This window comes from Trichomycterus rosablanca, chromosome 4 (assembly GCF_030014385.1).
Source record: "Trichomycterus rosablanca isolate fTriRos1 chromosome 4, fTriRos1.hap1, whole genome shotgun sequence".
NCBI classification, from domain to species: domain Eukaryota; kingdom Metazoa; phylum Chordata; class Actinopteri; order Siluriformes; family Trichomycteridae; genus Trichomycterus; species Trichomycterus rosablanca.
The window spans coordinates 20834057-20978235 of NC_085991.1; the positions used below are offsets into that span (position 1 = coordinate 20834057).

Consider the following 144179-nt stretch of genomic DNA (forward strand, 5'->3'; position numbering starts at 1 on the left):
CACCTCACATCATTCCATATTAATACCCCACTGAAAAGAAAAAGTGAATGTTATGTTTGCCCTCATGTTGCCTAGCAACACTGCCTGGGGTCACGGAAGAATGCTTTTTGTAAGTGTTTTTTAAGCAATAGAACACTTGAGGTTGTGTGTTATCGCCAATAACATCACGGTTGTGATTTGGTCGCAGGCACGAGCCGAAGGCGAGTGCCGTAGATCATCACAGCCGTGATGTTATTTGTAATAACACATGACCTCAAGTGTTCTATTGCTTTTATACAACAGTTTTTACAAAATAAAGAAAGAAAATAAATCAAAGAAGCCCTGAATTTCATAATAAATATGCTTTAATATTGACAATACCTTCCGCCAAAAAGTAGTTCCACAACGAATATAAAGTTTAACACTACAAAGCAGACATCCCAAGTTGCAAAAACTCATTTCAGGGAGGTAAGAACAACAAGAAGAAAAAAGGCAAGAACCCCCGAAGGGAAAAAAAAGAAATAAAAAACCTCTCGCACACACCAAAGGATACGGGTGATAACAGAACTTCTAGGAGCTGCTAACTGGGCTATTAAGCTAACTGTTCGCGTTACAAACACATTAATGTTCCCTACATAGTGCACTAGATTGTGTATCAGATCGGCTATATGTTCCCTACATAGTGCACTAGATAGTGAATTAGACAATTGATTTATGTTCCCTACACAGTGCGTCAGTGGAGTAATACAGTTGTGGTGTGAAAAGACCGTGCTGTTATCACGAATATCAGCACGGTTAGAACGCTTCTCAACCAATCAGATTGTAAGGTCGGAACTAACTGTTGTATAATGTAAATTAAAACATTTATAAATTGAACATTGTTGTATTTTATTATATTTTATGTTGACCGCCGTTTTATAAAAGCAATAAGCCACTCGAGACCGTGCGTTACTGCTATGATTTTATCACGCTTCGCGTCGTGCCAAAACAACCTTCCCCGTGATAAAATCGCAGTAACGCACGGTCTCTCGAAGCTTATTGCTTTAATTAGATACGCGCGTGCGTGTCTGTCTGTGAGGAGTTTTTGCCTATTCTCCTTATTGTGCATGTTGGTTTCCTTCAGGTAATTATTTATTTTTCTCACTGCGCTTGTGAGTGTGAGTAAGTAGTGAATAGTAGTGAATGGCTCAATGGAAGTAATTTGTCCAGGGTAAAACTCATGTTTTAATGTAATGCAGGGTCTACAGTGATTCTGACATATAAATAAATGATTATGTCATTATTGTAAAGAATGTTTCTAAAACCCTTTATTTATTAGCACAAACTGTTACTTGAGTAATGTTTTTGCTATGCTGTCTTAACTGATGAACTTTTTGGTAATGTTTGTTCCTGGTAATGGCCTTAAGACCGTTACTTCTATTGCATATTAATGGAATTGAATTGCTTATTAGCAAATGTTGATGTGGTATATAGTGTACTAGAGTGAAGAGACTTAAAAAAAAAGAAGATGAGGACACTGCTGCTTCCTCTGGCTTTACTGGCCTTTCTGAAGCTCATGCATACTGCTCCTGGTCCTGCTATGCCAACTGTATCAACAGAAACTCTCAAACGTAAGTCTGTCATCAGAACTCTGGTTACACAATGCAATAATATTGTATTAATTTATGTAAAGGTAACCCATAACACCTTCACTGATTAGATATTTGTATTCTCAGCATTGCAACAAGGTAATGACATGGTAGTGTGTATAATGAAATTAGTGTATCTGGTGAAGCAAAGTGAATATAACTTCAAGTAAAATATAAAGCCAACAGTGTCTTGTGATCAGAAATTGTCCACTAATAAAAAAACTAAAGAAAAATCAACACCCATTGTGCATAATAAAAGAAAATAACTTTAGTATCTAACTGTATCTAAATTTACATTGAGTGCCAATAAGGTATGTGTTTAGGATAAAGAAGACAGTAAGTGTAATCAATCCTAAAAACACTACTGCACCTGCTACACTCATAACAGTACAACATGCATTACCATCCATTACAGGATAAAGAAGACAGTAAGTGTAATCAATCCTAAAAACACTACTGCACCTGCTACACTCATAACAGTACAACATGCATTACCATCCATTACACGATCCATTACCCTATTATGATCCTAGGGGCAAGCCTTTCAATTAATGGATGGTGTAGAGTGGGTTCACTAGGTGTACATTAATGGTTTACCCATACTGTGCATTAATGTGGTAGGTATAGCCCATAGAATAGCCAGTTATGTTAAATATAGGCATATCTATCTTGTGATCTATCTATCTTTTAATACAAAGCTTGTCATTCCAAATCATATAACCAGCATAACAGTTGTAATAAAGATGTAAAAGCCTTTGTACAAAAAGTCAGTATAATATTCCCACCTGCCATACAATCCTGGGCCAGCAGGGGCATAAAGGCACACATGACTGACAGCAAATTCTTTTAATCTGCACTTCATAATGCATTATTTGCTACAGTCAGTTGAAGTCCTTTGTATTCTGGCCAAGTCTTGTTTTGCATACACTACATCATTGTAGCATTGTAGACCTAGAGTACATGTGCTTGACTGGCCTGCCTGCAGTCCAGATTTGCCTCTTATTGAGAATGTACTGTTTATCACTAAGACGAGTAAGAGATAGTGAACTGAAGTGCATCTAAAGTCTGATATGAAGCAAAAATGGGATATAATTCAACTTGCAAAATTAAATTTGTATTCTCATTTCCCAAATGATTAAACAGTGTAATTGATTGGAAAGGTAAACATACCTCTGTCCAATCTTTTTTTTGAGTGCATTGTAGATATCAAATTCTAAATCTGTTTATATGTACGAAATACAATTGATTTGATCAGTGAAAACACTGGAAATCTTTTCTTTGTTCTTTTCTTAGTTAAACAAACAAATTACAAATTCTTGTTTTACTGCATGTCCAAACATTCCTGTAAATGGGTTTTATATAAGCAATTAGTTTAATTTAAGTTATTAGGTCAAACAGAATGGATGTACATTTGTAGTGAATATGTGCACTGGAAGTAATTAGCATTAAATTAGTATGAAATTAGTATTAAAGTATTAAATAACAAAAATGTGTAGCTAAAGAAAATAATCTTTAAAAAACCTTAAAAACAAATTGGAATTCTTTTATAAGTTCTTTCTGTCAGAAAATATACATACAGCAATTTAAATCATCAACAGATTTTTAAATATACCCTCAATGAACTCACATTTATTTATTTATTTATTTGTATTAACTAGTGGTGGCTCAGGGTAGCACTGTCGCCTCACAGCAAGAAGGTCCTGGGTTCGATCCCCAGGCGGGGCGGTCCGGGTCCTTTTTGTGTCTCCCCGTGTCTGCGTGAGTTTTCTCCAGTAGCTCCGGTTTCTTCCCACAGTCCAAAAACGTGACCCTAATTGGATGAGCAGTTAAGACAGTGAGTAAGTGAGTGAGTGAGTGTACTAATTAGGGAGTATATTTTCTGATAACTGAAATCCTAAGACTGCTATGGCATGCATACATTTTATAATTGTTTGTAAACTTCTGACTATACTTGTTTGTTGTTTTGCCAGGACTTTCTTTAGAAGGGGAGAAGATGGTGGATAAGGAGTTGCGAAGAACCCTCTACGGTGTTAAGCAGATAAAGGCTGTGATGGCCAAGAATGAAGTGAAACACGAACAACTAATGAAGTCCCTTCAAAACAGTAGAGAGAAAAAGAAGGTCAGACGATTAATTGGTAGAAAGAGTAAAGCACAATCAGTGGTGTAAATGATACTGATGTTGGGCTTTGGAGCATTGACAACACAGTGTTAAATCATGCTTCATCCTGATGGAATGAGCTAGGAACCTTAGCTCCAAAAAAAGGAAAATTTAAATGCTGCAAAACACAGGGACATTGTAGTGAAGTGTATGCTTCTAACTTTCTCGTCTTGTCCTGTCTTAGTATGACAATACTTTTTTGCAACTGCAAAAAAGGTTTGAAAAGTTTGGTATGCATAAATGACACTGGGGCTGACCTCATCCCATTCCACTCCTTAAAAATTAACCCAAATGTTGATTGTGAGCAGGCCTGTTTAACATCATTACTGCTTGACACAAATGCTCTTGTCTTCCAAGATTTAGCAGAAAGCATCAGATGAATTAATGCTTTTCTAGGAGCAATTGCATAATATCAGTGATATGCGACAGGATTGACATAAGCCATTACAGCATTTCTAAAAATCTATCCACAAACTTAAATATAATATATACCGTATATATATACTGTATATATACTGTATATATATATACTGTATATCCCCGTATATATACTGTATATATATATATATATATATACATATACTGTATATATACAGTGTATCACAAAAGTGAGTACACCCCTCACATTTCTGCAAATATTTCATTATATCTTTTCATGGGACAACACTATAGACATGAAACTTGGATATAACTTAGAGTAGTCAGTGTACAGCTTGTATAGCAGTGTAGATTTACTGTCTTCTGAAAATAACTCAACACACAGCCATTAATGTCTAAATAGCTGGCAACATAAGTGAGTACACCCCACAGTGAACATGTCCAAATTGTGCCCAAATGTGTCGTTGTCCCTCCCTGGTGTCATGTGTCAAGGTCCCAGGTGTAAATGGGGAGCAGGGCTGTTAAATTTGGTGTTTTGGGTACAATTCTCTCATACTGGCCACTGGATATTCAACATGGCACCTCATGGCAAAGAACTCTCTGAGGATGTGAGAAATAGAATTGTTGCTCTCCACAAAGATGGCCTGGGCTATAAGAAGATTGCTAACACCCTGAAACTGAGCTACAGCATGGTGGCCAAGGTCATACAGCGGTTTTCCAGGACAGGTTCCACTCGGAACAGGCTTTCGCCAGGGTCGACCAAAGAAGTTGAGTCCACGTGTTCGGCGTCATATCCAGAGGTTGGCTTTAAAAAATAGACACATGAGTGCTGCCAGCATTGCTGCAGAGGTTGAAGACGTGGGAGGTCAGCCTGTCAGTGCTCAGACCATACGCCGCACACTGCATCAACTCGGTCTGCATGGTTGTCATCCCAGAAGGAAGCTGACGCACAAGAAAGGCAGCAAACAGTTTGCTGAAAACAAGCAGTTCAAGAACATGGATTACTGGAATGCCCTGTGGTCTGACAAGACCAAGATAAACTTGTTTGGCTCAGATGGTGTCCAGCATGTGTGGCGGCGCCCTGGTGAGAAGTACCAAGACAACTGTATCTTGCCTACAGTCAAGCATGGTGGTGGTAGCATCATGGTCTTGGGCTGCATGAGTGTTGCTAGCACTGGGGAGCTGCAGTTCATTGAGGGAAACATGAATTCCAACATGTACTGTGACATTCTGAAACAGAGCATGATCCCCTCCCTTCGAAAACTGGGCCTCATGGCAGTTTTCAAACAGGATAACGACCCCAAACACAACCTCCAAGATGACAACTGCCTTGCTGAGGAAGCTGAAGGTAAAGGTGATGGACTAAACCCAATTGAGCACCTGTGGCGCATCCTCAAGTGGAAGGTGGAGGAGTTCAAGGTGTCTAACATCCACCAGCTCTGTGATGTCATCATGGAGGAGTGGAAGAGGATTCCAGTAGCAACCTGTGCAGCTCTGGTGAATTCCATGCCCAGGAGGGTTAAGGCAGTGCTGGATAATAATGGTGGTCACACAAAATATTGACACTTTGGGCACAATTTGGACATGTTCACTGTGAGGTGTACTCACTTATGTTGCCAGCTATTTAGACATTAATGGCTGTGTGTTGAGTTCTTTTCAGAAGACAGTAAATCTACACTGCTATACAAGTTGTACACTGACTACTCTAAGTTATATCCAAGTTTTATTTCTATAGTGTTGTCCCATGAAAAGATATAATAAAATATTTGCAGAAATGTGAGGGGTGTACTCACTTTTGTGATACACTGTACATATATACAGTATATATCAATCTAAATAAATTTAGATGAATAAAATAATAAATAAATAATAAAGTTACCTTAAAACAACAAACAATTTTTATATTAAACAAACAAGCCTAATCTCAAAAGCACATTTATACTGGCCATTTCGTTTCAAATAAATGAGCATTAAGCATCCCAAAGTTCAGTGTTTGATAACGATTTGTTGTCAGTGCAAAACAAAAATGTGAAAAATAGTCTTACTGTGACCTAGACCAACTACACAGCAGCATAAAATTTAAATAACTGCTTATCTTAGCTTCTGTTCTTTAAAATGACACCAAATTTATATCCATATATGTGTGATTCAGGCTAATAAAATGCAATAAATATCAGTATTTCTGCCTTTTGATTTGGTAAACAAAATCAAGTTACACAAAAACTGAATTTGGAAGCTCTGATTAGTTTATCATTCTCCCTGGTTTACCATTAGTTGTCCTTTAACCCTTAGCGCCAACTGATCTTTTTATTGTTGAACCTGTAAATAAATTAGTCTTTGTCAGGCAAATAATACAGCTTTGTGATTCAAATCCAAAGAATACTTCGTTTAAACATAGTCATTTTGTTACTTGTTTGAGCTGTTATTCACTCTGACACTTTCATGCCAGGTTGTGAAAAGATGGGGGAGGGATGGATTTGACGTGTATTGATTGCACTGTCTGGGAGACTTTTAGAGTCAGAAAGGCACAAATGTATAATAATGCTATAAAAATTAACTTTAGCATGTGTAGAGTATAACTCCAATATAACATGTGTAGAGTATAACTCCAATATAACATGTGTAGAAGCTAAAAAAGTATAAACAACCTTTGCCACTGGAATGAAATGTTGATAATGGCATTCCAGACCCACTGAAATTATAAAAAATCCACATCATTTAAAATATTTTTTTAAATCATCACTTGAGCATGGTTAATATTATCATGGCCTTAAGCTGTTTTTTTCTGATACTTTAAGGGGTTTCCTGTAACATTATTAATTCCTTTTTTAAATTTTTGAATAAAAAGCCTTAAAATAGGCTACAAAATAGATTCAAAAATAGACCTGAAAGTTTTTTCGGTGTGTATAGTTAATTCATGAAATTAATTAATTATTAATTATTAATGAAAACCATTTTACCTATAAATCCTAAGCAATCTACACATGTTTATGAAATTTTGCTCCTAAAGCATAATAACTGAAGATGTTCTGATGCTTAATGCCAACAGGAAGTGGTAGAGATTGCTCAGAATGTGGAAGAAAAGTTGAATGAGGCTGAGCAGCAGTGCAAGGAGACTCTGAAGTCCTCGTGGGATGAATGTCGGCCCTGCCTGGAGAACACCTGCAAAAACTTCTACACCAAAAACTGCCGGCGTGGCTTTGCTACTTTTTCCACTAAGGTAGGATACAGGGAAATCAAAGCCACATCATTTGATAATGCTCTCAGATGGTATTTTTGTTTACTAAACTCTTCCATCCCACACCAGCAACAGTGCAGTGAAAAAGTACTTGCCTCATCTGATTTCATAAATTTTTGCTCATTTCTCACATTCAGATGTTTCAGATCTTCCAGCTAATTGTAATATATGACAAAGACAACACAAAATGATTTTGATTTGAATGATTCCATTTATTACGGATAAAGATATATTCAGAATTCTGCAATTGCCTAACTGCCCCCTTAAACCTAATAACTGGTTTCGCCACCCCTGGCTGTAACAACTACAATCAAGCATTTGTAATAAGTTGTGATGAGTCTTAAAATTGCAGTGGAGGAATATTGCCATAAATGCTGTTTTGCACAGTGTTTTTCTTATTGTGGAATCGTGTACAGTGGCAGGTTAGGCCTGTAGCTCTTTAATGTTCATTTGAGAGTTTTTTGTGACTTCATTAATAAATCATAAATGCTTGGGGAAATTTTGGTTGGCTGACCTATTCCTGGGAGGGTTCACTTCTATTCCAAATTTTCTCCATTAGTTCACTGTGGTTTGCTGGAGCCTTGCTCAGACACTTAGCAATGCGCTTGTTACATTTTCCAAGCTGGTAGACTTTTTCACATCTGTACTTCCATCTCTTTAGAGTTCTTTGTAGTTCACTGTTTACTTGAGTTACATCTGTCTAATTTTAAAACTAGTTTGATGATTGGAAAGGGGAGAAAAGCACTGTATAAGGGCTTCCAAACTTAAGGTAAAGGACAAACCTGCATTAAGTAACCCACCAAAAGCCATTACAACGGCTTTAAAGTGCTTTTACACACTCGTTTATACTCGTTTAAAATGCTAGTGAGGCAAAGAAACACTATTATTTCACAATATTATTATTTGAAAACTGAATTTATAGAACATACAAGATAAATATACACCGATCAACCATAACATTAAAACCACCTCGTTTCTACACTCACTGTCCATTTTATCAGCTCCATTTACCATGTAGAAGCTCTTTGTAGTTCTACAATTACTGACTGTAGTCCATCTGTTTCTCTACATGCTTTGTTAGCTCCTTTCATGCTGTTCTTCAATGGTCAGGATCCCCCACAGGACCACCACAGAGCAGGTATTATTCAGCTGGTGGATCATTCTCAGCACTGCAGTGACACTGACATGGTGGTTAGTGTGTGTTGTGCTGGTATGAGTGGATCAGACACAGCAGCGCTGCTGGAGTTTTTAAACACCTCACTGTCACTGCTGGACTGATAATCATCTATCAACCAAAAATATCCAGCCAGCAGCGCCCCATGGGCAGCGTCCTGTGACCACTGATGAAGGTCTAGAAGATGACCAACTCAAACAGCAGCAATAGATGAGCGATCGTCTTTGACTTTACATCTACAAGGTGGACCAACTAGGTAGGAGTGTCTAATAGAGTGGACAGTAAGTGGACACGGTATTTAAAAACTCCAGCAGTGCTGCTGTGTCTGATCCACTCAATCACCCTGTAGAAACAAGAAGGTGGTTTTAATGTTATGGTTGATCGGTGTACGTTGTTGAAGGCCATGCAGATGCAGCATGTTACCAGCATTTTGGTTTGTTTTTCTTTTTTTAAACCAGACAAATAAAATAATATCCAAACCTCTGATGTTATCATGAGGTAAATATGTAGAATAACATGTACAACTGTTCATACTGTTTTATCTGTGCTGTGTATATTCTATTGTTTGCACTTGTGTTCTGTGTTGAATCATCATCCTGAAAGAATGTTGTTTTGATATGTACTTGTTTAAAGCTGAAATAAAAATAAAGCCTCTATATTGAACTTTTCTATATTGAACATATAAATCTAACAAATTCTGTTGCTAAAAGTCGTTTCTATAGTGGAGGTCTGAAAAAAACCTTTTTAAAAAAAACCATTTGTAAAATCATGAAAAGCCACATTCTATGTTAGTTAATCTGAATGAATGCACCCAACTTTTCCATTATTTAAATCTCAGTTTTACTGTAGTTAATTGCCTTAAAACAAGCAACTGGGCTAACACATGACAGCCTACTCAATCCAAGTGTTGTCATTTTCTTCTTTGTAAAAAGACAAAAGCAATACTAGTGCATCTGATATTAATGTTGATTGTTACCTTCCAGCTGGAGAGTTTCTTCCAAAAGATGAGTGCCCACTTTGGCACTCATGAAGAGCTTGCTGCAAATGAGAGTACAGAGATGTCTGAAATTAGAGTTGTTGAGGATTGAGGACTCTTTTAGCAATCTGGTCTCTAAAGTCAGCATCCTGGTGAACCACAGCACGGCATTGGTGTCAAGATTCCACAGCGAGCTGGATGATACACTGCGTCAGGCCTTCGCTCCCACACCACAGGAGGATAAGGAAAGCAAGGCCCTGAATTCAGCCTTTTTGCAGGAAGTAGGGCTTGAAGAGGTGCTTGATTCTTTTATTGACTTTACAAAGAGTGTGGTCCAGGAGTTTGGTGCTGTGATCATGCAGGTGTTTGATGATTTGCATGGGGTTACTGAGAAAGCTGAACAAAAACAAGGTAGTTTCATACAGACCACAGACTTTCTGTCAAAATCCCATCCATAGTTTCTATTACTTTTTTAACATCTGAAGGAGTATAATCCAACACACAGGCAAAACTACTGTATGTTTTAAACTTTAAAGTTTTTGGTTCAGGAATAGACATTTTCTTTAACACTGTTAAGATGTGTGTTTAATGCACAAAATTATTGTTAACTTGTTAGTTTTACCACCCGTTTAGAGATTTTATGCAGTGCTTAAAATAATCCAGTTTAGTTAAATGCAATTAAAATTAGAAATATTCAACTCACCAAAGAAAATAAGGATTTACAGTTGCCATCAACATTATTCAACCCCTGTTGGAAATTAGGTTTATTAGCATTTTAGAAACATTCAGCTGTTAGCTTTACACCAGTCAAACAAAAACAATTAAAAGAATATAACAAGTGTTTCTCCAAATTCAATACAAAATGGCACTTTAAATGTCTGCAGTCTCAGAATTATTCAACCCCTTGATGACAAGTGTCTTTAGTAATTAGTAAAGCACCCTTTTGTTGTTATGATCTGCTGCAAATGTGATGCATAGCCAGACACCATCTTCTGGCAGTGTTCCTGAGGAATCTTGGCCCATTCCTTATTAGCAATGGCTTCAAGTTTACTAATATTCTTGGGCTTGCATGCTGCAACCTCTTTCTTTAAATGGTTTTAAGCCTATTGGAGAAAATTTTTCTTGTTCCTTTGGGTCAGTAGAGGTGTATGTGTTGGAGTTGGGGTATGGAGACCTTCAGCATTAGTATGTGCCTTATTGTGCTAACATGCAACAGTCAACAAACCCTTAGCCACTCCTGGTATTTCAATGTGTTTTATCTCAAGCAGGCCTTGATTAGTACCATCAGCTTGAGACAACACCTGATTTACAAATGTGTGCTCTTATGAGGACTTCTATCCTGGAAGATAAATAAATCTGTGATAATAAAATTCCTTACACCCATAAATGGGCTAATCAGCCTACAGGTCTCACCCCGGTCCCCTGTGGTTTATGACATTGTTGGGATTTAAACTTGCATCTGGCTCCAAAAGACTGTCCAAAAAGTCTCAAGTCAAGACATTTAGCATTTTATTCCCCCTCAAGTCCATTTCCACCTGAGGCTATCATATCACATTGGAGCTTCCAGATAGGGAGGGTGAAAGCGAATACATACACAATACACCACCTGCTCTTTTTAACCCACAGCCCATTATATTATTTCTATAATTCTATATTTTCTGTACATGCTTAAAGATGAATGTTAACATTTTAGCATATAAACAAATGCCTCATTCACCTCTTACTCAAAATTCTAACCTGTAATCATACAGTATTGTTATCAAATCTTTGAGATGTTTTATTACTTGTCGGGGGTTTGTTTGAAACAACTGAACAATATCAAAAGCTTAAGATACAAGTCAAGTCACCTTGGCATGTAAGAATGCACATACAGTAGCAGCTTGTGCAATTATCTAGGCAAAATTAAAATCCTGTATTACTCCATGTTTCAGAGAAGCAGCTTTTCCTTGGACACCTTCAAAGCGGAAAGCTGTGCAGGGATCTGCGCAGACAGTCAGTAGAGTGCTGGCAGCTCCAGAACAAATGCCAAGCCTGCCAGGGGTCTGTTTTCTCTGGTAATTTACAACAACATACACAACCATATATTGAAGCAATTATTTTGCTTATGAACTAGTGTGGTAACGTGGTCGGGAGTGGTCGATGTTGTGAGGCCACCGTAAGAACTTGCCAGAGACGCATCGTCAGGTCATAGCAAAAAGTCGATATTTTATTGAAGTACCCAGCGATAATTTACAAAAGAATTATTGTCAACACTATTAGCATATGCATATTTTTAATGAGCTCATCTGTATAATCAACGTGTGCACACATGTCTAAGGTAACTTGGTATTCTAACAGACTGATGTTTCCCTAGTGAGTAAAGGTGTGCTGTTCTTTGTGATGTGTCTGGCGCCTTGACATCATCACAACTAGGCATAACTAAAGCCATTGTTAAATTCATTGCTAAAATGTACATAAATTAAGATAACTGGTCATTTTAAAATGGGAACATCCTTTGACAACAACAGCTCGCCATCGAGTTCGTCAGCCACCGACAACCTCACAGAACAACATAGTGGGTTAAATGAAAATCTCTGATCTGTTCAACATTCACTGACAGGTTTTAAACTGTTTCTGAAAGCAATATCAGTTGGTTCTGTGTCAGTAATCACTTCAAAAGCTTCACGAACTGGGTTTACAAAATTTAGCAGTCAATTAGTAAAATGAATAAAACATTACTATCAGCTGCCGTACTAAAACATCAGCTGCTAACTGTACTGTATCTAAGACTCTCATGGTTTAATTGGATCCTCTTAATTTTAGTGATGGTAAATCCATTCATTCATTCATTGTCTGTTTTAATACTGCTGGGTTACCAGGGATGGGTTGCCAGTCCATCCAAGAGTAAATCTTAATAAAAAAATTCTGAAAAAAATGTATGCTTCCAGAATTGTGGTGAGTCTATCTAATACCACTTGTGGCTTAATTTAAAGTGACTTTAAACAGTTGTGTTCCAAAATCTAAAACAAATACCCTCCCAAAAAAGTCAGGGTTGCTAAAGCAGAATAACAAAATATGTACAGTTGTGGTCAACATTATAGGCACCCTTGATTGTTTAGTATAAAAATCCAGTATCTTCAGAAATAAGTGGATATGTACCAACTTTGTATTTTTAGAATATTTTATTAGCATATATTATGCAAATACTGTACATTGAGCAAAAAAGTTGACCTGTCAACATTTATTCAGTCATTGGGTCATTATCCTGCTGTATGACCCACTTCGTTCGACTTTGTTCTCTTACACTTGGGAGCACATTTAAAGGATTTCATTGTTCCAGTAACACATTTAACGCCTCCAGTCCCAGAGACAGCAAAGCAGCCCCACAACAGTATGGATCCTCATCATGTTTCACTGCAGGTTGAGTGCACTTTTCTTTACACAGATTACACTAACTAAAGTTGTTGAACTATCAATCTGTGTATGTCAGAGTGTCTGAGTATGCAGGAGTTGCATATCGAGCTGGATCAAGTGTCCGAGTTGCTGGAGGTTGCCAAGGAGCAGTACGAAGAGGTGCTGGGCATTGTTGAGCGTCACACTGAAGACACCATCAGCTGGATCGGCAACATGGTCAATGAGTTTGGCTGGGTGGTTGAACTTGCTGATGACAAGTCAATTTCTGAGAATGTCTTCAATATTACTACAGTGAGAGACAATGGATGCTGAAAATAACAAATAATATAACTTAAGCTCTTGAGCTAGCTGTACTGTGTGTACCATTTCAGATCATGACAGAAGAAAAAGACACTACTTTAGAGGAGGAAATAAACAGTCAAGCAGCAGACACTAAGGTAGAGGTGAACATCCTTAACGCTCCAACTCTTAAACTGACTGTGCCAGGCAGCCTGCAGCCACTGGATCCTGCCTTCATTCAGTATGTGGCCACTGAAGCACTGGACTTCTACAAACATAGAAATAGGTAAGGCTGAGGCTGCACAGCTTAACAAAGCATAAACTGCATTGTGGGTAGACAGTAGTCACATACTTTAGAGTATTTATTCTTTTAAGGTATTTTTGAGGAGGCCTTCTGAGCATTTTCTGATTCTGACAAACATACTAGTCTTCCATATATTTACAGACACTATAGTCTGTATGAATCATTTTGCAACTCAAAGTTTTATGAACAAAGAAATGTGTTCCAATCATTGACAGTAAAAAACAGTTAAATTTTTTTTAAATCCCAAGATATACTGTAGTAACAAACACTGTATGGCCTTACAGTATGTATGTAGAGACAAGACATGACCATACACATCCCATTCTAAAAACACTGGGAACCAATATGAAGTTGCCCCTCATTTTTCAGCTGTAGCAGTCTCCACTCTTCTGCAAAGGCTTTCCACAAAATATTGTTGTGTTCTGTTGAAATTTATGTCATTTTACTTAACACTAAGCTAAATTTGTGAGATTTGAACTGGTGTTCCATTTTATTGAATACCATTGTGGCTCTGTATAGACCATTAATGTTCCTCCACACCAAGTGTCAATGGACCTCGCTTTGTACAGAGTGGCACAGTCATGTTGAAACTTTTCAAATGTTGTCACAAAGTTAGAGGCACGCGATTTATTTTACAGAATTGTTTTTGCACACTTGTTAGAAGGAGAAAGACCTAAATACAAGGGTTCTTCAAAAAGTTAAACTCTATTTATTAAGAATTTACAACACTTTTCTACAGTCACCTTCCGATGCATTTTTCCAGCATTGTACCAACTTTTGAATGCCTTCAGCAAAAAAATATTTTTGGTTGAGCGCGTAGCCACTGATGCACCGCTGCTTTCACATCATCATCACATGAAAATCTTCTTCCCCTTAAAGCTTCTTTATGGGGAACAAAAATGTGGAAATCAGCTAAATCTGGACTATAAGCTCTCTCACTCTCAGAACAATTACTACTCCTCCCGCTCTCACTGCTTCCAATGAAAATATAAAAGATACCTTGTATAATAATTAGAAGGGCTGTGCACATATTATATCTTTGTCCATATTGTGTAAAATATTTCAGAAACTATGTTTTTTTTAATTCTGGGACAGACAAATCAATGACAAATCCTGGAATGTAAAAACTGATCTCAAATAGGCTTCACAAAATGACCTTCCGAACTGACCACTTGCAAAGACCTGTTTATAGCCACTAAAATACAATTTTATTATCCAAAGAAAATAACTAAGTGTCTAGATATTTTTATTTAGTCCAACACTATTACTTCTAAGTAAATGTAAATATTTTTTTTTTTCTGGTAAATTGTATGTTTTTGTTGCACTTATGAAATAGTTTCTACTTTATTTTCTGTCTTTTATAGTGATTCATAAATATATATTTTCATAATTTAGTAGATTGGTAGATTGATGCTAATTTTGACTGTTTTAATGGAACATTTTAAATTAATGATTTTTTTATTTATTTCAGGCTGGAAGATGCTTGAGACCGCTCTAAAGACAGCTGTTGTTTTCACTGATAGACTTTGTTGATGTGTATTTACCCATATTTGTACAATATACATAAAAATATTGTCTTTAGGAAAAAATACACATTATAGAATTTCTTATGTGTTAATTATCAGTAAATAGAGTAAGTCACTTTTCTTGACATACAGTGTATCACAAAAGTGAGTACACCCCTCACATTTCTGCAAATATTTAATTATATCTTTTCATGGGACAACATTATAGACATGAAACTTGGATATAACTTAGAGTAGTCAGTGTACAGCTTGTATAGCAGTGTAGATTTACTGTCTTCTGAAAATAACTCAACACACAGCCATTAATGTCTAAATAGCTGGCAACATAAGTGAGTACACCCCACAGTGAACATGTCCAAATTGTGCCCAAATGTGTCGTTGTCCCTCCCTGGTGTCATGTGTCAAGGTCCCAGGTGTAAATGGGGAGCAGGGCTGTTAAATTTGGTGTTTTGGGTACAATTCTCTCATACTGGCCACTGGATATTCAACATGGCACCTCATGGCAAAGAACTCTCTGAGGATGTGAGAAATAGAATTGTTGCTCTCCACAAAGATGGCCTGGGCTATAAGAGGATTGCTAACACCCTGAAACTGAGCTACAGCATGGTGGCCAAGGTCATACAGCGGTTTTCCAGGACAGGTTCCACTCGGAACAGGCTTCGCCAGGGTCGACCAAAGAAGTTGAGTCCACGTGTTCGGCGTCATATCCAGAGGTTGGCTTTAAAAAATAGACACATGAGTGCTGCCAGCATTGCTGCAGAGGTTGAAGACGTGGGAGGTCAGCCTGTCAGTGCTCAGACCATACGCCGCACACTGCATCAACTCGGTCTGCATGGTCGTCATCCCAGAAGGAAGCTGACGCACAAGAAAGCCCGCAAACAGTTTGCTGAAGACAAGCAGTCCAAGAACATGGATTACTGGAATGCCCTGTGGTCTGACGAGACCAAGATAAACTTGTTTGGCTCAGATGGTGTCCAGCATGTGTGGCGGCGCCCTGGTGAGAAGTACCAAGACAACTGTATCTTGCCTACAGTCAAGCATGGTGGTGGTAGCATCATGGTCTTGGGCTGCATGAGTGTTGCTGGCACTGGGGAGCTGCAGTTCATTGAGGGAAACATGAATTCCAACATGTACTGTGACATTCTGAAACAGAGCATGATCCCCTCCCTTCGAAAACTGGGCCTCATGGCAGTTTTCCAACAGGATAACGACCCCAAACACAACCTCCAAGATGACAACTGCCTTTCTGAGGAAGCTGAAGGTAAAGGTGATGGACTAAACCCAATTGAGCACCTGTGGCGCATCCTCAAGTGGAAGGTGGAGGAGTTCAAGGTGTCTAACATCCACCAGCTCCGTGATGTCATCATGGAGGAGTGGAAGAGGATTCCAGTAGCAACCTGTGCAGCTCTGGTGAATTCCATGCCCAGGAGGGTTAAGGCAGTGCTGGATAATAATGGTGGTCACACAAAATATTGACACTTTGGGCACAATTTGGACATGTTCACTGTGGGGTGTACTCACTTATGTTGCCAGCCATTTAGACATTAATGGCTGTGTGTTGAGTTATTTTCAGAAGACAGTAAATCTACACTGCTATACAAGTTGTACACTGACTACTCTAAGTTATATCCAAGTTTTATTTCTATAGTGTTGTCCCATGAAAAGATATAATAAAATATTTGCAGAAATGTGAGGGGTGTACTCACTTTTGTGATACACTGTAGATTTGTCATAGTCCAGGTTTAATAAAATTAGCAACTGTGATTCACGATTGTAAGACTGCTAACACTAATTAAAGTATATGATGTAGTAAAAAAGGTTCAGGTAAAAATATATATTTTTGAAGCATTGTGGTTCAGTTTTAACCCCCAAACCCTCACATTTTTGTTTATCATATAGTGGTTTGGGTTATCAAGGTTTTTTAAAAACCAGTCAAAATCTTATTTACAGAAAAGTAGCCCTATAATATGACACTCCCTCCTTAATACTGTCATCATATAAGCAACCTTGTCCCCCCCAAAACACATGCTGAAATATAAAAAGGAATTCTATATTTTTATTTTTATTAGTCTTTATTGTTGTGCAAGCATGTGCATCACACTTGTCCAGGGACAATTTGTGGTTACATAAACTTTGCAGTTGTGGTGATAGGGATGTTTGAAGTGTTTGCTATAGCTTTGAAGCCTTAAATGCCTTTTTAAACCCCTCAGTCTGCCATTTTTTTTTGTATCCAGCCACTTCTTAAAACATTCACAGTTGTAAGGACCAAAACTGTCAAGATAAATCTAGGTTAATATACAGACTGAAGCAAGGACATGCCAGACATATTTGTGAATTTATTGCTATTATACACATATATTTCATCAGTCATCGCGAAGAAATGATTTCATACATAGATCTGGTTTATGCCTGGACTAGGGTTTTTCAACTTCAGTCCCAGAGGGCAACTGGACATCGAAACAATGAAAGAAAGTTGAATGGTCTGACGAATTATCAAGTGATCGACCAGGCAAGTGTGCATCATTTACACATGGAAGAGAGGACACCAGGATGCTCTGTAGCTTAAAACACTTTGCAATGTGAATAAGTTAGGGTACCTACTGGTAATGTCCTGGTACCACATACCACAGGACTCTTTAAGATGAATTGTGGAGGGAGCCCATGTTTTGGCGGGTTAGAACTGTTTTGACAGGATGGGTGAGACTACAATATTGGCTCATTGGTGTACATTTTTGTTAAAAATTTGTCTGTCATGTTATGTTTAACATGGTAATAATGCATTATAAATCAAACAATTCTAATTGGATTGTCTCATTTATATGTCATCATGTCCAGGTAATTCGTGTTGAATAAAGTTTTTCTGTGACGTGTGTAATGTATTTATTTCAGAGATGCTACTGCAGCTTTAAACAAATTGTGACAGATGAAGTGTTGCTCATGGTAGAAATTACTTAAGTGTTGCTTCATAGATTATTTTTAATAATCAGACATTCACAAGTTCATAGCTTGCCACAGACAAAGTCATCAAATGCAGAATGCAGAATTTAAACACAAAATAAAGTGACGTTTAGGTGTCCACATAATTTAAAAAATGTATAAAATGTTTGGTTAATGCATACTGCAAACAAATGTACAGAGAATTTAAAATCATTAGGTACAACTTTATTTTTGACTGTACAATTTCTCAGGTTAGTAATTAGTTGCCAACTTGACAGTACTCACATACTCCACACTCAGCTTACACCCTTGCAGCCAAAAATCTCTGCCCTGTTTTCTTCTTCCCATTAAAACAATATAGATTCAGCAAACATGTCCATAGCCCTTTGAAACCCACACAAGCTCTGGGAAAAGGGGGGAGGGTAGTGGTGCTTGTTCTTATAAAGAAAGTACACCCCTGACCTCAGGACAAAGGCATGACAGCACATAAGGACATTGGAGAGACCTTGCCACATTAGATGTAAAATGTAAACAAAATGTAAATTTTTTACATTTACACAAAGCTAGCATTTCACTTTCATCAGGTGCATTCAAACTTATGTCAAGAACCTGCTGGTATAAAGAAAAACAAACACCACCTGCATTGCTCTGTAAAACACTTATTGAGGTAAGAAATGTTAACTGTAATTAAAGTTAAAAATTAAAGTTTAATTTCTGTTTTATGTCCATTCTTTTTAAAACAATTTTTTAATTTTTTTTTACAGTATTAAAAGGAAATCAAACAAAGTACCAGAAAGTTTATATAACCATTATAATGTATTTGAAAACTTTGCTTTCAGGATAGAGGCAATTTATTTTATTTGTCAGTGTTTCACAGTGCTTATGCCACTAGTATAAATGTAACAATGCTCAAATAATGCCACAGCAACTCTGGGTACCAGAAATTATGACAAGGAGACAGTAGATGGATAATTATAAAGCAGGCAGAATAATACTGAATTTTGGTCTATTCCATTCACTCTATTGTCTACCATACATGTGTATCAATTTAATACCTGTGTTAAGTCAAAGACTGAAGACTTCAAACCAATAATTATCAACCTACAGCACCTCAAGACCTTCATTATTTCATTATCAAATGGGCTTCTATTTAATGTGAGAAAAATCATTAGAGATTTATTTAACATTTAAAACAGTTCTGCCTCATGTAATAAAACGGCTGATTAATTGCTGTAAACTATAAGCATTTTAATTTAAATGCCACCAACACTAAAAATCCTATTTCACAAGTTATGTTGTTAAAAATCTCACAGCATTGTCTGAAATATCAGGATAAACTTTGTCTTAGATTATGTAGAATAAGTGTGCAGATCTATTTTTGTGACTTTCTAGCCACAAGTGAACTGTCACACACATATTAAAGTAACAGATAAGAAAAAAACCAATACATTAAGGAGTTGCTGCAATTAACGTTTTAGCTGCCCTGCACTACCTATAAAGACCACTGGGGGCGCTCCCAGTGATCTTCTAATGTTTTCATGAGTTAAAACATTAGAACCACCGCCAAAACGTGCATGGCAATGTCTAATTGTGATAACTACATGTGTTAAATGCAGCAGACATGGGCAGCTTGACTTGAGACGTTCATAATCGTCATGTCCAGATTTGTGGGTTGAAGGACCCCAGAAACAGCAATGGATGCTCAAAGCCAGTCGTAGTGAACACTCACTGACAGTAGTCTGAGGCCGGTCAAGAACTACTTAGAAAGCTGAGATGTATAAACCAACAGAAAGGCTAGTGTGGCTCAAACTGCAGATAACTTTAATATTGATGTGTGAATGTCACAACACAGAATCTAACCTTTCTGTGTATGTACCTGTGAATCCTGATTCCTGCAAGATCATGTAGATGGCCACACCCATGAAATAGATGGCACCAGTGTGCACTCATAATGTACAGAAGCTATTAATGTCCTAGTACCCAATATCACAGGATACTACTGATGTCTTGTGTAACCCATGACTCAGTGAGCAGTTTTTGACAGCGTATGAGGCAGATGTTCCTAGTGTTTTGGCTCAGCAACATATATTACCTGTTCTTGTAATTTTATTTAAATATTCAAAAAGCCTGAACAGAAAAGCCAACATTTTAAATAAACAAATATGACAAGTTCTTTACACTTGATGTGGCAAAGGTTTACTAAAACTAACTTTTTTTCATAAATGTTTACAAATAGGTAGCACATGTACCATAGTAGCAATCTAATCCCAATTCCATGTTGCTACTGGAAGATTGATTTTCAAGTTCATTATACTATTATATTTTATGCTATTATAGTGTGCTGCAAGTGTAACAGGGCTTACAGAAAACCATTAATTAGGCTATAAACCATTTGAACAAATTGAGAGAAAAAATATTTTACAAATTGTATTACTGAAAACTATTTTACTAAACTTAATTACTAAAATTATTTTACTTTAGGGTGTAGGGTTTATTCCACTTTCATCTCTACAAGCTACTGTGGTAATATCAGCATTTGAGGTGTATCATCACATATCATGTATACTTTGCATTTCACACATTTACATTTGGTACTTTTAACAGGCCACCAGCTCAGCGTGTTGATTCAGCTTATGTACCGCAATGGTGTGCAGTGGACTTTAAGCATTGTCTTTTTTCCTTAATGTTACATTTTAAGGATCTGCACAAAACAGTAGCTTCATTTACATTTTCCAGTATTGACAAATGTTTACAAATTTGAAGGGTTTGGATAAATACCAAGCTAATGACCGTACATATGAATAAAAATTGTATTATTTACATTGTACTGTAACAAAAACACAAATAAATCAGGTTTAAATGAGACTGGATTGTACACTACACTACACATGCCTTTCTCCTGATAACATTTTCGAGTTTATGCAGCAACATTTGTTCTTGAAAGCAGAGTCCTCATTCTTCTTGGTAAATACACATCAAAGTGATTAGATTTTGTATGTTTTTTTTTAAAGACATGATTTGTTATTTCTAGGGGGCTGGGCGGGATCTCCGCAATGGATTGGCGTCCTGCCCGGGGTGTGTTACTGCTCTGTTAAAAACAGTTTACCTTCATAAAAATACAAATAACTATAAATTCATCCAACTGCAGGGAACACCAACATTGACACAAATTTAAGCCAAACCTATTTTAGATGAATAGACAGTGGACATTTGGTTAGGAATTTTTAAATCTGTTATTCTTGCAGTGGATGCTGGTCTTCAGAGAAATCTGTGTTTTTGTCTTTTTTGGGCCCTTAATAATACCGCACTTCTACTGTTAGCAAAGTGACCTCAATTCAGACAGGGTTTCTGTTTAAGCATTTAAATTGCAAAAAACTGCATGTTATAGAATACATATACACACCTGATAAGAATTAACACCAGCTAATCTCAGTGGCTCAGTTTGTGCAGGACTTAAAACTGTTTATTACAAAAAAGTTAGTTTTAAACTTACCTGTGGCAATGTCTAAATCTAACAGTTGGCTAAACTTATTTGTTTTAAAATATTTTTGATAGGTTAAAATAGTTTGATTCATGGAATGTCCATTAAACACTTAGACAAGTATAAATTACTTCTGCAGAACAGCAAGTTGGCTTTGTGGAATCTTAGTCCCTGTTTACACTTGTTTCATGCATCTAAAGTGGCAGGATGATATCTGGAAATGCACCCAGCTTTAAATCAGATCTATTATACCATTTGGGATGGTGGCTTGAGACCCATTTTAGCCAAGTGTGAATTCTGTGTATTTTCTTTAGATGCATTAAAAAGAGAATTATTAAAAATACATCTGACTATTTAAATAACCTCAAAAACAGATTTAAGATGTGTTAAAACCATATGTAAATAACATGTTTAAATGCATCCAGTTCTCCATGGCACATCTGCCTTACCAAACGCTTACCAAAACACTACAGTATAACCATTTGCTGATTTGTGAGAGAGCATATATCTTGCAAAACCACAGAAAATAACAATGCAGAACGAATGTGAAATAGTTGATTTGCAGATTATTTCATTTCATCGAATTTCAATCTGACTGACCAGAGACTGAATTGACTGATTCAATAAAAATGCAAGTGATTCAAATTTCATTAAAATACAATATAAAGTCAATTACCAGGTGTAAACAGAGTCTTAGAGCAATATTAATACATTTTCGCTGGCATTAAAAAAAGATCACGAATATGAATCACCTTCCATAACAAATCAAGTCATTATTTAAAAAAAAATCAGTAAGTACATTAATATTCTCAATTACTGACAAGCCACATCCACTCATCTTTTCCCACCATTTTAACTTACATAATCAAACTTTTTCCCCCAACACAGACTCTCATGGCTCACATTCAACATTTACAACAACAAATACCTCTTTCTTTCATTCGCTCAGTGACAGCACTGCTGACAGTCTCTAGCAATATTGTCTTTTCAACCACAGTTATTGGTCACTTTTTAAAAGAAAAATTACTTAAACTACAGAAAAATAATTGACTTGTATAATAAAATCAATGACAAGAGGAACTCACATGTGAAATAAAATTAATCACAACATCAAAACAAAGAAATCAATTGTTTCTTTTAAAACAGTCAAAAATTAGTATTTAGGTTAAAAAGAAACAATGGGGGTGAATAAAAAAAGACATTTGTGCAACTATAAAACAGCTATAAGCTCTTGCTTGCTGCTTTCTTAATGTGTTCACAATGACAATTTTGACATCTGCAAAAACGCACATGCCAATGCATGATGGATACAAATTCTGCCCAATTCTTTGCTAAAATAAGTATAAAAAAAGAAACTTTTAATGCATACCTTGATATGCATAAAACAATGACAGACATGGAGCTACAGTCATTCATGCTAATTGTAAGGAAAATTAGAAAAGACGTCAGTCCTTATACAAAGCAATTCAGGACTAAAAATATGCCCCCGCTCACACAGGAATGTCTAAAACTTATTTGAATTTTAATTATTTAAACAATAATGAAATTTACATAAGTTACACATTTCAACTGTTTGTTTTTCTTTTCCTTTCAGCTGCTCCCATATTTTTAGGGGTCACCACAGTGGATCATTCTGGTCCACGTCCCTGACACAACCCTATTTTTCCTGGCTTGGGACAGGCACTAAGCGTGCACTGACAAGTGCACCTGCCATTGTCTAGGCTGATGCCCGATCGGCTGAGCACCCCAATTATCAACTCTGTACTGTTAATTAATTTTAGTCTGCCACATGCGGTATTTCATTAACAGGTCTGCATGTTGTGGCAACAGTTTTACCTTTAACAGGCAGCAAGTTAACCCACATAAATATATAGCATATTCATACACTACCATTAGCATATGTACTATTTTAAATGACTTTAGGTACAAAGTGTATGGTTTAGGATTCGCCCTCTCCCTTCCTCTCCCCAGTCTTGAACTTTAATCTGACAGATGCCAAAAATGTCCTTGTAAACACAGCCTAAGACATATACACCTCCTAACAATGAGAGTCAAAGCAAGCAGGCTTCCTTACCGACTCTTTTCCCACACGTACCCTAAACAGGGTTATTGAAAATGTTACATGGTGCCTTCCTCTGATTACCAGGGCACACATGACACAAAAAAAAAACAAAAAAAAAAAACTATAGAACAACGAAAAACTATAGAAATCCCATGAAGTGAAAGTGTGCAGGGAGGGTGTAGACAGAAACAGCACACTGGTCTGGGACCAGGTTGATGGCTCTACAGGTTGTCTCCAGGCTGGTACTGTGGCTCGGTGGCAGTGAAGTAGTCCTCCAAAAAGGCTTGAATGTACTCAAAGGTGGGTCTCTCGTCAGGGTCTTTTTTCCAGCACAGGTGCATCATCTCATGCAGTGACTCAGGGCAGCCCTGAGGACATGGCATCCTGTAACCTCTTTCCACCTGCTCCAGCACCTCCCTGTTTACCATGCCTGCACAGCATACACACACATCATTAAACATACGGCTGGGGTTGACATGCAGCCAAGTCAATGTATGTCATGCCAGTATAAAGTAAACTACTTCCTATCATATTTACAACACAGTTTGTCTGCTCACAGAAGTAAACTACAAGGTAAAGGTATTTGAAAGCTGTGCAGTTAAGGCACATCTGACAATAACTCTTAATGTTCACTTTTTTAAGCATGAAACAGTGCTGTGAAAAAGTATTTACCTGATTTTGACTATTTTTGTTAATTTGTCACATTTACATGTTTTAGATCTTCTAACTAATATTAATACAAGACAAAGACAACACAAGTAAACACAAAATTCAGCTTTTAAAAGATCAGTCCATTTATGTAAGAACCTATTAAGCTATATGTATAAAAGTAATTGCTCCTCAAACGTAATAACTTTGTGGCATCCAATCAAACATTTGTGACAGTTGAGATGAGTCTTTTACATCACTGGAAAAATTGTGTCTTACTGTGCAGAATTGTTTAAATTTGGTTTGGCCATTTCTAAACTTTATTTTTTGATTCTTCTGAGCAATTTAGAGGTGGACTTGCTTGTGTGCTTTGGATCATTGTCCTGCTACATAACTGTGCTTGAGCTTTACTTCTCAAATTGAACAAGCATTATGCCTGAGGTAACAGGACCCATGTCTTTAAAAAAAATCCACTTTTGACTAATCGGTACACAGAATATTAAACAAAAAGTCTTTGGGTCATCTAGCTGTTTTTACAAATGCCAGATGATGCTTGCTGTTGTTTTTGGTCAGAGGTGGTTTACGTCTTGCAACACTCCCATGGATGGAATTCTTTCTAGGCATCTTCTTATTGTGGAATTGTGTTCATTGACCTTAACTGAGGCAAGTGAGGTCTGCGGTTCTTTAGATGTTTGTGACCTCCTAGACAAAATGTTGCTAGGTCACAGAGCCTTACACTGGCCAACACAGGGAGCACAAATCCAGTGTGTTTGTGTGTGGCCTTAAACTTAACTTGATAAAAGGAGATACAATGGGTAAATCACCATTATATCTCCTAAATGTGTTCATATGTACAAAATATAATAAAGTTTACTATTGTAACTTAACAAATCATAGATTTTTCTTTGTATTGTATTTTACACAGTCTGGCAGGTAGGTGGATTTGTATTAAATGCATTTAGCAGACTTTTCTCCAACAGTTGTGACTGAATACAATGAAGGAATTTAGGTTACAGCCCAACTTGGCAGTGGTGGGGTTTGCACCAGCAACCTTCTTATTACTTTACAAAATTTTCATTATCACAAGAGTGTGTTTTTATATCAACTATAGTGCAAGAGGGTTACTACAATTAATCTAGTGACAAAGAGCAGAGGGCTTCTGGCCTGAACAGCACAGATGTCATCTACTAAAAACTGGTGCCCAGCCTGCATGCCCACTTCAGTCAGCTGGCAACCTCTAATCATCCATCAGACACCCAGCAGTAATGTGTAGTTCCAACAGGTGGCACACAAGTACGGTGGCCGAGAAGTGCAAAACAAATTTACATTTCAGAAAACAAAATTACAAAAAAACTAAAACAAATTTACATTTCAGAAAACAAAATTACAAAAAAACTAAAACAAATTTACAACAAAAGCAAAAACAAATTTACAAGTGCTCGGGTACCCAGTGTTTGTAAATTTGTTTTGGCATATGTAAAAGTGTTTCAGCACTTGTAAATTTATTTTCGGCATATGTAATTTTGTTTTCTAAAATGTATATTTGTTTTGCACTTCCCGGCCGCACATTTCTGACGGAAAAGGCAGGGACAATAAACCGGAAGTGCGTGTTGCTTACCTGCTGTCAATCAAACTGTTTCTCAGCGATAAAGTGAACGGAGTTTGTGATGGTGACGATAAACAAGGTTTTGTCTAGTTTGTGGAAATCATTTTATCCAGTTGACCCGCTATTGTTTTTCTTGTGGAAAGTTTTGTGCAGATGTTTAGACGTGGCGTGTGCATCTCTATTTACCGTCCGCTCTTCTAAACATCTAAGGAATTCCCACAAGAACAACAAAAGCGAAATAATGAAAATAATTAACACAAAATGGACAAAACATTGTTTATTAGGGACGGAACATCTGATACCGAGGCTTTAAAGCTTGTTTCACTTTTGTAACACTGGACTCAGTGTATCGGAGCTTATATTAAAGCAGCAGGAATGTGCAGGACTGATGAAGCTTTGTGCTGAGTTTTATCTCACTCACTATATAAGAGACAATCAAACCAGGGTTACCCACCGTCCTGTAACATACACAATCCTTCTTTATCTGGAGACCAAACACCGCGTTCAGTACTGAACTGATACAGGACGCTTTGTTCCGTATTTTTATCAGTGGGAGACTGAGGGAATTATATTAAGTAGTGTTCACTTTTATTCTTAGTAACGGTGTGTGTGCGCTGGTTATAGCAGCAGGGGGGGACCTTACACAGTCATGAGAACAAAGGTTTTATTTATGGTGTTTAAAATTTATTATTTTCATTCTTTATAATAAGTCAGAACCATATTTTAGGCAAAACAACGCACTCCGCCCACTGTGCTACACATACAGCGGTTTATTAAACAGGTTATGTCACGTTACTAAGAATAAAAGTGAACACTACTTAATATAATGAATTAAGCAGCAGTTTCCTTCTGTTTTATACACCACACCGTCTCCCATTGATAAAAATACGGAACAAAGCGTCCTGTATCAGTTCAATACAGAACGCGGTGTTTGGTCTCCAGATAAAGAAGGATTGTGTATGTTACAGGACGGTGGGTAACCCTGGTTTGATTGTCTCTTATATAGTGAGTGAGATAAAACTCAGCACAAAGCTTCATCAGTCCCGCACATGCTGCTTTAATATAAGCTCCGATACACTGAGTCCAGTGTTACAAAAGTGAAACAAGCTTCAACAAGCCTCGGTATCAGATGTTCCGTCCCTAATAAACAATGTTTTGTCCATTTTGTGTTAATGATTTTCATTATTTCGCTTTTGTTGTTCTTGTGGGAATTCCTTAGATGTTTAGAAGAGCGGACGGTAAATAGAGATGCACACGCCACGTCTAAACATCTGCACAATCTAATAACTTTCCACAAGAAAAACAATAGCGGGTCAACTGGATAAAATGATTTCCACAAACTAGACAAAACCTTGTTTATCGTCACCATCACAAACTCCGTTCACTTTATCGCTGAGAAACAGTTTGATTGACAGCAGGTAAGCAACACGCACTTCCGGTTTATTGTCCCTGCCTTTTCCGTCAGAAATGTGCGGCCGGGAAGTGCAAAACAAATATACATTTTAGAAAACAAAATTACATATGCCGAAAATAAATTTACAAGTGCTGAAACACTTTTACATATGCCAAAACAAATTTACAAACACTGGGTACCCGAGCACTTGTAAATTTGTTTTTGCTTTTGTTGTAAATTTGTTTTAGTTTTTTTGTAATTTTGTTTTCTGAAATGTAAATTTGTTTTGCACTTCTCGGCCACCGTACACAAGAGAGCATATTAAGTGCAGAATACCAAGCTACAAATGTATAACGCCCTTGAATGAGGCAGCATTTGTTAAAAACGGGTGTCAGTAAAGGTGTTACTTAAAGCCGAGTCGTGTTACAGCAGCAGCTGCACTGTATGTCTGGGTGGAAAAGTTCATTGCTAACCAGTCAGCATGAGGTATAATGATCAAAATAAGAGTGTGAACATAAGAGGCTTACCTGGATACGGTACTCTGCCTTTAGTGACAAGCTCGGTCAGCAGAATGCCAAAGGACCAGACATCAGATTTAATGGTAAAGCGTCCATAGAGCGCTGCCTCAGGTGCCGTCCACTTAATAGGGAACTTGGCTCCTGGAAGAAAAAAAGAACTGGCTGTTAGAATTGTGTAATTCTATCTGACAGTATAAAAATGATGACATTTAAACAAATATTAAAGCTTCATTAAACCTAAAAAACTCAGGTGTTTATGTTTTAATATTATTAACAGTAACAACTTTCTGTAAACCATATCACATAAATGAAAAACTTTAACACATTATTTGTTTTTTCGCACAGTTTTTCACCCTTTTATTTCAAGCCATCATTTACCTCACCAAAAGAAACCCCTCAAAAAGAGCTTTTAAACTGTCTGATCACTGGGTGGCACTGTAGATCATGGGATAAATCAGATCCATATATTTTATGTTGTACACAGTTGTGAGGTAGAACATAAATGCATAAAAAGGAGGTGGGCTTTTATTTATTATAAGATATTTTTACGTAGAACATAACTGCATAAAAGGGAGATGGGCTTTAATTCTTAGATATTTGTACGTAGAACATAACTGCATAAAAAGGAGATGGGCTTTTATTTATTAGATATTTTTACGTAGAACATAACTGCATAAAAGGGAGGTGGGCTTTTATTTATTATAAGATATTTTTACATAGAACATAACTGCATAAAAAGGAGGTGGGCTTTTATTTATTATTAGATATTTTTACAGTGCTTGTCAATTTATTATATTGGGGCTAAACACAAACTAGACTTAATCAACAACAAAACAGGTAAAGCAAGCAGCTTCATACTATTTCAGAAATTTTGACAAAAAAACCCAAAACATGTATTTACTAACAGCTGAGCTTTCTGGGTGCTTTGAGCACAAAACATTTTACAGGGGTTCTCTGATCATTAAAAGTTTGGAATCCACTGAAGTAATGAGAACTAAAAACGTAAGATCTACAACACCTCTTTTTAGGAAGTCTGTCTGCTTGACCTCCTCGGAGGGAACCAACATCATAATGACTGTTTACAGTAAGCTACACTGTAATCAGACAGCACAGCTGATCCTGTCTGCTCAGGTATTGTAGAACAGGTGGATCAAAAGTCTTAGGTCCATGTGGCTTCATTCCCCAGTTCATACTGTATGATTATTAAAATATGAAGGTGTAAAAAGCTGCCCAGAGGACAGTACTTACTGTAATGTCTGGTACATGAGATAAAGACCGTTTAAAACAGCAGTGACTGAATGAACCTTATTCAGGGTTGGGATAGCAGGAGAGCCAAATAACCACACAGCAAACAAATATTAGAGTCGAACATCTAATCAGCCCACCAGTTTTTCCAGCAGGTGACGTTTGAAGATGTAGTAACACAAGGGGTCCTAAACGTTTCCCCGAACCAGTATCAGTCAATTGCTAGAATCCAGACTTTCTTCTTTTATAACATTTAGACAGCCTAGGCCAATTGACGCTAATCTGTTCTTTAAATACATTATAAGAAACTTCGATTTATATAAAGTTTAGCTTTGTTTTCTAGGATGCACAAAGCAACACTTCAAAAGATACAGGGAACATTATGAGCACTGACAGAAATTTGACAAAGACGAAAACTTAATTATATAAATAATTAGTTGGTGCATTGATTGCAAGCCAGGCCTTCTCAGCCAACATCAGTGCTTGACCTCTTATATGCTCCTTTGACTGAATGGACACAAATTCCCACAGAATCTCCAAGAAGAGTGAAGACTGTTGGAGGTGTAAAGAGAGGGCCTACTCCATAAATTACGAATTGGATGTCCAACACACTTGTAGTCAGTATGTACTAATGAAAACCCAAAGTATGGTATAGCTATGTCACAAGCCTTTTTTGGGGGGGGGGGGGGGGGGGGGGGGGGGGGGGAGACAGCAAGCTAAAGAAATTAGTATTGTCACCGTTAATATAACAAAAAAGAAAAATCAATTACAATAATAAAAATAAATTAAAAATCAGAAAAATAAGATCAGGACATCATAAAAATAAATGTCATGAATGCATATACTCGACTAATTATCTAAGAGATAAAGTTCATTAACATGTTTAAAATGGTAGCAAAATAGAAACTATACAGTGTCTACACAATGCAACACAACTTGGATTTTTCTTTGCAGGTTAATACTGGTTTGATCCATATAACACTTCTTCCTAGTTTTATGTGAAACCTATATAAACAGGGACAGAGGTTGGCCAACAACCTAGCCATTGGGAGGTACACTTGTCAGTGTGCTCTCTGTGCAGGTCCAAAGCACGAAACAACAACAACAAAATAGACAGCGTAAAAACTAAACTAAATTAGGTATGCAAACCAGAATGACCCGCTGTGGCAACCCCTAAATAAAGCAGCCACAAAAATACAAAAATAAATAAACTAACACAGCTAAATATAAAACTGCTGTGTAAAATAGTCGTCAAAGCTATCTCCAAATCCAAAATTCGTACAGTCATTAATTCTCCACGCTATGTAGTGTACCAAGTATCCAATTGACCATGTTAACCATTTTAGTGAAAGCGAGTCATTCACAAAAAAATTAATAATAATAATAACAATAATAGCATTATCCCGAGTTTAGAACTCTGCAGTTATTGAGTCAGAAGAGTGTTGGTGACTTTTACACCCTGTGCACCTCTGTGTACTCTGTAACCCCACTCTGTAACTTTAAGATCTGACGCTTCGTGGCTGAGGTGCTGTAGTTCCTAAATGCTTCCACTTTTTAATAAAACCATTCACATTTTATTGTAAAATATCCAGTAGGAAAGAAAATCCAGTCAGACTTTTTGCAATGATGGCAACCTATTACAGTACCACATTCTAATTCAATAAGCTCTTTAGAATGACAACTGAACTGTTAGTAAATGCAGACTGAATTAAAAGATGTGCCTAAATACTTTTGTCTATATAGTGCATTCAAAACACCAAAACTTTATTTACAGTGAGGAAAATAAGTATTTGATCCATGCAAGATCTCACCTCGTGGGGTAAGAATGATTCTGAGAAAGGTGAGGTCAGCCCAGAATTACACGGGAGGAGCTTGTCAATGATCTCAAGGGAGCTGGGAGCAGAGAAATGCTGGATATGACCCCAAGAACACCATCCCCACTGGGCATTTCTCTGCCTCCAAACACGGCGAGTGGAGTTGATGCCAAAGAGCTCAATTTTGGTCTCATCTGACCATATCACATTCTCCCAAGCTTTCTCTGAATCATTCAGGTGTTCATTGGCAAACTTCAGACGGGTCTGTACATGAGCCTTCTTGAGCAAAGGGACTTTGCGGGCACTGCAGGATCTCAATCCATTACGGCGAAGTGTGTCTTTGGCTCTTTGGTCTTGCCCATGGTGGTCGAGAGATTTGAACGGAAGAAACTGATTCTGTGACAGGTGTCTTTTATACAGGGACAGGACTAATTTGTGTGCCTTTTGTGCACATAACCGGTCTGTGAGGGTCAGAATTCTTGCTGGTTGGTAGGGGATCAAATACTTATTTCCCTTAATTAAATACAAATTAATTTATAACTTTTATTTAATGTTTTTTTTTCTGGATTTTTTGTTGATAATCTGTCTCTCTCTGTTAAAATAAACCTTCCACAAAAATTAGACTGTTCAAGTCTTTGTAAGGGGGTAAACTTACAAAATCAGCAGGGGATCAAATACTTATTTTTCCCACTGTACTTAATTTGGTTGAAAATTTCAAGTAAAAAAAAAAACACCTTTAGTTCTCTTGGCAAATGCCCATGTGACACCTCTCCTGTGGAATCCAAAAGCTTCTAGGTCATTAAGGTTTGATGGCTTTTGTGCTGCACCTACTTATTAATTGGAGACTGAGGATATTCCATTATACTCTAGGATATTCCAGGACTGATTCCTTAACCAGTGTGCTAAGGATCATTGTTTTGCTGGTAAGTCACCAAGGTTCCATTTCATCACAGAAAGCAGAACATTTCTCCTCAACATTTCTTGTACTTCTGTGAATCCATGATGCCAGTCACATGGTCAAGACTGCCAGGAAAGCATCCCAACATGATCCCTCACCCACCTTTATGTAGGTTTAATTTGACTTGATTTGATTTGAGACTCCATTGAACTGTGTTTCAAAACTCTGCAGGCCTATCCAAATTTCGTCTTGTTTATTCCAGTCGACTTGTCCTGAGCTTCTGGATTAAAAGTGATGTGTGTAATGGAGCATTTTCAGGTGTTTATTAGTTATTCAGCATAAACAACATTCACTATTGTGTTTATAACTGCACTAAAACATTCAAATTGGTAATCTTTTGGAGGGCTGTGTAGGTCTCTGTAGCTGGTTTGACAAGCTACAAAGTTAAACAAATATTTTTAGAATTTTTTTTTTATATAACAAAAAGACCTGCTTGTAAGTGGTACAACAAAATGGCATTCACTCTATCAATAAAGGATCAACAACCTGAGCCCCAATGGTGCCACAGGCATTAATAGCCAGGAGTCTAGAAAAGCATAGTTGCCCCAGCATTCATGTGTTCAATAACAATTACAAGTGACACTAGCTTATCTCTGGTGTTCATGTATATAGAACAGAGTAGTTAGTAGCCACTCCCAAGTACAGCTGACCTGTGTACAAGTGTTAGCCCTTAGACTAAGCTAGCAGGAGGGAACCAGTATGTTCCAAAATAAAGACAATGAGCCAAAAGCACATTTATTTGACAGCAACAACAAAAGAAATAATAAACAGATACGTATTTTACATGGTCACACAAACATATATAAATACTCACCCTGTCTTGCTGTATATTCGTTGTCTTCAATCAGCCTTGCCAGGCCAAAGTCGGCAATTTTGCAAACCAGATTCTCCCCCACCAGGATGTTGGCTGCACGCAGGTCTCTGTGGATGTAGTTCATTCTTTCAATGAAGGCCATGCCATCGGCAATCTGCAAAACAAAGAGAATCCAGATTACATCAATGGAAACTTGCTGGCATCAGGAAAACACATTAGCAGTTCAATTAGGCACACAAGCGGCCTTGATCAAGACAATTATCAGATCTAAAGCAATAAAATCGATTAGTAAAGCACCTCTTACTGTTGTGCTACAGGCTATATTAAAATAAGCAAGTAAAACCAGAGACGAAATTTGCTAGTGAGTCAGATTCACAGTGCATTAAGGGCTGTTGATGTACAGCACTTTTGAAAAGATTTACGTTTATCTGACATCATCCTGTCTGAGCAGTTCAGCTCTCTCTGTTCTTTGCTGTAGTCAAGATAGTGTGGTAGAGACAGGCCTAAAGAGAGTGAATTTGTGAAAGCGTTTGAGAGAAAGCATACAAGAAAGAGCACTGAAGGGAAGAAGCTGGTTCAAGTGAAGTGAAGTGGTCTCTGAGGAGTGCTGGATAAGTGCTCCAGGCGTTAAGGGCAAAATAAGCACGAGAACACCTGGGAGGGACCTGGGAATGTCACAGCAGATTAAATAGTTATGACAGCCTGACAGGGATAAAAATCGAGAACCAGGCGCTCTACCAACTTCTGTCTGACATGTTCAGCTGACAGGTATGGCAGAAAACCGCTGGTTCCCTACATAACATGAAAGGCTGGTACAATTAAAAAGGAAGAGAAAAAATGAACTAAAGCCCTGATTTACTAAGGAGTTTGCATGTGTTTAAAAAACACGTTTAACCACAATATTGTGAAAACAGGTTTATAAACAGGGTCTTTCAAAACAAAATATCTGTTTTGTATGTTTGACTAAATAAACGATTTTTAAGATTAAACATTAGTCAGTGGTCTACAAGGTTGTGGCAATATTTGCATACCCTTCTGGAGACAGTGAAAATGATGTTTTCTTACCTGTGCTGCCATGTCAACCAGCTGAGGAAGCTTCAGATATTTGCCTTCGCCCTCTTTCAGAAAGTCCAACAAACTCCCTGACACAGACAGCCACAAATGAGAAATACCCTGATATCAAATTAGGTTTTGTAATAAAAAGATAATATTAACAGGAACTACATTATTAGGTACACCACACCACATCTGGTATGTACATTCATTAATTTTTTATTCGCTACAACTGCCATACAAATGAATATTGTGAGTATACAATTAATGGCTAAAGCCCATCCAATGATCTGTCTTTACACTTACACCCTCCCTGTACCAAATTTAGTAATCAAAATGAACTCCCATTTGCCTCGCACTGACCAGATAATGTTTGGGTGGTGGACCTTTTTCAGCACTGCAATGACACTAAAATGGTATGTGTTGGTCTGGTATGAGTGCAGCAGGTGTAGCAGTGCTGTTAGGATTTTTAAATACTGCTCATAGTTTACAGTATTTTTATTAGAAACACATAACCTGTTCTATCTTCTCCTCCACTAGTCTTTTATCATTGGCCTTTTTTGGTCACAATACATTGAAAGGGGTTAACCTGATACACATATACAGGTACAACACATTTCCATGTTAGTGCCATTGCAGTGCTGAGAATGGTCCACCACTCTAATATCTAATCAGTAGGGGCTCCTTTCTATAGGTTTGTTTGTTCGATTCTTAGTGTTAGCTGCTATGCCTATTATCATGGCTGAATAAAAAGGTCCTTTCTATATGTAAAATAGGGGGGGGGGGCATTGTACACAGCAAAAGGTGGGCTACAGCTAAGAACTGTAAATGTACAAGTTCATCTGTATGAATGGTGTAGCTTATACAAGAACGTACAATTAATGTACATATCAAATAAATGCACAGTAAGTGCATATGCCTCGAGTGTGTTGCTGGCTTCAAATTTAAAATGTGTATATTTTCGTATAGAAATTATTTTCTACATTTTTGTACAGTCTTTTGTCAGTTAAATAAAAATTCTACAGAATTAATGAAAACTTAAAGACTAGTTTTAATAGCATTTTGCAAACATTTAACTTCAACTAATCCCTTCAAAATCACATCCACATATTTGAAGGCCAAAAATTGTTCACTGTTTAAAAATCGTTACTTACTAAATCACTGACAAAAACTAGACAGCTACACAGACATTCTGGTCCATTAGAAACAAATCTTTTACTGTGTTCTAAACCTATCACATGGAATATCCTGTAAGTTTTACCTTTGCCCATGTACTCAGTGACAATGTAAATGGGTTCCTCAGACACAACAGCGTACAGAGGCACCAGCTTGTCGTGCCGGAGCTTCTTCATGATCTGAGCTTCCTGAAGGAAAGCCTCTGGAGACATAGTACCAGGCTTCAGTGTCTTTATCGCCACTTTCGTAGTACCATTCCAAGTGCCTAAGCCCAGGAACATAGCACAAAAAATAATAAAAATTAAGGGGAAAAAAATTTGTCAATGGATGCACAAGAAAAGCCATGCAAACAAGTTTCTTTTTGGTTATCACTATTTAATCCTGCAATTTCAAACTCACTAAATCAACTGCAAATACAAATGCACAGCTGATGTTACGCTGATGACCTGCCTGTGACAACAAATAAAAGGTCAGACATTACCAGTCACATATCACATTTCTAAATTTCTATTGGCATAAAAAAAATAATTGTTGTAAAACTCACAATGACAACACTCACAATAGTGTAGATGCACTACATGGCCAAACGTATGTGAAGACTTCACCCTGAGCTAGCTGGACATCTTATTTCTAAACCTTGGTCAAGTGTCAATCCACACAAATGAGGTTTTAATTCATTCTAAAAGTGCTCAGAACAGTTGAGGTACAGGCTCTGTTTAGGCCAATAGAGATTCTTAACAGTAAGGTAAGGTTATTTCATAGAACTCACTTTGTGGCAGCTATTTGAGAAAGTTGGACTGTGCCCCTGTGGTAAAAGTTAGAAGCTTAAACATCTATATTATTACTTGCATAAATGTGGCTTAAAGACAAAGAGGGGTGTCCTCATAATTTTTGCAACAGATTTTTGTGACATTTAAATCCAAATCAAAGCTTTCAGTATTTAACTCTCACTTTTCCAACTAAATCTGGACATTCATCTTAATTTATTAACATTACGTCTCACGTTTCTTATCTAGCTTAAAAATACTATTGTAGTTACTTGGATGCAGCAGTAAAACACTAGCCCACCAGAGTTAACATCTTGAACTCACGATGTAGGGGGGCTAATTGATACTGCCTACAAAATGAGAAGAGGAATGCTGGAGATCAGTGTGTGACTCTTGATACATATCTTTAAATGAACCTGCCTTGTGCAGGTGATGATAAGCGGTTGACTCATGCACAGGTGTTGTGTTGGAGGTAGCATGTGCTAGTCACGGCCTTCCTCTGTCAGGAGCGGAGGTCAGCAGCAGTATAGACCTACTGTAGATTTACACTGCTGTGAAGTTTTAGTATTTTTTACAAACAGGTTTGTACCTGACAGTGAGAAAAAGGAATTCCTGGGATTGCATAATGTTTACACCATGCTGGGACTAGCTGCAGGCCAGATCTCTAGAGATGATGAAAAAAGTACAAAGCATTTACTGAATCCCATTTCTCTCCAGCCAGCTGCACCGAGCCAAACTGCTCTGAGCTCAGGATGTGGAGGGCAAATTCAGAATGTGCAGAGCTGTTTAAATGAATTAATTACACTGGGAGGTCAGACTTTCTGCAAGTTGATTTAACAAATTTTAAATAAACAGCAAACACCACTGATGGAGTTCTGCCTTGTTGTAGCGGTCATGCTGCAACTTCCTTTTCTGGGAATGTTATCGTTCATACTGTTTGAACAAGAGAATCCTGCCAGAAGTGCCAGATCCTGCATTATTCTTAATGCAACAATCATTTTCAAACAAAACTGCTTTTTTAGACTTTTAGACCAGCCTTCCACAATGGATGAAAACACACTGGATTAAAACAAGCTGAGCCGTGGACTAATCTGAACACAGCAAACATTTTTCTTTCAGACCATCTGAGATGAGCTCAGGCCCAGAGAACTTGGAAGCTTTTCTGCACAGAACTGATGTACAGCTTTCTCTTTCTGTAATTGAGTTTCAGGTTGATGCTGCAGCAGACTGTGTTAAGTGACAATGGTTTTCTGAAGTACTCCTGAGCTCATGTGGCTAAATTTATCATAGTAGCATTAAGGTTTCTAATGCAAAGCCGTCTAAAAGCTCAAAGGTAACACACAGTTATCAGTGTTTTTTGGCTTTGCCCTATTTACACAATATTATAAAAAGATGGTGAAAGACTAAATTGTTTGCAATCCTCCACTGAGAAATGCTCTTTTTGAACCAGCTGACAATTCTCTTACAAAGACTGAACGGATTCTTTGTCAGGTCCTACTATTGTGGAACTCTGTTCCAATTTTTCTTTCCACTTCTATTTTTACAATAACTATCACAATGACAGGCAGCAAGCTCAAAATTGTTAACAAGTGTTAATTTTTGTATTTTTCGTTGTATCGTTGTATCCAATTACCCAATTACATTTCACCTTCTATACTGCTGCTGACCTCCGCTCCTGACAGAGGAAGGCCGTGACTAACACATGCTACCTCCAACACAACACCTGTGCATGAGTCAACCGCTTATCATCACCTGCACAAGGCAGGTTCATTTAAAGATATGTATCAAGAGTCACACACTGATCTCCAGCATTCCTCTTCTCATTTTGTAGGCAGTATCAATTAGCCCCCCTACATCGTGAGTTCAAGATGTTAACTCTGGTGGGCTAGTGTTTTACTGCTGCATCCCAAGTAACTACAATAGTATTTTTAAGCTAGATAAGAAATAACAATGTTAGTCTCTCACATGAGCTCAGTCCCCACAGCTCCTCCCTGAAGTTTTTAAAATCATGAGAAATTCAAAGAAAAACCATTTTGTCCTCAAACAGGTATAGGAGTGGAATTGAACAATGATTGCACCAATAATAGTGTGTGTGTGTGTGTGTGTGTGTGTGTGTGTGTGTGTGTGTGTGTGTGTGTGTGTGTGTTTAACACTTACCCATCCAGACCTCTCCAAAGCAGCCCTGGCCCAGTTTAACCTCCAGCCTCAGTGATTCACGTGGGATCTCCCAGGCGTCTTTAGCCAGGCCCTGTGTCTGGGGCTTCACAGTCGGACACACTGTGGTAAGCCTGTAACACAGCCCGTCTGCATGCTCTACAAATATGCACACACGCACACAGACAGCAACAGAGAGGTATCCCAGTCAGCATTCTGATAGCTAAATAAACAGCAGTGTCTGGTTTATACTGTGTTTGTATTATCGCACTTTTGTAAATGCTCATTAAGTGAAAGTGTTACACATTAAGACAGTAGTTGTTAGAAAATTATGTAATTATGTAAGGCAAACCAACTACAATTCCACTTTTTACCCTGTGTTTTCAGTGCAATACTGTAAACTGTCTTAATTAAAAGGTGATCTGTTTGATTCTCAGTAACCACTGCATTCTAAACATAGTTGTGCTGGGTCTGAAGCTTAACAGATTACACTTGGTTCAAAGCAGGAATAAACCAAAGACAGGACATTTATTCACTGCAGGACACCATGCACCCAGTCATCCACACCTTGTGGCAATTTGGATCACCCAATCAGCCTCCTCCAAAAAAAAAAAAGAAAAGAAAAAAAGTAGCAAAACTATATCAATTTTATTACCTTTTCTGGAAAAAAAAAAACAGCTCTATTTTGTCTTACTACCTTTAATGCTGCATGATGATCTTGGATGTATTTCATGTCATGAATTACATGCCCTATCAAGACTGAGAAAAAGCTGTATTGCATGTATGAAATGCTGATAATTCCAACCAGGATAAATTATGCCAAATCTAATGCCGAAGGTATGCTTAATGCTGCTCAAAGGCCTTTTCAAAAGAACTTTCTTTTAGCAGACATGAAAAACTTCAGCCTTGGGCTGTTACAAGAACCCATTTTAATGCATATTTAAACTATTTCTGAATAGGGCCACATTCATTCATTCCTTTTCAAGATTTATTTTTTTCTCTTTAATGTGATTTGCAATTTTATACGTTAATCTATTGCAACATTAGAACTGGCATTCTGTCCAGTGTGTATTCCTGCCTTGTTCATTTCTCAGCAGTTTCTTTGACATATCTTAGGCTTTTTATTATACCAAAAAAGGAGAAAGCACTACATGTGTGTCTGAAACAAAACAAACTAGGACTATATGAAGGTCTGACATTAATATTTAATCAATGTAAAATGTATTGATGCAAATTGTTTTTTTTTTGTTTTTTTTTTTTTGTGACAGGCCTACAAATTTTAAATTAATCAGCTAACCAAATAAACGCAGCTTAAACTCAGAACCTGGTCCTGTCCAAGATCTATACAGTATCACAGAAGCACTGCAGGAGTAAACTGCAGCACAGTAAGGAAAAAAATGTACTCCCAAATTTTGTCTGCATATTTAATATGTAAAATTCACAAATTTAGTAACACCTATCTCTAATTATTTTGCATGTCCATATAAAGAGGAAAGGGGGTTATGTCTAAACCACATCAGACATCAAACCACAATAGAGCTTTACATGAAATGTTCTGCGTTGATGGCTTACCTGTGTAGTGTTTGACAAGTTTCTGTAGCGTCTCAAACTGAGCTCTTGTGGTGATGTAGTAACCACCGTTATCAAGCTTGCGGATTTTGTAGTGCTTCACATTATCTCCCTTCATATCATCCCAATCCCGTATGGAGAGAGAGTAAGCTCCTGTCAAAGAAAAGCAAATTATTTTCTTACAAAACCTACAAACCATGCAAATAACAGTCCTTAAGATTCAGCTAGAAGACCTTATTTTTTCTGTCTGAAAATGGCTGGTTGCCATGACAATTTAGATGAGTCAGGATAAAGTTTAAGCTTTTAAAATTGTATACAGCGACTGTAACCTTTTGTCGTTTCACTCTCTCTGACCAAGAACGTTCCTCGCTGGTTTCCGGGAACAAGTAGCAGTCGCTCAGCATCTTTGCGTCCCATTTTCCCAAAGTACCACCTGTAAAAAAAGTATACAGAAATATCAAACCCCTCTCTGACTAACTCCCTTATGTGAAAGATACTTTTAAAAATACATGGAATAAAAGCATCACTTGTGTATATATATATACAGTGTGTCACAAAAGTGAGTACACCCCACACATTACTGCAAATATTTCATTATATCTTTTCATGGGACAACACTATAGACATGAAACTTGGATATAACTTAGAGTAGTCAGTGTACAGCTTGTATAGCAGTGTAGATTTACTGTCTTCTGAAAATAACTCAACACACAGCCATTAATGTCTAAATGGCTGGCAACATAAGTGAGTACACCCCACAGTGAACATGTCCAAATTGTGCCCAAAGTGTCAATATTTTGTGTGACCACCATTATTATCCAGCACTGCCTTAACCCTCCTGGGCATGGAATTCACCAGAGCTGCACAGGTTGCTACTGGAATCCTCTTCCACTCTTCCATGATGACATCACGGAGCTGGTGGATGTTAGACACCTTGAACTCCTCCACCTTCCACTTGAGGATGCGCCACAGGTGCTCAATTGGGTTTAGTCCATCACCTTTACCTTCAGCTTCCTCAGCAAGGCAGTTGTCATCTTGGAGGTTGTGCGGACCCGGTGGTACGCACGCTGAGACGCTAGCCTAGTTGTTTGTTTGTAGCCTTTAGCTAAATAACTTTTTATATACGTATGTTTTAAACATATAATTTATACGTTAATCTTCCGTGTGTTGTTGATTTAGTTTTATTTTGTCTATCGTAAAAAAGCGCTTGTGTTTACTAACGTAAATTCGTGCTGTGTTGGAAACTAGGAAACTTCTGCTACCGGCATTTGTTTGTACGCTAGCCTAGTTGTTTGTTTGTAGCCTTTAGCTAAATAACTTTTTATATACGTATGTTTTAAACATATAATTTATACGTTAATCTTCCGTGTGTTGTTGATTTAGTTTTATTTTGTCTATCGTAAAAAAAGCGCTTGTGTTTACTAACGTAAATTCGTGCTGTGTTGGAAACTAGGAAACTTCTGCTACCGGCATTTGTTTGTACGCTAGCCTAGTTGTTTGTTTGTAGCCTTTAGCTAAATAACTTTTTATATACGTATGTTTTAAACATATAATTTATACGTTAATCTTCCGTGTGTTGTTGATTTAGTTTTATTTTGTTTATCGTAAAAAAAGCGCTTGTGTTTACTAACGTAAATTCGTGCTGTGTTGGAAACTAGGAAACTTCTGCTACCGGCATCCGAACGAAGCCGGTTTTGTTTGTTTTTGTACTTCAGCGCATAAACATCATAATTATCCAGAATTAAAACCGTTTTCGGTCCGCACGAAGCGCGTTTGTGTTTGGTTGTGTTCTGTATTTCAGCTCTTAAAACACCTCTGTTTTGTGGGGAGTTATAACCGTTTCTGTTCGTAGGAAGCGCGTTTATTTGTTTTGTACACCAGCGCATAACACCGTTTTCCTTTAGAATTACAGCCGCTTTTGTCCGAACGAAGCGCGTTTGTGTTGTTTGGTTGGTGGTTTTTGTATTCCAGCTTATCATCGCCTGTTTCATCCGGAATTAAAGCCGTTCTTCTGTGACTACCAGCAGAAGCGCCGGTGAATCCAACATAAACATCATCTCCAACTCATCTTGTAAAGCTAAGTACATTTCTTTGTTACTATGGCCCCAGCAGGAGCTTTGTATCCATGTTCCGAATGTAATATGTTCAGTTATTCCTTCTCCGTGTTTAGTGATAACTTTACATGTGATAAGTGTAGATTAGTGGTTAGTCTAACGGAGAAGATCTCAGTGTTAGAAGGGCGCATTCGGGCTTTAGAACAGACTACTACTAGTGAGGGCTTAGATTCAGCTGTAGCAGTCCCGAATGCCAGCAGTTCAGGTACAGAACCCCAGACTCCGGCATTAGAGCCCTCACAGCGGGGCGACTGGGTGACGTCTCGGCGACATAGTCGTAGGGAAAAGCACCGACCATCTCAGTTGCACGTGTCCAACAGGTTTTCCCCACTCAGTGAGCCACCCGCTGAGAAGCCTGTTAATGTAAGTGCTCTGGTTATAGGAGATTCTCAGCTCCGACACGTGCGTATTGCAACCCCCATAGAGACACCAGCAACCATAGTCACTTGTATTCCGGGGGCCAGGGCGCCTGACATCAGAGCAAATCTAAAAGTGCTGGCTAATGCTAATCGTAGATTTTCGAAGATTGTTATCCACGTCGGCACTAATGATGTTCGTTTACGGCAGTCTGAGGTTACTAAGAGTAATGTTAAAGAGGTGTGTGAGTTAGCTAGGTCGATGTCCGAGGCAGTAGTGTGCTCTGGCCCCTTACCGATTCGACCCAGTGGCGAAACCTACAGCAGGTTATTGTCGCTGAACCGCTGGATGTCTAAATGGTGCTTAGAAAACTGCATTGATTTTGTAGATAACTGGTCCACCTTTGAGGGAAGGCCTGGTCTTTTGAAGCGGGATGGTGTCCACCCCACGTGGGAGGGTGCTGCTCGCATTTCTTGCAGCATAGGTGACAGGCTTTACCACCGCGTTAGTGTAGCGGCAGATAGTGTTAAATGACTATCCAGAGCCAAGACCAGGCAGCAGACTAACAGGCCTAACCGACTGTCTGCGAGTCGCCATCGGACGTCACCTGGAATCCTTAGGTCACAAACCATTGAGACTGTGTCTGTTTACCGTGGCAGGTGTAAGCCAAAACAAAATCAAAAAGTATGTCATAATAACTTAATTAAAATTAATCTAAATGAGCATCATGAAAACCCTAGTAAAGTTAAACTAAAGTTAGGACTTCTAAACATCAGGTCACTTGCATGCAAAACAGTAATTGTAAATGAAATAATTACAGATAATTGTCTTAGTGCCCTGTGTTTAACCGAGACCTGGGCTAGACCTGATGAGTATCTAGGTTTAAATGAAGCATCTCCTCCGGGTTACAGTTATGAACATAAGCCACGTCTTAGCGGTCGTGGTGGAGGAATAGCCGCAATTTATGATAAAGACATAGGTCTTACTGTAAAATCATCTCCCATAACAAACTCGTTTGAAGTTCTTATCTCTGACATAACCAATAAATGTTCATCTGATAAAAATAGTATGTTTAAACTGGTTACTGTTTATCGACCCCCTGGTCCTTACTCAGAATTTCTTAACGAATTTGCCGATTTTCTTTCTAAATTAGTCTTATCAACTAAGAAAGCTTTAATTGTTGGTGACTTTAATATTCATTATGAGGATAAATGTAATCCACTCAAAATTGCGTTTGACTCTATTTTAGAATCCTTAGGCATCACCCAAAATGTAACAGGACCCACTCACCGCTGTAAACATACCTTAGATTTAATACTTACTTATGGTATAAACATAGACAACCTGGAAATTATACCACAGAATGACTTAATCTCTGATCACTTTCTACTAATTTATGAAGTGTCCCTGTCCAATAATATACAGCAACCAAATCGTTTTAAATATAAGCGCACTATTACATCTGCAACTGCAGCAGCGTTCATAAACTGCCTACCAGAATTACCAAATATATCAGCATCAGAACCTAAAGAACTAGATCAGGCAACTCAAAACCTAGAGACCGTACTGCGCACAACCTTAGATAACGTAGCCCCACTCAAAACTAAACTGATTAGGGAGAAAAAACTTGCTCCTTGGTACAATGACCACACATGCGCACTTAAACAAGCAGCACGGAAATTAGAACGCAAGTGGCGTCACACTACACTAGAAGTGTATAAGATTGCTTGGAAAGATGCTCTAACTGAGTATAAAAATGCACTTATAAAAGCTAAATCTTTATATTATTCATCCCTAATAGAGAAAAGTAAAAACAATCCCAGATTCCTTTTTGAGACAGTGTCCAAATTAACTAAAAACGTTAATGAAACTGAATCTAATATACCGCCTGACTGTACCAGCGATGATTTTTTAAAATTCTTTAATGACAAGATAGAAAAAATACGACTTCAGAGTCAGAGTGTGTCACTTGCCAATGTTAAGTATGGACTCACTCCGAGCAGCATTGGTGATAACAGTGGTGATAATAGTAACGAGTTAATCCAACTAAATTCCTTTAATCCAATCTCCCAAAATGAACTAACTGTGTTGATTAAATCATCGAAGTCATCATCGTGTATACTCGATCCTGTTCCAACTCGTTTACTTAAAGATTTACTCCCAGCTATTGTAGAGCCCCTGCTTACATTAATCAATGCATCCCTTAGCCTTGGATATGTACCTAAATTGTTTAAAAGTGCTGTTATTAAACCCCTGATTAAAAAACCTAATCTTGATCCACATGTACTAGCTAATTATAGGCCAATTTCAAACCTTCCTTTTGTCTCAAAGATATTAGAAAAAGTCGTTTCCAAACAGTTATGTTCTTATTTGAATGAAAATTGTATTCATGAAAAATTTCAATCAGGATTTAGACCCAATCATAGTACCGAAACCGCATTAATTAGAGTAGTTAACGAGTTGTTAATGTCTTCTGATAATGGATGTGTCTCTTTTCTTGTTCTATTAGATCTTAGTGCAGCGTTTGATACGGTCGATCATAACATTTTACTGGAGAGGCTAGAAAATACAGTAGGTGTTAAAGGACTCGCACTCTCTTGGTTTAAATCATATCTGACTGACCGCTCTCAATTCGTTTATGTAAATAATAAATGCTCGGAAACTACAAAAGTAAAGTATGGTGTTCCACAGGGGTCGGTACTGGGACCGCTATTATTTACACTCTATATGCTTCCACTAGGTGAAATTATTCATAAACATGGCATAAACTTTCACTGCTATGCAGATGACACACAGCTGTATATATCAGCCAAACCAAATGATACTGACACAATCAGTAAGATAGAAGATTGTGTAAACGACATAAAAAACTGGATGTCGTGTAATTTTCTTTTACTTAATTCAGATAAAACAGAGGTTTTACTTGTTGGCTCTAAAGCTGCAAGAGACAAATTGTCTAACCTGGTGCTAAACTTAAACACGTTCTCTGTTACTCCCAGCCCAGATGTAAAAAACTTAGGTGTCACAATAGATTCAGATCTCTCATTTGATACACACGTTAATAATATTACTAGAGTTGCTTTCTATCATTTGCGTAACATTTCTAAAATAAGAAATATACTATCTGTTAATGACGCCGAAAAACTGATCCATGCGTTTATAACTTCTCGGTTAGATTATTGTAATGCTCTTCTAACTGGATGCTCTGGTAGATCCTTAAACAAACTCCAGTTAGTTCAAAATGCAGCAGCTCGAGTGCTAACTAGAACTAAAAAATTTGACCATATTACTCCTGTTCTATCATCTCTACACTGGCTGCCAGTTAAATTTCGCATTGATTACAAAATACTTTTACTAACTTATAAAGCGCTACATGGTCTGGCTCCTCAGTATCTGAGTGAACTTATTAATCACTACAGCCCAGCGCGTCCACTTCGTTCACAAGATGCAGGGTTACTTATAGTTCCTAAAATTAAAAAGATCACGGCTGGTGGAAGAGCGTTTTCCTACAAAGCTCCACAACTCTGGAATAATCTTCCTGCCTCTATTCGGGATTCGGACACAGTCTCAATGTTTAAGTCTAGACTGAAAACATATTTATTTTCTCAGGCTTTTGATTAGTATAGACAAAGGCGCAGAGCTTGGGGGTTCTTGGTCATAGAAACTTGTGGTGATCAGGGATGTTGGGTTGCTGTCGTTCTGCCTCTCTTGTCCGATCACTCAGGTTTGGTGACGGTGGGGAGATGGGCGCTGATGTCCTGTGAAAGCCTTCATGACCTTGTTACCTGCTCGCTCTCCCTTTTAGTTATGCTGTAATAATTAGGGCTGCCGGAGTCTAAAACTCTCTGTAAAACTGTTTGTCAACTAGCATTGTACATTATTAACTACATTCTCTGTTGTTTTACCCCGACGGCATTCTGATGGAAACCTGTTTACCCGCCGAGGTTAAGGATTGAAGTCGAGACTGCCGGGACAACGATGCTGCTCCTGTCAGATGTGACGGGTCTGGAGTAATTGCAACGACAAGAAATCACTACAGACTTTATTGAAGACTAGAGCGGATAACAACTCTATTATTATTTAATTGTTTATTTATCTATTTATTACCAGTTATGACTTTTAGATCATTTAATTCTGTGTTTGTATGATTTGTGTAAATCGTGTATTTATTTAAAGTATCCTCCAGACCACCCAAGAAGGATGGGCCCTGCTGAGTCTGGTTCCTCTCAAGGTTTCTTCCTGTAATTTTCAGGGAGTTTTTCCTTGCCACAGTCGCCCTCGGCTTGCTCAACAGGGGTTTTTGTATCTGTTGGTCCTGGATTTTGTAAAGTTGCTTTGAGACAATGTCTATTGTAAAAAGCGCTATATAAATAAAGTTGACTTGACTTGACTTGTTTGGGGTCGTTATCGTGTTGGAAAACTGCCATGAGGCCCAGTTTTCGAAGGGAGGGGATCATGCTCTGTTTCAGAATGTCACAGTACATGTTGGAATTCATGTTTCCCTCAATGAACTGCAGCTCCCCAGTGCCAGCAACACTCATGCAGCCCAAGACCATGATGCTACCACCACCATGCTTGACTGTAGGCAAGATACAGTTGTCTTGGTACTTCTCACCAGGGCGCCGCCACACATGCTGGACACCATCTGAGCCAAACAAGTTTATCTTGGTCTCATCAGATAACAGGGCATTCCAGTAATCCATGTTCTTGGACTGCTTGTTTTCAGCAAACTGTTTGCGGGCTTTCTTGTGCGTCAGCTTCCTTCTGGGATGACGACCATGCAGACCGAGTTGATGCAGTGTGCGGTGTATGGTCTGAGCACTGACAGGCTGACCTCCCACGTCTTCAACCTCTGCAGCAATGCTGGCAGCACTCATGTGTCTATTTTTTAAAGCCAACCTCTGGATATGACGCCGAACACGTGGACTCAACTTCTTTGGTCGACCCTGGCGAAGCCTGTTCCGAGTGGAACCTGTCCTGGAAAACCGCTGTATGACCTTGGCCACCATGCTGTAGCTCAGTTTCAGGGTGTTAGCAATCTTCTTATAGCCCAGGCCATCTTTGTGGAGAGCAACAATTCTATTTCTCACATCCTCAGAGAGTTCTTTGCCATGAGGTGCCATGTTGAATATCCAGTGGCCAGTATGAGAGAATTGTACCCAAAACACCAAATTTAACAGCCCTGCTCCCCATTTACACCTGGGACCTTGACACATGACACCAGGGAGGGACAACGACACATTTGGGCACATTTTGGACACAATTTGGACATGTTCACTGTGGGGTGTACTCACTTATGTTGCCAGCTATTTAGACATTAATGGCTGTGTGTTGAGTTATTTTCAGAAAACAGTAAATCTACACTGCTATACAAGCTGTACACTGACTACTCTAAGTTATATCCAAGTTTCATGTCTATAGTGTTGTCCCATGAAAAGATATAATGAAATATTTGCAGAAATGTGAGGGGTGTACTCACTTTTGTGATACACTGTATATATATATGTTTATTTTTTTTTATTTCCTAGTTATAAAACAAAAATTTTAATTGTGAATTGTAAAATGCATGCAGATTAAATAGGCTGGTTTTGTGTTTAGAAAAAATTACAAATTGGAAGGAAAAAAGGGACAATAAGTGCCCAGACTCATCCATATTACAAACTGCTATTTTTAGACTTTGTTACTAAATTTAATCTCTTGGTCTAAACTGAATAAATAGCCAGATATTAGCCAGATAGTCAGATATTTACAAAACCATACAGATTAATCCTAATCCTGATCTTCAAATGACGCATCTGTTTTATTTATTAGGATTTTAACGTTATGTTTTTACACACTTTGGTTACATTCATGACAGGATTGGTAGTTACTGGGGGGGACCAGAGCTCCTGGAGGAAACCCATGCAGACACAGGGAGAACATGCAAACTCCACACAGAAAGGACCCAGGTCGCTCCACCAGGGAATCTAACCCAGGACCTTCTTCCTGTGAGGTGACAGTGCTACCCACTGAGCCACTGTGCTAAAAACATTAACAGAAAGAAATTACAGCTGTCTGCACACTGGTATATTAGCTTCAACCCCCCAGTGTCTACAGACCTTGCATTAAAGCATCTGAAGAACTTAACAAGTGCGAGTTTGTTTTCTCCCCTCCTACTTTCCTCAGAAGTAGAACAACGCAGTGACGGTGTACATTAATGCATTTAATGGAGAAGCCCATTGTGAGAGTAGAGTGGGTGAAAAGTGCATAAACAGGCAAGAGAGAGCATGCAATATGAAAGACAAAGTGAGAAAGGCCTTTTGTTGCGAGGTCATGTGTGATGCAGCGTGATTGAGGACCAGGCCGTTTACGGGCGCGTGCTGGCGATCACACACTGTTAATTACAACGAGGGCAGAAGGAGCAGATCGTGCAAGAGTGTAGCAGACGAGGAGGCTCTTACTCTTCAGCCTGAATGGAGTCTGCAGGGGCCACATAATTGCTGGGAATGTAGCCCTTCTTGCCGGTGTTGATGGAGCGGGCCTCCCACCAGTCTCCCTCACTGTGGAAAAATGCCATTACATAAAAAGCATTAATATAAATACACAAAAAGCCCTGCACACCATAACTCAACATAATTATTATACCCTGATCTGACAAAATATCAGCATTAAGAATGTCATATAGTGAGGTATTCAAGACAAGAAGCTATGATCTGAGGAATGGAATCATCCATCATAATATTAAGAGCCAAACTAGACTGTTGACTGAACAGATGACCCATTATGGAAAAGTATTAACCCAGATTTTCCCCCCTGTACCAACCTTCAATGCAGTGACAGATGAAATATAATCCAAAACCCTGTTAAATTCAACTCAAAGTGCTGAATTATCTCACAGTTCAACACACAAAAGATCTAATCTAGGGTTGAACAATATATTCCATGAGCATAAACACTGCATGTTCTACACTAGGCTAGGCTTTTAGAGGTGATGGTTCACCACATGTATAATGTAACCTCATCGTTGGATTTTTAAAAAAGTAATGACTACAATAAATTTTAGTTTTTGACTATTCATGTATTTGTTTATTAAATAAACCAGCTAACAAATGTCTCTGAATAAACATGATTAAGGTCACTGTATTTTTACCTAACTGAGATAGAAGATGATCTGGAAAAAAAAAAGAAATTTACTTTCATTTTGATTTTAAGATCTATTATTATACTAATAATTACATTTATGTTATTTTTTTTTTTTTTTTTGCCATTTTCCTTTTTCATTACTAATGCATTCTGGATTGCAGAACTGCCATTGCTGGACAATTTTTTTTTCTCCTGCACCATTGTCTGATGCCAACAACACTGCCACAAAGTCCCTCAAATGACTTTTTTCAATTCTTATTGTTGATGGAAACATTGACTGTTAAGTTACTACCCCATGACTGGACAGCTAGATGATCACAGCTGTAGAAGTATTTTAAGTAAAGTGGACAGTGTCAATCCTGCACTGTGATCAATACAGCAGTAAACGGAACAGCACTAGTGCCTGGAAGCATTTCTGAGCACTCACGTGTTATTGATGATCTGAAATCGATCGCCTTTTTTAAATGAGAGGTCGTCTGATGTCCTGGCTTCATAGTCATATAAGGCCACAAAAAACGTCACACCTCCTAACCAAAAATAATAATAATTAAAAATAAACATTTTTCTGAGACAAAGCAAACAACAAAATGTTTTTGTGAGCTGGCAATTACATCAAATCCCATTGTTGTATAAGCTTAAAGCATCAAGTTTCAAAATCTGAGATAATCTAGTTTTGTTTCTGTATTTATAGAAGCCTATAAGGAACACTGATTTGTTGGCATATACTTACTCAGAACAGTCAGTTACTAATACAGTTTCCTAGTCTATAATCAAATCAACAGCTGGCCACCTTGAGAGATCGTGTTCACTTGTGGTGAAAACTGGCCTAGCCTGACAGAAATGAGGATTCATCAGCTGGTAAATCCAAGTGGGTCGGATTAAGTCACAGTAAATAAACCCAGAATAGCAGATTATTCCTCCAGGACAGAGGGCTAAACAATTATTCTCCTTATTTCTAAAGAAAAAAAACCTAACGATGACAAATATTAATGAAACAACTCACTGTGGTTTGTATAGAAAAGACTGAACCTGTAGCAAGTGTAGCATTGTAAAACTGGCTTAAATAAGAGAAATAATTGGCAATAGACAAGTGTCACCAGTTTGATTAGATAGCCAGGATACCTTAGCAGTACCGTTTCTCGAGCCATTTTATAAGGCCCCATCTTATTTTTTTATAATGCCCCAAAAGCTACAAAACCCATTTAGAACTAGCCGAATATGCGGTCTGCTCTTCATTTAAGTCATAATAACAGATGAAACTTATTGTGCATTTGTCTTGTTGACCGTTCAGGTTGGATTAGTATTAGTACATTTGTATTTAATTATGAACTAACCTCCCGGCAGAAGTAACTTCTAAAGCTTCAAGGTGTCTTATTTGCAATAAGAGCCCAACTCAGGTCATTATCATAATCTTAATGTGGTAAAACATTCTACAGTAAAGAAACTCCTACAGTATAATAAAACATAATAATGCACTGTATAAACAGAGATCTTTCATAGGAGTTTGCTTTATTTATAAAATAGCACTAGCATGTCCACACATTCAATCTGATATTATTAGTCTTGACTTGATTTCTGAAGTTTTCACATAATGATTAGTCAGTGTATTCTCATAAAAATCAGGAAGTCTTTGTCTAATATATATATTTTTTTAAGTAATTATTGCCCCCCCCACTCTTTTTTCCACCAATTTAGTCATATCAAATTTTTTCTTGTTTGCAATCTTTCTGACGCTGCTGCAGAGATGACATCACACCCCTGATCACACTGTCACACGCCACCTCCTAACTGTTTTTTATTAGATGCCAGAGTCAAGGTCTCCCTGAGCGCATTATCATGCTCAAAGAGCCACAAACTACCATCCCTAATCAAGATCAAGATACAGGCAATTAGGGCTGGGCGATATGGATCAAAAATAATATCTCGATATTTTTTGCTGAACGGCGATATACGATATACAGGGGTTGGACAATGAAACTGAAACACCTGGTTTTAGACCACAATAATTTATTAGTATGGTGTAGGGCCTCCTTTTGCGGCCAATACAGCGTCAATTCGTCTTGGAAATGACATATACAAGTCCTGCACAGTGGTCAGAGGGATTTTAAGCCATTCTTCTTGCAGGATAGTGGCCAGGTCACTACGTGATGCTGGTGGAGGAAAACGTTTCCTGACTCGCTTCTCCAAAACACCCCAAAGTGGCTCAATAATATTTAGATCTGGTGACTGTGCAGGCCATGGGAGATGTTCAACTTCACTTTCATGTTCATCAAAACAATCTTTCACCAGTCTTGCTGTGGGTATTGGTGCATTGTCATCCTGATACACGGCACCGCTTTCAGGATACAATGTTTGAACCATTGGATGCACATGGTCCTCCAGAATGGTTCGGTAGTCCTTGGCAGTGACGCGCCCATCTAGCACAAGTATTGGGCCAAGGGAATGCCATGATATGGCAGCCCAAACCATCACTGATCCACCCCCATGCTTCACTCTGGGCATGCAACAGTCTGGGTGGTACGCTTCTTTGGGGCTTCTCCACACCGTAACTCTCCCGGATGTGGGGAAAACAGTAAAGGTGGACTCATCAGAGAACAATACATGTTTCACATTGTCCACAGCCCAAGATTTGCGCTCCTTGCACCATTGAAACCGACGTTTGGCATTGGCACGAGTGACCAAAGGTTTGGCTATAGCAGCCCGGCCGTGTATATTGACCCTGTGGAGCTCCCGACGGACAGTTCTGGTGGAAACAGGAGAGTTGAGGTGCACATTTAATTCTGCCGTGATTTGGGCAGCCGTGGTTTTATGTTTTTTGGATACAATCCGGGTTAGCACCCGAACATCCCTTTCAGACAGCTTCCTCTTGCGTCCACAGTTAATCCTGTTGGATGTGGTTTGTCCTTCTTGGTGGTATGCTGACATTACCCTGGATACCGTGGCTCTTGATACATCACAAAGACTTGCTGTCTTGGTCAGCAAGACGTGCACCAACAATTTGTCCTCTTTTGAACTCTGGTATGTCACCCATAATGTTGTGTGCATTGCAATATTTTGAGCAAAACTGTGCTTTTACCCTGCTAATTGAACCTTCACACTCTGCTCTTACTGGTGCAATGTGCAATTAATGAAGATTGGCCACCAGACTGGTCCAATTTAGCCATGAAACCTCCCACACTAAAATGACAGGTGTTTCAGTTTCATTGTCCAACCCCTGTATATCTCGATATTTTTTTATCCCGTAAGGTAATAACAAAAAGACACTTCTGAGACAAAGCTACATGTTACAATTTTTTTACAGGCACTTTTATTAATATTCATGCTGGGGAAGCTTTACACAAGAACTATTTTTCCTTAAAAAAAAAAAATAATAAAAAAAAAAAGAGCTATTCTAAGAAAAAAAAAAGTTGTTTTCTAAGGCATCTCCTGTCGTGTAATGTGAATTACAAATATATTGTCTGGCCCTTTAAGAATGTTAAGTGTACTATAGGGCGCAGGGAGCGAGTGTAGGGAAGATGTCGGAATGACACGGTTTCCGGCTGAGCTTGTGTGACATAAAAAGTAAAACCCCGTTAAAGTAAACCCCTCGTTAACCCCCCCCCATCCCCACGTTTGGACTTTATACATTATTTTATGTATATGTCGCCATAACATTTACATTAAATTTTTTTTTAACGTATAGAACTCAGTTCTGTAATACAGGCAGAACTAATCGTTCATGTTACTGTGTAACTATTACAACATTTAATGCATTTTATTCAGCGTTCTTCTTCATGCACTTTATTATTATTTAACAGCTTTATTTGTTGTTTAATTGCTGCTTGCTCCTTGTTTACTGCAGAGTTAGTTCATGCAATTTAATGTTTGGTTGTTTATTGGCCGACAACAAGAAATACTATAATAGAAGATAAATAAATAAATGACGTGTCGGACGTCGGGCGATCGTCCAGTATAAACTAACACAACCACGTACAACATCCAGTACAGAAATCACTCCCCATAATGTTTGTATTTACAGATAGAGCAAGTATATGCACATCACATATACAAACACAAGAGTCAGAACAACAGGAGACGCACCGTTACGTTATTATTACTTTCTCAACACTTAATGTGAAGTAAATACGTACATGTCAGCGCGTGCATGCCCTTGTATTGGTTTTTGAAACGAATAACGACTCGTTTTCTTGTTTTTTAACTTTGGGATTTGAAGTGAAAACGAATGACCAAAGGTACACGGAGCTGGAACCTTTTGTCTGGACTTGTTTTCGGCATTCTCTACAGAATTCTGGCTGCACTGTGGCAGAGAAGGAGGCGCTGCAGAGAGTGGTTAAGTCTGCACAGAGGACAATCGGATGCAGCCTACCACCCATCAGTGACATTTACACAACCAGATGTAGGGAAAGAGCCACCTGCATCCTCCGTGACCCCACCCACCCTGCACATGGACTTTTCACCCCCCTTCCCTCCGGAAGGAGGCTGCGCTGCATCCAGGTAAAAACATCTAGACTGAAAAACAGCTTCTACCCAGATGCAGTCAGACTGTTGAACTCTTCTACTCCCCATATACTGAACATCTTATCAACACAATCTACCATACTGGACACAACTGGCACACTGTCACTTTGACAATCTCGGGATTGTTGCTGCTAGTTTTTGCTGCTACACCTTTGCAATCATGCACTTTAGTAAACATAAGCTGCTGCAGTTGTTGTGCAATACTTGTAAATACTTTGTACTTGTACTCTTTTTAGTTTCTCAGTTTGTTCTAAATTTTTATTACTTATCATAGTTTATTCTATATTATTCTATATTTTATTCTATTTTATTTCCTTCATGTCACACACACCGAGACCTGGGAAACTGTATTTCGTTCTATCATGTACGTGGTTGAATGACAATAAAGCTGAGTCTGAGAATACATTATTCTGCTGCTCATCTGACACTTTGAATTCGAACCATCTCCAAATAATTCAAAAAAGAGTCATTATTTTTCTTTTTACTAAGCAGCTCCTCCTCGATAGCTTCTGTCATGTCTTTATCCGTCTCCATGCTATCGCTGCCTGCAGGAATTACTGGTGAAGCGGTGGGGAGGGGCGAGTTGTGTTCAGTGAGGGAGAGGGGCGGGGCAGTGAGGGAGAGGGGCGGGGCAGGTGAACATGTGCAGAGACAAACTGGGAGAAGACAAAGACGAACTGTCTGATCTAACTGGAATGCAACATCTATATCGATATAAGCGATATTGTCTTATCTTATATCGCGTATGAAAATATATCAATATTTTATAAAATCTCGATATATCGCCCAGCCCTACAGGCAATCATGTCTCAGATTTAAATAATAAAGATTACTCCAGACAGATATTAGAGCTAATATATAATAAGTTCATGGGGGAATAAAAAAAAAAAAAAAAAACTTCAGTATAAATTTAGTCTTCTTTTTCTTGCAACTGTATGCAGTCCCACCTTTATGCTTAGCAGTTTTATTTAGCTAGGTCTTGAAATAGCGTGAACAGAAAAGTTGATCAACAGCTTCCCAATAACTGACAGCATTTTTAAAACACTGAGGCTTTAGAGCTCTTTCCTGGATTGATTTGCTTTTGATGTCACACTGCGTTATTGTTCATTAGTTAAAAGAGGAATGTAAGTCTCTAAATGCAGTACTGTACAACTGCATCTGATGCAGTCTATGCATTCAGTCATCAGCAGTGTCAGGTGCAGAGGGACATAACATACATTTCTAAAACTGTTACAAAGAGACTAGCAACATCTATAGAGATCAACAGCACCCTGTCTGTGAAAATAGAACATAAACTTATGACAATATGATTCTTTATGCTTCCCAAATAATTTTATATAGAATGGTGCTTATGACATTATGCTTTTCATACAACTCCAAAATCAAAAGAAGTTGGGGCAGTATGGAAAATGCAAATAATAATAATAATAAATATTATTATTATTACAAACCTGCAGTGTTTCTTATATTTACCTTGACTTTTATTTCATTGCAGTCAGTACAAGATATTTTATGTATTGCCTGGTCAATTGCATTTAATTTGTTAATATACATTGTTGTACATTCATTCCTGCATTTCAGGCCATTTCTGACAAAAACACCACTGTGTGGTGGTTCATTCCAGATGCCTCAGAGCCCTTGCGGCCACTTCTGGACATGGTTTCTGGACTTTTTTTTTGCACAATAAAGTTTTAAGTGGCATTGAATGTAACTCAGTTTTGTAGTGTTTGACAAAGTCTAAATGGAAATAATAATTACCTTGAATTGTTTACAGCAAGGTATCAAGCTCTGCTTAACAAATTAGCACCTAAAAGTTAAAGAACTTTTTCACAGCAACACAACTATTTACCTGTGACTCCACCAGGGAAGGCATTGCTCACAGCAACTGTGGAGAATGAAGAAGCAGCGCCACCAAATGGGGTGACTGATGTTGACCCACCGAATGGGGTAATAGTGGAGGCATGGCTGTTGTAGCTATTGTTGGGGCCCTTGAGGGCAGGGGATTGGCCGATCTGAGTGGGGTCAGGCCCATAGTGGCCCATGTGGGAGGAAACAGGGTTGGGGTTAGTGCCCTCCGGTCGGTACTTTTGCGTCGGTCCTTTGTCCTCTTTACTCTTGACGCAGCCCATTGTCAAGCCTGAAGAGAAACAGTAAAACAATTAAGATACTGAATAAATTATGAGTTTCCATTCCATTTACCTTTATACTATTTTATTTTATTTAATATTTATACAAATATAAAAAAACTGCCAGTCAAACACTCGATCCAGAGACTGACCGTCACACCTAAACATAAAACACAATTTAATAATATAATCATTAGAATTGATTAATCAATCAGTTAATTGCTAACTGACAAATAAGCTATTGACTAGTGCTGTAAGTATAAAAAAATAATTGAAAAGCTAACAGTCAACATTTAAACGAACAGCAGAGCTGCAAATCTCACACATGTAGTGAGATTATGGCGTGCTAAAATCTAACTCAGCAGATCAACTCTGCACACATCACACAAGTGCTACGCACAGTATGTGTGTGCGTGTGTGTTTACATACACTATATTGTCAAAAGTATTTACTCACCCATCCAAATCACTGAATTCAGGTGTTCCAATCATTTCCATGGCCACAGGTGTATAAAACCAAGCACCTAGGCATTACAAACATTTGTGAAAGATTGAGTCGCTCTCAGGAGCTCAGTAAATTCCAGCGTGGTACCGTATTAGGATGCCACCTGTGCAACACGGCATCACAAGGCCAGTCGTGAAATTTCCTCGCTACTAAATATTCCACAGTCAACTGTCAGTGGTATTATAACAAAGTGGAAGTGATTGGGAACGACAGCAACTCAGCCACGAAGTGGTAGGCCACGTAAAATGACAGAGCCGGTCAGCGGATGCTGAGGCACATAGTGCGCAGAGGTCGCCAACTTTCTGCAGACTCAGTCGCTACAGACCTCCAAACTTCATGTGGCCTTCAGATTAGCTCAAGAACAGTGTGTAGAGAGCTTCATGGAATGGGTTTCCATGGCTGAGCAGCTGCATCCAAGCCTTACATCACCAAGCCCAATGCAAAGCGTCGGATGCAGTGGTGTAAAGCACGCCACCACTGGACTGTAAAGCAGCGGAGACGTGTTCTCTGGAGTGATGAATCACGCTTCTCTGTTTGGCAATACGATGGACGAGTCTGGGTTTGGCGGTTGCCAGGAGAACGGCACTTGTCTAACTGCAATGTGCCAAGTGTAAAGTTTGGTGGAGGGGGATTATGGTGTGGGGTTGTTTTTCAGGATTTGGCTCGGCCCCTTAGTTCCAGTGAAAGGAATTCTTAATGCCTCAGTATACAAAGAGATTTTGAACAATTTCATGCTCCCAACTTTGTGGGAACAGTTTGGGGATGGCCCCTTCCTGTTCCAACATGACTGCGCACCAGTGCACAATGCAGAGTCTATAAAGACATGGTAGAGCGAGTTTGGTGTGGAAGAACTTGACAGTCCTGACCTCAACCCGATAGAACACCTTTGGGATGAATTAGAGCAGAGACTGCGAGCCAGGCCTTTTCGTCCAAAATCAGCGTCTGACCTCACAAATGCCCTTTTGGAAGAATGGTCAAAAATTCCCATAAACACACTCCTAAACCTTGTGGAAAGCCTTCCAAGAAGAGTAGAAGCTGTAATGGCTGCAAAGGGTGTGCCACATCATATTAAACTCAATGGATTAAGAATGGGATGTCACTCAAATTCATAGGCGTGTAAAGGCAGACGAGCGAATACTTTTGACAATATAGTGTATATACATATTAGGGCTGCACGATATTTCGTTTCAGCATCGACATCGCGATGTGTGCATGCGCGATAGTCACATCGCAGGACGTGCGATGTTACTTAATGCAAATTAAATCAAATACGTCATGCTAAAACTTTTTTGCTGCTTGACACAAAACGAAAATTCAAACCGTTCTCATTTTCCATGACACATCTACCAGTGTGTGTTCAACAACCTAGTGAGCTGCCTTGCTGTACTACCTACATAGGCAGCTGCCACAGTAGAGAGGATCCTAATAAGTCAATGACTTAGAAGGCAGGTTATTGGAACGCGCCCGATTCCATCGGGTTTCGCGTTTAGCATTTAGCATTATTTATTTACGTTTGAGAGAAGAGATGCCGCAGTGTATTCTGGGATTGCCTTCTTCACTAAGGACGCTTTCGAGTCTCACTCGTTCTGCCTCAGCATTTGTGCTTAGTAACTAAGGCATCTAAGTAACTAAGAAATCTCGGATTTGGAACAGGTGTATAGCTGCTCTTTTGTTTGTATAGTTTTTTTTTTTATAATGTTTACTACTTGAAGAGGTTTTGATTGTGAAATAAAATATTAAATGACCAATTTTGTCAATCCTGTTAATTCCCTCATGTGATATTGAAGCTTTCTTAGTTTAATGCTCAGTTTCAACCGAGTACAAAGATGTAGCTTGTCATAATCTTTTGTATCCCTTGTAGGCACCACCCTTTTTCACAGATGAGCCCCTTATTTAGAGTAAGATACATGCATTATTAATATTATTAATAATGTGGTGAAAATTCCTGCATTTTTTTAATATCGCAATACGTATAATCGCAGGAAAAAAAAATATCGCAATGTCAGTTTTTTCCAATATCGTGCAGCCCTAATACATATCAACTAAACTGCTAGCTGCAAGCTATGTAAATGTTAAACCAGATTCAGTCATTCTGTTTGTCTAAGCTAACTGTTTTACTTTATTGCTATGGTAAGTTGCTTTTAAATCAAAACACCTTTTAGTCTTGTTGACATGAAGCATCAAGTGGCCAGTTAGCCCGTCTCTCCCAAAGTGAGTAACAGCATAAATAAATCAGCAGATTACCATAACGTTTAATTACCAAAATCAAGATGTGCAACCACACAGACACAGTTGTAGTTAGTTGTACTGTAGATGAGAGTTTAAGGTACATGACTATTGATCGGAAAGTTATGGTTTAAGACTCATCACCACCAAGTTGCCACGGTTGGGCCCCTAAACAAGGCCCTTAACTCTCAATTGACTTAACTGTATTGTGTCACAATTGTATTTTAGATGACAGAAAAAACAGCTAAAACTAAAGGGATAGGAGTTAACAACTGAGCTTGTAACTGTGTTGCTCTCCGTAGTATCTGAGGTAGTAAGCATTCTGGGTTGAAATCATGTGCACTGCATGTGTAACACAAAAGGAAGCGACTGCACAAACTATCCAAGCTGATGTAGGTCAATGACAAAACCCTACCTTCAGATAGGTAATGTATAAAGAACATGTTCTAGCATGTCTGCTACTCAGATCATACTGAGAAATACTCAGGGTACCTTCAAAATAGGATGTAATAAATTACATCTTGAAGCTTAAACTGGTGGGAAACTTTAAACCATAAAAGAAAGTAAAAGATATGCTACCACAGAACAAACAGTTTAGGGTATTCTTCAAAAGAAAGCAATGTGTTTCTTTCTATGTGACTGCATCCCAGTACAGCTACACAACATGTTTAGAGGAGGTTTATTGGCAAACATATTGATCAAATAGCATCAAATACTGAGAGGTGTTTGTAAAATCAGCCTCAGTATCTGTTGAACATATAGTAAATATTATCATCACCAGGCTTATATTATTAATTTAAATACGTGTAAACAAATGAAACTATTTATTTGTGCCCGGAAAGTATTCAGCTAATAACAAATAGTAATAACTGGAATATATTGAAACAGATTCATAATATGTAAATAGACATTACTGATGACATGACTGTGAATATATACTAATCAGCCATAACATTAAAACCACCTCCTTGTTTCTACACTCACTGTCCATTTTATCAGCTTCACTTACCATATAGGAGCACTTCGTAGTTCTACAATTACTGACTGTAGTCCATCTGTTTCTCTACATGCTTTTTAAACCTGCTTTCACCCTGTTCTTCAATGGTCAGGACCCCCACAGAGCAGGTATTATTTGGGTGGTAGACCATTCTCAGCACTGCAGTGACAATGACATGGTGGTGGTGTGTTAGTGTGTGTTGTGCTGGTACGAGTGGATAAGACACAGCAGCGCTGCTGGAGTGTTTAAATGACCGTGTCCACTCACTGTCCACTCTATTAGACACTCCTATCTAGTTGGTCCACCTTGTAGATGTAAAGTCAGAGATGATCGCTCATCTATTGCTGCTGTTTGAGTTGGTCATCTTCTAGACCTTCATCAGTGGTCATAGGACACTGCCCACGGGGCACTGTTGGCTGGATATATTTTTGGTTGGTGGACTATTCTCAGTCCAGCAGTGACAGTGAGGTGTTTAAAAACTGCAGCAGCGCTGCTGTGTCTTATCCACTCATACCAGCACAACACACACTAACACATAACCACCATGTCAGTGTCACTGCAGTGCTGAGAATAATCCACCACCCAGATAATACCTGCTCTGTGGTGGTCCTGTGGAGGTCCTGACCATTGAAGAACAGCATGAAAGCAGGTTAAACAAGTATGTATGGAAACAGATGGACTACAGTCAGTAATTGTAGAACTACAAAGTGCTCCTATATGGTAAGTGGAGCTGATAAAATGGACAGTGAGGTGGTTTAAATGTTATGCGTGATCGGTGTATATATCAGTTATGACTAGTTACATATTATGAATCTAAATCCTTAGAATTATATTTGATTAGAGGTTATCCACGTTCCATGTGTAACTTTACTGAAGTTACATTTAATGCATATGCACCATGTAATCTAGGAATGCCAGTGAAAGTGCATTCAGTAAAATCTAAAACTATATGTTCACTTATGATTTGTCTTTGTGACAAACCTAAGAAACTAAGCACTATAAAAAAAAGTGTTAGAGTCAGATAATAATGGTTAAAATGTATGAGTTCATGCTGAAATCAGATTTGAATCGGGCAATCATAAATGTATTTCAGCAGAGGTATAATTTAAACAGTACATGCTTAAAATTTAAATTAGGGAACAACGACCGTCGCATCAAAAACAAAAAAACTGGGTCTAGTATTTCCACTGCCCTCACTCACACAATACATCAGCAGTACTGTAGACCAACACAAAACAGATAAAGCCTTTGATACACAGGAAGGGTTTCTGTACATACATGTGCAACACAAAGGGAGGGGGTGTTTAGCTGATGTAGGTCAATGATACGTCCTGCCTTTAGACAGAAAATGTAAGAACATGTTCCACCATGTCTGCCATTCAGATCATGCTGAGAAATGCTCACCCTACAGGAATAAGAAAAGGTTGGTACATTCACAATAGGTTATGCTACATTCCCTCTGGAAGCAAGATATTTAAGCTAGCAGGACATATCAAGCGGCAAAAGAGAGAAGCCGGCAGCACAGAAAAAGACAGTTTGGGATATACTCCAAGATAAAAAAGCATGTCTTTTTTAAGAGACTGCACCAGAGTAATATGTAGAAAATGTGATTTGAGAGGCTGAGAAAGATTTTGCTTTTTACATATATTTATGCATTGCATGTAGTCTTTTCTGGCTTTTTATAAACCACAAGATTTCAGTCATCATAGTAATAATACTTTCTGCCAAACACATACAAAGCACAAAAAAGTACAATCAAGAGCTTAATTTGATTAATACTAAATCAACTGTACTTTAAGCCCAAAATGCAGCTATGAATGTGTGATGTGTGTGAATTATGTGAGAACCAAACTGCTGCTAAAACAAACCATGACATTACTTCAGCAAGGATAAATTAAGAAAACTAACAAATATGGTTAATAATATACTTCTCACAGAATGATGAACTTGTGCTTCATACCACGACAATGTGGAACCATGATATTTTTCACATGTTTAAACTGAATAATCATATTTGGACTGTGGGAAGAAACTGGAGGAAACACACACAAACATGGGAAGACCGTGCAAACACCACAGAAAGAACCTGAACCTCTTCATGTGGGAATCAAACCCAGGACTTTCTTGTTGTTAGGCAACAGTCCCATCCCTCCTTGCCACCATGCTGCTCGCATGATCAGAAGGTTCGAATTTAAAAAATGGAAACTATATGGCCAAAGTATGTAGACAACCCTTTTAAATCCAATTTTGGGTGTTTAAGCTACATACAAGTCTAATGTAAAGGAATGGCATGCACAGGCCCCTGAGCCGGATTGTGAACCAAAACTTATTTGTCCAACATCAAGGATAACTTTACAAATGCTCTTCTTACTTCATTGGGTCACATTCTCCCAGACACATATCACAATATTATGTGCGTGTGTTGTAGGAGTTTAAAAGCCAATAGACAACAATTGCATGCTTAGGTGTTCACATACTTTTGGTCATATAATGTACATACATAAAGAAAACACAATTGTAAGAAATGAAAGCAATGGAAGATGGGAGGATGAGTGTGTGAAACAAAAAGATTGTTAGATTGTTTATGTATTGAGTTGGGTGAATGACCCAGCATCAGCAGATGTGAAGACTACTGGATCACAAAAGCTGCTCTGTCCCTGTTAAGAGAACAGTAACTGTGTATTGACGTTGGCGGCAATAATGGACAGGAACCCTTTTACACTGTTCCAATAAACTCAGAGCTAAATAACCACCCTACAACACAGAGACAGAGAGGAACATGGCCTGTGATTAAAAGATCAAATTCATGAGCTAGCCATTGGAAAAGTGAATCCTCAAGTGTGCTTGATCAGTCAAGTTTTCATTGCCAAGAAAAAAAATCTAAAAAACAAAAACAAACAAAAAAAAAGACCTTAAAAGCAGTTTGCATAATTAAGCAAATCACAATTATGTCTGGCCGGTGAGCGTCACAAAAAGAAGACAGTAAGACGCTTCCCCCCATAGTATGACGCTGCCACCACCAAGTTACATCTTAGGAATTGTATTAGTCATAAGCAGTGGTTGTTTTTCACCAGACAAAGTGTGTGTTGCTCTACCTACAAAGCTCTTCTAAAGGGACCATTTGGTTCTTTCAAGTTCTAGGCCAGGCTCCCAACTTTAGGAAGATGGTGTCAAGCTCTTTCAGTTTAAAATGACTGAGTCCACTGTGGTGCAATACTTTTGCTAATATTTGATTTTGGACATCATCCACAGACAGTTCCTTGACCTTTGTGGTATGGTAAAAACAACAGAATAAGAATACAGAACAAAGAAAAATAACAAACTATTATTCTGATGAGATTGCTAAAGCCTCTTAATGAAACTCTGAGCTTTCTTCTACAGTGAGGCAGGTCTTCTGCTGCACCATACGTTTGAAACTTCAGGACAAAAAACGGTGGCTCAAGGAAATGTTCATGGTCTTATAGCCACTGGTCTTTTGGTGCAATGAAATGTTCTCCTTTCTCGGCTTTTGTGACAGCTCCTTAATTTTCACTGTGGTTGCAACACACATGGGTGGTGTTTATATAACACCTCACAGCTAAAGGATTTCAGGGTTGTTATTGAGTTCCTAATGGTTTAATCATGATGTAACTCTAGGTCATACAGACTGGCCGTAAATTTTAAGATCAGCTATATTATGTAATGGTTGCATAATTGTGACATGGAAGTATTAACAAAACACCCTGCTCGTCAAAAATACTACATACTAGTTTTTTTCATTATTTGCTGTATTATTCAACAGCAAAATCTACCTCTGCATATATGTTTTGATGTGTCTACACTTATTTTTAATAAAAGGTGAATATTTCCAAAGTTTTAGTACAGATAAGAGTAATAAAAACTTGAAATAAAATGCAGGGGTAGAATAGGAACCATGTGGTGCTTTTACACATGGCTCACCATGTGGCTCTAACCAGAATAGCTGGATGCAGGGCCTGCTTATCTGTGTTGGGCTTCTGGCGTCAAAGCTCCTGATCCTGTACTGTTTAGTACACGTGTAATCGTCCTGGCTTGACAGGCTAATCCCAGGCTAGTTCACTGATACCAACAATTATTGTTTCTCTCCTCAACTGACTCACCGCTCAGGCACATCAGAGGTAGACAGGGGTCATCATTATAAATTATCAGTTTAAAGTGCAAGGGTGTAATTGTAAAAAAGCATTATATTTTACAGCATCCATCAGATACATATTCTATGCAACTTACATTTAAGACTGAATATCATGCAAGCAAGCTTTATATATAAGAAATTTCAACACTGAATGGTGAACATGGTATTATCATTTTGATTACATTAACTGTGTCTATTTGCACCATGGTCCTAACGTAATTATTACCATATGAAATAAGTCCATGAGAATAGCTTTTGACCACTTTTGCATTCCAGCTGATAATTAAAGTTTTTTTTTTTGTGTTTTAATTTTGGAGGTGTCACACTTAAAAAAATTGCTGGAATTTACTGTATCAAAAAGCCAGTTCTTTTTAGCAAAAGCACTATTTACTAAAAGCAATAAAGCAGCTTCTTTAAGACAATTTGGCTAAACATACCTTAAAATGTACCATCATCCATAATAGAAAGTATGAACAGTTTTGTCACAGTGTGAAATCCAATACAAACCAATCAATATATCTAGAGATGGACCGATCGGGGTTTTTGGCACCGATTCCGATCTCCGTTCTCTTTTCAGGGACATCGGCCGATAGGCGATTCCGATCGGGGGGGGGGGGGAGATTAGCAGTAAATAAACTTAAAAAGAGCCTCACAGTAAAGATAAACTGGAGCAGCGCGCACGCACGTGTGTGTGTGTGTGTGCCTTTAGAAGAGACGCTTTGTTCACAGTATCGCTATAAGTGATTCATTGATTCATGAGTTGATTCGTTTTTATGTGAAGCGTAAGTTTCTCTTCTCAGTTATCTCTCCGTGTTTACTGTTATTAATTAAATGTCGTGGTTTTAAATAAACACCAGCTACTACAGAACATTTTGTGTGACTCTCTTACATTAAAAAGCTTCATTAAAAAGCTTAATTAAACTGCTATTACCACAGATCAGTAAGAACCGCTTACGATTTACCAAAGTGAACCAGGAGTTTATATAACGTGCTGATAGAATCGACTCAGATGTGATCGGGTTGAATTATCTTTTTAAAGTAAATATTACAATCAGCAAAATTACATTGTATGTATGATGCACAACGTTAATGATGTTATTTTAGGTCATGAAGAGCTTTCACGATGGTTTCTGTACGATTGTTGATGAATGGTGATGTGATGGTTGGTGCTTCGTAGCTCAAAGTCTGGATCAATCCACTGAGCTGTTAACTTAACATGGTCTTTATATATCACACGATCGGATCGGCTACATTTAGGAAATATCGATCGATCGTCCCATCTCTAAATATATCTATAAATGAATCACGACATTTTTGTGATAGCCACATGGAAAACAACAGAAGTATTATGATTTGGTATGATTTAGTATAGTTTAATTTAAAACATTTTAAATAAACATAAATTATGCTGCAACAATGACAATGATATTCATTCTTACTAATGTATGGCCAGAACTGAATATAACTTACAAGTAATGGCTTCAGTAATAGGTCAGTTAGCATTATATTTTTTAATTAACGGTTGATGGTAAAAACCCAACTGCACAAATCAGCACAATTCTAACAATTTAGCATTTTCTTGGTGTGCAACAACCATCATAGAGCAATAAGAGTTCTGATAAAGTCATCAGAGCGCTGCTGCCTTGCACACCAGTAGCGGTGTAGTCTCCATGACAACGCTGTCCACGGAGTGGGATAGGAAACGCGGAGTGGACTTAGCAAATCTCCGTTCTCTTCCTCGTTCCTCACAGCCAACTACACAACAATACCACTTGAAAATGGCATTGCTTAATGTTCGTTCACTCAACACAAAAAGTACTGTACTCAGTGAATTTATATCTGACAGTGAACTAGACTTTTTCTGTCTCACTGAAACTTGGCATAAACCCTTGGATTATTTTACGTTAAATCAGACCACGCCAATGGGATACTCGTATATTGATGAACCTCGTATGGAAGGGCGAGGTGGTGGTGTTGCTGCAGTCTATAGGGATGATATTAAAATAACCACTTTGTCTTTTCCTGCTGCTCTTTCTTTTGAACACCTGGCTTTCAAGTTGTCAGGGCCTACTCCTCTGGTCACTGCTGTAGTTTATCGTCCGCCAAAGCCAAACGCTTCCTTTCTCTCTGATTTTTCAGATTTTTTAACCCAGCTTAGTGCCCTCTCATCCTCTGTACTGCTTATGGGTGATTTTAACATCCATATTGATGACAACAACTGTAAATTTGCCAGGGAATTTTTGGAATTGTTACAGTGTTTTAATTTCACACAACATATACATTTTCCAACTCATAAAAAAGGTCATACTCTTGACCTTGTCTGCTCTACTGGTGTCCTAGTTCATCAGCCGTCCAGCCATGACCTTACTGTCTCTGATCATTTGACAATCATCATGGACATTGAGGTCACTAGGCCCATCACTAGAGCTAAACGTAAAATATCCTTCAGGAATCTTCAATATATCTCTCCCTCTGCTTTCTCAGATTCTCTTGTTAAAAAGATGTCTGTCTGTCCTGTACTGTCTAGTAATTCATCTGACCTTGTCGATTACTATAATGACATACTCGCCTCATGTCTTGATGAGCTGGCTCCTTTGAGAACCAAATTTGTTTCATTTAGTCATTCCGCACCATGGTACACAATTGAGCTTCACCAAATGAAATCCCGTAAACGCCAGCTTGAAAGACTTTATAAGAAAACCGGTCTAACAGTACATTATCAGATTTATTCTGTTTATCTTCAACATTACAAAGACGCTCTTACGGCAGCCCGATCCACTTACTATTCCGAACTCATACATGCTGGATCAACAAATCCTAAGACTCTCTTTTCCACAATAAATAAACTTCTCAAACCAGTTGACAATACTACCAATTCCTTTACAGTTGACAAGTGTAACTCTTACCTCTCATTTTTTCAAACAAAAGTTGAGAATATCCACAATTTTCTGACAGTTTCCCCTGTCATCTCTGTTTCTCCGCCTATCTCATCTCAATTTATTACCCAGCCTCTGTCTCAGTTCTCACCTGTGTCTCTTTTGGACCTATCTGTGATCTTAACAGGGATGCGAAGCTCCACTTGTGTTTTGGATCCTGCTCCATCAAAACTTGTTAAGGGTTGTTTTCCAGTTATCTCATCACTTATCACAGAGATAATCAATTCCTCTCTTAGTTCTGGCTCAGTCCCTCAATCACTCAAATTGGCTGCTGTTACTCCCATACTTAAAAAACCTGGACTTGACTCTAACATTATGAGTAACTTTCGGCCCATTTCCAATCTTCCATTTCTGTCGAAAATACTGGAACGTGTTGTTGCCTCACAGCTCAAAGATCACCTAAATTCCAATAATCTATTTGAATCATTTCAGTCTGGTTTCCGCCCCCAGCACAGCACTGAGTCAGCCCTCCTCAAAGTCACAAATGACCTTCTTCTTTCCTCAGACTCTGGACAAATTAATATTCTCGTCCTCCTTGATCTTACTGCAGCTTTTGACACCATTAATCACTCCATTCTTCTGTCCCGCCTTGAATCCTCTGTCAACATCACTGGTACTGCCCTTTTGTGGTTAAGGTCATATCTCATAAACAGACAACAGTTTGTTAATATCAACAATTGTAGTTCTGCCATTGCTCCACTGTCCCAAGGCGTTCCCCAAGGCTCAGTGTTAGGTCCCCTTTTGTTTATTCTTTATATGCTCCCCCTTGGTGACATCATACGTCGGCATGGTTTACATTTCCACTGCTATGCTGATGATATTCAGCTTTACATCTCCTCCAAATCCATTAATACTGAACTTCACTCCACTCTGACAAATTGCATCACTGAAATGAAATTGTGGATGAAAGCTAATTTCCTCAAATTAAACTGTGAAAAATCAGATATGATCATCGTAGGTCCTACAACCCTGGCAAAAACCACAAAAAATTTTCAAATTACCATTGATAATGACACTTTGTCTCCGTCTTCTAACATCCGAAATCTTGGTGTAATTTTTGATAGCAACCTCTCTTTTGACCGCCATGTAAATCACATCACCAAAACTGCTTTCTTTCATCTAAAAAACATAGCACGTCTACGTCCATCACTCTCCTTTTCTGCCGCCGAAACCTTGATTCATGCTTTTATTACATCCAGAATTGATTATTGCAATAGCATCCTTTATGGTACATCTAACAAAATCCTAAAAAAACTTCAGTATATCCAGAATTCAGCTGCTCGCCTCCTTACTCATACTCGCTCCCGTGATCATATTACACCTGTTCTACAAAAACTTCATTGGCTTCCCGTTGCTCAACGCATTCAATTCAAAATTCTTCTATTCACTCACAAAGCTCTCCATAATCAGGCCCCATCCTACCTCACCGACCTGCTCCATCAGCACATTCCCTCCCGTAGCCTTCGCTCTTCTGAGGCTAACCTACTGTCCATACCCTCTAGGACCAAGCACCGGACCTGGGGTGACAGGGCCTTTTCCATAGCTGCTCCATCTTTATGGAATGCTCTCCCCAAACACCTACGAGATTGTCCTGACCTGTCCAAATTCAAGTCACTTCTCAAAACTCATCTATTCAGAGTGGCATTTAACTTGTAACAACACAAAATAAATGCTTTTATTTTTGCTATTCTTTTTAATAGTTTTTATACTTAGATCACGACAGAAATGTGAAGTCCTAGATCCTAAAACTTGTAAAGTTTTCAGTTTCCTGATTGCATGTAAATCTGTCCTGTTTCTGTCTAATTTTAAGAAATTGTTCTATATTTGTTGTTCTCTCTCATAATTTAGCTAATTTTTAATGAACTGTCTTATGCTGCTCTCTTTGTTTTTATCTTAATTATTCTTGATGTTGATGTACTATTTTGATTTTGTACTATGATTTGTATGGTGTATGTACGTATTTGTTTTGATTATTTGTCTTATGTAAAGCGTCTTTGAGTATCTTGAAAAGCGCTATATAAATAAAATGTATTATTATTATTATTATAAAAGCACATGATTAAGCATGACCTGGTGACCCCACTTGAAATCCAGATTGAAGCCTGAGGCAGCATTGTGTGTAAAATGAGTAAAATACATAAGGTAGTAAACGTAACATGACAATAATGTAGAACAGTAAACTACAATAAATCAAATAATGGAAATGCAGGCTGTATCATGAAGCTTTCACTGACAACATTTTATAGGATAAGCCCAGTTCTGCTTTAATACTGGAGCATGATACAAACCATTTCTGTAAAATAAAAAAAGTTACACATGTGCAAAAAATAACATTAAGACTTCATACTGCCATAAAACAGCTTCTGTTTGTTGTGATTATATTGCCCTCAATCTAATACATATTTGACCTCAATCTAATACAAGTGATAAATGTCTGGAAGGAATTTTAATGAGATTTTTAACGTACCAAACAAATTAATTGTGGCAGGTAACACACACACCCATGCAAATACATAAACACAGTTGACAAAACTTTCTCAAAGATAGATTTGGCTGAAATTAATAAATGAATGATGAAGCATATTAACAAATATTTTCTTAATACTTCCATATCACAATAATTTTTCTACATATCCATACATAATATTGCTCATCTTGAAGCCTACTACTAGCCTGTATGACCAAAACTGGGTAAAAACATGATTAAAATCTTGGAAACTCAATAACCACCATTTACTTGCTTCAGCTGTGATGTGTTATGTAAACACCACCCAGAAATACAAGTGTTCAGTGTGTGTTGCAGCCATGGTGAAAAGCTCTCACAAAAGCTGAGAGAGGAGATCATTTAATTGCACCACAACGCCAATGAGTATAAGAAGATTTCCAAGACACTGAACATTCCTAGAGACTCCAGTGAGAGTGGCAATCAGACAAATGTGTCAGTGTCAACCAGATCACTAATCAACCAAGACTTTATAGCCAGACTCCATGATGCATGCCACTGTTGTCTTTTGTTTTAGAGCCATCTGAATGTGAGGGATGCATTTCTGATTTCTATAAAGTGTTGTTGATATAGTATTTGGTTCATAATTTTTTGGCAAGGTCAAAGATGATATTTATATCTTGAAAGTCCCAAGGGGGCCAACTTTTTTTTTGATTGAGGTGCAGTTTGTATTCCTGTGAGGGCTTTTGGTCAATAGCTATTTGAATAACTGTAGTTTTACCACGTTCTGGATAGGGATGAATGATAGCATCCTTTCGAGTGTTAATTGGTGTTTTAGGGATGCTGTCTTGATGGAGTCGTTCCTTTTACTTCACTACATATGATTTGAAATTGGATGGGTTGGCATACATTCTTTCCCAGTGGTTATTTGTAGAGGAAAGGGGTCATTACCACAGAGGTCATCTAGTCATCTAAGTCCCATGTTCTTGGTGTAAGTATGTATTTGACATCGTGTTTAGATAGAGTTTTTCGTTAATTATCTATTATCTTGCCTCTGGTGTTTGTATTGTTGCTTCCACATATAGGCCATAAGGTGAACTAGGAAAAAGTGCCTAGAAAGTTTTCTGGGCACTATTTTCCAAATGCATATGTGCATAGACCATGCCATTACAGACTTTGTGTTAAAAGTTCTACACAAAATATCCTGCAGTTTTTTTTTGTTTTTTTTTCACAGCCCATAAATGTAAAATTGAAAAAACGAAAATTATATGCTGCTGGTTTTGCTTCTAACTTGATTTATATTTAGTTTAATAACACAAAATATATCCCAAACTGACATTCATACATGTACCTAAACATCAAAGACAAGTATTCATGCATTAGTATGCTCAAGTGTGGACCATACAATATGGCAAATTTGAACAAAATATGGTTGATCTTCAGAAACTGGCGCTAAATAAAAACATACATACACATGCCAAATTTTGCAAAACACTCATGTTTTACACATCAAAATTGTCAGTAATTACTGGGTATTCAGAGGAAGGAAATACAAAAAATACACTTTTGTTCAAGATGGTTGAAATTAGTCAATTCGTTACACAACCCCTTTAGTTTTGAATAATGGCAAAAATTGAGAATTCTGCAATATATGCAATACAACTTAAAATCAGTCCATACATATCATTCAAACGTGGTAATGTCACACCATGACTCATTCTAGCATTCAGTACTGGAATGTAGCTGGAACAACCAGGTGTTCTAACTCTCCAATCCCGTCTTCTTCTAAGTCACCCTCTTAGCCACCCTGTGCCTGACCACATAGATTGTCATGAAGCAGTCCATCTCCTGGGTAACACAGTGCATCTCTTACTCATCACTATAATTCCTCCATGTCACTATCACAGTCATTATCCCATGTAGCTCTTTCTTCCGATTCCATTTTGGCAATTTTGGCATTGACATAAATCGGTACAAACATAGTCTTGCAGACATACAGGAACAGCTTCCTGTCTCACATTTGCCTTGCTTACAACTGCAGTGGACTACCTGCAACACACTTTCAGGGGCAGGATTTTTAGTCATTCAGGGGCAGGATTTTTAGTCATCCAGGTCACTGTTAGCTCTCCATCCTCAAGGTGCCATCCATTGCCGACGGGCGAAGGGGCACACATTTTACTTTTCAGACAGTGTCTCATTAATTCTGCCAGTGCCTCTTTCTTTTTTCCATCTGACAGAAACTTTCTCACAGAAAATCATGTAGCTGGGATCAAAGCTTGGCTCATTTCTGTAAATACACATTAAAATTGGAAAGAATATATCATTTTATGCACCATAACTTTCACAAAGGCTTCTTTTTTAAATATAGTATACTAGCAGTCAATTGAATTAAGAGTTCTTGACAAAGCGATTTTACTGCCTGGCCAAAAAAAAGGTCACACACACTAATATTTCGTTGGAGCGCCTTTAGCTTTGATTACAACACGCATTCACTGTGCCATCGTTTCCACAAGCTTCTGCAATGTCACAACATTTATTTCTGTCCAGAGTTGCATTAATTTTTCCCCAAGATCTTGTATTGATGATGGGAGATTTGGACCACTGCGCAAAGTCTTCTCCAGCACATCCCAAAGATTCTCAATGGGGTTCAGGTCTGAACTCTGTGGTGGCCAATCCATGTGTGAAAATGATGTCTCATGCTCCCTGAACCACTCTTTCACAATTTGAGCCCGATGAATCCTGGCATTGTCATCTTGGAATATGCCCATGCCATCAGGGCAGAAAAAATCCATTGATGGAATAACCTGGTCGTTCAGTATATTCAGGTAGTCAGCTGACCTCATTCTTTGGGCACGAAACGTTGCTGAACCTAGACCTGACCAACTGCAGCAACCCCAGATCATAGCACTGCCCCCACAGGCTTGTACGGTAGGCACTAGGCATTATGGGTGCATCACTTCAGCCACCTCTCCTCTTACCCTGATGCGCCCATCACTCTGGAACACGGTAAATCTGGACTCATCAGATCACATGACCTTCTTCCATTGCTCCAGAGTCCAATCTTTTTGCTCCCTAGCAAATTGAAGCCGTTTTTGCCTGTTAGCCTCACTGACAAGTGGTTTTCTTAAGGCTACACAGCTGTTTAGTTCCTTTCACATTGTGCTTGTGGAAATGCTCTTACTTTCAGTATTAAACATATCCCTGAGTTCTACTGTAGTTTTTCTACCATTTGATTTCACCAAACGTTTAAGTGATCGTCAATAACTATCATTCAAGATTTTTTTATTGACCACATTCCTTCCTCGAAGATGATGTTTCCCCACTGTCCTTCCACTTTTTTAATAATGCGTTGGACAGTTCTTAACCTGATTTTAGTAGTTTCAGCAATCTCCTTAGATGTTTTCTCTGCTTGATGCGTGCCAATAATTTGACCCTTCTGAAACAGATTAACATCTTTTCCATGACCACAGGATGTGTCTTTCCACAGGGTTGTTTAACAAATGAGAAGCTACTCACTGCATCAGTTAGGGTTAAATAACTTGTTGCCAGCTGAAACATAATCACCCATGCAGTAATTATCCAGTTAGAAGGCTCTTACCTATTTGCTTAGTTAAATCCAGGTGGTGAGCTTTTTTTTGGCCAGGCAGTATATATACAGGGGTTGGACAAAATAACTGAAACACCTGTCATTTTAGTGTGGTAGGTTTCATGGCTAAATTGGACCAGTCTGGTGGCCAATCTTCATTAATTGCACATTGCACCAGTAAGAGCAGAGTGTGAAGGTTCAATTAGCAGGGTAAGAGCACAGTTTTGCTCAAAATATTGCAATGCATTCAACATTATGGGTGACATACCAGAGTTCAAAAGAGGACAAATTGTTGGTGCACGTCTTGCTGGCGCATCTGTGACCAAGACAGCAAGTCTTTGTGATGTATCAAGAGCCACGGTATCCAGGGTAATGTCAGCATACCACCAAGAAGGACAAACCACATCCAACAGGATTAACTGTGGACGCAAGAGGAAGCTGTCTGAAAGGGATGTTCGGGTGCTAACCCGGATTGTATCCAAAAAACATAAAACCACGGCTGCCCAAATCACGGCAGAATTAAATGTGCACCTCAACTCTCCTGTTTCCACCAGAACTGTCCGTCGGGAGCTCCACAGGGTCAATATACACGGCCGGGCTGCTATAGCCAAACCTTTGGTCACTCGTGCCAATGCCAAACGTCGGTTTCAATGGTGCAAGGAGCGCAAATCTTGGGCTGTGGACAATGTGAAACATGTATTGTTCTCTGATGAGTCCACCTTTACTGTTTTCCCCACATCCGGGAGAGTTACGGTGTGGAGAAGCCCCAAAGAAGCGTACCACCCAGACTGTTGCATGCCCAGAGTGAAGCATGGGGGTGGATCAGTGATGGTTTGGGCTGCCATATCATGGCATTCCCTTGGCCCAATACTTGTGCTAGATGGGCGCATCACTGCCAAGGACTACCGAACCATTCTGGAGGACCATGTGCATCCAATGGCGGTGCCGTGTATCAGGATGACAATGCACCAATACACACAGCAAGACTGGTGAAAGATTGGTTTGATGAACATGAAAGTGAAGTTGAACATCTCCCATGGCCTGCACAGTCACCAGATCTAAATATTATTGAGCCACTTTGGGGTGTTTTGGAGAAGTGAGTCAGGAAACGTTTTCCTCCACCAGCATCACGTAGTGACCTGGCCACTATGCTGCAAGAAGAATGGCTTAAAATCCCTCTGACCACTGTGCAGGACTTGTATATGTCATTTCCAAGACGAATTGACGCTGTATTGGCCGCAAAAGGAGGCCCTACACCATACTAATAAATTATTGTGGTCTAAAACCAGGTGTTTCAGTTATTTTGTCCAACCCCTGTATATATATATATATATATTTATGGTCCTTCTGTCGTTCGCCTGCAACAGTTATGTACTTCTCCTTGTTCTTCGTTGGGCAATCACTTGTTGAGGTACTACAGGATGGCACAGAGTCGTCTCCCATATTACTATCTCGAGCTTCAGGACACAGTGTGATGCGTTTCTCGGCAGCATTTAAGCACTTTATGTCTATAAAACGCCTGTAGTAAGTGAGGTGAAATCCAGCATCTTCTGGAATATCCTCATATTCGATTTCTATACAATGTTTACATGTTTCTGCTATCCTCTGGCTCTCCCCCTGCAATCCAAGCCAGCGTTTAACGCCGTTTCTGAATGTATCCCACCGCGTGCGAGTAAAATCCTTTGCGTCTTCTTTCTTTATGGACGTGAGATGCATGTAACATTGTTTGTAACCCTGTTTGGGCGATTTGGAAGGTTTTCTGGACCTATAATCCTCGTCTTCACTGCTCGATGTTGACAAAAAGGGCGCAGACATTTTGGATTGCGGTTCCAAAGAGCGGCGACCTGATTGGTCCAGCGAGAAGCAAGTGACGATTACTCCGCAAATCCTTGATCAAAATATGACTACGCGAGGAGGGAACTATTGCCGACTTTAAACACAAATTTTTTTTAAACTGCTGGAAAGAAAATGGAGAACTTTTATTTAATAAAGTAAAAATCATTTAGTGCCCCATATATGGGAACGGGATTAAACGAAAAACGTGTTCACCTTATGGCCTAATAAAGGGTTGTGACTATGAAAATCTCCCATGAGGTTGACCATATAGATACATAGAATATGTATAAATGCTGTAAAATATAACGTTTTTTTACAATTACACCCCTGTGAGCATATAGATATGGGCATATGTACGGTTAGGTGTACTCCACTGGTTTGGAGTTTAGCATTGATTGGAATTGGCTGGTGGGTTATACACTGCCTGGCCAAAAAAAAGCTCACCACCTGGATTTAACTAAGCAAATAGGTAAGAGCCTCCCATTGGATAATTACTGAATGGGTGATCATGTTTCAGCTGGCAACAAGTTATTTAACCCTAACTGATGCAGTGAGTAGCTTCTCATTTGTTAAACAACCCTGTGGAAAGACATCCTGTGGTTGTGGAAAAGATGTTAATCTGTTTCAGAAGGGTCAAATTATTGGCATGCATCAAGCAGAGAAAACATCTAAGGAGATTGCTGAAACTACTAAAATCGGGTTAAGAACTGTCCAACGCATTATTAAAAAGTGGAAGGACAGTGGGGGAACATCATCTTCGAGGAAGGAATGTGGTCTGTAAAAAAAATCTTGAATGATCGTGATTGGCGATCACTTAAACGTTTGGTGAAATCAAATGGTAGAAAAACTACAGTAGAACTCATGGATATGTTTAATAGTGAAAGTAAGAGCATTTCCACACGCACAATGCGAAGGGAACTCAAGGGATTGGGACTAAACAGCTGTGTAGCCTTAAGAATACCAATGAGGCTAACCGGCAAAAACGGTTTCAATTTGCTAGGGAGCATAAAGATTGGACTCTGGAGCAATGGAAGAAGGTCATGTGGTCTGATGAGTCCAGATTTACCCTGTTCCAGAGTGATGAGCGCATCGGGATAAGAGGAGAGGTGGCTGAAGTGATGCACCCATAATGCCTAGTGCCTACCATACAAGCATGTGGGGGCAGTGCTATGATCTGGGGTTGCTGCAGTTGGTCAGGTCTAAGTTCAGCAACGTTATGTGCCCAAAGAATGAGGTCAGCTGACTACCTGAATATACTGAACAACCAGGTTTTTCCATCAATGAATTTTTTCTGCCCTGATGGCACGGGCATATTCCAAGATGACAATGCCACGATTCATCGGGCTCAAATTGTGAAAGAGTGGTTCAGGGAGCATGAGACATCATTTTCACACATGGATTGGTCACCACAGAGTCCAGACCTGAACCCCATTGAGAATCTTTGGGATGTGCTGGAGAAGTCTTTGCGCAGTGGTCCAAATCTCCCATCATCAATACAAGATCTTGGGGAAAAATTAATGCAGCTCTGGACAGAAATAAATGTTGTGACATTGCAGAAGCTTGTGGAAACGATGCCACAGCGAATGCGTGCCGTAATCAAAGCTAAAGGCAGTCCAACGAAATATTAGTGTGTGTGACCTTTTTTTTGGCCAGGCAGTGTATATTTCTTGATTAGGGTGGCTGTGCCTTATCAACTTCTGACTTTGGGTCTGATAGATTACGTTCCCCTTTAGGGAGTAAGGGGAATTTGGGGGTGGTAAGGTTTCCTATGCAGACAGGGCGAGTGAGTTTATGGAGGAGGAGAGACTGATTTCTATATAGTTCTTGGAGGTTTGCCTTAAAACCATCACATGATATGTTTTTTCACTATTATGTCAGTAGAATGTGGACACATGATATTCTTGATATTAATGATATTCTTTCCTTTGAGAGATAAGCTCGGCAAACTGGTGGGGAATCATCCATTTCTTTCATCATTTGGGGAGATTTTTTGAGGGATTGAAGCAGTTTCTTGATTTACTTTCAGTTGTTGGGTGGTAATTTTTTTTCATTATTTTGCCGGAAGAAGGGAATGGTGCTGGGTTTGGGTATTAAGGCTGGCTAATTCATATTTCTTGAGATGCAGTGTCTGTGTTTTATTTTGTTTGAAGAAAGGGGATAGTTTGAAATTTGTTGGGTGTGTCCTTGTGAGGTCAAGTCAGGTCTGTTTTGACTTTCAGTTGATTGGGTGATTAGAATTGCGGCGTAGGATTTGGTTGGAATAATGTGAGAGGGGCCTTCCACTAGTTTCCTGGGAAGCTGATATTTTATGTGTTTTATGCACTGAATTTCTTTTTGGTTATTAGGGGTCTAAATAAAATGTAAAACATCACCGAGTTTGACAAGTCTTTGCTTTATTTAATGAAAGACAGTTTAATGTAGTAAATGTCAATGTGATGTGAAACACCAAGATGAACATAAACACAGTGAGCAAAACCAGTTCAGTTCAGAGTTTAATATGTAGCCTGATTCCATACCGACAAAACAGTCTTTGTTTGTAATTCGTCACTGCATTTGTTTGTGTCATGTCATTGCACAAAAATGTTTGTTAGAACTGATGCACTCTTTCTCTAAATGAGAATGCAAACAATCATCTGGTGCATGTGCACTAAGGTGGGTGAGAGTGAGTTACAAATCAGCAGTCTAAACTCTCGTCCCTGTGTGGAGATCTGTAGCATTGCTCTCAATTTGAATAAAATGTCGACTGTAAAATATAAATTAAAAAAAACTTTTATCCAACACCATTAAGTGGACATTAATTTCTTTGTTGGTTAACTGGTTAATCATTAACATACCTAGTGGTCACCATTATCATTACTGACATGGCATCTTATAGTACTGTTAATACTGCAGTACCATTATGTAGACACTAATCTTATACCTCTCATAAAACTGGCACTTTCAATGACTTTACACTCTGGCTGGCAGCTGCAACACTTCCTGAACTCAGTGTGAGAGGACATTAGTTAATCATTAAAAAGCTCTATACTGACTCACGGAGGGGGTGCACAAACAAAAACTCATATTACACAACATACAGCAGTAATAGATCAGAAATCTGACACCAGCCTAATGACAAGCAACATGTGACATATTACAACCTCTCCAAATGAATTTATGTCTAAATATTGTTTGTTTTGAAATAATGAACTCTTTAGTAAGAGAATATAAACCTACAATCTGGCCAATGGTATCACCGGCAAAAACGTAATGGGTGACCAAGTTCAAATTAGGCAACACTGAGGTATGGCATAAATTAATATACTGGCATATCCATACCTGCTTACATTTATCAGAAAATCATTAGTCATTAAAGAATTCAATCATTACTACAGATGCCAGGTATTTTTAATGTAACCCACAATCATGACTGTATTACCCTCACAATGCCATTCAATCACAAACTTTAAATACACTAGTCATCTCCACAATTAGCACACACAAATAAAAAGAGTTTAAAGGAATGTATCTTTTGGTGAATTAGCTTATTCACACACTTAAAAAAACAACCTTCCGAAGTAAATATCATTTTTTCATTTAAAAAATGATCATTAAAATTTATTTTTAAAAATGTAACCAATAAAACAGCACTAACATTACAAAAGGTTGGAGAATATAGAAATTTTTGATCATTTCTCTTTACAAGAATCTTTTTAGACCATCCATGGCAGTCCTCTTGTGTGACTTTTTCTCTTTACCTAACCACAAATGTTTTCTATGCTGACAATACTCCCAATAGTGAATGTCTTGTTATTCACTGTTCACTATATACCAGTTACCCTGTTGGTGCAATGAAATGCTCTCTCATCTTTTGTGACAGCGCTTGAACACTTTAATCTCTGGTACCTATTTTCCACCAACAAAGTGCTGGTGCCAGTTCCCACAAACTAGCAAACCTTAGAAAAAGACCTGCGTTTAAAAGCCCAACAAATGTGTGTCTGGATGTGGGTGTCCCATTATCTGAAAACAAAAGTTGAAATACACTATAAACTCCTTTTCAAGATTCAAGATTCAAGAGTTTTATTGTCATGTGCACAGAAGAACTAGCAGTTACACTGTACAATGAAATTCTTACTTTGTTCGTCCTCCAAACATCAATAAGTATTAAACATAAAACAAAATTAAACTAACAGAATATTACTAGAAAAAACTTTTTAAAAATATATAATTTAAACTATAAAAAAAAGTTTTATATACAGAGGAAAAAAAAATAGAAATAAAATAAGGCAGTACAAAAGGCACATAGCAGCAGTTACATAAGGTGCAGAAATTATGCAGTGTTATACAGCATAAATACAGAAAAATACAGCAGCAGTTATTTTAAAGTGTAAATTGTGCAACATTATGTGCAAGTAGCAGCAGTCATTTAAATGTGCAATAGTGCATTGTAGAGAATGTACAATGTTCATGAGCTAAGTTGTGTATGTGATAGTCCGTGTTTGTTCACAAGCCTCCCAAAACTGTTTGTCAGTCTTGTTGTTCTGGCCTTTAGGCTTCTGAAACGTTTGCCTGATGGCAGAGGAGTAAAGAGGTAGTTTTGGGGGTGTGTGCTGTCCTTAATTATGTTGTGGGCTCTCCTGACCACCCTGGTCTGATAAATGTCCTGTAGTGCAGGGTAGGACGTTCCAGAAATTCTTTGTGCAGTTTTTATTACACGCTGGAGTTCCTTCCTGTCCTCTGCAGTGCAGTTTCTGTACCAGACTGTGATGGAGCTGGTAAGGATTTTGCAACTATTTGTATGCGCATTTAATGCAGATTGTGTGGTCATGCACATCAATTTATGTGGCTGCACTGTTTCAGTTTATCTTAAAAATGAGTAAACGGTGGAAAGGTGGATAAACAGCATTACAATGGTGACACTAATATCCCCTGTCAATCGGCCGCTTGCGCCAAAAGTTTGCTGGTTCCAGACCAGCAAGACTATGGGGCCAGAACGGCACCAATTTTTTTGGCAAAAAAACCCTGTAATTTTGTGGTGTAAAAGTACCATAATTAGTGTGATTGCCTATGGGCAAGCACACTATTGTTATCCGAAAGTCATATTATTATTATTATTTTTAATTTTATTTTTATTATTATTATTCTGCCCGTTTTTGTCCGTGCTTCTTCGTCCGCAGTTTTCGAGATATCGACCCCGTTCCAACGCCAAATCGTCCGGCCCATACGGGAATGGTGTGCTTGTATACAGCTTTTGGATCGGACCAATCATGTGCCCACAGTGCCAGTTTTTCCGGGCAAATTTTCCCATAGACTTCCATTCATTTAAAAATTTTTTCGAGCTATCAACGCCGTTCCGACTCTCAATGGACCGGGTCATTAATTAGCGCCCAAACCTAAAAAAAATCATTCCGATATGCCCATCCGTGTGCCAGTAATGCCCATTTTAGTCCGAATTTTTTGAGCAAATGTGTGACCCTTTTGGGAGACCATATAACAAACATAGTGATGACGTATGCGGATGAATTCGACCCGTTCAGAAAAATTAAGATGGCCGCCGACCACATTTTGGACTTATTTTGGTCTGTAACTCAAATATTACTGATTTTTAAGGTGAAAACGCTACACAGAATGAAATTATAAGCCACTTAGATTGTTTTCGTTAGCTCCGATGCGAACTAATGCATTGCAATCAATGGCTTTCGGCTAAATGCTAACCGAAGCCTTAACTAATAAATGTGGAAGTGCACCACAGTAAGTGGACTTTGCCTGAAAGTGGTAAATAAGACACAGCCGGGCAGATTTAGCTCAATAACAAGGCCGCATCAGTTATATTCACATGTAAATGAATGAGCAGTTATTTGTAATCAGTAAAAACGTGCACACATGCATTTATTTACAAGTTTAGCTTTTCAAACACACACAGAGTGAACTTGTGCTCACACCACAGCTTGTGCACAGATACAGTGGCCTGTCTGGGAGAAAGTATTCACACCCCACGCACCGCACCACTTCTAAACACATGCACGCCCCCAACCTGCCACGCCCGTCCACCCGCCGCACTGCGATCAACGCCGTTCAGACTCCGAGCCGTCCGGCCCGTCGATGCCGCACCCAATTTAGAAACGGCGTCGGGATACGCGCGCACGCCCGCCCGCCGACCGGCACACGGCAATCACACTCGCATTTTCTCCGGAAATGCACTCTCTAGTTTATGTTTATAACACGTCACAGCTGAAAAAAATCAAAGATGGTTTTATGTTCACAACGATTTAATCATGTTCTAACCAAACTTTAAGTCTTATAGACAAGCAGTAGGTTTAAAGATCAGCAATATTTTGAATATATTATGGGTTGAGTAATTGTGACAAAAAAGCATCATCAAAATATCCTGTATACAATGTCTTATCTATACATAAATATCTACAATGTTAACTCTCCTTTACAAGAAAATTAGAAATTAGAAACATTTGAATTAGAAAAAGTCATATTTTCTTTATTCTGCTTACACAAGCAGTGATTCTTCTGTACTACTGTACATCAATCATGGTAGCTACTTAAACACTGAGCACAAAACAGACCCCATATGTTTATGAGGCAGTGCATGTGGGTTTTAAACCTGGTTCCTCTATTACATTGCAATCTGCCTTTTCTGTGGTGTCTGGCACCATAAATGTTCATTCAGCCTTGTGAGTGTGCAAACCTTGGTGTACCATTTTCCAGTAGTTGTCTAAGCTACATTCTGTAATAGAGATTCCAAACAGACTCTCAAGAAGGATTGACTTTAATCAGTCAGCACTCATTAATGCAGTAGCAGCTCTTGACAGACAATTATGCAAATGACTGACTTTATGATTTGACTCAGATAGCAAGATGCCTTTAAGACCTTGGATTGTGTAATCACTATGTAATGTAATTTAGCCAGGGCGGAATGGGTGTGCCATTGCATGCTGACATTATTGATAAGCCTGGGTTGCCTTTAATGGTTTTAGATGGTTCATATACTAAGCTCACTTTTAAGCTAAGTTTGTTCCAACTACGAGTTATGATAACCGCTAGCCCAACAAACACGAGTCCCATTAAAATAAACAAGAGATCACTAAGCTATCAACAAATCACACATGCCTTATTGATTAACAACAGTGTAACATTGCAAACATGGAAGTGATGTACAACAGCATGACAAACATACACACCTTTAGCAAAACCAGTTCTGCAGTCGGAATGTAAAGTTGGTAGTAGGGCTGTCGCGCTAACCGCAATTTTGAAATATCACGGTATAGACCAGCCAACCGCAGGGCATGCCAAGCAACCGCATCACCGCGATATTCAAGTTTTTTCTTTCTTTCTTAACTTTTTTTTTTTGCAGGGTCCATCTTGTTTTATACGCTTACAATCGGGCGTAATAAGTGTTAAATAAATTCATAATGAAAATGAGCTAGGAGCGACATTTTCCCGCAACCTGTTCGCATGCGTTGCTGCTGAGTGTCAGGCTTTGTGTTTTAAAATGTAAACAATCACAACAGGAATTATAGGCAAGTTTATTAATGATCAAATTGAGTTCACACTCAATAAAATACTTGTAATTTAGACTATATTCAAACAGCCTCGGCATACTAAAACACTTAATGACGGTTAATATGGCATTGCAGCCTGCAAATATTCTCTTGCTGGCTTGCTGGAATGATTTAAATGTATTTTTTCGTTGAATAAAAATGTATTGAAACGAATAATAACTTAAAATGTAGTATATATTGTTATGTTAATTATATCTACTAAATAGATAGTTAATAGTGGCGCAATAACCAGGCTAGATTTGCTTTGATCTGTAAAGTCGCATGCAGGATCAGTACACGTGTGAATTAGTGTAACATCGGTAACGTCGGGAACATCTCTACCCCACTCAGATCCTCTCTAAACCACATCAGATGAACATGTTGGTTCTTCTAGCGCGCATGATAACGCAGGTTTAAACTCTTACAGACTTTATTCTTTATTCTATTTTTTTTTACCATATTTTGATTAGATGTGCGTTTAAAATATTTAGCCTAAACTCTTTTTTTTTTTTGCAAAGTGTAATACGCAGTCAGACTCTATAATGACGCAAACTGGCTTCACCATTAGCAATTTATTTCATTTGGTCACATGGTTCAGTTTTTACATACAATAAATGCATTAAAAGTTTTCCTGTCCAGAATATAATCTCAGAATACAACATGTAAACAGCGCTGGTGCCTATGAACTGAGGATGGGTAAGCATGTGTTTCAAATCAGGGTTATTACTCTGTGCGGACTGTGACTCCACTCTCAATTCAATCAAGCAACAGCTGTTGTAAATGAATTTAAAAGACACTTTTATTAATGTTTATGCTGGGGAAGCTTCACACAATAACTATTTTTCCTAAAAAAAAAAAAAAGAACTATTCTAAGAAAAAGTTTGTTGTTTTCTAACGTCTCACCGGTCATGTAATGTGAATTACAAATATATTGTCTGGCCCTTTAAGAATGTTAAGTGCACTATAGGGCGCAGGGAGCAAGTGTGTAGGGAAGAGATCAGAATGTTCTTCTGTTGTTTTGCACTGAGCTTGTGTGACATTAAAAGTAGCGTTCTCGTTAAAATAAATACTGTACAATAATAGAAGATAAATAAATAAATGACGTGTCGGACATCGGGCGATCATCCAGTATAAACTAACACGACCACGTACAACATCCAGTACAGAAATCACATCCCCATAATGTTTGTTTTTTACAAATAGAGCAAATACATGCACATCACATATACAAACACACAAGTCAGAACAACAGGAGACTAGGGGTGTAACGATACATCGTTTCACGATGCATCGCAATGCAAAAATCTAGCGATGTGCATCGTGGACATCTGCGCGATTGTACGATTGCACGTGCATTCTGTAATTTATTAGTGATGGGTCGGTCGCGAAATGAATGACAGGATCCGGAGCCGATTCCTGTTTTATCCAGGGTTTTTTCCGTTAAAGCGTTTCCGTGGTGGCGTTTGTGTGTTTACACTGAGCAGGAGGGGCGGGGTTACACACACACACACACACACACACACACACACACACTCTCAAACTTAAAAGAAGCTTTATTGGCATGACAAATAAGGACATTCGTATTGCCAAAGCAAGTTACAGGGGAATATAAAAATAAAAATAAGAAAAAACTAAAATATACAGAACAGTTACATGTGCAAAAAATATTATAAAATAGAATAAAATATTAATAAAAACAGCGCAAAAATAATAACAATAAAAATTATAATATTTACATTAATGAGGTAGAAAAACGATCAGTTTGTGTGTGCGTGTGTGTGTATGAGACATGGTCACCCACTGTCCCTCACCTGGTGGCAGGTGTGTGTATAGAGTGCTGCTAGTGTGCAGCTCTCTCTGTGCTCCCCCAGTAGGTGGGGCAGTTTGTCGGGGTCTGGGAGGGAGGTAAAGTTGGGGATGATGTTATTAAATTTAGGGAAGAATTGGGAGCGGACGTGGTGGTACTTGGTACACCGGGTGAGGAAGTGCAGCTCCGTCTCTACTGTACTGAGAGTGCAGTGCTGACACAACCTCTCCTCCCGGGACAGCCAGGACCGGGTGTGTCGCCCCGTCTCCACGGCCAGGTCGTGTGCGCTCAGCTCAGTCTGTACCTCGTCAGGGTGTTTTTTAATTTAGGGTCAGATACTGCGCTCAGATAATCTGCTGCACTGTAGTGTCTGTTTAGGGCCAAATAACACTGCATTTTACTTTGAGTTTTAGTTTCAGTTTCCCAATAATTCAGATATTTAGTTCGGAGTTTTTGTGTAATTTGGTTTACAGATTTCTCCTGTTCCTGAGTCTTTATTGTGTTAGTGTGTGTTAGTGGTGTGTCGGCGTGTGTTATTACAGTGTCTGTGTGTGTTAGTGGTGTATCGGTGTGTGTTAGTGGTGTATCGGTGTGTGTTACTGGTGTATCTGTGTGTGTTAGTGGTGTATGGGTGTAGTGACTCAGGACCAGTTGGATAAGGGGACTGGTATGTTTGCTCAGCTCTTGGTGTTTCAGGGCTTTATAATGATAAGATTGGGGGTCGCTCTCATTTAGATGGTTCCAGAAGTTGATTGCTCTTCTCTGTATGTTGATAATTAGTGGAAATCGGCCTAATTCTGCCCTGCACGCATTGTTCGTGGTGTGTCTATGCACCTTTAGGATGCTTTTACAGAACTCTGTGTGCAGGGTCTCTAATGGATGTTTGTCCCAATTATGGAATTGATGGTGTGTAAGCGAACCCCAAACTTCACTGCCATATAGAGCAATCGGTTCAATTATTGATTCAAACATTTTAAGCCAAATTCCAATCGGAATTTCTACGAATGTTTGATGTTTTATGGCACACACAAACAAACACACACAAACACACACACACACACGGACAGCGTGCACACGAACAGGAGGGAGAGAGAGAGAGAACTCAGCGCTTTACAAGCAGACATTACACGCTGGAAAGATCATAACAGAAAAAAGAAACAGGATCAACCCATCAAAGATGAGCTCCTTGGTTTTTCTGCATGCCAATCTTCACTAAATACTTACAAATACTGTCACCTGGATGCTGCTTTTTCTTTTGCACATTTTCATTTATATTTTGTTGAGTGATGCTTTGTTGATGTTGTGTTGTTCCACTGTAGATGCAAATTTACAAGTAATATACACAATCAGACCTTTTGGTCTAATTAGATGGGTCTTTGTTTTTGTATTTTATAATTTATTGTTGTAGCACTCTGTTCCACGCTGAGTATATAAATAAAGCCATTTAAATAATAAACATTTGATACAATGTTTTTTTTTACATTAGTAATTTATTTTACATGTAATGTGTTAATAAATTAGTTAAAGCTACAAAAAAAATATGTTTAAAGGCTCAGCTCAATGAGCTTGTTTGATTACTTTGATTTTCAATTTAAGATGGCGATAAGTAACTTAAATTTGGTAAACCTCTTAGGTTACAGTAAAGTACTCTGTTCTTGGTAATTACCTTTAATTGCAGAGGACTAAAGGGTTTTTTTTTGTTTAAAAAATGAACAAGAAAATGTGCATTTTTTTGCACTTTTTACACTTCAAAAAAAATCGTGAGAAAATCGAATCGTGAGCTCAGCATCGTGAATCGAATCGAATCGTGAGCAGTGTATCGTTACACCCCTACAGGAGACGCACCATTACGTTATTATTACTGTTTATAACACTTGTGCATTATTTACACTCTCTATATATGAAGTAAATACGTGCATGTCAGCGCGTGAATGCGCTTGTGTTTGTTTATTTCTGTTTTCCAATATTGTTTTTTGAAACGAATAACGACTCGTTTTCTTGTTTTTCAACTTTGGGATTTGACGTGAAAAACGAATGACCAAAGGTACACGGAGCTGGAACCTTTTGTCTGGACTTGTTTTCGCCATTCTCTACAGAATACATTATTCTGTTGCTCATCTGACACTTCACCACCACTGAATCCGAACCATCTCCAAATAACCATTATTATTCTTTTTACTAACCAGCTCCTCAACCGTCTCCATGCTATCATGGGAGTTTTACTTACAGAAATGTGTTCTGAGGGCAGAAAGAATTGGCGGTGGGGAGGGGCGAGTTGTGTTCAGTGAGGGAGAGAGGCGGGGCAAGGTGAACATGTGCAGAGACAAACTGGGAGAAGAGAAAGATGAACTGTCGGATCTAATTGGAACGCAACATCTATATCGATATAAGCGATATTGTCTTATCTTATATCGCGTATGAAAATATATCGATATTTTATAAAATCTCGATATATCGCCCAGCCCTAGTGCAAAGTACTGCTGACTAAAGGCTTGACACACATTTGCCTGTCTACCTGACGACTTTAGGGCTAACATTCTATGAGCTGACGAGTCATAGGCGCAACTTTTTGGAAGACATGGGTCTTGTTACATCTGCCGTAAAGCTAACACCACATTGAACTATAAGAACATCTTACCAACAGTCAAATATGGTGGTGTGATGGTCTGAGACCTGGATGACTTGCCATAATTAAGGGAACCACGAATTCACTGAATTTAGATACTGAATTAGATAGAGACAGTTTTAGATTGTCTGTCTGTCTATCTATCTATCTATCTATCTATCTATCTATCTATCTATCTATCTATCTATCTATCTATCTATCGCTTCACTAAAGGGAATAGTCATTTAAAAGCTGCATTTTGTGTTTACTAATGTTGTCTTTATAGTACATTAAAAATAATTTGGAAAATCTGAAGCTGAAAAAATAAGCAGGAAAAAACACTTTCACAGCACTGTGTGTATACACACAGACAGACAAACACACACACACACTTTCTGATTGACCCCAACAGTTATCAATCAGTTGGTGGGATCTAGCTAAATGGGAGCATTCTAAACCACAGCTTTTGTATACACATGCACATGCAAATAACAGCTCAGCTTCCGTATAAACATGCGCATGACAGCCCAGGCTTTGTATACAAATTAGCATAACAGGGTAGCACCAGAGCTTTAAAAGTCAGCAAATAGCATTTAAATATATTAATAGCAAAATGTCTTTAAAGCAGTTACCATTCATGTGACATCAGCACAATGCATAAAATTATATAGACACAGATCAAGAAGTTCATATCATCATGATAGAAAAAATGTAATTTCGGTGACTGAGACACGGACATGATTGTTGATGTCAGATAGGCAAGTCAGACACTGCCACTGTTTCCACCAGTTTTTGAGAACCAAGCCTGCGTCATCATCGGTGGGCGTTACTTAACGAAAGTTAAGAGCAGTAATATCATGGCGGAGCGTGTAGATTATGTGCGAGCATTTGTGCTGCTGTTACAGATGTTTGTTTTTATGTGAAAAGCATCGATCTAACAATCGGTGATAAGAAGACGTATTTGCCGGGTCACTTTTACCATGTAATATCACACAATTCACCTTTTTAAAGGCGCTTTGAAAATATCAGCAGCAAACTGGCTCAAAATGTAATCAGGTGAACTTTAAAAGATAAAAATGCAGCATTAAGCTCCATATGAGACACCAGCGGACGATGCCATTGTTGCTGTTGCTATGCTGTACAACATGACACGCCCACAGGTGACGTCACGGTTCGGGCTGAAAAACCAAGTATTCTGTGGTGCCAGATTGGCCCGCTAGTTCACTGTCCGGAACCGGTTCAAAGTCAAGTTCGGGAACCGGAACGGGCTCCGTGCCGCGTCGGTGGAAAAGGGGTAAGAGTAGAATCCTACCCAGTATCAGCGTGATATTGCCAATAAACTGGTTTATAACAGTAGTCCACGTAATCCCCAAATAGTGGGTTAAGGTCAGGCCTCTTTCCAGGCCACCAAAAAATCTTGTGGCATGTATGCCCTCAGTGCCTGGTTTAGAATGCCCTCACACCCTCCTACAGCTTTCAAAGCTACCCCTGTGCAATTGGAAACAAGCAATAAATTAGGTACAGCATTGGTGGTTCTGGATTTGGATGCATCAAAAAAACAGTTGCATGTCAGAAATTTGGAAGGCTTTGAATTAGACAAGCAATAGCAATATTAATTAGAGATGGAACGATCGATCGGCTATGAATCGGTATCGGCCGATTTTTAATCAAAATATGCTATCGGCCGATATTTCCTAAATGTAGCCGATCCGATCGTGTGATATATAAAGACCATGTTAAGTTAACAGCTCAGTGGATTGATCCAGACTTTGAGCTACATAGCACCAACCATCACATCAAAATTCGTCAACAATCGTACAGAAACCATCGTGAAAGCTCTTCATGACCTAAAATAACATCATTAACGTTGTGCATCATACATACGATGTAATTTTGCTGATTGTAATATTTACTTTAAAAAGATAATTCAACCCGGTCACATCTGAGTCGATTCTATCAGCACGTTATATAAACTCCTGGTTCACTGGTTCCTGGTAAATCGTAAGTGGTTCTTGCGTGTGATGTAGATGAGAACAGAAAACGTTACAGAGCCAATCGGAGGCAAAAGTTTATTCATTACCAAATTCGTTAGTTCAGGATCATCTGCTGAACTTTTAGGATCATCAGAAAACTTTTAGCTCCTTAGACAGAACGAGTCTGACTCGGTTACAGATCTGTGGTAATAGCAGTTTAATTAAGCTTTTTAATGAAGCTTTTTAATGTAAGAGAGTCACACAAAATGTTCTGTAGTAGTTGGTGTTTATTTAAAACCACGACATTAATTAATAACAGTAAACACGGAGAGATGACTGAGAAGAGAAACTTACGCTTCACGGAAAATGAATCGACTCGTGAATCACTTTAAGCGATACAGTGAACAGATCATTTCTCTTAAAGGCACAAACACACACACACGCACACACACACACGCTGCTCCGGTTTATCTTCACTGTAAGGCTCTTTTTAAGGTTTTTTCAGACTGAACTGGATAACATTAAACCTGCGTGTGTGTGTGTGTGGTCAGTTAGACTAATGAAATATGTCTGATGTTGTTGTTTGATGTACTTTATTTACTGCTAAATTTGCAACTACAAATCCAATTGCAGTGAGACAAACCAAAACTTTAACTTTATAGTGCTCCAGTTCTGTAATTCGAGCCAGTGATAGCTCAGTGGTTAAGGTACTGGACTAGTAAACAGAAGGTTGCCGGTTCAAGCCCCACCACCACCAAGTTGCCACTGTTGGGTCCCTGAGCAAGGCTCTTAACCCTCAATTGCTCATTGTGTAAGTCGCTTTGGATAAAAGCGTCTGCTAAATGCTGAAAATGTAAATGTAGTTCAGATTTGAGTTAAATTAGACTGCAATGCCAATGTTGCTCTGAGAAGACTGTGTTTATAAATAAAGAGTCAGCATGCAAATTTCTCCAGTGCAACCCTGTAAAATGAGCTGGCATGCTCAGAGCACTGCGGAATAGCCTAATCGTCATGGCATCCTGCCGCTGCTGCCAATCAGAGCCAAGTAAAAGAGGGGGACTTCCTTCCGAGTCCATTCATACCACAAAAGCCACCTGCTGTGCCAGTCAAAGACTGTGATGCAGAAGCTACATGGAGGAAAATAGAAAAAGTGAAAACTAAAGAAAAAATGTTGGCTGGGGGGTAGATTTTAATGCCATGCACACAGCAAAACATTTTTTTTTTTTTTACAGTAAATAGGTTTGTAACAGGATTGCAAGAGAAAATCATTTTATGTATTCTTACTAGGGCTGTCGAAGTTAACGCGATAATAACGCATTAACGCAATCTCAATTTAACGCGATTAAAAAAATTAGTGCCATTAACGCAAATTCTAGTTCATGTTGACACTTGACTGGTAGAACAAACGTTTTAATGTCGGACTTGCCACCGTTTTTCATTTGCGGTTTGTTAACATAATGTAACCGATCGTGGTAGTGATGCACTTGCATAATAAAGAAATAAATACACGCTATATTCACAAGTTGTCGGGAGCAGAACACTTTATTACACTTAATTAACTTCTTCTTCTGTACCGAATACCGGAAAGCTGAGTCGAGCACGTTAGTTCATGAACTATGGAAGCCCCAAAGGGTCAAAACACACTCACTTCGTGTAGAAACGTCCATCAAACCATCGTCACGATACAACCACAGACAAGTCTGATACAATAACTACGCCTTATCCCACCTAAAGCACCGCTGATCTACAATGTTTGCTGATGGAGAAATTCTAACCTACAATCTGACATTTACTGCCTAATATGTGAGTGAATAAAACTCCCTTACAGTTTTCTCTTGTCCCAGCAGTTTTTAACATCAGTACATTTAGCATAAAATGTGTTCACCATTTTAATTGTAACATTTCACTTAAAAATCCTTGTTTTCTATAACATTTACACAGATTTTTTTAAATGCGATTAATCGCGATTAACTATATGAAATTCTGAGATTAATCGCGATTAAAAAATTTAATCGTTTGACAGCCCTAATTCTTACAATACAAACCCAGGCATTTGAATGATGAGCCATATGTTTTAAGCTCTAAACTTGTAAAGAGTTTTGAAAAAAGTCATACACTATGTTTGGAGACAATGCTGGCACTGTTGTTCTATGTGGTTGTATAGACTTTGACTCATTGACAAAAAAATTTAAGACACATAGCACTTACAAAGAACTGGTCATCTATGCTCCAATTTGTCAACATGGTATATTACACATTATCCATGTAAACCTAAAACAGTATCAAATAAAAAAAGACCAAAGAAAACCAAACCAGTAATTCCATTCCATCAATGCAGGTTAAGAACTCAACTCTTAAAATCAATGTGTCACCTTAAACTAGGAGGTGGCTAGTTTATTTGTAAAAAAGCATTCAAAAAAAATTTAATATATTCTTCCACTGCACAATACTTACACAATCATTGGAATGGAACAGTTATCTGAGCCTTTTTCTCATGAATGTGGTGTTGCACAATTTAAGAAGGTAATGTTTTCCTTTAAAATACACCACCATGACACTTCAAGATCTGACTCAGTTACTGAAGTGATCATATTGGATAATTATTAGTATCAGCCAATCCTCAAATCTCAAGTCATGGCATTGTATTTGAAAAAAAGGTAAAATAAAATCAGAAAATCAGTAGAAAGTATGCAGTTGTGTCCTTTAGAAAGATAAAGTAAAATAGTTAGTTAAAATAAGCAATAAGCTACTAATCTAAAAATGTGTTCGCAAAGACCCATTAGAAAATTAACCTTTACTTCTACTGCTTCTGAAGAGATACAGCCCACATGTTACAGGCAAGTATTATCATGCCCAGCTTGCAATAAATCACCACAAACTGTTTAGTAACATTACTAAACAAGCATATGCATAAAAAGCTTACCCATTTGAGTAGCATATTGTAATACAATCTCAAATCAAAAAGTTGGGACAGTACTGAAAACTCAAAAAAAGATGCACAAAAAAAAAAATGCAGTGCTTAGCATAAAGAAAATACAGTCGACTTTTATTTTATTGCAGACAGTATGCACCCAAGATATTTCATCTTTTCTTCAGTTAACTTTATTTTATTTGTTAATATAAATCTATTCCTGCAGTTCAGGCCTGCAATACAAAGAAAAAAAGCTGGGACAGTAAAGCATTTACAACTTTCTAATGTCACCATTTCTTCTCAATACTTAAAAGATGTTTTGGCACAGAGGATACCAAGAAATAAAGTGTTTCAGGTGTTATTTTGTCACATTCTTCTTGCAAACTTGTCTTAAATGCGACAACAATAGCATACTGTTAAACACCTTTTTATTTCAAAATTCTCCATAGGCAGGCAGCCCAGTCCAATACTCTTACCATGATTTTCCACGGACATGCCTTTGCAATGTGTGCAGTATGTGGTTTTGCAATATGTTTTCGCCAGCATGTGTCACTATAAAATCTCAATGTACGTTACTGCTTAATGCTGCTACCTTAATGTAAATTACCTTTGCCATGACAGACACTGGCTTTTGGACTTCTTGTGATAACAGTCTGGATGGTCATTTTCATCCTTGGTCCAGAGCACAGTGTTCATTTCTTCCCAAAAAGATCTGAAATACTGATTCATTTCATCACAAAACATGTTTCTACTGGGTAATGGTCCATCCCAGATGCCTTTGAACCCAAAGAACTGATTGTGCTTTTGAACATGGTTAACATAAGGCTTCTTTTTTTGCACAGTAAAGTTTTGAGTGGTATCTGTAAACGTCTTCATAAAATACCGCGGTATACGGTATTGGGGGGGGGGGTGCGCGCGGGGCGCGGACGTTTCTCTGTTAGTAATGGGTCGTTCACGAGCGGTATTCATAAAATACCGCGGTATACGGTATTCCGGGGGGTATTCCCAAACCATCACTGATCCACCCCCATGCTTCACTCTGGGCATGCAACAGTCTGGGTGGTACGCTTCTTTGGGGCTTCTCCACACCGTAACTCTCCCGGATGTGGGGAAAACAGTAAAGGTGGACTCATCAGAGAACAATACATGTTTCACATTGTCCACAGCCCAAGATTTGCGCTCCTTGCACCATTGAAACCGACGTTTGGCATTGGCACGAGTGACCAAATGTTTGGCTATAGCAGCCCGGCCGTGTATATTGACCCTGTGGAGCTCCCAACGGACAGTTCTGGTGGAAACAGGAGAGTTGAGGTGCACATTTAATTCTGCCGTGATTTGGGCAGCCGTGGTTTTATGTTTTTTGGATACAATCCGGGTTAGCACCCGAACATCCCTTTCAGACAGCTTCCTCTTGCGTCCACAGTTAATCCTGTTGGATGTGGTTTGTCCTTCTTGGTGGTATGCTGACATTACCCTGGATACCGTGGCTCTTGATACATCACAAAGACTTGCTGTCTTGGTCACAGAGGCGCCAGCAAGACGTGCACCAACAATTTGTCCTCTTTTGAACTCTGGTATGTCACCCATAATGTTGTGTGCATTGCAATATTTTGAGCAAAACTGTGCTCTTACCCTGCTAATTGAACCTTCACACTCTGCTCTTACTGGTGCAATGTGCAATTAATGAAGATTGGCCACCAGACTGGTCCAATTTAGCCATGAAACCTCCCACACTAAAATGACAGGTGTTTCAGTTTCATTGTCCAACCCCTGTATATGTTTTATATGTTCTTTTCATTTTTGCGCCGTTCTTATTGGCTGTAATGCACCAATTCTGCTTCACATCATTTCGGGGAATTAATCAGTCATAATAAAAGCTGTTTATTGTCGGAATTCAAATCCGAGTATCGCGAAGACGATACACACACACAGAGATAATATAAATTTTATAAACTTGCACAAGTGTGTTTTTTTGCAAGTTCGGGCTTGTCAGTAAATGTAACTGTATTCGGTACAGAGATGTTATAGTGACATGCTAACTGTTAGCTTAGCAAGCAAAACCCGATGGAATCGCTGTCTAAGTAGCGCGTTCCAATAACCTGCCTTATTATAAGTCATTGACTTATTAGAATCCTCTCTACTGAGGCAGCTGCCTATGTAGGCAGTAAGACAGCAAGGCAGCTCACTAGGTGTTTGAACACACCCTATGTAGAGAGCTCCCTAGCTTTTGTGTTATCATCTCAAAAAGTGAGCACCCCCACAACCAATCAGTGAGCTCCAACCACCTACAACTCCTGCCCCTCCCTTATTGTGGATGCGCGCAGATCTTAGTCTCCGTTTTCAAGGTGGCCCTTAAGCAGAAATTTGGCGCTTCACATTTTTAAAATACCGTCACCATTTTTAAATACCGTCAACATTTTTAAATACCACGGTATACCGTAATACCGTCATACCGCCCAACCCTATTTGTAGTGCTTGACAAAGGTTTGCTAAAGTAATCCCTTGTCCATGTGGTTATGTGTGCTATTGATGAATTATGGTTCTTGATGCAGTGCCGTCTGAGGAATCGAAGATCATAGATGTTCAGCTTAGGCTTGCACATTTGCCCGTTACGCACTGATATTCTGCCAGAGGATTTGAATCATTTAATGATATTATGCACTGTAGAGGAAGATGCAAATCTCTTCCAATATTGTTTTTTAAAATTTCAATAATTTTCTCACATATACACTACAGAAGGTGTTTTTTATGTCGGTTTTTCTACACAAATCCAAAAAACATTTTAGAGGTTAAAATGATGAACTAAGAACTAAATGATGATTGTGCTCATCAACCATTTCAATGAAGCATTAGTGCTTAAATTTGTAGTTGTTTTTAAGAGTTTTACTAATACCAACATTAAACAAAGTAAATTAAGCCAGTTAAAGCCCCATGTTTAAATATCATGTAAATATCTTTAAACTTGATATTTATGCTGTATTTGTGAGTTTCACACTGCCGGTTATATTTCTACAAATAAACTACTAAATGAATGAATGAAACTAAAGCAGTAAAAATGCCTAAATGTGGCCACACAGTTCTCACAACAGCATTTTACAAGTACCTGTTAAAAATTCCACCACAATTGAGCCTCATTATTCAGTCTCATCAACCCATTAACACCTTCAGCCAAAGTAAAATTTAGCTTAGCAAAAGAACTACGGGAGACTTCTTTGAACGATTCCAGCACAGAGGGAGAGCTGAGAACAAAATGAAAAGCAAAGCGACTGAAAGCTGAGACTTTGAAAGCTCTTTGTGTTTGTTCATTACCTGCCTTTGTTTGCACTCTTCCAATGCTCATGGCTCATTTAACGTGAAGTTGTACTTACAGATCTGTTTACCAAAGATCTTGCTAAACCAGACCTCTACAAGTCAGTCTTTCTACCCACATTAGTAGCCTAGTTTGTTCTCTCCAGACCATTCAAAGCTTGTCCTCAACTAGATCAATAACAGATTGTAAAGCTTAAATTCTTTTCCACCGAGTGAACTAATTCCAGTCTGACATAAGTGTCCAACGTGTTTTGCATAGAAACTTCAATATATGTTAAAGTATGTTCCCAATGCTGTAGATGTCGCATGATCCTTCATTCCTTTGTATGTGTTTCTTTTTTCAGGTAACAGAACAATTAGTAGTATCTACTAATATTACTAATACCTTTACAGTAAAGCTATTCATTACTCATATGTAACCTACAAATCTGACAAGACATTATAATGGAAAGTCACAGGCTGGCAAGGGTCAAAAAAGCATTTAAATCTGTGAAGAAGTATCAGAAAAAAAGACCAAAAGCTGTGATTTCAACAGATGTTTTGCCCCAGGACAAAAGCACTTCAAATAAGGAACAATGTGACTCTCTAGACAAGTAACAACCAGAAGTCATGTCCACACATCAGCTCACATCAGCACTGATTGTTTAGTAATGATGTGTGAATAGATAAGAGTAAAGATTCAACAAGATCAGTGTGTATTAGTGTGTGGCAGCAGGCACATTGTACCAGACCACTTAATACAGTAGTGAAAGTTAACCTTTTCAAGTGGTCGTATTGATCCTATTTAAATCCACCAACTAATAAGGGATTTAAAAGCATTTATGAAGCAAAAAATCATAATACACAATAACACTGTAGTTATGATTAATCAGGTTAATTTTGACTTCTTTTCACTCCTGACACTATCCAACTCTTTGTTTCATGGGTAAACCTACAACAAATAAACACTCTACAATTAAAAATACATATACTTTATAAATATACATTCTCCTTTAACAGCTTTTTAAATGTTTATATTTTTCTTGCCAATAATAGGTTATGCACACTAGCCAATTTCTAAATGTAAATGTCTGTCTTGCACTGCCAAAGGCAGAACAACAGCTCTACCTCTAGCAAAAGGCAGAGCCGACATGTTAACGTATGAAATGTGACTGGGCGTGTCTATGCCGGTGGAAGCAGCTGAGTACATGAGAGCTGGTGACTGCAGAAAAGCAAGTTATGCCAAAACATCAAAGACATGATTGTGTGTCTTTCCATGTTCAGAGACTTTAGGAATAAAATGTCAGTAATTTAACTAGAATGTCTGATCTGACTTGTATAATATAAATCCAGCAGTTTAGACCATGACTGTCCCAACATGGACACTTGGTATAAATTTCTAATTGGTTTCAGATCCATGTTTACCACAAAACATAACACAGATTTAATACATAATAATACAGTATTTTGTATGGGAAAACAATGCTGTGACATGTATGTAGCTAAGCGTATGCATTACAACAATACAGAGCACTAAAAGTAGAAAATGTAAAAATTAAACAAATTAAATAAAATTAAACGAGAAGATGAATGTAAAGGCAAGGTGCTTTCAGATAGGAGGAAAGCTGTGGCATGTATAAAAATGCTGACCTCACTTTCAAATCAAGATGGCAAAAAGTGTGTTCAGTTGGACTATACTTACGTTAGTCATTAATTTACAAAGATGTGGTGGAATAATAATATGATGAGTTACTCTTAATCATATTGTTGACAAGTGTATGTGTGGCATACTCCACAATCACATACCTAAATGCTTGAACTTTACAATAAAAGGGTCTGGTTGATCAGTTTTGCTGTAGGACACATATAGCTAGAATGGGTTGGTCCACTGTGGATAAAATTGTGAAGGAAGCCTACCTTAAACTCTTACATTTTGAACCAAACTTATCTTAACCTTTTTGAGAATGTGTGGACTGTACTGAAAAGTTTAGTTTGTCTGTGAAAACCAACAGATTTAGTTGAATGTTGCCAATTCTGTCAAGCAAAGCGGTCAAAGATCCAAACAGAGTTGTGCCAACAGCTTGTTGACGGCTTATAAAAGTGGATATTCTATGTAAAAGAGCTATGGGACAAATATAACCGATGTTAGATTTACTGTATGTATAGTTTTGTTCACATATTTGCGACACTCCTTGTTAAATCCCACGTTTTGTTGAACTTAAAATAAGACACCAATAAGGACACCTGCATGTCTGATGCACGATTAACATAATCATACAAAAACATAAAATAAAAAGAACAAATCCACATGAATAGTTCTGTTTATCACTAAGTAAGAGTTTTAGTCAGTCAGAGAACAAAAAACGTTATGGATGATCAAAATTTAAAAACTGCCATGACATGTTAGGATGTTACGTTACGTGTATAAACAATAACTCACAATACAGAGGTAAATGAGTGCGAACTTGTTTGATGGATACAGAAAAAAACGATTATCTGAGTAATCTTTGTTTTTTTCCCATTAACCTGTAAGCTTAAAAATTACATTTGATTTTAAATGCCAACTGTACGAAAAAACGTGAGCGCATGTTAAGGCTAAAGTGAGGTTCTAGGTCTAAATTTACGTTCCATTCATTTACGTTGAAACAGAATAAAGGTGGAGTGTTATCCATTTCAGGCCTGTATGGCTCACTAGGCCCAATGTTTGAAAAACTAAGAAAAAACTTCCAAACAGAGCCACGTTTCATCACACAGACGTGCTACACAGATTTAAAAAATAAACAAACATAAGACACCTAGATACAAAATACCCGAGGTCGCATAAATAAGTTTCCTACTTTTACTACATGACAGAAATGATTCTCATCACAGTAAAACGTGTCAAACGTTGAATAAAGCGATTTCTTTAACCACTCTTGCAGAAAATCAGCCCGACATGACTAGGCCAGTTAGCTCTTCTTTTATCAACGACAAAATGCAGCTCTTACCTTCACACAATCCTGTATTTTCTTTTCTTGAGGTTACATACGGCTTCTGACTTCTCAGGATCAGGGAGACACAAGTGTATACTACACAGTTAAAATCCCAGACTGTCCCGTTGCTTTTTCCATGCTTCCAACAACACCCAGATAACTGATTGGTATTGTTGCCCACTTTGAGAGAAAATCCTTTATACAAAATCGCTTCACCCCAAATTCGTTGCAAACGTTAAAACCAGTGAAGAAAAAAGTAACGGAGACCAAACAAAAACACACGTTAAACCGGAACCGGTAGAGATTGCATGGCTATGCTGGGAATTGTAACGGTGAGAGCTTTCCACACTTCGACGCCTCCTTTCTTTTCCGACTGGATTTGGAGTGGATAGGCTTCAACTTGCAATGACGGCTGTAATCCAAACTGCTCAATGACCTCTACATAAGTGCCCTACGTATGCTATAACAACACTGGCTCGTAGAATCCGTGCAGTGCACTTAAAAGCCAGGAAAGAATCATTTGGGATTCGGCAATCACATCACACAATATGGCCGTCGCAGGGCTTTGGAAAATATTTGACTGAATTGTTGAAGTAAAAAGCGTGATGGGATCATTTGTCGACGATGTGCCGTTACGCAAATAAAGCAGTTAATCTGTGTAATACTAAAAGCGCTAATCTTAGTTAAGTGAAGTCATTTGTAATGATTGTATAAATTCATCTTTTGGCGCCCTCTACCTGTGGCATCCCAAATAGCAAGCAATTAGTACCTTAATAATCTGATTTAGCTCAGGTTCTGGCATTCGAATGTTTGTTTAACCGATTATAATTGACAGCATACTTCGAATATTAGTGTCATTTTATGTTAAGATAGGTTTCAGATAGGCAGTGCCGGATTTTTAAACACTGATTTAGGCTAGGTCCTTTAAATACCACTAATTCTAAACCAGTCATACAGCTAACTGCACCAGATCATGGCTAATTGTTGACTAGCATTTTTGTTCCTTTAACAAAATAAAAATCAGCGATAATCTTATATTTGCCAACAGACCTTTTACTTTAAAGGACCGTCAGTGAATTTAAATTTTAAAAACTCATGGAAACCCATGTACACATGGGAAAACATGCAAAACTCCTCATATGTAGTAACCAGAAGATGACCTATGATCATGTTATTGTGCAGTACCCACTCTTACCAACTTGTACAATGTAATATAGATTATTTTTTAAGGTACATTTGTAATAATTTCTTATAAAGAACTGCTGCGTTCCAATATTCATATCACCCTTGTTGATATGATTATTGTGTCTAACCGGTTGCACCACTATTAACAGTAGTGGCTGCAACCAAACACTTTATCAATATTTCACATCACCGGAGGTATTTTAGTCAATTTTTTACAGAGCTGCTTTAAATCAGACACACTGCCAGTTTTTTTGGGAACAAATTGATAATTTCTAATAATGTTGTCTAGCTTCAACATCTATATTGCCTGGACAATTTGAAGGCCATTTATAACTTTAGTTTGCTTTTTGTCACTAAAATGTTAAATTGCTTTTGTATTTTCAATAACTGTCCTGCAGCATTAGCTCACATAAATCATTTTACATTCTTCTTAGGGGTGGCATGGTGGCTAAGTGGGTAGCACTGTCGCCTCACAGCAAGAAGGTCTTGGGTTCGATCCCCAGGTGGGGTGGTCCGGGTCCTTTCTGTGTGGAGTTTGCATGTTTTCCCCATGTCTGCATGGGTTTCCTCCGGGTGCTCTGGTTTTCTTCCACAGTCCAAAGACATGCAAGTGAGGTGAATTGGAGACACTAAATTGTCCATGACTGTGTTCGATATAACCTTGTGAATTAATGAATCTTGTGTAATGAGTAACTACCATTCCTGTCATGAATGTAACCAAATTGTAAAACATGGTGTTAAAATCCTAATAAACAAACAAACATTCTCCTCAAAAATAGCACTACCACCACCATGTTTAATTAATGGTGTATTGTTGGTGTAATGTGTATTGTTTGAGCATTTGTATTTCACAGGACAGATGTTCATGTTGCTCAAAAACTAAAAATAAATTGATTCATTTAACAAAACAAAATGTAACAATTTTTTTCATGTGACCCAAGGCATGATTCTGTCTTATTATTTTTGTAACTAAAAGTACATGGCAAAAAGCATTTTCACCTTCTAGTAGATATGGCACTTTTAATGGAAAAAAAAAGGAATTTAAATATTTACCTTCACTTCTGTTGTTTATATACTTTATACACATTGGTTTAAATTCTGTCAGTAAAACATTTCATTTTTTAAACAGCTTTATTAAACACTTCTAATGCTTGCTAGACTCTTGCTAGACTTGCTAGACGTAATGACGTAGACACCCGTGAAGAGGGTTTGCACCTACATTGATTGTAAAATGGCTAGTGCTATCTTGCCTTGCTAATGGGAAAAGATCCAAACCTTTTCTCATGTTTATAAATAATCTTGTGTACTCATGCAGTCATCTCTGACAAACTCAGACTTTCAGTGAGCTGGCAAATAGACAGAACAGGCCAGCTGGGACCATTAGAAAATGTGAAGACTGAGCTTGGACGTGAACAAATCTGTGAAATGCATTTTGACACTGATTTTAAGGATTGTGTTCACAAAGTAGATGGGTTGTTCATACTAATCTGTTTGTTTTACTCTTTGTTTTTATCATTCTTATCATAATAAATAATATTTATTTAACTTTCAACTTAGGCGGAATCCAGTTTAAACATGTAAATGAGCAGTTAAGAATTTTTTTCTTTTAATCTATTAATTTTCCAAATCTCAGACTGAAGTTGCTTGCCACATCTTTACACCGGCTAGCAGTGGATTCATACAAAGAGCCCTAGAGCATATGTAAAGTCACACTATGCCCTATGTCTACGTTTATGGACTCAGCAGCAACTCTTTGGTTGGTTTGGAATTTGATCATGCAACCTTCCAGACATCACAGAATTTAGATAAATACTTTATTATTCGATCGTATTCAATGTGTTGTTAATACACTATATGTCCTATGCAATTTACATGACTACATAGCTGGCAACAAAATGAAGATTATTATGTTAAGTAATATTCGTACAGTGGGTGCCACATAGCAACATGAGTGGTAGCAACCTTGGTTTGATCCTTAATGCTGGTCACTGTAAGAAGCCCATTTCTAAATGCCAGCTTTGATCAGCAACCAGCTAATGATGATCTGTGCTTTTTTTCCTAGCAGGGGAGTTTTGTATGTTCCTGCTATATCTGCATAATCAGTATTTCCTCAGAAGGTGAACTTGCTACTCATTTTCTTTTTTATGTTTTACCACTGCTTTATCTTGGTCAGGGTCAATGCATCTTGAAGGCAGCATATGTTGCTCTAAGATCTCAATATACTTTTCTGCATTAATGCTGCCATCACAGAAGTGTAAATAACCTTTGCCAAGGGCACTGACACAGCCCCATACCACAACAGACCCTGGCTTTTGGACTTGTTGCTGATAACAGTCTGGATGGTCCTTTTCGTCTTTGGTCCGGAGCACACTGTGTCTATTTCTTTCCAAAAAAGACCTGGAATGCTGATTTATCTGACCACAATACATGTTTCCACTGTGAAATGGTCCATTCTAGATGCCTCAGAGCCCAGAAAAGTTGACGCAGCTTCTGGACATGGTTAACATAAGGCTTCTTTTTTGCACAGTAAAGTTTTAAGTGGCATTTGTGCATGTAACTCCGTATTGACATTTTCAGCATTTAGCGGACGCTTTTATTCAAAGCGACTTACATTACTGTGACAGTATACAGTCGAAGCAATTGAGGGTTAAGGGCCTTGCTCAAGGGCCCAACAGTGGCAACCTAGCAGTGGTGAGGCTTGAACCGGAAACCTTCTGATTACTAGACCAATACCTTAACCACTAGGCTACAACTGCCTAGGCTACAACTGTGGTTATATCAGCTATTGTTGAGTGATGGTTCTTGATGCAGTGCCGTCTGAGGGATCAAAGATCACGGGCGTCCAGCTTAAGCTTGCGCCCTTGCCCTTTACGCACTGAACTTCCTCCCGATTCCTTGAATCATTTAATGATATTATGCACTGTAGAGGAAGAAATATGCAAATCCCTTCCAATCTTTCTTTGAGGTACATTGTTTTTAACATTTCAATAATTTTCTCACACATTTGTTGACAAACTGGAGATCCTCTGATCATCTTTGCTCATCAATGACTCTTTCCTAGACTCTTTTCCTAGCCTTTCCTAGATACTGCTTTTGTACCAAACCATGATTACAATCACCTGTTGACATCACCTGTTTGGAATCACATCATTATTTAGTTGTTCTTTAACCTCATCACTAGCCCTAAATTGCCCCTGTCCCAACTTTTTTTTGGAATGTGTTGCAAGCCTGAAATGCAGGAATGGAGGTTTATTAATAAATGAAATAAAGTTGATCAGACAGAACATGAAATCTCTTGGGTTCAAACTGTCTGAAATCAAATAAAAGTCAAAGTAACACTGCATTTTTATTTTTTTTGCATTTTCCATATTGACCCAACTTTTTCTGATTTAAGGTTGTAGATACCTGACCAGCCGGTAGCATGGCTGGGAATTCAAACCCTGGATCTCAGCGGTAGGGGGCTAGTGTAATTTACTGCTACACCACACAAGCACCACACAGTGTTCAGTAAAGTTGAGGTTAGTGCCTTGTGCAGGCCACTGAAGTTTCTCTAAATCCAAACTCACCAAACCAAGTCTTTATATACCTTGCTTTTCCCAATCTGTTGCCACAAAGTTGGAAGCACATGTATTTTATATAATACATATTATACACCAGTTAGCAACAGGTGTGGCTAAAACAGTAGGCGTATGCACCTACTTTTGGCCATATACTGTTTCATGCCTTGTTAAACACTCTAAATTTTGTGACAGATGTGTGACAGATGTGTGGCGAAGCGGTAAAACACGCTAGCCTACTACCACTGAGATCCAGGGTTCCTATCCTAATAGTGCTATCAACTGGTCAGACATTCTATGTTTGGGGGTTGGGGGTAGCCAAACAGCCTAGCCTTTGGGAGGTGCACTTGTCAGAGCACTCTCAGTGCTGGTCACAAGCACATATAAAAAAAGAGGGTGGCATCAGAAAGAGGATACGGCGCAAAAACTGTGCCAAAGCAGGTATATGGACCAGAATGATCCCATGTTACTACCTCTTATATGGGAGCAGCTGAAAGAAATATAAAATATTGTCTATTTTCTTAAACTTGTAGGCTCAGAATATGTAGATTACTTAAAGACTTAATTAATATTAATAATGAATGATTTTATCATATGTTCAGACTGATGTTTGTCTGAGCACTTTCGTCAAATTTGCAGCATTTACTTCTTGTCCTAGGCCTGCACTAAGGCTGTAACCATAAATTGTGAGTCATTCTTCCTCATCTCATTTTTCATACCCCTCGCCTCCCTTTTCCCAGATACTACAGGGAAAACTGATCTGATTGCCTAAATAACCACACGAGTAGAAAAATGCATTAACGAAGATGCAGCTGATTTCTCATGCAGGAGCTTCTGGTAACTATAAATCAAAATTTTTGCAAGAAATTATTTATTTATTTATTTTTTACTAACCGCTTTGTTTTGATCAGGGAAAACAGTATCTGAAACAGGGCACCACACTATTGTAGAGTATCACACAATCACTCACTTACTCACTCACCCACACCTACAATCACCTTAATTCACCTTTTTGTGTCAAGGAACCTGTTTTAGACAAAAAAGAACCTGCAAAACTTCCAGCAACTAGTGGCACGATACAGAGATCAAATCTAGGATCCATATTTATTGCAAAATTTTACATTGATGAAGAATGTAACCCTTTCATAAGCATTCCAATTTGCAATATTTACCCTGAGGGCCTGGGTTGAACCTTGGCATGTTCTTGTCGTGTTTGTGTGGGTTTCCTCTGGATACAGGGCTATCCTCCAATTGCACTGGGTACTTTATTGCACCTAGGTAAGAGTGAGAGGATGAATATGGTAACGCCTGACCTCATAAATGCTGTTTTTTTAAAAGATTACACGTTTCACAATGTTGTGGAAAGACTTCCAAGAAGACTCTGTAATTACAGTTTTGCTTACAATTTTGTAATGGAATGTCCAACTAAGCTCAAATTCAGTTACCACACACTTTTGGTTATACAGTGTATAATGTTCTGTAATGTATTGGCACACTGTCTGAAGTGTCTTTCTGCTTTGCGCCAGAACTACTAAGACGCTGACTAGGATGTGCGGCCAGACTGTGTGCAGGACAGAATAGGTAATTTCTCAGGAATCCAGAGCACTAGAGCACCTATGCCAGTTTAAAAAAGAGAGTACAACAATGTACTCTACCTTACTTACTTTACTGACTGGACAATGTTATGATAATATTAATAATTATGATAATTATAATAGATAATGTTATAATAAATGTTATGATATGACAAGAAAAGCATAATGGTTCTATATCTACACTGATCAGCCATAACATTAAAACCACCTCCTTGTTTCTACACTCACTGTCCATTTTATCAGCTCCACTTACCTTATAGAAACACTTTGTAGTTCTACAATTACTGACTGTAGTCCATCTGTTCCTCTGCATGCTTTGTTAGCTCCCTTTTATGCTGTTCTTCAATGGTCAGGACCCCCACAGGACCACTACAGAGTAGGTATTATTTGGGTGGTGGATCATTATCAGCACTGCAGTGACACTGACATGGTGGTGGTGTGTTAGTGTGTGTTGTGCTGGTATGAGTGGATAAGACACAGCAATGCTGACAGAGTTTTTAAACACCTCCATGTCACTGCTGGACTGAGAATAGTCCACCAACCAAAAATATATCCAGCCAACAGTGCTTCGTGGGCAGTGTCATGTGACCCCTGATAAAGGTCTTGAAGATGACCAACTCAAACAGCAGCAATAGATGAGCGATCGTCTCTGACTTTACATCTACAAGGTGGACCAACTAGGTAGGAGTGTCTAATAGAGTGAACAGTGAGTGGACACGGTATTTAAAAACTCCAGCAGCGCTGCTGTGCCTGATCCACTCATACCAGCACAACACACACTAACACACCACCACCATGTCATTGTCACTGCAGAGCTGAGAATAATCCACCACCTAAATAATACCTGCTCTGTGGGGGTCCTGACCATTGCAGAACAGGGTGAAAGCAGGTTAAAAAAGTATGTAGAGAAATAAATGGACTACAGTCAGTAATTGTAAAACTACAAAGTGCTTCTATGTGGTAAGTGGAGCTGATAAAATGCACAGTGAGTGCAGAAACAAGGAGGTGATTGTAATGGTATGGCTGATCAGTGTATATTTCGGCTTTGCTCTGTGGTTGTTGACCAGTGGCGGCTGCTGGTCTTTCAAAGAGGGGAAGCTCATTGTCGGCTTACGTCATAAAATGTGTCAATTTATTTATACATAAATTCTGCCCTCCGTTCTTTTTCAAGAAAATGGCCTGAAATGGGTGGCAGTTTGTCTTTCGACTTCACTCGCAAAATCGGCGATGGGACTGAAGCTCCCAGTGATTAACTGACGGGTGCAGATCTCAAAATAGCTGTCAATCAAAACGGGATTCAGACTTTCGACTGATCCTCCAATCATCTTGCAGAAGCTCCACGTCCAGACCCGCCCACAGCTCCATTCACTCCCAGAGATGCTCAGCGTCCGGGGGCGGGACAAAATCGTGGCATTTGTCCAATGACCTGCGAGTTTCAAAGCAATGAAAAAATCTTTTCCATGCACTCCCGTTGAAGTGAATAGACGCTCAGCTTCTACGGGCAAATGCATTGACGCTCCGGGAATGTATGAGAAGTTAACAAAATCGAGTCAGTTGATTTGTGATAAGTAGCTGATTCTGAACGAACTCGTATTCGAGATGAACGTGTTCTAACACATTTGTGGTCAATGAAATGTTAACACAACTGTACATATTTGACCATTTAATTTTTGACATTTTAGGGGAAGCTGAGCTTCCCTTGCAGTCTTAGAGAAATCGCCACTGTTGTTGACAGTCTGTTGCTTCTGGAAAATAAGTTATTCCCAGTTGTAATGCATTAAAATTGATCTGTGATCATTAATGTCACAGGACCATCTGAGTGGTCTAGCCAAAATTGCTAGAGAAGTTCTCTTCTAGGATGAGTCATCAATTTGACATAAACTCTCGGCTTAGTTATAGGTTACCTTTTTTGCATGTCTGATAATTTGATTTTTCTGTTGCGTAAATCAGTTGAAAAATTGTGGTGACACAATTTAACATCACAATGTAACGTGGATGGGTGTCCGTTGTCATGGGCAATGAAAACAGGTTTTATGATGATTTGGGAATTTACTAAGCTGCGGTAGGTACAACTCCTAATTTCCATGACTCTACAGTGCTAAAAAGAGGCGGCTAGAAAAATAAATGAATGGTAGTATGGAGGTTGGACCAAGGTTACATTTGTAGACGCAGGGTGGCGCTGTTGAAGCGTTTTTAGCGACTCTGAACGCATGTAAAAGTGTCTGCATACTGACAAAAGCTCGCTGAGATTCATGTCATGTTCTAGGAAAATCACGCACACACGCATGAATGAGTGGGTTTAACGTCACACCGTGTCACATCTAACCAGACGTCGGCGTGAATTATTAAATTACTGCTATTCTTTGATCACACCAACAATTCATCTGGCCAGGTTTTGCCTTTACAGTAATTCATCCAACACAAGATCCCAGGTGCTGAATGCACGCAGTGCTAAAATCTACATTGTTTTTCAGGGTTATGAAAAAACCTAAGTTAAAATGAAACCAATCTGACCAGTTTACTATACTAAAAAAAACACTATCTTTATTTCCAAAATAAGTGCATTTAAAATAAATGGTGCCATTCTTGGTAAATGGTGCCATTCTTATTTCCTGCCTATACATTTTCCGCTTATAGAGATTGACATTGGCAGCTTATAGATTATACAGTAGAAAAAAGATCAGGGATGGCAGTAAATAAGTATTGATATATTAAAAATTAATAATCGTTCCTAAATGCATTTGTTCAAATATTCACTTGTTTATATATTGTATTAATATAATACATAAAACACCAGCTCCCAGTGTCAGGGTTTTTGACTGGAACAATTATATGTCAGGGTTTTAGAGGTTAGGCCCAGGGTGTCAAACATCAAGCATGGACAAAAGAAAACAAATAAAAATTAAATGTATAATTAAAAGTACAGTAACAACAGCAACAACAACAACAACAAAAAAAACCTGCCAAATTATCATTTGCAATCAGCTCGATAACATTTCCTGGTGAATTAAACCACACTGTGTGAGTAAAAGCATTAAAAAGTGTTCCACTGAAAAATTGTGCATCTAGTGACCTTGTGTGAAGCTCTTTACGGAAAAGAGTCTCTCAGACAATTAGGTCTGAGAGATGTGTGTAAATGATAAAACTCACACATATACAAACACACACTAGAACAGCTAGTATCTGGAACTGTAGGAATGGGACACAACTGTTACAAACATATCCCCTCACCTGGTGTTGTATTGATGGTGGTGAAACACGGTCTTTGACACATCATTTAAAACCTGTGTTTTGATGAAATAAGCACATATATTTTTAAAATGTGTCCATGGGCCATTTGTGACTCGTGACATGTGGAGCATATGTAACTGTCTCTTTAAGCCATGCTTTTGGGCACTGCTGTAGACCCTTGTTGTAAAGAGGACCAGTCAGGTTTAAGTTAACGTTTGAAAAACAAAAATGTTTAATACCAGAGCTTAAATTAACATATAAAGTCGGGAAAAAATGGAGTAGTGCTGTTATTGTCTTTATTATGCAGAGAAAAATTAAATCCACACAAATCAATCATGCAGCATAAACCAGAAGGTGCATTATTAATCATTTAATATACCTTATATTTTATGTATAATCATTTAAGATATACTCTCCCGTCTTTATACAAAGAATACATCACTAAACCGGTTTTCTTGGATTGAAAAAAGGTTTTAAAAAAAAAAAATACAGGACATTTACTGCAACTTCTGCTATAAAAATTCTCCATTGACGAAAATGTTTTAATGCCATTGTATTTACCCTGTATGTATTCTGTAGAAGTCAGAATGCTATAATGGTTAAACGTTAATACAGTGACTCATGATCTCTCCAGCCTTTGAACTTAAATGAAAAAAAAAAGTTTTATTTGAGGCGTGTCGGAGTGACTTATCTGTCGATGAGGAAGGAATTACGGGGTAATATTCCGGGAGGAAGGGGCTGATGACGTCCGCAGCATTCTTAATGGGACTTATTGAAAAAAGAGCATGAGTCGCCATTCATGGATAAAAATCCGAGCGATCCGTAGGAGGAGGGGTAGAAAACTGAACAAAAAGAGATGCGGACGAACGAATAGGACGCGCACGACGAATCGCTTCGACTTTTTGATTGCACTAGGTACTGGTTTTGTTTTTAGCAGCTACATATTGTATAAAAGTGAGAAAGAATTGGTGGTGGATGAGGAGCAGAACGTTACAAAAGTGCGGTGGCGCTTGATGCGCTTCAGGCAATAAGAGGAGCCGTGAGAAATCTTACCATCCAACCCAGTCTTTCTCTCTCTCTCTTACTCTCTCTCCATCACTTACACACGCGCACACACGCGCACACACGCTCAGCAGCCGCACCCGAAGCGCGTCCCGCAGTCACCCTCGCTCCCTGTTGCCCAACCTGCCGTAGGTACGTGTCCGTGTTTGGCTGATTCTTTTTTGGGGCTTGGAAAGGTGCACTGAAGGAACTCGTTCATACTCCCGGATTTTCCACTGTTTTTTCTTCTTTGTTCTTTTTTTTATTATTATTACTGCCGTTTTTATTGCCTGCCCGGAGAAGGATTGTGTTTGCGACATGTACTGCGCGTCTTAAACTTTTCAAAGCTTGCATGGATTTAGAAAATTAAAGTGACTCAAAAAAATTTAGGAAGAGTAAAAACAGAAGTTCGTAGCATTGTTAGAAAACAGACGGAGAGTAAAGTAAGGGAATGTTTTTCTTTTGTTTTTCTTTTTTTTATTTTTGGCAAATAACGTAGACTATTGTTACGGTATTCCGTACAGTCGTTGTGTTTTATTAATAACCTTTATAATTTTTATTGTTATTTAAACATGCAGGGCAATAAAACAATTGCAAGTGACAGTAACACATAGTTAAAGTAATCGGTATTTTTGCAGATGACGTATAGTCATGTATCGTTACGGTATTCTGTACAATGAGCTATTCAGTTTGCATTTTTAAATTTATTTTATATTTATATCTATATGCGGGTTGATTAAACAATTAAATACGACTGCAACTTACGTACCGTTCTTTGTTATGTTCAGTCAAACGAAAATCCTGCATTGTCTGGGGCGATCTGTTAAAAAGCAGCAGATTAGGAATGCCATTAACAGATTGTTGGTGTAAAGATTTTACGGTGCTGTATAGACTCGTTAACACCTTCAGCCAGGGTGGATGGTTGGCTTTGAATTTTCAATTGGCTCATGTAGCCTAAATCGAACAAACCCTGGCTAGAAATGTTCTTAGGACTCTAGTCCAGAAATCGAGAATATTAGTCCATCTGCTGCGTTGTCACGCTGACGTGTAGTTGCAAAACTATAGCGGAATTACTAAAATGTCCGGAACTAATGCTCTCAATAGCCGGATTAGGGTTTTAAGCAATTACTTGTAAGCTTTAAACCAGGCAAAAGTCTAATACTAACTGACAATCTCGTCCCTTGATCACTTACAACGTTAAAGGGATACAAATTCGTGAAGAGGCTTAAACCTCCTACTGTTTCACTACTTATAAATGCTAATTTATAATTTATTTACATTGCATAAGTAAATGTGCGTGGATTGTGGTTTGAGAGGTGACAAACAACAAAAAACTATATGGTTTAAAATCGTGTTCATCTATTTCATTGATCCGCATATACATAACTACGTTTAATTTTAAAGAACGGAGTATTGCATGGAATACCAAAAATTCAAGCTAAAGCGGTGAAATTAAAGAAAGTGCGTTACATGCAACGTTGGGTAAAAAGGTGTAAGTCTGAGCGATTTTAACTGTCTTCGCGTTCCCTTTTTGCAGCATGGCCAAAACTAACAGAGCGACTTTGGCTCTGCTCATCTATGGGATCTTAATGCGCTACAGCGCCCACTGCACCCCCATCGCCATGGGCTTCCCCAATATCAGGTACGTACTCCCACCAAACCCCGCCTTTCTTTTTCATTATTGCATTTTTTTACATTTATATTCAATTAAGATGAACAAACGTTCATAATAATTTTATTTCAAAATGACTCGTTTAAAATCCAGTGCTCGCGCAGTGGAATAAAAACTAAACTTGACTTTACTATTTATTTTATTTGATAATGCAGGGTGAATTAGTTAAGCAAATGGTTCATTAGTTTAACTGCTGTAAGAACTGTAGATTTTATAATAATGGTTCTTTCAGGTCAGGGAACGAAGTCATTTTTCCAGTAGTGTTAACGCTCCGCTGTAGTCCTTGTATTTCTATGGGGATGTGCCAGTATAAAATTGAGAATGAACCAGGAATGACGGCTGAATGGCGTCACAATGCAAACAGCTGCAATAAACGAATAGGAAGCAAGCGGGACCGGAGCTTCAGGAATCAGTTTTAGGAACTCGTTCATTTAAATCTGCCTGTCTCAGTCTAGCGCATTGCTCAGTGCTGAATAGAACAGCAAGACTATTGATACACCGTGGCTTTAACAAAATGCAGTTTATTTATTGCAATTTAGTGGCTGTGAAATAATGCATTTTAAGGGTTGCAGGAAAATGCATGCATAATGATGGTAACGAAACGCAGTTACACTTGAATGGTTAAACGAAATGTGATAGTATTTTAGGGCATTTAATGGTTATGAAATGTACCTAATTACATTAATTTTGGTAAATGTTTTTATTGGTAATTTTCAAAGCGCAGTTGCATTTTAATGTAACTGAATTCATGCGGTGTAGTTATTTATTGAAATATATGCATTTTGATGTTTATAATTGAGAGTTTTTGTGATTTTAACGAATTTGGGTCGTGGTAAATTAGTTTTAACAAAATAAATGCATTATAACGGCTAATTTAAAAATGCAGTTTCATTTTAGGGCTGTTAATTTTTATAAAACATGACAGGCGCTCGGATGGCGCAGTGATTTATTAAACTAGCCCACAGCGGTTTAAATTTCAGCGGTCCTATCGGCCTGCTGGGCGTCTAGACAGACATGATTGGCTATGTCTGAAGAGGAGGGGGGTTGGCTGAGAAGCCATGCAATGGATTGGCGCTATGTCCAGGGTATTCCTGCCTTGCGCCCAGTGGTTCCAGATGGTATAGTGACCTTGACCAGGATAATGCGGTTGATGAAAATTAAATAGAGAAAAAAACTTGTTTCAGACCTGTAAAGAAATAGTGCTGAAAAACAAAGATGCCAGAGAAGGTTTTTTATAATGGTGCACTAAAATCTATTTTTTTTGGTTTCTTGACGAACCTATTGATTGGTTAAACTTTAAACATTTTGATGCTACGCTGAATGAAAAACGAAAAATTTTTAGGAAGGGTGAAATTTGTCCATAACAAAAGAAAAAAAAATCTATAATAGGAATCCGTAAAAGGAAACCATACATGCTCTTAATGACCATGCCTGTATCTTTAGCACAAATATATACAGTTAGTGTTTAACATAAGTTTTTCAATTCATTTCATATTCATGAACCGCTTTATCCTGACCAAGGTCGCGGCGGGTCCAGCTCCCCCGGGAAACAAGGCAGGAATACCCTGTGGAGCAAGGCAGGATATCGCAGGGCACGTTACTTCTCGAGCAGTGGTTAGAGGGTTATTTATTTCGTTTTCTGTTTTTAATTGCGACATAAGACATATTAAACATTGCCACTAACGTAAATAAATTGTAAGTACAACGAAAAGAAAGCATCAGTTTTCTCATATAAATTTTAAATATCCACGTAATACTGGCCTATAAGTCGCAATGACGCAGTGATGATTTGGTCCTGATCCCAGGTTAGACAGTGATGTATTTGGGGATGATGGGAATTCTCTGACAGAGCTGTCCTATGAGCCGGAGACAATGAGCGCACGCAGTGCACCAGCACTCCCTGAGGACGCCTATACTCTCTACTATCCACCCGAAAGAAGGTACAACCGCCACCCCCGCCTTAAAAACATATTCTACACAATTAAAATCGCATTCATACCATTCAACTACTGCTGTTCCGTTTATGTCTGCTTTTATTTATTTATTATTATTTTTATTTGTTTATTTAATTTAGGGGTTTTGCTAATGCAGTTGTATAGTCCCAGACAAACAAAGACCAACAGGTGTACAGTATAGCAAAATGACAGATCAGTTAACTGATTTATCTAATAGATCAAAGGGATATGACTGTAGTAGTTGATTAAATAGCTTGAAACTTGTAAGACTGAATCACTTACTGGCGTGAAATAGCAGTAATAAAAAATAATAATAAACATAACGTACGTTTGGTGTAACCTAAGGTCAAGGTGTTCCGTAGGGTGCTGCTAGCCCCTCGACGTTTCCGTTGACATTTTATCATTGACTTTTTTCGATTATGTGCAGGTTAACAAAACGTTTTATTTTACGTTTATTTTTTGTTTTGAGGCTGAATGTTAATACGTATTATGATTAAGCAGCGCTATATGGATTCCCTTTAACAGGTGTTTCATACGGCGCATCAGTCCGTGGATATTGTTATATTATATGCTATTATATTTTTAATTTGACTGCTGGAAATTAAACAAACAAGGGCTTGAAATGCAGATAATGCCATTTCCCTTTCCCTAGTCCAACTGATCATTCGTCACACTGACGTGTAGCTATAGGGTAGTAGACTGAGTAACTAAATGTACTGAATAGAATGACCTTATGTTATTGCCTTTTCTGCTATGTGTGTGTTTGGCGTTTTACCTCAGAACGGAAAAGCATGCAGACGGATTGTTAGATAGAGCCTTGAGGGACATCCTGGTTCAGTTATCAGCCCGAAAGTATCTGCATTCTCTGACAGCAGTTCGTGTAGGGTAAGGGCTTTTCCATTTTTAAGCGTTCACCTGCCGTCATCTTTGTTTTTGATTCTCCCTCCTCCCTTCTGTTTCCAATGGCGATGACTTACTTCTCCGTTGTCCTGTTTCAACGTTCTCCCTTCCGTATTTACGTCTTTTTTCCGATTTTTTTGTCTTTATGTTTCGGCTCGTTTAGATGGACAAACTAGGTGGATAAAATATTTATAAAAAAGTTTGAAAACAGACGACGGATCGAAGCGAACTGCTGATTCAAGAGCGCCTTTTTTAACCTGCAATGCAGTCAAAAATAACGACACGTAATATTAGGTTGTATTATTTTACTCTAAGCTTGTAAATGCAATCATCTGGGTGGCATATATGTTTGGTCTTCATAAATGAATTATTTCGTTTCATATGAAAACAAGCCTGCAAAACCGTTTGACTGTGATGCGGTCACGGTGTTCCGTACATGTTCATTTGCTTATTCATTTATTTTATTTTTCCTATACGCTCTGTGCAGTTTGCAGACAGCAGATATAGTGAGTTATTGAGACGTTGTTCTAGCATCTTTACTGCAATTTAATTCCTTGTTTGTTTCAATTTGATGAGTTATTTTAAAAACAAAAGCCAGGATGAACTGGGTTAAGCGCGGTACGGAACACCAGTAATGCTTTAATATAATAATACACTCAGCACCGATTAATCTTTTCCACACGTCAGTGATATGCAGAGCGTGGTGCAATAGTGTGTGTGTGTGTGTGTGTGTGTGTGTGTGTGAGTGAGTGAGTGACAGAGAGAGAGAGAGAGAGAGAGAGAAAGAGAGAGAGAGAGACTTTATTACTCACTCACAGCCTGAAATATGGAAAACAACAGCTGAAGTCATGCGGTTTCTGAAAATATGGCAGAAAAAAATGTTGTTTTAAAGATATACATAAAGTAACAGATTATTAGAAAGTTTTATAATGTTTAACATTGGGGCATTGACTACAGCATGTGACATTTTCATGCCCAAATAAATAGGGCTAATTTGACTGCACCCATTGTAAATGACAGGAATTGCTTTTCCAAAGTTGGAAGAGAAAACCCAAACTTCACCTTTGAAAATGATTTCTATTATAACTTTGTTATTTTTATAGATATATAGATGTTATAGATATATACTTTTGACTTTTGTATATGTACTTTTTATTTGTAAAAGTTTTGTACCTCTGTGCAATCTGCAGCAACAATGGGTATTGCCTGTAACTTGCCTACATTATGGATTGTTCAGGAGGAGGCATTGGTCATTGTATATGTAAAGGCACATGTTAATAAGCGTAGCTCCTCTTTATGTCTTTGCTCAAATAATACAGAACTCCTTGATAATTGAACTATAAAACTGAATGAAATACAGTGACATCACCTTACACATAGTTTTAAAGCTGTTAACTCATTTGCAGCTCTATGCTAACTTGAGACTTCTTGTTCACAGTGAGGAAGAGGAGGAGGAGGAGGAAGATTCTGAGCCACTGTCCAAGCGCCACTCGGATGGTATTTTCACAGACAGCTACAGTCGCTACCGGAAACAAATGGCCGTGAAAAAATACCTTGCAGCTGTGCTGGGAAGAAGGTACAGACAAAGGTTTAGAAACAAAGGACGTCGCTTTGCTTATTTGTAGCAAAAAAAAGAAAGAGAGAGAAAGGAAGAATGAAAGAGACCCAACTGCCCTCCCTCCAGTGTGTGCATTCGAGTCCAAACCATTCTAACCTAAACTGAGCAGTCGGTGCATTTCACCTGTGTTCTTTTAAACATGTATTTTATGTACCAAGTCAAGCCATTAAAAATATTTTAGTAAGTACATTGCTTTCTATTTTTATTTTGATTTTTTGGTACAAAAGCACTCTAAATGCTGGGTCAAAATTAACCCAGTTTGGGTCAAGTTGAATTCCCAAGAATATCAAGAACATCAAGAGAACAGGACAATAAATATGAAAAGTAAAATAAATATTCAAATTAACCGAGCCCAGCTTAGCACAGCAGTTAATGTGTGGGCTGCACAGCAACAAGGGTCTTAAATACCTAGATTTTATTTTTGACTTTTCTCTGTAAGAAATTTTCTCCAGGTCAGCTGTTCTAAATTTCCCTTAGGTGTGAGTAAGTGGGTAAATGTGTGAGTGTGTGATGCCAGCTATCAAGCTAACTACACATTAAAAATGCACACCCTATTCTTTACACTGTGGTTTATCTAGGTTTTAACTTTAAACTTTACTTCTTGCTGCTCTCAATCTCCATAAACATAGTCAATTCCAAAACATAAAAAAAAAAAAATCACACTATGCCAGTTCCTTTTAAGGTCTAATGCTATCAATTACATTGGGTCAAGTCAACCCAACTAACTTACCCAACAAACTGAACTGGATTATTAATGTAACCCAGCATTTTGTAGAGTGTAAGATCGCACAGTTCTAAGTGTGGACCAATCATTCTGTTTAATGTATATAGCTTTATATGTTAAAATGGTAACTGAAAGGAAAAAAGAAAAAAAAAAACAGAAAAAATATGGCATAAATATATATGACAAATGTGCACCTTGAACGTTATGCGCTTGATATATTGATATCTTTTTCGAATTTATCATATGCAGAAAAATAAATAGATAAAAAAAGACAATCAAAGTTCTGAATGTTATACTTTATTTTTGTAATAGAAAAAAGAAGAATATTTTATTTTGTGCAGAGTTGGACCTGGGATGTACGCAAGCATAAGGCTTACTATAAGTGATCTCTAGTGATCCTAATGGTGGGGCCAGGAAGTGGCCAGCATGAGTCCCTCATTGTTTAACTATGTTTAACTATTTGTGTGTGCTTTAGACGTGTATTTTACATGTCTGACTTTGTTGTCTTTTTGTGATTTAAGAGCCAGTGCTTGTGATTGGAAATGGTTCACACTAAAGTTATTCTTTTATTGTTGTGCATTTATTTCCTAGAGGCTTGCTCTGTAAATCTCAAAAGAACCATCCCATCTCACCTGCATCTATATGCATGATGTACATATGTATGTATACATGCATATGCATGTTTTGCATTATCCAGACTTGGACAACAGTAGAGTTTGGATTATACAAGACATGTTTTTTGTTTTGTTTCTTTCATCATTATTTCTTCATTTTAAAACATTATAGATTTCGTAAATCCTATTCAACATGGTTGTGCAGTCTACAAATGTGGTAGACAAGTCTGCAAAATGAATAAAATGGAATGCTTCCTTCTTTCTTTTTAGAAACAAAATGAAGCGCATGCTCTAATAAAATGTGTTGTTCAACTGGCATGTCATTTGATCAATTCCAGGCATGTTCGTAGTCATGGTTTTGCTTCATTTTTGTCTTTGTATTATTTCCAATATTGTTGTTTTCTATTATAAAATGTTGTGTATTGGATACAGAAATACAGAATGTGTTCTTGTTAGAAGAAGTCAACTGATTTTTGAGAGAAACAGCAACAGAGTGTTGTTTGTTAAGGTCCAACATTTTGATAGGAATGAACAATAGTCTACCTTCTGGACTCCTGAGCAGTATTGCTGCATTTCCTGAAACTACCTGCTTTTTCTTTTGATATTTTATTTACCACTATCATTATTAACATAAATGTGGTACTCTGTAAAAAAGTAAATGAAAAAAAGAGGAAATCTAAAATCCAAAGTGTCCAGGCAACCAAGATGTAGGCAGATGCTCAGAAAGGTTTTGGCACCCCTGTTTTTATTCTTGTAGGTTTTAGTCAAAGATAAGTATTACGCAGCACTTAAATATTAAAATCACCTCAATCCATCATTATTAAATGATGTGTATGATCCAAAGTCTTTGTCTATATTCTGCTGCTGTGCTTTGGTTTGTATTTAGTGCATTCCATACAAAAGAAATTAAGCCTTATTTCCCCACTAATTTAACCTCTTGTTCTCTAACATTAAATGAACCCTTCTACAATCTGGCATTGTTTCCAAGGTTTTATATGATGTGTTAATGATTGTGTGTAAACGTAGGTGCGTGTGAGCATGTACAGTATGGACCTGATTGTGTTGTGTGACAGACAGCATGGCTTCTGGCTTTGGTGCCTTGCTCTAACGTATGACAAAAAAATCGCCACTTGATACTGATGGCAATTTTTAGTGGCCCTACAATGCTGCAGACTTTTAGCTTACATTTCACTTCCTTCATCTCTTTTTTCTTTTTCAATATTGTTTCAGATGGTTGGGCCAATATCTAATTACAGCCGAAAAAGCATGGCCAGCATTATCTTGTGATCAAATTTAATATTGAACTGGTGTAAATGGCAAAAAAGTATTAACTGTCTCTAGGCTGTTATAAATTTAATGAATGTGTTTTTGTGGCAAAGCAAAGTGTTTCTGTTTCATTGTTCTCAGTAAACTGACTCATCCTATTCCAAGCCTACCTAGAGGCCCATATGAAGCCTAGCTTGGTTTTGTGTTGTTTCTTGTTGCAATTGCTTGAGGGTGATTTGACAGCTAGTGGACAACCTGATGAAGCTCAGCCCACAGCCCAGCCTGTTGTGTACATTTTTAAGAGCGCCAAAAGCCTTAATGTGAAAGTTTTATTTATATCTGACAATATTCTGTGTGACAAGTGAATATTAGCAAATGTGAAGTCGATCTATATTAACCCATAACTCCTTAGAGGGGTGACATTTTTAAATGTTAAAACAAGTGTTGTAAGATTTGTATGAATAAATTTTTGTAAACAACACAATTTCTAATCAATGTCTAATCTTTGTAATCCCTGTAGATGTACAATATGTTGTGCTAATGTATGAGCTAACTAAGAACTCCCAATTCATCAATTTATGAACAGTTTTAGGCCATTCTGCAATCAGCTGCATAGTAATGTAGCACATTTTATGAATCTGTAAGGGACTGACCCACTGCGTGTCAGCTCTGTTGTTACTGTATGAAACCCCCACACATTATACATTATATACTTTCACAGGTAACACAAAAGAGAGATGTATATAGCACATTAAATGTAATAAATTCCCATGCAAAAATTGATCACTGTACCATTCATGCATTAATAACCACTGATTATTTCATGGGGATTATAATTTATGTAGAAATAACAGAAACAAAATAATACATCTTAGTCCTACTGAATAATCCTTGTAAGCGGATAATGCTGGATGATACTTGACAGTGGAAAATAACATCTTAATTTGCACTATCCACTTTCAGATAGAGCTGAAAATAAAAAACTTCTTTATGGAGCTTAACTCATGCTTACGTGAATGTGGATGACAACTAATGACAACGAATCCTAAGTAAACAGGTGTTTAAAGGATAAAACGATGAAGAAATGTAATAAAAAAGAGCTGAAGGATGAAATCAGTGATTGCAAACAATACTGTCTTTCTCAAGAAAGCTGACATTTTACAACACTGCCTTTTATATTTCTATGGATTTCTATATTTGGAAGACAAAAGGTAAGTCAAAATAATGATTTCAATGAGAATGTTTACTGTACACAAGGGCTGGTTATTTTTTGTAAGGTACTGTCAAGCTGGAAAGTCTGCACACCCCTTTTACCTTTTATTACGTTACAGACTCATTCTATAATAGATTGAGTTCATTTTTTGCCGCAAACATCTACACACATTTGCCAATAATTACAAATTGAAAACAGGGTTTAGAAAATATGCTATTTTAATTTACTGACAAAAATAGTTTATTTAGGGATTATATATCTGTACACACCCTTAGCCTAATACTTGGTTGATGCACCTTTGGCAGCAATTACAGCTTCAAGCCATCTTGGAAAAGAAGCTACAAGCTTGGCACACTTGTTTCTGAAAATTTGGCCATTCTTCTTGGCATATCCTTGCAAGCTCCATCAGGTTGGATGGGGAGCATTGGTACTCAGCCATTTTCAGCTTCTTCCACAGATATTCAATTGGATTCAGGTCTGGGCTCTGGCTGGGCCACTCAAGAACATTCACAGACTTTTTCTGAAGCCACTCCTTTGTTCTCTTGGCTGTGTGCTTCATGTTGGAAGGTAAACCTTTGCCCCAGTCTGAGGTCCAGAGCACTCTGGAGCAGGTTTTTTTCAAGGATCGCGGTGTACTTAGCTGCATTCATCTTTCTCTCTATCAGGACTAGTTGCCCCGGTCCCACTGCTGAAAAACATCCCCACATCATAATGCTGCCACTGCCATGCTTAACTGTAGGGATGGCATTAGCCAGGTGATGAGCGGTGCCTGGTTTCCTCCAGATGTGACGCTTGGTATACAGGCCAAAAAGTTCAATTTTGGTTTCATCAGACCAGAGAATCTTGTTTCTCATGGTTTGAGTCCTCTAGGTGCCTTTTGGCAAACTCCAAGCGGGCTGTCATGTGCCTTTTACTAAGAAGTGGCTACCGTCTGGCCACTCTCTCGCTTTGATGGTTGATCTTCTGATAGGTTCTCCCATCTCCACAAGGACACGCTGGAGCTCTGTCAGAGTGACCCTCGGGTTCCTGCTCACCTCCCTGGCCAAGGCCCGTCTTCCCCGATCACTCAGTTTGGCCGGGCGGCCAGGTCTAGGAAGATTTTTGGTTGTTCCAAACTTCTTTCATTTAATGATGGTGGCCACTGCGCTCTTTGGGATCTGTAAAGCTGCAGCAATTTTTCTGTACCCTTCTCCAGATCTATGACACAATCCTGTTTCTGAGGTCTGCAGATAATTCTGTTTACCCCATGGCTTGGAGTATACTCTAATATGCACTGTCAACTGTGGGACCTTATACAGTGTATCACAAAAGTGAGTACACCCCTCACATTTCTGCAGATATTTAAGTATATCTTTTCATGGGACAACACTGACAAAATGACACTTTGACACAATGAAAAGTAGTCTGTGTGCAGCTTATATAACAGTGTAAATTTATTCTTCCCTCAAAATAACTCAATATACAGCCATTAATGTCTAAACCACTGGCAACAAAAGTGAGTACACCCCTTAGTGAAAGTTCCTGAAGTGTCAATATTTTGTGTGGCCACCATTATTTCCCAGAACTGCCTTAACTCTCCTGGGCATGGAGTTTACCAGAGCTTCACAGGTTGCCACTGGAATGCTTTTCCACTCCTCCATGACGACATCACGGAGCTGGCGGATATTCGAGACTTTGCGCTCCTCCACCTTCCGCTTGAGGATGCCCCAAAGATGTTCTATTGGGTTTAGGTCTGGAGACATGCTTGGCCAGTCCATCACCTTTACCCTCAGCCTCTTCAATAAAGCAGTGGTCGTCTTAGAGGTGTGTTTGGGGTCATTATCATGCTGGAACACTGCCCTGCGACCCAGTTTCCGGAGGGAGGGGATCATGCTCTGCTCAGTATTTCACAGTACATATTGGAGTTCATGTGTCCCTCAATGAAATGTAACTCCCCAACACCTGCTGCACTCATGCAGCCCCAGACCATGGCATTCCCACCACCATGCTTGACTGTAGGCATGACACACTTATCTTTGTACTCCTCACCTGATTGCTGCCACACATGCTTGAGACCATCTGAACCAAACAAATTAATCTTGGTCTCATCAGACCATAGGACATGGTTCCAGTTATCCATGTCCTTTGTTGACATGTCTTCAGCAAACTGTTTGCGGGCTTTCTTGTGTAGAGACTTCAGAAGAGGCTTCCTTCTGGGGTGACAGCCATGCAGACCAATTTAATGTAGTGTGCGGCGTATGGTCTGAGCACTGACAGGCTGACCCCCCACCTTTTCAATCTCTGCAGCAATGCTGACAGCACTTCTGCGCCTATCTTTCAAAAACAGCAGTTGGATGTGACGCTGAGCACGTGCACTCAGCTTCTTTGGATGACCAACGCGAGGTCTGTTCTGAGTGGACCCTGCTCTTTTAAAACGCTGGATGATCTTGGCCACTGTGCTGCAGCTCAGTTTCAGGGTGTTGGCAATCTTCTTGTAGCCTTGGCCATCTTCATGTAGCGCAACAATTCGTCTTTTAAGATCCTCAGAGAGTTCTTTGCCATGAGGTGCCATGTTGGAACTTTCAGTGACCAGTATGAGAGAGTGTGAGAGCTGTACTACTAAATTGAACACACCTGCTCCCTATGCACACCTGAGACCTAGTAACACTAACAAATCACATGACATTTTGGAGGGAAAATGACAAGCAGTGCTCAATTTGGACATTTAGGGGTGTAGTCTCTTAGGGGTGTACTCACTTTTGTTGCCGGTGGTTTAGACATTAATGGCTGTATATTGAGTTATTTTGAGGGAAGAATAAATTTACACTGTTATATAAGCTGCACACAGACTACTTTTCATTGTGTCAAAGTGTCATTTTGTCAGTGTTGTCCCATGAAAAGATATACTTAAATATCTGCAGAAATGTGAGGGGTGTACTCACTTTTGTGATACACTGTATAGGCAGGTGTTGGCCATCCCCAGCCATGTCCAATCAATTGAATTTACCACAGTTGGACTCCAATTAAATTGTAGAAACATCTCAAGCAGTATCAGTGAAAACAAAATGCACCTCAGCTCACTTTTGGGTGTCATATCAAAGGGTGTGCACACTTGTGTACATATGAAATTTTACATTTTGACTTTTAATAAATTAGCACAAATGTCTAAAAACCTGCTTTCACTTTGTCATTATGGGCTATTTTGTGTAGAATTTTGTGACAAAAAATGAACTCAATGTATTATAGAATGAGTCTGTAATATAATAAAATGTGGAGAAGGTGGAAGGGGTGTGCAGACTTTCCGCCTTAACTGTATTGATTTTTTAGTCATTGTGAAAGACTGTAAAAACATAAAAAATACATTTACAGATGAAACACAATTAAAGACCCGCTGTGAAGTGCTAAATGCCCCTCATACATTCAGACTTTAACCTTGTCATATCTTTAACAGTTGTCAAAAATGTGCATACATTATTTTCCCAAAAGTATGTGAACACCCCTTATTATTATTATTTCAGTTTTTGCCAAACTCGCAGCCAACAGGTGTATAAAATTAATTCTAAAAATAAATTATATGCTTCCACATTTGTGCCAGCAGTTTTCTGAAGGCCCTTTTTTGTTTCAGCATATTTGTCAAATTTGAAATGGAGAAACTGCAGTGGTCCACACAGAGCCCAATCTAAACCACCTTTGGGATCAATTAGAATGTTGACTGAAAGCTAAGCCTTTTTGTCCCGCATCTCTGCCTGACCTCACAAATGCTCACCTGACTGAAATGGTCATTTCAATAGATAGATTTTATGGAAAGCCTTTCAAGAAGAGTGGAGATTGCTATAAGTGAGAAGAGGGCACCAACTCCATCTTAATGCTCATGGTTATGGAAGGGATGTGAAACGAGCTTACTGTCAGATGTCCACATACAGTGGGGCCAAAAAGTATTTAGTCAGCCACTGATTGTGCAAGTTCTCCTACTTAGAAAGATGAGAGAGGTCTGTAATTTTCATCATAGGTACAATTCAACTATGAGAGACAAAATGAGAAAAAAAAATCCAGGAAATCACATTGTAGGATTTTTAAAGAATTTATTTGTAAATTATGGTGGAAAATAAGTATTTGGTCACCCACAAACAAGCAAGATTTCTGGCTCTCACAGACCTGTAACTTCTTCTTTAAGAAGCTCTTCTGTCCTCCACTCGTTACCTGTATTAATGGCACCTGTTTGACCTCGTTATCTGTATAAAAGACACCTGTCCACAGCCTCAAACAGTCAGACTCCAAACTCAACCATGGCCAAGACCATAGAGCTGTCGAAGGACACCAGGAAGAAAATTGTAGACCTGCACCAGGCTGGGAAGAGTGAATCTACAATAGGCAAGCAGGTTGGTGTGAATAAATCAACTGTGGGAGCAATTGTAAGAAAATGGAAGACATACAAGACCATTGATAATCTCCCTCGATCTGGGGCCCCACGCAAGATCTCATCCCGTGGGGTCAAAATGATCATGAGAATGGTGAGCAAAAATCCCAGAACTACACGGAGGGACCTGATGAATGACCTGCAGAGAGCTGGGACCAAAGTAACAAAGGCTACCATCAGTAACACACTACGCAGAGAGGGACTCAAATCCTGCAGTGCCAGGCGTGTCCCCCTGCTTAAGCCAGTACATGTCCAGGCCCGTCTGAAGTTTGCCAGAGAGCATATGGATGATCCAGAAGAGGATTGGGAGAATATCATGTGGTCAGATGAAACCAAAATGGAACTTTTTGGTAAAAACTCAACTCATCGTGTTTGGAGGAAGAAGAATGCAACCCAAGAACACCATACCTACTGTGAAGCATGGGGGTGGAAACATCATGCTTTGGGGCTGTTTTTCTGCAAAGGGGACAGGACGACTGATCCTTGTTAAGGGAAGAATGAACGGGGCCATGTATCGTGAGATTTTAAGCGAAAACCTCCTTCCATCAGTGAGAGCATTGAAGATGGAACGTGGCTGGGTCTTCCAGCATGACAATGATCCCAAACACACCGCTCGGGCAACGAAGGAGTGGCTCCGTAAAAAGCATTTCAAGGTCCTGGAGTGGCCTAGCCAGTCTCCAGACCTCAACCCCATAGAAAATTTGTGGAGGGAGTTGAAAGTCCGTGTTGCCCAGTGACAGCCCCAAAACATCAATGCTCTAGAGGAGATCTGCATGGAGGAATGGGCCAAAATACCAGCTACAGTGTGTGCAAACCTGGTGAAGACTTACAGGAAACGTTTGACCTCTGTCATTGCCAACAAAGGTTATGTTACAAAGTATTGAGTTGAACTTTTGTTATTGACCAAATACTTATTTTCCACCATAATTTACAAATAAATTCTTTAAAAATCCTACAATGTGATTTCCTGGATTTTTTTTTCTCATTTTGTCTCTCATAGTTGAAGTGTACCTATGATGAAAATTACAGACCTCTCTCATCTTTCTAAGTAGGAGAACCTGCACAATCAGTGGCTGACTAAATACTTTTTGGCCCCTCTGTATTACATGTTCAAATAAAAGCAGTAGTTTCTTACTTGCCTGTCAGCCTCTTTGTCTGCAAGACATTGTAAAGCTCGCTCAACTATGGACAATGTCACCTGTGTTTTAGCTGCTTTTTATTCTGGCAGAGAAGACATTATTGACATGTACTGTAATGCAAATGACTCACTAGCTCTAGTCAATCATAATCACTAATGAGAAATGAGCCCATGCCACAAAATAATAAAATTATAATCCACAATGAATTTATTTTCAATTATTCAGTCAAAGAACTGACATTTGAAGACTCCCAATTGTTGACTTCAACTTAATAAAGGAAAAGCTCAAATAAGCTAACTAACTAAGCACCGAATAAGCTTTCCCAACAAAGCAGATCAGACACATAATAACACATGATGCTATTCAATGTCATTTAAATGTACCTTTATCTAAACATTGACTAGAAGGTCCAGTATGTTATCAACATTCCAAATCATCCCAAAAGTAATAACTGGGGTAGAGGTAAGTGTTGTATGAGAAACACTGAAGTTCCTCTTCACCAAATTTGTCATGTCTGTATAGAGCACCTCTATAACTGAGACTCAATGAAAACTGTGCCTTAAAAATGTTACAAAGCTGGAATTCATGACAAGAGTGACATTTTGACACCTTTAGTGTCAAGGGCCAATATGTTATAACACAAAAACCTTCTGTGAGCTCCACAAAAGATCAAACTGAGACCTGTTAAAAAAAGTAAAAATAAGTAAAATGATATGATGAACCTTTACCAGATTTCATACACCTGCAGTAATTTGTTTGTGGAGAAACAATAGGATTTACAACCTCCTGAGACCCAGAAGAAAGAATATTTTGATATTTGATTTGATATATATTTATTTTGATAATTTAAGTATTGTGGTTAAAAGAAACATAGTACAAAAATGCATTTTTCAACAATGTTATTTGTTTGTTTTTTATCATCTGTCCATATTGGACATTGGCTCTTGTTTGATTACAAAAAAATCTAATGGTGTTATTTAATCTTATTGTATTTATTTTTGTATAGATTTCAATTAAAATTTTATTTCATTTCACCTTCATTAAAACAGTTTGATAAAGGAAACACATCTGAACACTGAAACGCTGAAAAGGAAAGAAAAACATTCCAGAGTGGAACTTTTTTCTTCAAACTGCATACACTTAAATAGTCACCAAAAGATAACATCACACAGCATATACAACATTACGCATGGTATAACAGGAGGCAGTTTTTTGTCTTTGAAATACACAAAAAAACATGTTACATTTAATACATTTGACAAATGTTTTCCCTTTGCATTCTTCTCTCCTGCATGGTGATGCGTGTACCGCATCCAGCATTTTTGGCAACTGCAGCGCCCCATATTTTTTTTACCTCGTCATTGGACTGTAATTCAACAGGCCTCCTCTTCTCCCAGCTCTACAGTCTGGCCCTCCTCTTCCTTATCTCCTGACAGCTCTAAATCTAACTCTTCTGCATAATTTCTTAATAAACTCATCTTTTCCTAATTCAGCCTATTGCTTCCTTGTATAGAAACATACTAAAAACAGGGGGTAGTAAGTCCTGCTGTCCACTACAAAGGACATTGAATAAATGTTGTTTTGAAAGGGTTTAAATTGGTGTACATTTTTGAAATCTTTCTAAATTGAAGTTAAGACTCTCATATAGATGAAACAATTTGATTATTAGCAACAGAAACATAATATCAGCAAAAAACTGATCTCTTACATTGCTTGTTTCATTTTGAAAAGAAAGTTCATGAGCTCTGTTTGCCACACCCCCACAAATGTGACATTACTAAAAAGCCCAGGATGTACAATGGATTGCATAAATGGTGCTTGAGTTAGAGATCTCAGGCTCATGTCCCCTACAGAGGAAAAAATTAATTGCTGGGTCTCAGGAGGATAATGACATGGACATCCATCTGGTGGAAAACATTAAGTCCAGTGATTAGGACAGTGGTAGCTCAAAGCTTAAGGTATTGGACTAGTAATCAGAAGATTGCAAGTTAACCCTTAATCGGTCCTTGTCAGTCATGTGTGGTTAGTGCCTATGAAGTAACCAAGGCGCCATTTTGAAGGTATCTTTTAGCAGCAGTAAAGTGAAAATAGCAGCAAAAACACTTGCATTACTTTTATACTCTTTTGTAGCAGTGAAAGCTAGAAAAGCAGATGCAAAATTAAAAGAAACAATACTGAGACAAACTCAGCAAGGATGCCAGCGACCGTTATTTGGCTAAATTATCATCTATGAACAGCATTGATAAACTAAGTTGCTTGTGAGTGGGTGGAAGAGTGGCGATGTTGCCACTTGTAGTGGTTAGTGTTTGTATTGTTAATGCTGCTTATTTTGCACAAAGATGTGCAAATAAAGTACATGTATTAAAATTTTAAATTACTGTACTGTACCAGTGATTTGCATACACAATGGTTCCATTATTTTTACAGTGTAACAAATGATTTCCATACCTCCATCTGGAAGGCACAATGTTCATAACAAGGCAACAGTAAAGAACATGTTTAAGAAATTTAATTATATACACAGTTTATTTTCCATGCATGACTGGGTCAAAAGCAGCTCTATTCATAACACAAGGCAAACAAGATGAAGCATCAGTACACAGTGTACTCTTAAACTGTAGGTGGACAGAACAGTGTAGGAGCTATATATAACCTTAAGTAATTACATTTTTGGATTAATATTACAGCTGTCTCATGAAGGAGCTGTATAATATTTATTTTATCAAGAAAAAAGTGAACAATCACTGAATACCTCCAAAATGGCAGTTAACCCACAATTCACTTTGGTTTAATGTCACTCGTCATAGACCGATTGCTTGAATTGTACTCAGTCACAAGTGTCACTTTTGGATAAAAGCATTTACTAAATACCATAAATGATTTCTTTGTGTGGTCACACAGACAAAGAAAAAATTTTACAGGATCAGGTTCACCCTGTGGTGAAAAGAGTGGTGTGGTGAACATTTCCATGACCGTATGTGTAAACCCCTGATTTACACATGATTTGCATTATATGCAGCTACTGTATGTACATTCTTGTGTTGAGTTGTATGAAACAGCTGTCCCAACCTTAGCCAAATTACATATTTTGTTAATTTTATCAAAAAAGTCAAATTATTTTTTATATTTACATTTTCAGCATTTAGCAGACGCCTTTATCCAAAGTGACTTAAAGTACAGTATACAGTCTGAGCAACTGAGGGTTAAGGGCCTTGCTCAAGGGCCCAACAGCAGCAATCTAGCAGTGGAGGGGCTTGAACCAGCAACCTTTGGATTACTAGTCCTGTGCGTTAACCACTAGGCTACGGCTATTTTTTTTTTTTTTACAAATGGTATTGCACACTCAATATTCAATATACATAATATTCAATGAACTTCAATTAAATAAAAATAGTAATGCAATAAAATACACTAGCACATTGGACAGTAACTCATCAGTAACACCTAGCTCATCTATAAAGACTGGCCTTCAACACCATCCAGAACAGATCAGTTACAGTCACAGTGTCTTTCTGAATCACTTGCTATGCTAACACATGCTGTCAGTTCTGGAAGATAAGCAAAGCTCTTTAATGTCCATCAGGCCACATTAGCAATAATGAACTCATTTTGACCTTATAACAGTCCTACCACTTATGCAATCAGCAAGCGCTTAGAGACCTTACCAGAAACACTCAGTCAATCTCTTACACTGATTCTCTATCTGTTTCCCTCTCCTTTACTTTCACAGCCCCACTCTCACCATGAGATAAGTCTATCAGTCTATCTTTCAGACTGGTGAAAGTGTGGTCACAGTGGGTTGGCCATCACACTGAGTGGGTCTCAATGTGGCAACAGCTCCATCTGCTTCTATTAAAAATGGACTATTTGGGCTTTAAACGTTCCATCAGATTCCTGCTTTTGCAGATGGAGCCTGGAGACTTGTAGTAGACTTTAAATGAGGATCAGCACCCTGTGATGAATACAGTGGATCAGCAGTGGCTTATTAAACCAGCCATGAGTACAACTTCTCACAGGGTCTATGGATTGGACAGACTGGTTCATAGACATCCTACAGTGTCTGGATTTTAAACAAGGACCAAAAAACAACCAGCAAAGTCCTAGCCTGATTAAAAATGGTCTGCTCATATCTATGTCGGTTTTCTGTGGGTACTTGGCTTTCATCCAATCTTCTTTAAAATGTTAATAGTTAAATTGGCTGTTTTAAATTGCCCATAAATGGGGGTATCTACATAGGTGAGTATGTAATGCCCTGATGATGAATTGGTGCTCTGTTTAAGGTGCTTTCCCACAATGAGAAAAATGTTTTCTGGATAGGCTTCAGGCTAATCCTAACCCTGAACGTAATAAAGCGGTTGCTAAAGATTAAGGAAAGAATAAGTGAATAAGCAATTCTTCTCAATGTTGTTAGATTGAAGTATTACGTGTATTCTGATGGGCTACAGTGACACTTTAAAAAAGATGAAACATTTTGTAAAACACAATAAAAAGAAGATTCTGTAATTTGTTAATTCCCTAAAATCTTTATTTAACTAATAAATTAAAAAGAAAAGTTTACTGCACTTTGTAAATATAAACACATTTAGAATTTGATGCCAACAACACAACAACAGTTGGGACAGTGTGAGTTTTCCTCTTTTGTTCCATCACCTTTCCTATTAATAAGACTTGTAATAGTTTGGGAACTGAGGACAATAATTGATGCAGTTTTGCAAGTGGAATTTTTCTCCATTCTTGTCTGACGAGACGCCGTTACTGGATGATTCTCCTCTTAATGCTGCAGCATACATTTTTAATAGGAGACAGATCATGTCATGCACATGCATTATGTGTCTACAGTTGTAGAACATACAGAATAAGACCTGGCATTGTCTTGCTGAAATAACCATGGGCATCCTAGAAAAAGTCGTTGCCTTGATGGCAGCATGTGTCTTTCTAAAAACCCCAATATATGCCTCTGCATTAATAGTACATTCACACATATGCAAGCCACTCATGCCATGGACACTGATGCATTTCCATGCATCTAGGCTTTTGCACATCTTTTTGATAACAGTCTGGATGGTCTTTTTCATTTTTGGCAAAGAGAACTCAATATCTGTTTTTCCCAAAAACAAGCTGAATCGATGGAGCGATGGATCACAGCAAACATTTACAATGAGCTTTGGCCCAGAGAACTCAGAGGCATTTCTGTATAGAATTATTATACAGCTTTCTTTTTGTGTAATATAGAGTTTTAGGTTGCATTCCCTGGTGCAGCAGTGGACTGTATTAAGTGACAATCGTTTTCTGAAGTACTCCAGAGCCCATGTGGCTATATTTATTACAGTAGCATGGCAGTTTCTCATGGTTGCCATCTAAGAGCTCAAAAGTCACACTCATTCACCAGTGGCTTTTAGCACTGCCCTACATGGACTGATTGTTGTACTGAGGAATTAATTAATGGCAATTTCATCATGGACATATTTAACAGTGGAATGTTAGGGAACACTGGTCATCATAAATTAATTACTATAGATAAATATCTGATAAACTATTTTTGAATGACTTTGAATGAAAACTCAGAAAACTAAGAATTGTGCTGCAAAACGATACCAAAACTTTATCCTAACTGTGAAATGTGGCGAAGGATGCATCAGGATTTGGTGCTGCTTGGCTGTGTCAGGGCCTAAAGCGTGCAACCACTTAGGAAACAATGAGCTTATCAAAAAAATGTTACAAGCACATGTAAGGGTACCAGACTATCACTTGATGCTTATGACAATAAAATTGTGATGACAGTAACCCAAAGCACTCTTCTACATTTCCCTGAGGTGTAGGTGATTATGAGCAAATAGGATTGTGATGCACTGCTGACTTGTCTTATTTTTTAAAGCACAGGGGCAAATTTATGCTTGAACAGAACAGAATTAAATGGGGTTTCCCCAAACTCACTCATTCACTCACTTTCTTAACCGCTTATCCAATTAGGGTCGCGGGGGGTGCTGGAACCTATCCCAGCTTTTTATTGGGCGCAAGGCACCCAGTAACACCCTGGACGGGGCACCAGTCCATCGCAGGGCAGACACACATACACACACACACACACACCCATTTACCTATAGGGCAATTTAGTGTCTCCAATTAACCTGACTGCATGTTTTTGGACTGTGAGAGGAAACCGGAGCTCCCGGAGGAAACCCACACGGACATGAGGAGAACATGCAAACTTCGCACAGAAAGGACCCAGATCGCTCCACCTGGGGATCGAACCCAGGACCTTCTTGCTGTTAGGCGACAGTGCTACCCACCGAGCCACCGTGCCACCCTGTTTACCCAAACCGTGGTCACAAATTTAAAAGCATAGGAGTGATTTAATAGGCCTATTTAATAGGCCTATTATGTGTATTATTGTGTGTATCACCAAAGCAAATTCCTCGTATGTGTAACATACCTGGCGAAATAAAGTGATTCTGATTCTGTTAGCTCTGTGTGTGGCTAAAACATGAATTCAATAATTAGGAGGGGTGTTTACATACTTTTAACAATATAAATGAGATATTTGTTTAGGACAAATGAAAACAGCAATTTAAATGCACATTTCTTGCAATCTGGGTTTACAAATAGGAGCCCTTTCCATGATGGTAGAGTTCTTGTTAGTAAATAAACATTGGATTTAAATGTAGCATTTCTTGTTCCATTGCATTGCTCGTGGTCTATGGAGAGGCTGGGCACTATGAGAAGGAAGCTCTGAAAGTGCTCCACCCATGGGACAGAAATGAGCATGTGGCTGCAGCTCCATTAGCGTGATCTGATCCGGCTTTTTACGTAGATGCCAGATCCTGACTCTCATAGCCAGCTAACCTAATCAGGAAGGTGTTGCTGAGCAACAGGCCACAGAGGAGAATGCATATGTGCATCCACACATATGTAATCAAGAATAAGCCTGGATGATCACTCCTGTAGGGGTAGGAGTTTCCACAAAATCTTAATTTAGTGCAACTCTTTGCAAAGCGAGTTCTACAGTGCAGTTCAGTGCATAAGACATTCATTCATTGCAACTTTGTCACTTGCTTTATCTTAAGGTTTGTGGTGAAGCACTGGGCAGAAAGCACTCACCTTCTTCTTTTTCTTCTTCCTCTTCTTCTTCTTATTATAACAACAACATTTATTGATGAAGTCATAGGTTTACATACACTTGAAGTCACTAAAATCAGTTATAGCAATTATAATGCTGCATACAAGTTTTGTTTTGTTTAAATAACAAGATATCTTGTGAAAATAAATAATACCTGAAATAGAATGTGAAACTGTTTTTTCCTTGAAATGTTATCTAGAATCATTCAATTGTATTGTGATATACAGTACATGTATCCAGGTCCTTCATTAGGAACGCCTGTTTATTGATGCAATTATTTAATCAGCCAGTCATGTGGTAGTAATGCATATAATTATAAAGGCACCACATAGGATTTTCAGGCAATGTGTGCATTAAATATTAGAATGAGGAAAGCGCAACAGCTTTCAGAGTTTACAGCAAATTGTAAAAAGATCAAGTAAGTAGCAGTTCTACATCCTGAATCTCCTTAAGAACCACTCTTTACAAACTGGTACCATAAAGATTTCAATGATATAATTGTACTGGACTGGCATTTTCAGTCACCAGATTTTTTTGTGATGTAATAAAATGGAGAATTCACATATTGGCATATAAACTAACATATTGCTATAATTCCCTGATGCATTTAAATCAACATGGGCCAAAATCTCAAACAGTCAAAGCTTTCCAACACCCAGCCATGTAGAACTAAGGCTGTGTTTAGAGCAATTACGGTGCTCCTAATTAAGTGACTAAAGAGTGTATACAAAAATTGTGTTGTTGTATAAGGTCAGATGCAGACATTTGGCTTTAAACAACAAACCTAAGTTTAAAATACGCTTTTAACATACTATGGCTAACTATATTTTGCAGAATTTATCTGGCACATAATATATATTTACTTAATTTACCATTACTGCTTTAAAGATTAGCAAAATTTGCTGAAGGTCAGAGTCAGAGAGTCAGAGAGGTTTTATTGTCATTTCAGCTACATACAAGTACATATTGAAACGAAACAGCGTTCCTCTAGGATCACGGTGTAACACGGTACAAAAAGTGCAAGACAAAACAGTGTAAATACAAAACAGTGTAAATACAACAATAAATACAAAAAAATCCTATAATAAGTAACTACAAAAGATATTCCTAATTATCCCTAATCTAAACAAGTAATTAGAAGACAGGACTAAAGACAAGTGTTAGTACATGATGGTGAATAGATGGTACAATGGTTCATGAGGTAGTGACATGTTGTACATTAGCAGCGTAAAATTGGCAATGGAGATAAGGTGCCTAAAAAGTAAATAAGGTGCAAAAGTACAAAAAGACTTTTCAATATTTGAATAAACAGGTAAAAACAGACTAACATAGTCAATACAGTTCAGCAGAAAATTTCCGGAGGAAATTGTTATAGTACTGAGTTGAGGAGTCTGATTGCTTGTGGGATAAAACTGTTACACAGTCTGGTTGTGTTAGTCCGGATGCTGCGGTATCGTCTCCCAGACGGGAGCAGAGTAAAAAGTCCATGTGATGGATGGGTTGGATCGTCCACAATGCTTAGAGCTTTGCGGATGCAACGGGTGTTAAAAATGTCCGTGAGAGAAGGTGTCACTGTTTCCAGTATTAAGGTCATTAGCTGGATTTTCTGGTTAATGTGGAACTAATGAGACACTCCTCAATAGATCAGGCTAACCTAGAGCAGATGGAATACCTTTATTTGTCATATATACATATATACGTGTATAATACAATGACATTCTTTTTCCACATATCTCAGCTTCTTTGGAATCTTTTTGCAACCATTGTACATCCCCCACCAAGATGACTAAGGGTCTTTCTCAAGGACCCAACAGTTTTTGCACAGCAGTGTTAGGATTAAAAGCCACAACCTTCCAGTTAATAACCCACAGCTCTATCCACTAAGCTACCACTGCCCCAATGCCAGAGTAGAAATGGCTGTTGGGTTCAAGTCAGGCCAATAAAAGCAGCCCATTAATTGTTGTAGTGTCTTGTAAACCCCTGCTATGTGGTTATAGTAAGCCATAAAAGAGGTTCCAATGGCTCTTTGTAACCAACTGTTGGACTATGATTTTACTTTTTTGTGTGTCCTGGTTCACTCTGTGCAACCTGTCATGAATAATGGCAAAGTAGCAGTAGGTTAGTGCTGCCCATCACATGACTGATCCCAGGGGAAATCAGAGAGAGGCACCATGACTGCAGGGCTCCCTAGTTCCTATATTGGTCACCTGTTATACCGGGGGCACACTGCAAACACTTCTTCACTTTCTAAGAACCACCCAGTTTAATGTCAACTGTTCCCCAAAATACTAACAAGTACTAACAACATGGACTAACCATTACCTTTACACTTTATGACCTACACATTTTGACCTTGTACTTAATTTTTAGGGGCACCAAGGACTCAGAGTGCACCTATCAGAAAACAAGTAGACCAAAGTACACATAAGGGTTAGAGGGAGGGCTAGTCAGCACAGGGAAATCATCATTACTATTTTCAGACTGTTGTGATATTCTCCTCTATGACATAGATTTCCATTCCCATGTCTGCTAACAAAGCTGGCTTCTGGAGAGGTGAGGACAATGGACATTTAGTTACTGCTAGAATTGGTGGAAGCCACTTCCAGCTATGCACAGATGGGTCACTGCCTGTGGCGCTGGTGTTAGTCGCTTTCGGCAGGTCATGGGCATGTGTGGTACTGCTTCCTGCAGAGCTTGTGGGAGCTGCTTCCTTGCTTTCTTGTGGGTTGCTAACACTTGTGATGCTGCTGCTTGCTGCGGTAGCAGTCGATGGAGCATCAACACTGGTGACAGGCAATGATAATTCTCCCAGGATACACTGCCAGGTAATCTCCCACTATTTGTAACACTTGATGGAGAATGTACAGAAGCTACCTTCCACTAATTTGCCTGTGAAAGGAGAGAAGCATGTTGTTGGATGTTAGGAAGTCTCTGGATGAAACAGTGGAAGAGAGGGGTGCAGGGTCCCCTGACAACACAGGTCATGTTGTCCCTGCTTCCCGGGTTCAGGTTTCAAGTTCATTCAGCAATAGGAAAAAAATCATTTTGAGAAAACAAACAAAAAAACAAAGTACAGTGCCCTGTACCCAATGCCCTTTGTTGAGAAATTTGTACCCTTAAATTCAACATTTCTCTTAAACTCAACGTGTTTAGTTTGTTTTTTAAAAATGTATTTATTTAAATTCAAATTAACAGTCACTTTGTTTAGCACTTGGCCTGAGCAGTGCGGTAAAACGTCATCAAAGTGTGAATATAAGACAAATCTGCGTTTGTGTAAAATAACCATTAGATTCACTCTGAAAGTGTCCACATGTATCTGTGTTTAGTTGGAATTTCCTCACTGTTTCACTTTTAAACTTGTCTTATAGCTCGAGGTTCTGAGAAATTGTAAAAATCTGCTTTTTATTTCAGTGTTTTTTTTTTAAATTATATTTGAGTTATTTTCAGTGTATAAGTGTAAAAAACAACCATATTATTTTACATACGCCTAAATATGCAAGTCCACGGGACCATGGAACGCAATAACAGGTTTCCCATACATCCTTATGGGAAAAAATACCTTGAAACTCAATGTCTTTTAAACTCAATGCCACTCCCAGAACCAACTGAGATTAGGTTTCAAGGTACCACTGTACCTCTAGGTCAACCAGGTTAGCTTTGTAGCCTTGTACTCCACTTGAAATACAAAGAGTGGAACAAAACAGGGGTTAAATTAACACAGTAATTAACCTCTACAGGTGTAACCACTATTTAAATCTTGAATTAATTCCCCAAATCTCCCATTACAAAGCTGAGCCAAACCACAATCACCTGTCACACACGTGCATTATTTTTGCTATGTGTCTTAATTGATAATTTAAAGCTGTTAATGTTGTTGATTATACTGTATTCTTCTTGTTTTTTGTAAAAGCTAACAATGCCTTAAACATGGCACTACCCTAACTAGGTGAAAGTAACAGATGTCCATTTATTGATTTATTTTGCTAAGTACTTTCTTTTTCCCTAAATCAATAACTGCTGCAAGATCACACATTCAATATAATTCCATTACACCACTTGGTACAAAGGCAAGCTTAGAGAAAATGACTCTGACTGACTGTTTTTTTGTTAAGGCCACAGTGAAAGAATTCAACAGGCAGCAGATTCCTTTATCTTTCAATTAAACCTGTGAAAAAGTCAGGCAGAAAGACTCCATGCAGGGAGCCACCATTTTACCTCTGCACATCTGCCATCCTTCCCTTTTCACCCTCCCCTCCCTGCTCCAATCCTGAGATGTCAGAGATGGATAGAAGGATGTAAAATAGGGGATAAAGCTTCTGTAAGGGAAACCCCTTGGATCGCTCTAGCTTTAGGTGTTCTCTTTGTGTGCTTGTTGTTGATAAAAATAGGGCTAGGTTTTTAAGTAAGTGTGTGTGCACGTGTATGCATTTTTATTTAAGGGTGTGTCTGCATTTCCCATTGGGAGTAATTTGCAGTCACACAGCTTTGTGCCGAATGGGTGTGATGCAACCAGAGATTTTTTTCTTTTATGATGAATTTAGATCATCAAGTCAAACAACGCTAGGTAGTGATGCAGCCCCCCATCCCCGCAGCATGAATAATTCAGTAGTTGGTGTTAAAGGGTCTTATGGATGGTCTTTGCTCAGGCTTACCCTGGATCCTGAAATATACCAGACCACACTGTTTCCCTCCAATTCACACCTCTAACCTTCTTGGTGAACTGACCCTGACACCCAGTCATTTTTGCAGAGAGATCAATACATGCAGATATACTAGGAAGACTGATGAACTGATGAAGTATAACTTACACATGGACAGTAACTGGCTGTTAACTGTTTGCTTGCTGATTTGCACTTAACCTTAACTAATTTATTTATAACAAGGAAAAAAATATTACTTAATCACTATTTGCTTTGTTATTTTATATATTTCAAGTGCATAAATCCACCTCACATTTACATGTATCCCTCATGTTTACATGTCTTTTGCCTTTGTACATTTAATTTAAAGTACAAGACAAATTGGGCAAAATGGCCTTGATCGGGGATGTAAGAAAGATCCCAGTCACTTCAAAAGAACTCCAAAAGTTATGTTCATAAATAGGATAGGATTTATTGGTTGGATCTCTGAAGTCAGGCCGGTGGCAATGACAAAACCCACTGTTGAGTAAAAGACATTAAAAAACTTGGTTGGAGTTTGTTAAATGGCATGTAAAAACTATGGCAACATAGGGAAAAAGATCATCTGGGCTGAAAAGACAAAAAAGAAACTTTTATGGAAAACAGTGAGTACTCACCTCACCACACTGAGCACTCACTTTACCACAGCAAATTAGTCTGGTGAAAACAGGCGTCTGCCTAATATCATTACTATGATGAAACATGGTGGTGACAGCATCATGCTATAGCAGAGATGTTCACTAGTCACAAAATACGAGTCCGAGTCGAGCCACGAGTTGTCACACGTAACTAATGTAACTTTTGTTGTCCACAAGTCATTTTTTGCGAATCGAGTCTGAAGTCGCTGTGTGTGTCGCTCCGAGTCGCAGACTTGAGTCCCCATCTCTGTGCTATAGGAGTTCTTTTAAGTGGTGGGGTCAGGGAAAATTGAAAGACAGATTCAGAGACAGATTAATATACAGGTTTACCTTTGAAGAACATCTACCCCAAAGTGCATGCAATTGTAGTTTAAGGCAACTGCCTGATGTGTAAAGGCAAAATAAAACTTGTGTGTCTTCAGGGTAGTTCTCTGAAAGTCCATCACTGGCCCAGCCAAAGCCCAGACTTCAACTTCAACATGTTTAAACTTAATGGTCATAGTGATTATACATCTAAATCTATATCTATAATCTATTACTCCAAATAATGACCGGTTTTGCAAGCCTATTAAGCTAATTCGGAAGAAGTCAGGACGAAAAATGTCAAGGGAGTACAGATTTGTTACTAATTAATGTTTACTATTCTATACAACCATGTTTTTTTTTCATTCTGAGAGATATAATAGGACAGGGCATAAAAAGGTTATTAGATCAAGGTAAAATATTTATTTACACATAATTGATTCTAATGCATGAATTAAATGCAACTGTCCTTTTTCAGTGACCGGAACACATACTGAAACCTATTAAATTGACTTAATTGCTAAGATAACCAGTGCTTTCTTTCCCTTTTGTTTATACAAACATGTACTTTGGTATCTGTAATGCTATGAAAGGAGTAAGTTCAGTCAAAAATGCAAATGTAGCTAAAATCAATGCAAGCAAATCTACACCAATTAGTGGTATGCTAATAATATTTAGCTAATTGTGGCTGACTAACCTTCATTAAATTTTAGTCACAAATGCCTGATGGCTGAGCTTTTCCCTTGACTGATTTATTCTGATTTTAATGTATCATATTGTCAGCCTCATTATGGCTGGTTTTGCTTGCATTAACATTTTCTACTGTCTTTGTTCTGTTGCACACCAGTAACTGAAACCAACAGCAAAACAAGACTCCAATTAAAACTAATTCCATCACACAAACACTGTGACTGCTCGTGAGTGCACAAATAAAGCTGTGTAATGAGAAGCAGATTACAAAAAATATTTATAGACAAAGCTATTTACACAATATGATTACAAGTATGTGGTCACCTGACCAGAAGTTGGTTGGACATCCTATTGTAAATCATTGGGCATTACTATAGTGTTGCCACCCCTATTTGCGGCAGCCTTAACTTTTCGGGAAGGTTTTATACAAGAATTTGGGAATTGCATTTTTGGGCACCAATGTAAAACAAGATGTCTAAGCTTACACTTGATGCTACAGTTGCCCTCAAAGTAGTTTAATAAGGTTGAGGTTAAGGAGTTGTGCAGGGCATTGGAGTCAAACCCCACAACTTGTCTTTATGGACCTCTCTTTGTGCACTGGGGGACAGTAATCCTGAAACAGGAAAGAGCTTTTCTTAGACTGTTGGAAATGTTTCTTAGATTTGGAAACATATAATTGAATTTTCATGACTAAATTTGTACACCTCTTAGCGGTGGGTTTGGCTGAAACAACAGAACTTAATAATTAGGGATGTTATGTATAATGTGGTCCATTTTATTAAATATCATTAAATGACACATTAGGTAAATATATATATATAGGTATAATATATACTGTATATATATAATGCAATGAACAGAACTGTTACCCAGCCTGCACCATAGTAAGCTGTAAGAGCTTTTGTATCTTAGATTTGGCACTGTGTTATATAAAGGCACACAACAGCAGGGAATACATGATATAATGCCCAGAAATTCAGTGTTGCTAAGCCACAAAGCCAATGTTTCCCTACATGAAAGCTAAAACACACACACATCTGTGTAGAGCTAAAGTCTTTAGGGAAGAAGAGGAAAAAAGTCACAGAAGATTTTCTCTCCAGCAGCAGTCTGGCCAGTCTGTGAGCAGCAGCTTTAGCTGACGAATTACTGCATGATATAATTAAGCAATCAGCATCCTACCACGCCGTGGTAGGATGCTGATAGTATTTCTTTCACTTTTACTTAAAAGGCCGTTTTAAATGACGATTTCTTTTAATAATAAAATAAAATCATTCATGAAGCAACTACCCCTGTGTAAAAAATATTTAGATAAAGTCAGCATTAAAAAATTAGGCATTTGGGATCATAACACAAAAATTGAGAAAAAAAATATTTAAGAATGGTCTTCCATTTCTCCACTACATGTGTATAATGTATACCAGTCCTGAGGGCCACTGCATACCTGATCTAGCTTATGAGCTAATTATCCAGCTATCATGAGCAGGATTAGGTGTGACAAGAGCAGTAAAATTTTAAACTGCAGCAGAGTGGGCCTTCAGGACAGACATTGACAAACCTTGATCTATGCCATGTCCAAGGACGGATTAAGGATAGTCTGGGCCCCCCCCACGCGCCCACCCTCCAAAAACATAAATAAATTAATACATTAAACAACCTGTCAATAACTAACCCTAACACAAGAATCTATTTTATATAAGTTTCTTTTTACTCTTCTTTCTTGCAAAGTCATCCACTAATTCATCAAAATTAAGCTGTCTGACCAAATCTGATTCAATGGCCAGAAGTGACAGTGAGTTCAAGCGGTTTTGGCACATCCTAATCCTGAGTTCATTTTTAATACGAGCCAGTTTGGAGAATGAACGCTCCCCTTTACAATTTTTGATAGGCACAGTCAAAAAAAGTCTAAGTGCTATGTAGACATTTGGAAAGGTTGACTGTAAATTCTAATTTATCATGGTTTTGAGCATTTTACTAGGACATTTTTCTTTTTCTGTTATGAATGATTTGTATTGTATCAATTCATCTGCCAGGCTCATGTTCAGATCTGAAGGATATGCTGCAGCGAGTGAGTTAGCCTTTAAAGTGAGCTCACTGTTGGACATATTGTCAGGCATGAAAAGAACATCAAATAGCTCAGTTAAGTGTGTGTATGCATTCAAACTGCTTGAAATTGCTTATCTTAAATTTAAATAATTGCAAAATTGCTAAATTAATTTGTGTAAGAGAACTTGAACATAATAATTTTGAAACATTACAAATTCAGAAACATTAAGTAAGGGCCTGAATCGCATATTTGCAACAAAACGTCTGTTATGAAATATGGTAGCTTGCCTGGCAATTTGTAGGTCCCTAGAAAGTCAAAGAGCCATGGTAAACGACTTCTATGGAAGTCAAGGGCCCCATAGCAGGGGCCCTCGTGATCAAGGGCCCTCTAATGGTATGCCCTGCTCTTCTCTAGGGCCCCCTGGTAGGGGCTTTCATAACCAGGGCCCTCTAAAAATATGCCTCCCTCTTTCCTAGGACCCCTAATAGCCAGAAGTCGAAGTCAGAGCAGTGCCACAACGCCTCATCCATTTTCATAAGGGGCCCAAAAGCATGGCTAGGGGCCCCAAAAGCATGGCTGGGGCCCCCAAGAGGCCCTGGGGTCAAAGTCCCTAATAGTCAGAGGATCCTTAAAATGGAGGGCCCTCGGAAATAAAAATATATTGTATCATAAATGTTGATAGGCATCGCAAAATGTTTTGGGCCAGGGCCCCTCCGGGGCCCCCTGACCTCAAGGGCCCCTGGGCACTGGCCCCACGGGCCCGGTCAGTAATCCAGCCATGGCCATGTCCCATTAAATATGTTCTTGTGGGCCAACACCATGTGGTCCAACACCTTACTGAAATGATGATTCATCACAAGTATTTATTCACCCTAATACTCTAAAAGATTTGCTGCAATTATGTTAACATTTAATTTAATTTAACTCCACCAAAATATTTCTTACTAGAAGAACCAAGGCTGTACTGAGAGCAAAAGTGGCCAGTCCCACCCACTATTAATAATTGTTATCTAATAAAATTGCCAATGAATGACCAATGTAAGTTTATTTAAAATGAGCTAACTGTGTATTAACATTACCTACAAAAATTGCTGTTACTATGGTATTATTTACATATCTGAGCACTATTCAAGATGCAGAGAATTTAGTGAAATGTCATTTCTGCTTTAACCAATGTGAGCTGGGCTAATTTTTGTGTTACTTACATACATCATAGTAATCATGATAATTGTTTCTGAGAGTTGGGAGGAAATTGGAGTACCCAGAGAAATTTACTTGTTATTACTTAATTTTTATACTAGCTTTAAAAATTGCATTTGTGAAGTGTTGGTTTCCAGCAAACCTTGTGTCTGCACATTTTTGGCAGTTGAAGCATCAAAACTACAGCAGCTCAGGTTAAGTCAAGTCAAGTGAAATTTATTTATATAGCGCTTTTTAAATGAACATGGTCTCAAAGCAACTTTACAGAATCCAGGACCAACAGACAAAAAAACCCTATTGAGCAAGCCGAGGGCGACAGTGGCCAGGAAAAACTCCCTTAAAAATTATAGGAAAAAACCTTGAGAGGAACCAGACTCAGCAGGGACCCATCCTCTTTGGGTGGCCTGGAAGATACTTTAAATAAATAGGATTTACACAAATCACACAAACACAAAATTAAATTAAACTGAAAGTTGTAACTAGCAAAAAATAATTGGAGTTCTTCATTGTTCAGTCCAGTCAGTGATAAAATCCGTTGTAAGTTCTGGACAGCTTGAGCTGTCCATGGTGCTGATCAGGCATTCACATGCCACACATTCATGCCTAGCTCACAGGTTTGCTAACAGTGTCAGCTCGAGGGGAAGTCGGTGTTTGCTTGCGACTCAAATCGACTCTTGATTGCTACATGTGAACTGTTCAATGACTCAATCCGAGCAGCTTGACGATTATTAGCAGACTCAAGAAAAATGTCTAGCATGCTAAATATCTGGATCTGTCAGTGACTTCAAATCCTGTAGTTTTAAAAGTGTTGCGATCAAGTTATGACTGACGGTGAGTGTGGTGTCAAACTACAGCCAATGAGAGCTCAAGATACTGGGTGAGGAGAACCCTGGGGGAGGGGTTGTAAATGTCAACAAGCATGGCTACACTCCCTTGTCACTTCTCACATGTGTTTTTGTGACAAAACGTAGTTTGGCAGATGAGACAGACTCATTTGCTATTCCTTCTGGTGATAAATTATGTAGCGTGTGACCCCCTATCGCTGATCAATTCTGTAGTGTAAAAACAACAATGACTTAAAAAACTCACGATTACAAGAGATCAAGTTGTGTAGTGTGAACTGTACAGAGATCTGAACACTTTGAAAGTTGTGTACTGTGAACTTAGCATAAGCAAACAAGACTGTGGTTGGAACTACATTGAGCAAAGAAACAATAGTTAAAACTACAATCCTTCTATTCTGGTGTGTAAAAAATAATGCAGTACAAATAACTTACTTTTGAGTTTCCCTCTGATTTAACTAAAACACCCAGTATAAGGTATTAATAAGGTTTGATGAAGCAGTTCAAGCGGTGGAACATGTCATGCAGCTTTATCTTGAAGATCCACAACTATGAAAAATCTACAGTTACAAATTAATCACATTCAACATTCACAACATCGTTACAGGATAACAGCATCCCTGGAAATTTTGGCGATTTTATCTGTGACTTAAGAAAGCTAGGCCAGCCACTTACACAAGCTCATGATTATGGAACAGCCAGCCAGATATTGAGGAACACCAGCACACCTGCTTATTTATATAATGATAAAATTAGCAATGTGGCAGCAGTACAGTTTACTCAATCACACAAACATAAGTCAACATAATTTGTTAATGTTCACATCAATCGCTGCTGTTTACTCAGAGCAGTGTAAATGAACCAATCAAATAATCCAGTGAGTGGCAGTTCTGAACTAATTGTGCATCTGAATGATTTGTAGTTATGGACTGTATTTTTGTTAATGTGGATTTGGAACTTCAAAGAAATTACTTCCAAGAGCAACAAGGGGTCAAACCCACAATTATTTAATTGTTACCAAATAAAATAGCTACTGAGTGCCCAGTCAGGGCTTTTTAAAATGAGCATGCCAGCTGTCAGTGGCTTGCCTTCTGGTTTCCTGGCTACTGCATTAAAATAGAAAGGATGTAGTAGATACTTCAAAGATGGCAAACACATCAGATTGTCAGATTGCTATCTTGCTGGACTGGTAGCTGTTTGTTAGCATAACCACGTGAAATCACAATCGTTATGAAATTTTTTTACAAGCTACAACTAAATATACGTATATAACACTGACAATTCTGCCTGTTCTCACACAGGACTAATACAAGCTAGATTAATTATCTTCTTACTACTAGCACATCAACTGTGTACTAACATTACCTACATACATGCTATAAAATATTTTTTACAATACATTATATACACCGATCAGCCATAACATTAAAACCACCTCCTTGTTTCTACACACATTGTCCATTTTATCAGCTCCACTTACCACATAGAAGCACTTTGTAGTTCTACAATTACTAACTGTAGTCCATCTGTTTCTCTGCATGCTTTGTTAGCCCCCTTTCATTCTGTTCTTCAATGGTCAGGACTCTCCCAGGACCACTACAGAGTAGGTATTATTTGGGTGGTGGATCATTCTCAGCACTGCAGTGATGCTGACATTGTGGTGGTGTGTTAGTGTGTGTTGTGCTGGTATGAATGGATAAGACACAGCAATGCTGATGGAGTTTTTAAACACCTCACTGTCCCTGCTGGACTGAGAATAGTCCACCAATCAAAAATATCCAGCCAACAGCACCCCGTGGGCAGTGTCCTGTGACCACTGATGAAGGTCTCAAAGATGACCAACTCAAACAGCAGCAATAGATGACCGATCGTCTCTGACTTTACATCTGCAAGGTGGACCAACTAGGTAGAAGTAGAAGTCCAGCAGCACTGCTGTGTCTGATCCACTCATACCAGCACAACACACACTAACACACCACCACCATGTCATTATCAATGCAGTGCTAAGAATTCAATTCAATTCAACTTTATTGTCATTATACAATACAGGGCTGTACAGTATAAAGAAACACTGTCAGGCTACATCTCCAGTGCAGACAACAAAAGACAATAGTGCAAAGACAATGGGGGAGGGGATGGGGGAGGTTACCAAAAATTTCCATACATAAGGTGCTTAGACAAGGTGCAATGACAAGACAAGGTGCAAAGACAATACAAGGTGCAAGAACAAAACAGGGTGCAAGACCAATACAAGGTGCATAGACAAGGTGCATAGACAGATTTGAGGTAGTGGATTTAGCAGCTAGGTTTAGGTAAACAAAGTCCAGTAAAAGTGCGAGTGCAATGAGTTTATTGTGCAGGATTGGGTAGTGACAGTCATAAAGGTAAGTTATGTCCTGGTAGATGTTGTAGGAGTGACCAGTTTAACGGCTCGTGGGTAAAAACTGTTCCTAAGTCTGGTGGTTCTGGCTCGACTGGTCCGGTACCTCTTCCCAGATGGCAGTGGCTGGAACAGGAAGTGGCTGGGGTGTGTGGGGTCAGAGGAAATGTTCCTGGCTTTCCTCAGACATCTTTTATTGTAGATGTCCAGTATGGGTGAGAGTGCGGTTGCAGTAATGTGCTGGGCAGTTTTCACCACCCTTTGAAGAGCCTTGTGTTCAGCAGCTGTGGCACTGCCGTACCAGACCGTGATGCAGCTTGTCAATGATCCACCATCCAAATAATACCTGTTCAGTGGTGGTCCTGTGGGGGTCCTGACCATTGAAGAACAGGGTGAAAGCAGACTAAAAAAGTATGTAGAGAAACAGATGGACTACAGTCAGTAATTGTAGAACTACAAAGTGCTTCTATATGGTAAGTGGGGCTGATAAAATGGACAGTGAGTGTAGAAACAAGGAGGTGGTTTTAATGTTATGGCTGATCAGTGTACATATCGTGGTCATCGTCGTGGTAGATTATGAACTGTTTATCTATTATAAAATAAATCACAGGGAATTTAATGAGTTCACTTAACAGTTAAACTTGTGACTGTATAGCCAGCCTGCTAAGTGAGCTAGAAGTTAACATTGTTTTTTTTTTTTACATTTTTAGTATAACGTAAAATGTTGAGTAAAGTAATTATTACATCATAACTAAAAGGGAGAACCAGGAAGTAAAACAGCAATGAGGTCTTTCACGGAACATCAGTGCCCACCTCCCCCCACCGTCAACAAACCTGAGTCAAGTCAAGTCAAGTCAACTTTATTTATATAGCGCTTTTTACAATAGACATTGTCTCAAAGCAACTTTACAAAATCCAGGACCAACAGATACAGATACAAAAACCCCTG

At 38.4% G+C, this 144179-nt stretch overlaps 3 protein-coding genes across 7 annotated transcripts; 2 read left to right on the forward strand and 1 right to left on the reverse strand.

Annotated features, from left to right (window-relative positions):
- Window positions 1-1486: 1486 nt before the first annotated feature.
- On the forward strand, window positions 1487-15007 carry clul1 (clusterin-like 1 (retinal)). Its single transcript, XM_062993079.1, is given in 9 exon segments — window positions 1487-1589; window positions 3578-3726; window positions 7193-7363; window positions 9539-9622; window positions 9624-9942; window positions 11463-11585; window positions 13001-13215; window positions 13296-13489; window positions 14979-15007. Coding segments are annotated over 9 exon segments (1374 nt in total). The 3' UTR covers window positions 14995-15007.
- Window positions 15008-18173: 3166 nt separating this feature from the next.
- yes1 (YES proto-oncogene 1, Src family tyrosine kinase) lies at window positions 18174-97724 on the reverse strand. Its single transcript, XM_062993944.1, has 12 exons — window positions 97247-97724; window positions 55189-55476; window positions 49249-49348; window positions 48140-48238; window positions 39558-39661; window positions 39232-39381; window positions 37663-37818; window positions 34824-35003; window positions 33575-33651; window positions 32510-32663; window positions 27688-27819; window positions 18174-23943 (listed from the first exon to the last, which is right to left on the reverse strand). Exons 2-12 carry the CDS (start codon window positions 55466-55468, stop codon window positions 23735-23737), a joined length of 1641 nt encoding a protein of 546 aa, XP_062850014.1. The 5' UTR covers window positions 55469-55476; window positions 97247-97724; the 3' UTR covers window positions 18174-23734.
- Window positions 58603-114172, forward strand: adcyap1b (adenylate cyclase activating polypeptide 1b). Of its 5 annotated transcripts, none has more exons than XM_062993948.1 (5): window positions 58603-58620; window positions 109378-109482; window positions 111318-111452; window positions 112248-112352; window positions 113806-114172. In XM_062993948.1, the coding sequence occupies exons 2-5, from the start codon at window positions 109379-109381 to the stop codon at window positions 113990-113992; spliced, it is 531 nt and encodes a 176-aa protein (XP_062850018.1). In that variant the 5' UTR covers window positions 58603-58620; window position 109378; the 3' UTR covers window positions 113993-114172. The 5 variants fall into 5 exon arrangements, with proteins under 5 accessions (XP_062850018.1, XP_062850016.1, XP_062850015.1 ...); XM_062993946.1 differs by lacking the exon at window positions 58603-58620 and adding an exon at window positions 107658-107714; XM_062993945.1 differs by lacking the exon at window positions 58603-58620 and adding an exon at window positions 107753-107993.
- Window positions 114173-144179: the final 30007 nt, after the last annotated feature.

Coding starts and splice junctions, on each gene's coding strand:
- yes1 (XM_062993944.1), bottom strand. CDS start 55,468: ATGGGCTGCGTCAAGAGTAAAGAGGACAAAGGACCGACGCAAAAGTAC. Junction 49,349..55,188: donor CTTCCCTGGTGGAGTCACAG/GTAAATAGTTGT, acceptor ATTTTTGGTTAG/GAGGTGTGACGTTTTTTGTG. Junction 32,664..33,574: donor TGGTTGACATGGCAGCACAG/GTAAGAAAACAT, acceptor TTTGTTTTGCAG/ATTGCCGATGGCATGGCCTT.
- adcyap1b (XM_062993948.1), top strand. CDS start 109,379: ATGGCCAAAACTAACAGAGCGACTTTGGCTCTGCTCATCTATGGGATC. Junction 109,483..111,317: donor ATGGGCTTCCCCAATATCAG/GTACGTACTCCC, acceptor TCCTGATCCCAG/GTTAGACAGTGATGTATTTG. Junction 112,353..113,805: donor CTGACAGCAGTTCGTGTAGG/GTAAGGGCTTTT, acceptor TCTTGTTCACAG/TGAGGAAGAGGAGGAGGAGG.